The following is a 109,037-nucleotide window of genomic DNA, read 5'->3' as shown; positions in this document are numbered from 1 at the left end:
TGCTCTTCCCCCCCCTCCCCTGCTCTTCCCCCCCCTCCCCTGCTCTTCCCCCCCCCCTCCCCTGCTCTTCCCCCCCCTCCCCTGCTCTTCCCCCCCCTCCCCTGCTCTTCCCCCCCCCTCCCCTGCTCTTCCCCCCCCCTCCCCTGCTCTTCCCCCCCCCCCTCCCCTGCTCTTCCCCCCCCCTCCCTGCTCTTCCCCCCCCCTCCCCTGCTCTTCCACCCCCCCTCTCCCCTGCTCTTCCCCCCCCTCTCCCCTGCTCTTCCCCCCCCCCTCTCCCCCTGCTCTTCCCCCCCCCCTCCCCTGCTCTTCCCCCCCCCTCCCCTGCTCTTCCCCCCCCCTCCCTGCTCTTCCCCCCCCTCCCTGCTCTTCCCCCCCCCCCTCCCTGCTCTTCCCCCCACTGCCCCCTCCCGCCCGCCCCCCCCCCAACTCTCCCCCTTCCAGTCGCCCCCCACTCTCCCCCTTCCGGTCACCCACCCCCCCCACTCCCCCTTCCGGCTGCCCCCCCCCCCCCACTCTCCTCCTTCCCCATCCCCCCCTTCCCTCCCTCTTCCCCAGCCCCCCCTCCCACAGCAATTAATTAGTAAAAATTCAATTAATTAACAAAAATCTGGAATTGAGAGCTAATTAAGTAATGGTACCATGAAGCTGTCTTTGATTGCTGTAAAAACCCTTTAGCGAAGCAAATCTTCTGTCATTGCCTGGTCTGGTCTCGATGTGACTCTGGACCCACAGCAATGCAGTTGACTCTTAACTGCCCTCTGAAATGGACAAGCACGCTGCTCAGTTGTCAAGGGCAATTAGGGATGGGCAACAAATGCTGGCCTTGCCAGTGATACCAACATCCCATGAAAGAATCTAAAAGAAATCACTATCCTGAACAAATTTCTGAAAATGTTTTCCAGATCCTTTCAATAGGATTTAAAATATTTTAAAAATGACATAAAAAATGGATGCATTTGCTGACAATGCAACCACTTGGTGGTGTTGTACTAGCACATGCACAAATGCAGCTTCATCCACTTAAATTTCACTGTCTGCGACGTTCAGACAGCTGCCAAGATTAAGATGGCACTGCTCAATTTATCACAGAAAAACAACTTCAACCCATGGCAGCACACAATGGACATGTTTGATACACGGAGAACATTGCGCTGTTTAAAGTCTCATCAGATGGACAGCACCTCTTGATAGTGCTGCATATCCTCTGTAATTCTGTGAGGTTTCAGTGCCATCCCACTTTCCAGCCACTCACTCCCCCCCCCCACCCCCAATCGTGCTCTCTGGCTGCTCACTTCCCCCCCCCTGCAATCCCCGCACTCCGGCTGCTCACTCCCACATCCCCCCCATCCCTCCAGACGCTAGCTCTAGCTTGCGGGCCATGCCACTTCCCTCCTTTCGGTCACTCACTCCTACATTGCCCATCACCCCTCACAGCCCACTTTGCTTCTTTGGGAGGAGCGAATGGCCGAGAGGAGGGAAGCGGCCTGCGGCCTAGAGCTAGTGTTTGGGGAGGGGGGGGGTGGTGGGGGGTGCAGTTGGAGAGCAGGATGGGTGCAAGCGGGGAGAGGGGACACGGGGAGTGAGCAGCCGGAGCGGGATGGGGGGGAAAGAGCGGGGAGGGGGATGAAGGACGTGGGGTGGAGGAGAGGAAGAATGGGGGAGAGGAAGAGCAGGGGGGAGTGGGGTAGAGTGGGGAGGGTAGGGGGAACGAGCGGCCGGAGAACGGAATGGGAGGAAGCGAGGAGCGAGCGGCTGGAGAGCAGGATCGGGGGGGAAGCGAGGAGTGAGCGGCCAGAGAATGGGATGGGGGGGCGAGGGGGTGGAAGAGAGGAGCGAGCGGCCTGAAGTGAGTGGCCAAGGGGGGAGAGCATTTTCCTGCGCATGTGCCAGTTAGTCCTGGCAAGGCAAGATGTACAGCATCTCAGAGCGCAGGTGACCGTTTGCGCATGTACGTAGCTTGAAGCGCTCTGAAGATGTCAGCGGGCCGCTTCATTGTCAGGAGTCACTTTGTAAAAAAAATTAGATCACTGAAAAATTGCAGTTATCTCGTTAAATGATGAGAGTGCAGAGGAGATTTACCAGAATGGTTCTAGGGATGAGGGATTTTAGCTACAAGGTTAGGTTGGAGAAGCTGGGGTTGTTCTTTTTGGAGCAAAGGAGATTGAGGGGATATTTGATAGAAGTGTAAAAAATTATAACAGGTTTAGATAAGGTAGACAAAGAAAAGCTGTTCCCATTAGCTGATGGAATAAGAACTAGAGGACACAGATTGAAGATTTTGGGCAACAGATGCAGGGGCGGATGTGAGCAAGAACGTTTTTACATAGCAAGTGGTAATGACTTGGAACACTCTGCCTACGAGGGTGGTGGAAGCAGAGATGATAGATTTTTAAAAGGAAATTGAATGGGCACTTGAGAAAAGTAAACTTGAAGGGCTACGGGGATAGAGCAGGGGAATGAGACTGATTGAATTGCCCCGCGGAGAGCTGGCATGGACTCGATAGGCTGAATGGCCTCCTGTGGTGTTATGACTCTATAAATTCTGAGTGAACCCATTGATGCACATGGTATAAGACCGACGAACTGTTCTGCACGTGTGATTGTTCATATAGTACAGTACCTCACTGTGAATATCTTTAGGGTCACACCAAAGTATAGCTTTTTGGTTCTTGCCAACATCAACTTGCATTTATCTAGCACATTTCATTGTGATAACATGCCCCAAGCACTTCACAGGAGTGTTCTACCTCTCTATTCAGAAAAAGATAAAACACTTTTTAACTGAGATTGCCTTTTTGAAATAAAAAAGAATTGTTTCAATTTTAGTTATATTCTGAATATTATTTTGCTAGGAACCTATAAGGATAGTAAACACTTTATATTACCTGACCCAGTTAAATTAAACTGAGCTATTATTCAGTTTTAAAATTTCAAACAGAGCTCTTAGTGTCTGAAGAACTTGGACCAGGTTTTATGTAGGTGAACATGTTGAGTTCAAAATTAACCTTTAATGTGGTTACCTTATTTTGTTTTACTGACAGGGAAAGCAGACATGGTTCAACTCCTCATAGTAAATGGGTCTCGATCTTGCTTGAGAACTGAGACTGGATGGACCCCAGCACATTTTGCTGCAGAATCTGGAAAAATATCCGTCCTTCGAATGCTGCATTCGCTACATGCTCCTATTGACAAAGCAGACCTCTATGGGGATACCCCCAAAAGGATCGCAGAAATATATGGACAGAAAGACTGTGTTAAATTTCTTGAAATGTAAGTAGTGGCATATAAATATTCTAAATAGATCTTGCTATGTTTCTGATAAATGGATGTTGTACCATTCTTCAATCTATTGTCAAAGATTTTAGTAACCATTGAATGTCAATGGATAATAGGGGTATGATGATGGCAAATGGAAAAATATTTTAGAAAGCATCTTGTGTAACTTGTGAATTCAGTTATCAGATTGCACAATCACACTCATGACTTTACAGAAACCAAATCCATTATGATTGTGGACATGAATTTATAATGGTGGTGGGGGTGGGGGTGTGGGGGGGGGAAATTGACAAAGTTTGACAAAAAATGATAATAGGAAGTTAAGTTGTGCAGCTATAAGATTTTTAATAAAGTATATATGGTAGAGTATAATGTCCACAAAACTGAACTTCTTAAATGGTAAATATAATTTTTTGGAATAATACTTTTCAAAATAAGTTGTAAAATTCCCAAAATAATAACTGCATTCAGCACAAATTATTCTCATACATTTATTAATATGCAGAAATTAATTCCCTTTTATTTTCAGAGCTGAGCAAGAGTGTTCCAATTACAGGAGAGTTGCTGAGATGAAAGGCATTTTATTAGATGACACGGATGAAGAGTGGGAAAACCAGAAGGAGGAAGAAATGGCTGAAAGGAAGGCAGCTGCAAAGAATGAGAGTAACAATGCACGTGGAGTTCGCCAAAGCCACAAAAACTATCCCCACACAGTGAGACCTAATACAGCGACACAGAAAGGAAAGTTATCAAATATTTATAGGGATTGTAAGAAAAAGGAAAAATAAAATCTAGCTTCAAGCCAAATACAACCAGAATCCTGTTCACGTAACCACAATACCTGAAGTTGCTTAAACTGATAGTTTCTTCTGGAGTGAATCAAGAACAACCAGCAAGACACAAATTGATCAAAGTTGTTTTGTTACACCTACAGAAAGGCACCCATATTGCTATAGCAATACTACAACTGCGTAACTACTGCTGCAGTATACCAGCCTTCAATGGCCTGGAATTTCCCAGCAAGTTTTTGTGCAACTGCATTTAAGAACAACATTGCACCAGTTTTTCCAAGGAAACTAGCATATGATGGATTTACACTGAAACATCGCTACTTTATTGATCATTTGTGCCGCTTCCAAGATATGGTTGACCAAGCCTTTTGCTGCTTATTTACATTGTTTTTCCCTCCCCATACAGAAAACCAGCTCACATAAGTTTCCTAGATTTTTGCATTTCTTGTTTTTATTTCAGATTTCCAGCATCTGCAGTATTTTGCTTTTATTTTAGTGTTTAATTCACTGCCACTTCTCTTCCAGGAATGCCTACCTTGAAGAAGTTCTGCTCTTCTCTCCGACGGGATTTTCGTTTGTCTCTTTTACTTTGTTCACCTTCATTGCTTTCTATTTCCCTCCTGGTGTTTGATAAAGTTTCTACCAAAACTCCGACGGGTTTGTTCCCTCCGCGACACCCTGGTCCCCTCCTCCATTACCCCCACCAACTCGTCCCCATCCCATGGCACCTTCCCCTGCAATCGCAGGAGGTGTAATACCTGCCCATTTACCTCCTCTCTCCTCACTATCCCAGGCCCCAAACACTCCTTTCAGGTGAAGCAGCGATTTACTTGTACTACTTTCAATGTAGTATACGGTATTCGCTGCTCACAATGTGGTCTCCTCTACATTGGGGAGACCAAGCGCAGACTGGGTGACCGTTTTGTGGAACACCTCCGCTTGGTCCGCAAGCAGGACCCTGAGCTTCTGGTTGCTTTCGATTTCAACACTCCCCCCTGCTCTCATGCTCACATCTCTGTCCTAGGATTGCTGCAGTGTTCCAGTGAACATCAACGCAAACTCGAGGAACAGCATCTCATCTACCGATTAGGCACACTGCAGCCTGCCGGACTGAACATTGAGTTCAATAATTTCAGAGTATGACAGCCCCCCATTTTTCTTTCATTTTTAGTTTTTTCTTTTTTAACATTTTTTACAACCTTTCTTTTTTGCATTTATTTCATTTCATCTTAGTTTGTTAAGTTTGCTTACCCACTGTTTTTTTTCATGCTTGCATTTGCTGCTGTTCAATATTCAGTCCGTTAACACCTATTCTGTACTAATGCTTTGTCTTTCAACGCACCATTAACACATTGTTTGCCTTTGCTCCGTGACCTTTTGGTCAGCTATGTGGCCTTGTCCAATCTGCACCTTCTCCTTTGTTATCTCTTGCCCCACCCCCAACTCACTTGCTTATAACCTGTGACATTTTTAATATTTGTCAGTTCCGAAGAAGGGTCACTGACCCGAAACGTTAAGTCTGCTTCTCTTTCCACAGATGCTGCCAGACCTGCTGAGTGGTTCCAGCATTTCTTGTTTTTGTTAGCAATGGAGCTGCTGCCTTTTCAAATATGTATAGAAATGAGAGGCTGAACCAGAAATGAGTTCCTCTCCAGCAAGCCTGGTGAAATGACAGGGATCTCAATTGGACATCTGAGTTCATACCCAGGTTTATCTGAGATTCACACTTCTCCCTCTCATTATGCAAGTTTTGGTGGTTCTTGCTGGACTATGAAATGATTCAGCATGTTGCTGTGTAGCATCAGTCGCTCTATTTCATACTCCACACATACACATTTCCTTCTTTTACAAAATAAAGTCCACTAAATAGGAATACAAACACCCCCCCCATAAGTATTTTCTGTACTTCGATTGACAACTTAATGGTGTGAAACATCATATATGCTTCACTCATTCTCACAATCTCAGATGACACTTCAGTACTTGGAATATTGCTATGCCATCATATCCATAATACAATTTAACTCCAATTTTAAAAGTATGTGAAATAAGTCAATGCAGTGTATATGGCATAAGGGCCTTGGTGAGGTCACACCTGGAATATTGTGTGCAGTTTTGGTCTCCTTATCTGAGGAAGGATGTTCTTGCTATAGAGGGAGTGCAGCGAAGGTTTACCGGACTAATTCCTGGCATGGCGGGTCTGACGTATGAGGAGAGATTGAGTTGGTTAGAATTATATTCGCTAGAGTTCAGAAGAGTGAGGGGGGATCTCATAGAAACCTATAAAATTCTAACAGGACTTGACAGGGTCGATGCAGGAAGGATGTTCCCGATGGTGGGGCAGTCCAGAACCAGGGGTCATAGTCTAAGAATACAGGGTAAACCTTTCAGGACTGAGATGAGGAGAAATTTCTTCACCCAGAGAGTGGTGAGCCTGTGGAATTCGCTACCACAGGAAGCAGTTGAGGCCAAAACATTGTATGTTTTCAAGAAGGAGTTAGGTATAGCTCTTGGGTCTAAAGGGATCAAAGGGTATGGGGCGAAAGCGGGAACAGGTTACTGAGTTAGATGATCAGCCATGATCATGAATGGCGGAGTAGGCTCGAAGGGCCGAATGGCTATTTTCTTTGTTTCTATGTAAGAGTTGTCATTATCTGTTTGATGTATATCCTTTTCTTTCTCAGTGGTATAATTGAAAGATTAAAAATCAAAACTATTTTGGATTCAAATTATTTAGCTTTGAACGTTTCAATTTTTTAGTTACAAACTCAATTTTAATCTTGCAGCTATGACTGAAAAAAATGTCACTTCCCTGTGATAGTGATGTATGTGGTCAGATATTTGATTTTTTTTCTTTGAGAAGCTTAATATGTATTAGAAATTGTATACTTAATATAGAAGCATTTGATTGTGTAAATCTTGATTATGTACCATTTGCTTATCAAGTTTAATAATTTAAAATTTTTTATTGTAATTTTGCTGCATTTATTAACATTTTTTGTGAATCAACTAATTGCATCACTTCAGAGCGAGACTTGTCTTCAAAATGTTTTATGTTTTGAGTTTTGTTTTTGCTTACTTACTTGCTCTTTCTATTCTGTTAATGTATTTTGCTCATGCTTTGTTTTGTTGTTTGTGACTTATAGTTTTTTTTAAGTCCTACCAGCTCATTAAAACGGATACAGAAAAGTAGCTATTGCTCTTATTATTACGATAAGAAATACATGACGTTAAAGCTGATTTGCTTTTAACAAGTTGATCCTTCATTTTTCAGTGGCACACTGGTTTCAAACTCATGGTGAGTTTACAATTTTGTCTGAAGAGGCAGCAAGAGGAGCCAGATACAGAAGTTGCTATTTCACCTAAATAGGGGAATAATTGAGTGAGTGAGTTATCCCGGATTGCTTTTAAAAACTCCTGGTGGGTCCTTATCCCAGTATACCCTCTTTCATACTTCGATCAAACTGTGAAATCCTTGTGCATGAAACAGTGCTACGTGAATCCCATGCTTCAACTAATGCAGTTTTCATGTTGCTGACTGTAGACTTTGATGCTTTGTTCAACAAAAACATAAATATACGTTGACACTTTGTGGATGTGTATTAGATACAAACATACCATTTTTTAAATTAATTTAGTTCTGTCGTAATCAAGTAATAATCCAAGATTGACACACAGTCTAAATGCACTAAAACAACCCTGAAACTCAATGGAAACTAAACATTTATAATGCTGTAAAGGATTCCATATTTATATCTGTTGAAAGAATGTTTTCTGAAGTAAACAACAAACTACTTAACAATCTCAAAAGTACCAATTAGTACAGTTTCTGTGATGGGTCATTCATGATAAAATGTCCTGTAAAACATTTTGATACAGTTGTGCAAATTGGGAGTCAAGCAGACCATGAGCCACTTAACTGGTAGGCATCTCACTCCCCCCTTCTGCTATGTGGAGTACAGATTGAACCCTCCACCTGTGGGTGATTTGTTCAGTACCATAGCCACTATATTGCAGGACCTGCCATATCAAGGTGTTAACTCTGGACACTTAACACCCTTTTCTACATTGTCGCGTGATTAAGTTTGAGATTACCAACAACAACGTATATGGCACCTTTAACATACAATGTCCCAAGGTGCTATTTATTAATAAAACAAATTATGACTCCGCGCCATATGAGCCCAAAAGGCGGGGTGGGGGAGGGGCACGCGTAAAATGGATCGGGGGGCCCTTCCCGGCCCACTGCTGCCTTCACTGTACCGTCGGTGAGAAATGGCCCACCCAACCCAGGTCAATCAACAGCCAAATAAGGGTATCCGCCTTCTGTCACGGGGATTTTACAATTGTCAGGTGGGCGGCCGAGGCCTCAAAAAATGCTGCCTGATGAAAGTAGGTGGCCTTCTGACAGCCTTGGGGCAGTCCTCCTGATTAGGTACCCTGTGCCCAAATGAGGGCTGCCCCCGATGCCCAAACGCCCAACAAGTGCGCCCCCCCCCCGAATCGACTTCACCTTGCGTTGCTGGGGCATAACCGATCAGCCACCTGCAAGGCCACAAAAACTTAGCTGTTTTCTGGGGCTTCCCGACATCTTCAGTCTTCAGCCTTCAGCTGGGTTGCAGTCCCAGCAGTGGCCACTGTTCCTGGTGGTGCTGTTGGGATTAAGAGCTGCTGGCAGCTCAATTCAGCAGGACTTCCTGCCTCAATGAGGTGGAAGTCCCTCCTCAGACCAATTAAGGGCCTGGGGACCCTAAAAGACGGTCTGGGTCCTCAGGCCCGGCGGAGACGAGATAACCACCGACATTTTGGTTGGTGGACGGCTCCCCTCCGGCCACTGTAAAATTCAAGCTAATAAGTTAGAAGACAAAAAGCTTGGTCAGGGAGGTAGGTTTTAAAGAGTGTCTTAACGGAAGAAAATAAGGTTGAGAGACGGAAAGGTGCAGGGAAGCTACTTCAGAGCTTAGGACCTAGGCAGCTGAAGACACGGCTACCAATGGTGGAGGAATTAAAATCAGGGATGCTCAAGATGCCAGAAGTAGATGAGAGCAGATATCTCAGAGGGTTGTGGGGCTGGAGTAAATTACAGAGATAGGGAGGAAGTGAGGCCATTGTCAGGATTTGAAAACAAGGATGAGAATTTAAAAATCAAGACACGGCTTGACTGGGAGCCAGTGTAGGTCAGCGAGCACAGTGTGATAGGTGCGAGTTAAGATATGGGCAACAGAGTTTAGAATGACCTCAGGTGTATGGAGGGTAGAATGTTGGAGGCCAGCCAAGAGTGCATTGACGTCTCGAGGTAACAAAGGCAAGACTGAGGGTTTCAGCAGCAGATGAGCTGAGACAGGTGAAGTCAGGTGATGTTATGGCGTTGGTAATAGGTGGTTTTAGTGATAATGCAAATATGAGATTGGAAACTCATCTCTGGGTTAAATGTGACACCAAGGTTGCAAACAGACTGGCTTAATATCAGACTGTTGTCAGAGAGAGGGGTGGAGTCAGTCGCTAGGGAACAGAATTTGAAGCGGGGACTGAAAACAATGGCTTCAGTCTTCCCAGTATTTAGATTAGATTAGATTAGAGATACAGCACTGAAACAGGCCCTTCGGCCCACCGAGTCTGTGCCGAACATCAACCACCCATTTATACTAATCCTACACTAATCCCATATTCCTACCAAACATCCCCACCTGTCCCTATATTTCCCTACCACCTACCTATACTAGTGACAATTTATAATGGCCAATTTACCTATCAACCTGCAAGTCTTTTGGCTTGTGGGAGGAAACCGGAGCACCCGGAGAAAACCCACGCAGACACAGGGAGAACTTGCAAACTCCACACAGGCAGTACCCGGAATCGAACCCGGGTCCCTGGAGCTGTGAGGCTGCGGTGCTAACCACTGCGCCACTGTGCCACAGTGCTTATCCAGTACTGAATGTTGGATAAGCCATCTGATAGTTTAAAACAGTGGAGGTGTCGAGAGAGGTGGTGGTGATGCACAGTGTAAATACATGTGAAAATGAACCCTGCTTTCGGATGATGTCACCGAGGGGCAGCATGTAGATGAGAAATAGGAGGGGGCCAAGGATAGTTCCCTGGGGGACATCAGAGGTAACAGGGCAGGAACAGGAAAAGAAGCCACTGCATGTGATTCTCTGGCTCTGATTAGATAGATAAGAATGGAACCAAGAGAGCGCAGTCCCACCCAGCTGGATGACAATGGAGAGGCATTGGGGAGGATGTTGTGGTCAATGTGTCAAAGGCTGCAGACAGGTCAAAAGGATGAGGAGGGAAAGTTTCCCTTTGTCACAGTCACATAGGATGTCATTTATGACTTTGATAAGAGCTGTTTCAGTACTGTGGCAGGGGCAGAAACCTGATTGGAGGGATTCAAATATGGAGCTCCAGGAAAGATGGGAACAGATTTGAGAGGTGACAATACTTTCAAGGAATTAGGAGAGGTTGGAGACTGGACAGTAGTTTGCAAGGACAGTTAAGTGAAGGGTTGGTATTATAAAATATCTTTCAATCTATCTGGCTTTATATGGAATAAAGTATTATTTGCTCTTCTACTTGTTAAGTAGGCCACCCAGACACTGTTATTTGTAGTAAACTTCCTTCACTTATGCATTTAGAGAAACAACATACTTTTGTATAGTGCCGTATCATATTTCTCAGGCCATCCAAAAATACTTCAATTAATTATTTTTGAATTGCGTTACAGGCACTATTATTTTTTTTAGGCAAATACAGCAACCACTTGCCCTGATTATTCTTTTGGGCCTCCTTATCTCGAGAGACAATGGATACGCGCCTGGAGGTGGTCAGTGGTTTGTGAAGCAGCGCCTGGAGTGGCTATAAAGGCCAATTCTGGAGTGACAGGCTCTTCCACAGGTGCTGCAGAGAAATTTGTTTGTTGGGGCTGTTGCACAGTTGGCTCTCCCCTTGCGCCTCTGTCTTTTTTCCTGCCAACTACTAAGTCTCTTCGACTCGCCACAATTTAGCCCTGTCTTTATGGCTGCCCGCCAGCTCTGGCGAATGCTGGCAACTGACTCCCACGACTTGTGATCAATGTCACACGATTTCATGTCGCGTTTGCAGACGTCTTTATAACGGAGACATGGACGGCCGGTGGGTCTGATACCAGTGGCGAGCTCGCTGTACAATGTGTCTTTGGGGATCCTGCCATCTTCCATGCGGCTCACATGGCCAAGCCATCTCAAGCGCCGCTGACTCAGTAGTGTGTATAAGCTGGGGATGTTGGCCGCTTCAAGGACTTCTGTGTTGGAGATATAGTCCTGCCACCTGATGCCAAGTATTCTCCGAAGGCAGCGAAGATGGAATGAATTGAGACGTCGCTCTTGGCTGGCATACGTTGTCCAGGCCTCGCTGCCGTAGAGCAAGGTACTGAGGACACAGGCCTGATACACTCGGACTTTTGTGTTCCGTGTCAGTGCGCCATTTTCCCACACTCTCTTGGCCAGTCTGAACATAGCAGTGGAAGCCTTACCCATGCGCTTGTTGATTTCTGCATCTAGAGACAGGTTACTGGTGATAGTTGAGCCTAGGTAGGTGAACTCTTGAACCACTTCCAGAGCGTGGTCGCCAATATTGATGGATGGAGCATTTCTGACATCCTGCCCCATGATGTTCGTTTTCTTGAGGCTGATGGTTAGGCCAAATTCATTGCAGGCAGACGCAAACCTGTCGATGAGACTCTGCAGGCATTCTTCAGTGTGAGATGTTAAAGCAGCATCGTCAGCAAAGAGGAGTTCTCTGATGAGGACTTTCCGTACTTTGGACTTCGCTCTTAGACGGGCAAGGTTGAACAACCTGCCCCCTGATCTTGTGTGGAGGAAAATTCCTTCTTCAGAGGATTTGAACGCATGTGAAAGCAGCAGGGAGAAGAAAATCCCAAAAAGTGTGGGTGCGAGAACACAGCCCTGTTTCACACCACTCAGGATAGGAAAGGGCTCTGATGAGGAGCCACCATGTTGAATTGTGCCTTTCATATTGTCATGGAATGAGGTGATGATACTTAGTAGCTTTGGTGGACATCCGATCTTTTCTAGTAGTCTGAAGAGACCACGTCTGCTGACGAGGTCAAAGGCTTTGGTGAGATCAATGCAAGCAATGTAGAGGGGCATCTGTTGTTCACGGCATTTCTCCTGTATCTGACGAAGGGAGAACAGCATGTCAATAGTCGATCTCTCTGCACGAAAGCCACACTGTGCCTCAGGGTAGACGCGCTCGGCCAGCTTCTGAAGCCTGTTCAGAGCGACTCGAGCAAAGACTTTCCCTGATTATTATAAGCAGAAAAACATAATTGATTTAATTTGTTGACGTAGTTGTTAGCAGGAGCCCACAAACAATAGATGACTAATCAGTTCCTTTGTGTTTTGTGGGACTGGTTTGGGACTGGTTAACATGATTTCCTGTACATGCAACCTGAAATATAAATGTGCAGTGGTGAGAATTAGCTAATCTGTTCATTATTTGTCAGCCAACGCATGTACTCATTGTCCTTCCAGTGTAAAATAGAATCAGTCAACGCAGACCACTCATTATAAAAACTTCTCGCTTTTATTCCAGATCAACTAGTTGTCTCATGTCAGGAAGTTCACTAAACGGGAAATTAGGGTGCCGTGTAATGAATTCAATAATACACAGCTTGAGACCAATCTTAAATTAATCAAGATAGTTACACGATAACAATTTTGCAAATGCTTAAGCTACTTTATAAAAATGTTCACTAAAGTTGACAGAAAACCTATCTGTTTCATTATTTAATATATATATCATATTTCATTACAATAGTTAATAGATTTAATATTCCTCAGGGCAATGCCTTGACCAATCAGAGACAAGCTGCCTGGTTTAAATTTTAAAGCTTGGTTGTTAACTGTCAGTCACCGTAAACTGGTGCATTCGCCATGGCGACGTCTCTACCAATCAGAGTTCACTTGCGAACCAATCAGCACTCTCATGCAGTATGAGTTCTTGTTTTTCCTTACATTGGTTATTCTTGCAATTGTCCTGATGAGTGCAAGACGAAAAGCTTTGACAACATGTCTCTATTTTCAGCAATGCTCAGGATGGAGATTCTGACATCTCCGAAGTTTAACACCAATCTTGCAGAGGAAGACGAGACAACCAGTTCATCCACATCTGTTCACAAAATTGTGTAAGTTCTGGAAACATTGCTAACTATGAATATATCTTTAAGCTATTTCAGTAGACTGGCTATCTTATGTTGTTAACTTGTAGGATATCTAAGAAGTCTAGTCTGAAATTAATCTCACCGATTTATATCAATCTCAAGACACTGGTCTCAACTTTAATTTTGTAATCAGAAAACAGTAAATGTCATAATAATGACATAATTGAATTGCTTTTGTAACCTTTATTATCTATTTCATCAATCAATCCATCTAATTATTTGCATGCGTAATAATTAAGTGCTGCTATGATTATAAAGTTAATGAATGATTTTAGTTCACTCTCTACTTTAATAATTGGCTGAAGGTACAGTAAACGAGTGGGAGAACCCCTACAGCAATTTCCCTCTCTGCCTCCACTACTTTATGTCATCCGCAAATTTGACCAGCAAAAACTTTATTTTCATAGCCAAGTTATTTATCTACCTTAGAAAAAGCAAGGGTCCAAGCAAGACACTTTGGGACTTCACTCAACAGCTCTCCTAGTTTCATATTACTCTTTCTGTTTTTAACTATTTTCTTATCAGTCTGAAGTTCTTGCCTGGATTCTGGAGATGTTTGGTTTAATTACAAATCTTTCATGTGGAACCTTGTCAAACGCCTTCTGAAAGTCCATGTGAACTATATCAATTGCATTGCCACTATTTACTTTCACCCAAAAATCCATGGCCCTTCTAATTTATACGTGCTGTAACCTCAACAAGAGTCTGGCAGAAGCACTGCAGAAGAAATACAGATTTTGTAACCACCCCACACCATCCCCCCCCCCCCCCACCCACCCAAAAAAGCCCTACATCTTATTGTTATTTAGGACCAACAATAATTCACAAACATACTGTTACGACCAGGTGAGAGGGGTCTAGGGGTTCCCTCTCAGCCTTTGCCTGCTTTAACCGTAACAGGGTCTAATTTTTAAAACACAGTGTTTTTAGCTCCCCCTACGTGAATCCTTGTTCACCGCTTTCCAATTGTAAGGCAAATAAATCAATTCAGACAGGTTTTCTTAGATTTTAAGCAAGAAAGGTAGAACTTTATTAATCTTAAACTCTAATCTGGTTACCGACTACAAATGTGCAACGCGATCACGCTAGCATGCATACACAATAAATACACATGCAGATAGAGACAGAAAAATAGAAAAGAATAAAGGGGAAATGTTTGAGGCAATTTTAGGGCGGCACAGTGGCGCAGTGGTTAGCATCGCAGCCTCACAGATCCAGCGACCCGGGTTCAATTTTGGGTACTGCCTGTGTGGAGTTTGCAAGTTCTCCCTGTGTCTGCGTGGGTTTCCTCCGGGTGCTCCGGTTTCCTCCCACATGCCAAAGACTTGCAGGTTGATAGGTAAATTGGCCATTAGCAATTGCCCCTAGTATCGGTAGGTGGTAGGGAAATATAGGGACAGGTGGGGATGTGGTAGGAATATGGAATTAGTGTAGGATTAGTATAAATGGGTGGTTGATGGTCGGCACAGACTCGGTGGGCCGAAGGGCCTGTTTCAGTGCTGTATCTCTAAACTAAACTAAAAATAGATGGGTTTCTGTTTTACTGTTTTTTGAGTTTGCTGTGAAGTGTTTGGTTGCCGGTAAGTCGTGTAATTCGTTGGGGCCCAGTTCACTCTTCAACTTGTTCTGATGTAGGAGTTTTTTCTCTCTTGAGGTTTATGTATCTTCCGTGGGTCCAGTGGTTTAGGAGAAAGCGAGGCTTCTTTGTTCCAGCTTCAGTTTAAAAAACCTTCCTCCTTTCTCTGTGGTACAATTTAAAAAAAACTCCACAGGTTGCCCAGCAGGTTAGTCATGTGACCTTTCACAGGTTCTCTGTGACCTTTCACAGGTTCTCTGTGACCTTGTCCTATCAACACCTTCTCTTTGGTTATCTCTTGTCTCTCCCCTGCTTTATTTGCTTAAAACCTACAAAGTGATTCCTGACAACGCAGCAGCTCGCTGACATCATCAAAGTGCGCCAAGTTGCGCACATGCGTGGTTACATCTTGCCAGGACTAAGTGCGTCACCGCAAAGCGCCAACGTCATCCCATATCCGTGCCTGGTCCATCTTTGCGCATGCGCTATACAGCATCATCGGGTGTCCAGCTGCCCACTCTGGGAGACTTTGAGGCTGAAGCTGTCCCCCCTCACTCCAGGCCTCGATGCTTCCTCCCCTCAGCCGCTCGGTCCAGACCTCACTGCTCCACCCCCACTCGCCTGGCCGATTGTTCTTCACTCCTCGCTTCGTGCCACCCTGCTCTCTGGCTGCTTGCTGCCCGCTTTCCTGCCCTCCCTCCAGCCGTTAGCTCCACGCCACGCTGCTTCCCTCCTTTCAGCCACTCGCTCCAACATCGCCCCGTCACCCCTTGCTTCTTCGGGTGGCGCGTGGAGACTGACCAAACGTGGGAGCGAATGGCCAAGAGGAGGGAAGTGGCGCGGCCTGGAACTAGCGGCTGGAGTGGGGGAGAAGCGGGGAGCGAGTGACCGGAGAACGGGGTGCCAAGGAGAGGGGAACAATCTGTCAGGATAGTCGGGGGAGCAGCAAGGTCTGGAGTGAGCGGCTGAGGGTGGGAAGTGGTCGGTGGGGAGTGGGAGAAAGCGAATTGTCGAAGGGGGATAGCAGCCAGTGGGGCAGGAGCTAGTAGCTGCGTTCGGGTGATGATCAGTCATATAATCGAATCACAGTAATGAATTGGTAGCACATTTTATACTCTGCCCGATTTACTTTTCCATCCATCAGGGTGCCAATTCACTGTCTTCCAATGGAAATGCAATCATAAAATTCCTTACGTATTTAGTAGGGTTACTGGAATATTAAATCGATCTGAGGATTACAGTTAGTATCCTATAACTACATAGTAGCATATTACTGGGCTTCCATCCAACTTAATGTAAAGTTAATTTGCTAGAACAATCTAACCATAAGCATTTCCTGTGATAAATTGAGCAACACCATTTTTAATCCTGGCAGCTGCCTGAGCGTTGCAGACACTGAAGTTCCAGTTGAGGAGCCTGCATTTGTGCATGTGCAAGTACTGCACCACCTAGTGGTTGCATTGTCAGGAAACGCAGCCTAGAACCTATTACATTTCCAGTCTCCGCCAGTAGAGGCCTGTTTTAGGTCGGGAAAAAGAATCCGACCGAACCACAGCGGATCCGAGCCCAACCCAGCCCAAGTCTCTCCGATTTTGCCCCGTGCGTGACCCAACCTGAACCCGCCACTACTCGGCCCGACCTGAGCCCGACCTGACCAGCCCTTTACTTACTTCCTGACATCAAACCTGCAAGAAGGTGCAGCACATGCACGAGACGTCATAGTGACGTCACTCACTCACTGTGCAGATTCAGTTTCGTGCCGAACTCCCAGCTCAGGTGTTTTTTTAATTTTTAATACTTACCAGCAAAACACTTACCGTGTGTGTCCGGCCCGACCCGGCTCGATCTGGACTCGGCCCGACCCGACCCGAGCCTGAAAGCCGGCCCTGGAAGATGGGCCCGACCCACCCGAACCCGACACATGTTGTCGGGTCCCTTTGGGTATGAGTTGGGTAGCAGGCCTCTATCTCCCAGTTCTGATGAAGGATCACTGATCTGAAACGTTAACTCTGCTTCTCTCCCCACAGATGCTGCCAGACATGCTGAGTATTTCCAGCATTTCTTGTTTTTATTTCAGATTTCCAGCATCTGCAGTATTTTGCTTTTGTTATAGTCATGTGACTAGCTGGTTTGACCACTTCTGTTTGTGGATTCTGCCATCTTCGCAGTCATCCTGGAATGTAAGCTTCCTGACCTTCAATGTTTGGTGATCAAAGTCCATTGTGGGTTAAGTGGACCAGGGAATAGTTCTTTGTCTCCACAAGCACTGTCTGTCAGTATGCAAATGTTTTTCCAGCCAAGTGTTTGGTGATTTTTTAACAAGTAATTTCTTCACTCCAGCAACAGTTTAAAATCAATGTTCATATGTCAAAATTAATATGCCTCATTCTTGGCAGGTGTGGGTCTGCATGACAATACTTAAAATGAAACCAAATGCAAAAGAGATTTGTGATACATGTATTAACTCATCACATAGGAATCATAATGCATAATGGGATGCTGAGGAAATATAGCTGAAAATCAGGCTATTAGCTGAAACTCGGCTCAGCACAGTAAGAAACTGAGGACACGATGGAGCGATTGATTATCTTGGTAGAATGAGTGTGTTAAATTAGAACACAAGCTGAAACACCCTATGGTATTATTAGAGGCTGGATTTTGTAGGTCCAGTGATACTTGTCCAGATTTAATAACTAGTGTAAAATGGAATTTTAGGCAGCAATTCAGTTTTGGTTGGTACTACCAATTTACCATCTGTTCACATTTTACTGTTGTTAATAGATGGTAATTAGGTAACATAGATTTAAATAAACTCTTCCAGTTTCTGTGGGGTTGATTTCAAACTGCTAAATTTAGTGTTAATGGGGGGACATCTTACTCAAAATCTGGTTGGTACACATATCATCCTGCTAATGATGATGGCCTGCCCACTGACACTTTGATAGAGGTCTATTGCTGGGTGAAAGCATCTGCCTGTTTCAGGCCCCTTTTAATGTGCAAATTGGGGTCCTATGATGTACTTGGACCCCAATTTCCATTTTAGGACAGAATATGTCGAAGTGTGTGCACTCTTTTTTTTGATTAATTCATTCATGGGATGTGGGCGTTGCAGGCCAGGCCAGCATTTATTGCCCATCCCTAATTTCCCTTGAACTGAGTGGCTTGCTAGGCTATTTCGAGGGCATGTAAGAGTCAACCACATTGCTGTGGATCTGGAGTCACATGTAGGCCAGACCAGGTAAGGACAGCCGATTTCCTTCCCTAAAGGACATTAGTGAATCAGATGGGTTTTTACAACAATCGACAATGGTTTCATGGCCATCATTAGACTAGCTTTTAATTCCAGATTTATTAATTGAATTCAAATTCCACCTTCTGCTGTGGTGGGATTCGAATCCATGTCCCCAGAGCAATACCTGGGTCTCTGGATTACTAGTCCAGTGACAATACCAGTACGCCACCGCCTCCCTCCAACTAGTGTCACTGGTGATACAACCGAAGAGGCCATGTAAAGGTAAATTTTAATTTATTTCACTCCATGCCCTATAAAAATAATCTTTGGTAGTGATGTCTGTTGGGCCACCTTTTGCTAAAATTTTGCGAGTTACTACTTCTCCAACTTCATCAGGTTTTCCAGCTGGTGATTGATCATGGTGCCCTCTTCTTCATTGTCACTACTGCCCACTATCTTCCTTCACTTAGCTAACATTTCAGCCTCCTACTCTGAGCATAAGGCTGGCACCACCACCCACCGTGTAGGTGTTCAAAAGGAAATCTTCAGGAAACCATATATGGTCGCACAAAAGTGGAGACCAGTATTTTACTCTATGATCCAAAAGCAGGTCAGGGAGTGGGGTAAGCACGGAAGCAGGAATGGGAGTAGAAAAGCCAGGTGTGTGATGATAAAACATTCAAGAACTAACTGTGAAGAGTTATGAAACAATGAACTTTGCCCTTTAAAAAAATGAACCTTTATTTTTAAAAATGAAAAATGGCCACCAAAGAAAAAAGTGGATTAGCCTTTGTGTATTCAAACAGTATGACAAAGACAAAGGATAAACCTTCAAGACCAAAAAGTGTTAACAAAATCCATCTTACACTGACCTTAAAAGGCTGCGTTTGCTGACAACACAACCACTAGGTGGCGCTGTACTAGCACATGTGTCAAGAAGCTCGACACCATCCAGGACAAAGCAGCCTGCTTGATTGGCACCCCATCTACAAACATTCACTCCCTCCACCACCGACGCACAGTGGCAGCAGTGTGTACCATATGGGATTAGTGTAGGATTAGTATAAATGGGTGGCTGATGGTCGGCACAGACTCGGTGGGCCGAAGGGCCTGTTTCAGTGCTGTATCTCTAATCTAATCTAATCTAATCATCATCTACAAGATGCACTGCAGCAATGCACCAAGGCTCCTTAGACAGCACCTTCCAAACCCGCGACCTCTACCAACTAGAAGGCCAAGGGCAGCACATACATGGGAACACCACCACCTGCAAGTTCCCCTCCAAGTCACACACCATCCTGACTTGGAACTATATTGCCGTTCCTTCACTGTCGCTGGGTCAAAATCCTGGAACTCCCTTCCTAACAGCACTGTGGGTGTACCTACCCCAAATGGACTGCAGCGGTTCAAGAAGGCAGCTCACCACCAGCTTCTCAAGAGCAATTAGGGATGGGCAATAAATGCTGGCCTGGCCAGCAATGCCCACATCCCATGAATGAATTAAAAAAAAAATGCAGCCTGTTCCACTGAAATGCCACTGTCTGTGATGTTCAAGCAGTTTTTTATTTTTATTTAGTGATACAGCACTGAAACAGGCCCTTCGGCCTACCGAGTCTGTGCCGACCAACAACCACCCATTTATACTAATCCTACAGGAATCCCATATTCCCTACCTACACTAGGGGCAATTTACACGGCCAATTTACCTATCACCTGCAAGTCTTTGGCTGTGGGAGGAAACCGGAGCACCCGGGGAAAACCAACGCGGTCACAGGGAGAACTTGCAAACTCCGCACAGGCAGTATCTAGAATCGAATCCGGGTCCCTGGAGCTGTGAGGCTGCGGTGCTGACCACTGCGCCACTGTGCCATGATTAAAGATGGCACGGCTCAATTTATCACAGAAAAACAACTACAACCCTTGGCAGCACACAATGGATATGTTTGATACTTGGAGAACATTGCCCTGTTTAAAGTCTCATCAGAAGGACAGCACCTCTGACAGTCCTGCACACCCTCTGTAATTCTGTGAGGTTTCAGTGCCATCCCCCTCTCAGGCCGCTCGCTCCCTGCTTCCCGCCCGCCCCCCATCCTGCTCTCCGGCCACTCACTTCCAGCTTCCTGCCTCCCGCCCACCCCATCCTGCTGTCCGGCTGCTTGCTTCCCCGTCCCCCCATCCCTCTGGACACTCGACTAAACCAACATTCATTGGAGGCTGATAGACTTTCAAAGCAACTCAATTTATTTTGCGCATATCTAGTGACAAGTGGAAAAACCCAGATTGTTCTTCTTTCTACATAACTTTCAGGATGCGGGCCGTGCCGCTTCGTTCCTCTTAGCCATTTGTTCCTACATTGCCCTGTCACCCCTCGTGGCCCACCTTGCTTCTTTGGGCGGCGCGGTGAGGAAAAATTGAACGTTGGAGCGAGAGGTCGAGAGGAGGGAAGCGACGAGGCCTGCAGTCTAGAGCTGGCATCTGGAGGGATGGGGGTGGGGAAGTGGGGAGTGAACGGCCAAAGGGTGGGGGAGGGCAAGTGAGGAGCAAGCAGCCGGAGGGTGGGGGTGGGGGAATGAGGAGCGAGCAGCCGGAGGGTGGGGTGGGGAAGTGAGGAGCATATGGCCTGGAGTGAGTGACCGAGGGGAGAGAGCGTTTTCCTGTGCATGCGCCAGTTAGTCTTGGCAAGGCAAGACATTGTCTGCGCATGTGCAACATTTCAGAGTGCAGGAAATAGTTTGTGCACGAATGCAGCTTGGAACACTCTGATGATGACAGCGGGCCGCTGCGATGTTAGGAGGCACTTTGATCCTAAGAACATTCCAGAATTGAATGTCTTCTTATAAAACAAAGGAGGTGTGAACTAGCCACATCCTGGTCCATTGTGTGATCAATGGGAAAGAAACCAGAGTGTCTCCTAACAGGAGTTGCAAGGTGACACAGTTTTACCTTAAAACAAAGACAGCCGGAGAGAAAGAGAGAGAGACCCAGAAGGCGAAGTTACTTGAAATAACTGGCATTCCAGAAAGCCAGAAAGAACCTGCCCTGCTGGAAAAATCCAACTTCTACATAAAACAGCAGAGAGAGAGCTGGAAGTGACCCACCATCTTCAACAGAACCATCGAGAAAGAAATCTACAATCATCTCAGGCCTGCAGCTATCTGGAACTTGAGTGTCAAGAGAATTCAACAATTTATTGTAACCCTTCTCCCCCACAAAAACCCACCAAGCTCTTACCCTTCTCGATCTGTTTGTGTGTGTGTGTGTGTGCGCGCGCGTGCACGGGAGCGAATGCGTGAGTGAATGAGGTTGCAACAATTTCGGGGTCTGATGTAATGATCAATAAACAATTGACTTCCTGTTTTTCAAAATCTACAAGAAAACCTGTCGCTGCCTGCTTATTTGAAAATTAAAAACCCAAGGGACTGAACTCTTAATACAAACACATTTTCTGCGGTCAGGTGGGGAGTTGAACAGTAGGGAACCACCCACGTCACACCATGTAGCCATAACAAATTGGGGGCTCGCAGCCAGGACCTGAAGCAGCAGACAAACAAGAGATTTGGAACATGGGAGGAAAATTGACCTTTAAAATAATGGAAAAATAAACAAACAGGTTTTCTTGTGTTCTTCTGTTCTATTCTCTATGGTGCTAGAAACTAAAGAGATGGCTATATTTAATGCCAAGGAGTTTGTAGAGCAGCAACAGAAATTTGCATGCTACCAACAATCACATGGTCCTGGAGATGAACATTCCTAAAGTAGTACAAACTGATGTGAGAGAAACTACAACCCCATTTGACAACCCTTAACCAAAAGAAATGCAATTTTTTGGTAGTACCTGATCTACAGGAAAGATGATGGAAAAAACATAGGTTGGATGCCTGATGAGTGAATGAAATGAATGTGTAAAGTGGTGTTACCCTAAACTATCCTACTGTTTATTTTTCCCTCATTCTGAACCCAAAGAATGACATATAAATGAAATCCAAGGAATTTTATTTTTGTCCCTTTTGGGGGAGGTGTCATGCACATCACACAAGTGTGATGATACAACATTCATGGACTAACTCTGAAGAGATATGAAGCAACGAACTTTGTCCTTAAAAAAAAAATGAACCTTTATTTTAATAAGTGAACAATGGCCCAAAATGGCCATCGAAGAAAAAAGGGGATTAGCCTTTTGTGTCTTCAAACAGTCTGACAAAGACAAAGCACAAATCTTCAAAGCCAAAAAGCGTTAATGAAATCCATCTTGCACCTATCCTAAAAACATTCCAGAATTGAAAGTCTTCTTCTAAAACAAAGGTGTGAAATAGCCACCAACTGGACCATTGCGTGATTACCACGGGAAAGAAACCAGAGTGCCTCCTAACACGAGGTGAGAGGTTACACAGTTTTACCTTAAAACAAAGACAGGAAGAGAGAGAGATAGACTGACCCAGAAGGTGAAGCTACTTGTAAATGCTGGCATTCCAGCAAGCCAGAAAGCAACTGCCCCACTGGAAAAATCCACCATCCACATAATACAGCCGAGAGAGCTGGAAGTGACCCATCATCTTCAACAGAACCTTCAATCAAGAGAGAAATTGACAATCATCTCAGGCCTGCAGTTATCTGGCACTTGAGTCTCAAGAGAATTCAACTGGTATTTTGTAATCCTTCTCCCCTATAAAAACCTACCTACCTCTTTCTCTTCTCTATCTGTTTCTTGTGTGTGTATGTGTGTGCGTGCGTGCGGGCGAGCGAATGTGTGAGTGAATGAAGTTGCGACAATTTCAGGATAATATGTATTGATCAATAAACAATTAACTTTCTTTTTTTAAAAACCTACAGGAAAACTAGTCACTGTCTGTTTATTTGAAAAATTAAACCCCAAAGGGCTGACTCTTAATACAAATAAACTTGCTGTGGTTGGGTGGAGAGTTGAACTATAGGGAACTACCTACGTCACAATACGTGGCTGTAACAGTTCCAAAGAGCAAAAAATGGGGCTAGGGAGTGGTTGAGCACCAGAGGGTGGGACCGCTGTAAAAGGGGCAACTTACAGTGCACAACTAAGGAGGCTGCAGGCTCAGAGTGGTCTTAGGAAACAGCAAGAATCAGACAGCATTTTTACATATAAAAAATTGAAATTTGAGAACATGTTTATTTACTGTACAATAAAGATGTTTAAGAAAGACTATGCAGTATATAATACCTTTCATGTCCTCAGAATGTCCTAAAATTCTTCCAAGCCAATTAAATACTTTTTTCCAGTGTAGGCATTGTTGTAATGCCTACACTGGAATTCCCACTAACAACATGAAGGTAAATTACCTGATAATCTGTTTTAGTGGTTTTAGTTGAGGGAAAAATGACAGTCAGGCACTACACTTCAGAAAGAATGTCAAAGCCTTAATTAGATAGGATGCAGAAGAGATTTATTTGAATGAATCACAGAATTGTTACAGTATAGAAGAAGGCCATTCGGCTATTGTGTCTGCACCAGCTGTCCGAAAGAGCAATTCATCTAGTGCATCTCACCTTCCCCCCGTAACCTGCACATTCTTTGTTTTCAGTGAAATATCTAGTTCCATTTTGAATGCCTTGATGGAACCTGCCTCCATCATACTCTCAGGCAGTGCATTCCAGAGCTTAACCATTCACTGCGTGAAAAATGATTTTCCTCATGTTTCTTTTGCTCCTTTTGCCAATTACATTAAATATGTGCCCTTTTGTTCTTGATCCATTCACGAGTGGGAACCGTTTTTCCCTATCTACTCTGTCCAGATCCCTCATGATTTTGAATATCTCTATCAAGTCACCTCTCAGCCTTCTCCCTGAGGAAAACAGTCCCAACTTCTCCAGTCTATCTTCATAACTGAAGTTCCTCATCCCTGGAACCATTCTTGTGATTCTTTTCTGCACTCTCTCCAATGCTTTCATATCTTTGCTAAACTGCGGTGCCAAGAACTGGATGCAATATTTCAGCTGAGGCCAAACTTATGTTGAATAAGTTCAACATAACCTCCTTGCTCTTGTACTCTATGCCCCTATTAATAAAGCCCAGGATACTATATGCTTTATTAAGGGCTCACTCAACATGTCCTGCCACCTTCAATGACTTATGCACATATACACCCGGTCGTTCTGCTCCTGCACCCCCTTTAAAGTTGCATCCTTTATTCTATATTGTCACTCCACGTTCTTCTTACCAAAATGAATCACTTCACATTTCTCCGCATTGAACTTCATCTGCCACTTGTCTGCCCATTTCCCCAACTTTGTCTATGTCTTTTGAAGTACTACACTATCCTCCTTACAGTTCAAAATGTTTCCAAGTTTTGTATATCATCTGCAAATTTTGAAATTGTGCCCTGTACACCAAGATCTAGGTCATTAATATATATCAGGAAGAGCAAGGGTCCCAACTCTGATTCCTGGGGAACTCCAGTACAAACCTTCCTCCAGCCCAAAAAACATCCATTAATCTCTACTCTTTGTTTCCTGTCGTACAACTTAATTTCATATTCATGTTGCTGCTGTCTCTTTTATTTCATGAGCTATAGTTTTGCTCACATTTTTGTTGTGTGGCACTGTATCAAATGCCTTCTGGAAGTCCATGTACAGCACATCAACAGCATTGCCCTCATCAACCCTCTCTGTTTCCTCTTCAAAAATCTCCAACAAGTTAGCTAAATACGATTTTCCCTTGACACATCTGTGCTGGCTTTCCCTAATTAACCCACATTTGTCGATGTGCCTATTAATTTTGTCCTGAATTATTGTTTCTAGAAGTTTCCCCATCACCTAAGTTAAATTGACTGGTCTGTAGTTGCTGGGCTTATCTTTACACCCTTTTTTGAACAAGGGTGTAACATTTGCAATTCTCCAGTCTCTGGTACCACCCCTGAGTCTAAGGCAGACTTGAAAATTATGGCTAATGCTTCCACAATTTCCACTCTCACTTCCTTCAGTATCCTTGGATACATCTCATTTGGTCCTGATGTTTTATTAAATTTAATTATAGACAGCCTATGTAATAACTCCTCCTTATCAATTTTGAATCCTTCTAGTGTATTAATTACCTCCTCTTTCACAATGGCCTGGGCAGCATCTTATTCCTCAGTAAATACAGATGCAAAGTATTCATTTAATACCTCAGCTACCCCTGCCTTCATGTATAAATCCTCTTTTTGGTCCCTAATTGGCTCTACTCCTTCTACCATCTTTTTACCATTTATATGCCTATAGAAGACTTTGGGATCCCCTTTTATGTTAACTGCCAGTCTCCTTTCATACTCCCTCTTTGCTTCTCTTATTTGCCTCTTCATTTCTCTTCTAAACCTTCTATATTCAGCCTGGTTCTCCATTGTATTATCCACCTGACATCTGTCATAAATGAACTTTTTTTCCCTCATCTTAATCTCTGTCTCTTTTGTCATCCAGGGACCTCAGGATTTGTTTGCCGTACCTTTCCCTTCCGAGCGAATATACCTTGACTGTGCCTGAGCTATCTCTTCCTTGAAGGTAGCCTATTGTTCAGTTACTGTTTCTCCTGCCAACCTTTGGTTCCAGTTTATTTGGCCCAGATCCATTCTTACCACATTTGAAGTTGGCTTTTCTCCAGTTAATTATTCTTACTCTAGATTGTTCTTTGTCCTTTTCCATAGTCAGCCGAAACCTTATGATGCAATGATCACTGTCCCCTAAATGTTCTCCTACAGATATTTGATCCATTTAGTCCACCTCATTCCCAAGAACCAGGTCCATTAGTGCCTTCCCTCTTGTTGGACTGGAAACATACTGCTGTAAAAAAAATTCCTGAACACAACACATTCTAGGAACTCTTGCCTCTCTCTGCCCTACTATCCCAATCTATATTCAGATAATTAAAGTCCCCCATTATAACTACTCTATACTTCTTGCAACTCTGTAATTTCCTTGCAAATTCGTTCCTCTACGTCCTTTCTACTGGTTGGTGTCTATAGACTACACCAAGCAATGCAATTGCACCTTTTTTTGTTCCTTAGCTCGAGCCAAATAAATTCTGTCCTTGACCTCTCTGGGATATCCTTTCTTTCCAGCACTGTAATGCCTTTCTGAAACAATACCACCACTCCTCCTTTTCTTCCTTTTCTATCTTTCCTGAACACCATGTATCCAGGAATATTTAATGCCCAGCCTTGTCCTTCTTTGAGCCAGGTCTCTGTTATAGGTACAGAATCATATTTCCACATGCGAATCTGTGCCTAATCTTATTAACCACACTCGGTGCATTCACATACATGCACATTAACCCTCATTTATTTCTTTCTCCCTTACTCTAATCATTTGCTATTTCCTACTCTAGTGCTATCTATCTCTCTCAGTATTCTGCATGATATTCCTCTCTGATATTTCCTCTTGGTTGCCACACCCTGCCACGTTAGTTTAAACCCTCCCCAATAACACTAGCAAATCACCCTGAAAGGAACTCAATCCCAGCTCTGTTTAGGTGCAACCTGTCTGGCCTGTACAGGTCCCATCTCCCCCAGAACCGATCACAATGTCACAGGAATCTAAAGCCCTCCTTCCTGCACCATCTTTCCAGCCATGCATTAATTTGCTTCATCCTCCTATTTCTATACTCACTTGCACGTGGTACTGGAAGTAATCCGAAGATTACTACTTTTGAGGTCCTACTTGCTAATTTCTTCACGAGCTCACTAAAGTCTTACTGCAGGACCACATCCCTCTTTCTATCTATGTCGGTGATACCAATGTGAACCATGACTGCTGGCTGTTCACCCTCCCCCCTCAGCATGCTCTGCAGCCCTTCAGTGACATCCTGGCACCAGGGAGGCAACACACCATCTTGGATTCACAGAACCACAGAAACATCTGTCTATTTCCCTAACTATCGAATCATTTATCACTATTGCTCTTCCAGTCTTCCTTGTATCCCACTGTGCAGCTGAGCCAGCTGTCATGCCATGGACTTGGCTCTGGGTGCACTCCCCAGATGAACTATCACTCTCATCAGTATTCAGTATATGAATACAGGTTTGAGAGTGCGATACGCCTGCACTATCTGCCTGTTTCTACTTGACTGTCCATTGGCCACCCATTCTCTCTCTCCCTGCATACCCTTAAGCTGCGGTGTGACCACATGTATAAACATGCTAAGCACGAAGCTCTCAACCTCATGGATGCTCTGCAATGACGTCAGCTGTTGCTCAAGGTCTGAAACTCAGAGCTCAAGCTGCTGCAACTGACAACATTTCCTGCACATATGGTTATCGAGTACACGAGCAGTATCCTGGACTTCCCTGGAGAGCAAGTCAACGGAAGCATTAGTGAAGTACAGAAAGTGAAGGATGGAGCTTACGAAAGCAATTAGGAGAGTAAAGAGGGGATATTAGAAAGCTCTGGCTGGTAAAAGTAAGGAAAATCCCAAGATATTCTATGTATATCAATGGGAAGAGGATAACCAGGGAAAGAGTAGGACCCATTAGGGACCAAGGGGAAAATCTGTGGGTGGAGCCAGAGGACATTGGTAGGGTGTTGAACGAATACTTCACATCTGTCTTCACCCAAGAGAATGAGGATGTAACTATGGAACTCAGAGAGAGAGACTGTGAGCTTCTTGAGCAAATTATCATAGGGAGTGACAAGGTATTGGAGGTTTTGGCAAGCTTAAAAGTGGACAAATCTCCAGGTCCGGACGATTTGTGTCCCAGGATGCTGTGGGAGGCGAGGGTGGAGATTGCAGGGGCTCTGACCCAAATTTTTAATTCCTCTCTGGCCACGGGGGAGGCGCCAGAGGACTGGAGAATAGCTAATGTGGTCCCACTATTTAAGAAAGGTTGTAGAGATAAGCCAGGGAACTGCAGACTCACGTCAGTGGTAGGGAAACTATTGGAGAAAATTCTGAAGGAGAGAATCTACCTCCACTTGGAGAGGCAAAATTTGATTAGGAATAGTCAGCATGGCTTTGTCAGAGGGAGGTCATGCCTAACACATTTGATTGAATTTTTTGAGCAAATGACCAGGTGTGTCGATGAGGGTAGTGCAGTTGATGTAGTTTACATGGATTTCAGCAAAGCCTTTGACAAGGTCCCACATGGGAGACTTATCAAGAAACAAATGCACATGGGATACAGGGTAACTTGATAAGGTGGATTCAAAATTGGCTTAGCTGTAGGAGACAGAGAGTGATGACAGACGGCTGTTTTAGTGACTGGAAGCCAGTGTCCAGTGGTGTACCATAGGGATCTGTGCTGGGTCCCCTACTGTTTGTCATTTATATAAACAACATAGATGACTATGTGGGGGGTAGGATCAGTAAGTTCGCAGATGACACAAAGATTGGCCGAGTGGTTAACAGTGAGGAGGAGTGTCTTAGGTTACAGGAAGATATAGACAGGATGGTCAAATGGGCAGAAAAGTGGCAGATGGAATTTAACGCTGAAAAGTGTGAGGTGGTGCACTTTGGAAGGAGTAATGTGACACGGAAGTATTCAATGAATGGTCTGACACTGGGAAGTTCTGAGGAACAAAAGGACCTTCTGGTCGCCACATTATAGGAAGGATGTTATTGCACTGGAGGGGGTGCAGAGGCGATTCACCAGGATGTTGCCTGGGATGGAACATTTAAGCTATGAAGAGAGGTTGGATAGGCTTGGGTTGTTTTCACTGGAGCAGAGAAGACTGAGGGGTGACTTGATCGAGGTGTACAAGATTATGGGGGGCATGGACAGGGTGGATAGGGAGCAGCTGTTCCCCTTAGTTGAAGGGTCAGTTACGAGGGGACACAAGTTTAAGGTGAGGGGCAGGAGGTTTAAGGGGGATTTGAGGAAGAACTTTTTTACCCAGAGGGTGGTGTCGGTCTGGAATGCACTGCCTGGGAGGGTGGTAGAGGTGGGTTGCCTCACGTCTTTTAAAAAGTACCTGGATGAGCACTTGGCACGTCATAACATTCAAGGCTATGGGCCAAGTGCTGGCAAATGGGATTAGGTAGACAGGTCAGGTGTCTTTAATGCATCGATGCAGACTCGATGGGCCGAAGGGCCTCTTCTGCACTGTATTATTCTGTGATACTGTGATTCCCACAAAGCACAGGATGTGCACTTCAGACGCTGGAACAGTTCCTGCCATTCCTCGATTTAGTAAATTATAAACCCTGCTACTACAAATAAACCCTGCTACTACGAACAAATACCCTGAGGTTTGAGTAAAAAAGGGGAAAACTGCACACCAACCAACCAATCACGTAATTGCTTCCCACTGTCGTCACACTTGATTTTCTTTAGAACACTGTTGGTCTGCTCCGGCCAGCTCTTTATCCTCCACTGCTGCTCCCTCACAGGCCCACTCTTTATCCTCCACCGCTGCTCCCTCACAGGCCCGCTCTTTATCCTCCATCGTTGCCACTGTTCCCTCACAGGCTGGCTCTTTGTCCTCCGCCACTGCCACTGCTACCTCACAGGCCTGCTCTTTATCCTCCGCCGCTGCTCCCTCACAGATCAGCTTTTTATCCTCCACTGCTGCTCCCTCACAGGCCCGCTCTTTATCCCCCACTGCTGCTCCCTCACACGTCCGCACTTTATCCTCCACTGTTGCTGCTGCTCCCTCACAGTCCCACTCTTTATACTCCACTGCTGCTCCATCACAGGTCAGCTCTTTATCCCCCATTGCTGCTCCCTCACACGTCCGCACTTTATCCTCCACCCCTGATGCTGCTCCCTCACAGGCATGCTCTTTATCCTCCACTGCTGACACTGCTCCCTCACAGGCCGGCTCTTTATCCTCCCTGCTGACACTGCTGCCTCAGAGGCCCACTCTTTATCCTCCACCACTGTTCCCTCACAGGCCGCACTTTATCCTCCACCGCTGATGCTGCTCCCTCACAGGCCCACTCTATATCCTCCCCCGCTGCCACTGCTGCCTCACAGGCCTGCTCTTTATCCGCCACCATTACTGCCGCTGCCTCACAGTCCCACTCTTTATCCTCCATCGCTGGTGCTGCTCCCTCACAGGCACGCTCTTTATCCTCCACTGCTGACACTGCTCCCTCACAGGCCGGCTCTTTATCCTCCCTGCTGACACTGCTCCCTCACAGGCCCACTCTTTATTCTCCACCACTGCTCCCTCACAGGCCGCACTTTATCCTCCACCGCTGATGCCGCTCCCTCACAGGCCCACTCTTTATCCTCCGCTGTTAACACTGCTCCCTTTTAGGCCCACTCTTTATCCTTCACTACTGTTCCCTCAGAGGCCCACTCTTTATCCTCCACCCCTGATGCTGTTCCCTCACAGGCCAGCTCTTTATCCTCCACTGTTGACACCGCTGCCTCACAGGCCCACTCTTTATCCTCCACTGCTGATCCCTCACAGGCCCGCTCTTTATCCTCCACTGCTGACGCTGCTCCCTCACAGGCTCACTCTTTATCCTCCACCGCTGCTCCCTCACAGGGCCACTCTTTATCCTCCACCGCTGCTCCCTCACAGGTCCGCTCTTTATCCTCCACCATTGCCGCTGCTCCCTCACAGGCCCAGTCTTTATCCTCCGCCACTACCACTGCTCCCTCACAGGCCCACTCTTTATCCTCCACTGCTGATCCCTCACAGGCCCGCTCTTTATTCTCCACTGCTGACGCTGCTCCCTCACAGGCTCACTCTTTATCCTCCACCGCTGCTCCCTCACAGAGCCACTCTTTATCCTCCACCGCTGCTCCCTCACAGGTCCGCTCTTTATCCTCCACCATTACCGCTGCTCCCTCACAGGCCCAGTCTTTATTCCCCGCCACTACCACTGCTCCCTCACAGGCCTGCTCTTTATCCTCTATCACTGACACTGCTCCCTCACAGGTCCCCTCTTTATCCTCTACCATTGCTGCTGCTCCCTCACAGTCCCACACTTTATCTTCCGCTGCTGCTGCCTTAATGGTATCAGGGATGAGAGATTTCAGTTATGTGGAGAAACTAGAGCAGCTCGGATTGTTCTTCTTTAGAGCAAAATAGGTTAAGGGAAGATTTAATAGAGGTGCTCAAAATTGTTCCAAGTTTTGATAAAGTAAATAGGGAGAAATTGTTTCCACTGGCAGAAGGGTTGGTAACCAGAGGACACAGATTTAAGATAATTGGCAAAAGAATTGGGGGACATGCGGAGAATATTTTTTTATTTAGCAAGTCGTTATGGTCTGTGATTGCACTGCCTACATGGGTGGTGGAAGAAGAATCAATAGTAACTTTCAAAAGGGAATTGGATATATAGTGGAAAAGCAAAAAAAAACAAGCAAAGAGCAGGTTTGTGAGATTAATTGGTAGCTGTTTCAGAGATCTGACATAGGCACGAGGGGTGAATGGCCTCCTCCTATGCTGTACTATTCTATAAATATTAGCATTTCCTGTGTTTGAAATGCCTCAGAAGCCCAGTTTGTAGAATAGAGTTCCATTTAAGAACATTAAAACATAAGCAATAGGAGTGGCAGCAGACCATTTTGGTCCCTCAAGCCTACTCCACCATTTAATACAATCATGGCTGATCTTCTATCTCAACTTCACTTCCCTGCCTGCTCACCATATCCCTTGATTCCTTGAGAGATCAAAAATCTATTGATCTTAGTTTTAAATATTGTCATGGTCCTGTAGTTTTGTTTCCGGGAATATGCGGTTTGCCTTTCAGGCTTGCAAAGGATCAGTATTGCTTTAAGAACCATCCATACGCAGGAGTTATAGGAAGGTGCATTTGCCTTAGAAATAGCCATTTGGAGATTGCGATTCAAAGGGTGCATTCTTGTTCCCATAGATCTAGCCACTGGGAGTGAGCCTGCCGTGATACATTTGTTACAATTCAGTTTTGAACTGGCAGTTAGTAAGACAGTTTGTTCTAACACAGACAGACACAGACACAGACAGCTGTGATGACCTGAAGAAAGAGCTCTCAACCATTTAAACTGAAGCGATAGGATTTTAGTCTGTTTAATTATTATCTCTCAAAATTCTAAAAAGTCAAGCCAAGACAGAGATCTCTGGTAATTTAAATTGAAGAAAGGGAAGTTAGACTGTGACAATCTTTTATCCCTCAAAAACTCTAAAGTCAGATTGATTCCATTGAAAGTATTTGCAAGTCGTTAATTGTTGAAATTCGCTGGAGAAGGAAAGCAATATTCTGTGAGGACTTTGAGCAACATCCTGTGAGGACTTCAAGCAACCTCCTGTGAGGACTTCAAGCAACATTGGATTGTAAATTTGCAAGGACTTTTATTTTTTTCTATTTTAAATGGTGTTTATCTCTTTATAGTGTTTAAGAATTTAGTTCATCTAATTAAAGAGTTAATTTGTTGATTTAAAGACACCTGGTTTGGTTAGCCTCACTCAGGGGTTAATAGATGGTACAATTTGGCTGGATCTTTCTTTAATTTGGAAAGTTTTAAATGATATGTTAGCCGATCTGTGGAGCGATGGGATTGAATTATCAGTGTGTTGGTCCCACCACAATCAGAATCATATATTTTTATTGGGGGTTTTGGCAGGAGCGATTGGTCATAACAATATACGTAACGATGGAGCATCCACAACCCTCTAGGGTAGAGAATTTGAAAGATTCACAACTCTCTGAGTGAAGAAATTTATTTCTCTTTTGCCTGATGATGCAGATGTATTCATTATCAAAATTATCATCACCAAACTTAAGCCATTATCGATGTTGCTATCTTGCAGCTTTCATGCATGTTGCTGCTTTTTGAAATTGGGAATAGGTGGCAATCCTGACTGTGTAAACCCCAATGATAATTTTCCCTTTCAATTCAATTGATACTGGTGACTCTACAGTCAATCCATATCAACATATTAATCTCTCCTTTGCTTGACATAAAATAAAACTCAAATGAATAGTAATTAAATTTAGCTTGCCAATTGAAATGTGCATTGCTGTATCTTACAGAAACAGCTAACAGAAACCATCATTAATCCTACATGTGTATGTCACATATTTTTCATGGAGTGAATTACCTCATTTTAGGATTAATCGTTAAGCCTTGGCTACACTAACCCATACCGAACAAAGAATAAAGTGCAGGTTTCGGTTCATAAGAGACTTGGTCTGCTTATGAAAGCTGAACTCTAGCTGTGAAGATGAAAACGGATTTGGAAAAAAACAGTTATTCTGGTTTTTGTGGTATTATTTGAAGGAGGAATGTTGACAAAGAAACCTTCTTCAAATCTCCAATGTCCACCACAACAGATAGAAAGGATTTGAGAGTTTCAGCACAGCACCTAAGAAAATAGAGCACACCATCAGTACTGCACTGAGTGTCAACCTGGATTAAGAGTTTAAACTCTGAAAGGGGTTCCAAGGCCAACAAGCTTTTGGACCAGACGCAAGAATGCTACCGATTGAACCAGAACAATCATATCGGAATTATATTCTGGATGACTTTCAAAACTTATGCCAACAATCTTCATTGGAGAGTGAAAGAGAGAGAGAGTTTTGTAGGCATTACTCACTTTTCCAGGTAACTTATTAATTAGCCTTTTGGAATGATTTTCATAATCTACAGTCATAGTCTGCAGAGACTCATCGACAGGCTTGTGGCTGCCTGCAACGAATTTGGCCTAACCATCAGTTTCAAGAAAACGAACATCATGGGACAGGACGACAGAAATGCTCCATCCATCAATATCAGCGACCACACTCTGGAAGTGGATCAAGAGTTCACCTACCTAGGCTCAACCATCCCCAGTAACCTGTCTCTCAATGCAGAAATCAATAAGCCCATTGGAAAGGCATCTGCTGCTATGTCCCGACTGGCCAAGACGGTGTGGGAAAATGGCACACTGACTCGGAACACAAAAGTCTGAGTGTTTCAAGCCTGTGTCCTCAGTACCTTGCTCTACGGCAGCGAGGCCTGGACAATATATGTCAGCCAATAGCGACGTCTCAACGCATTCCATCTTCACTGTCTCCGGAGAATCCTTGGCATCAGGTGGCAGGACCGTATCTCCAACGCAGAAGTCCTTGAGGCGGCCAACATCCCCAGCATGTACGCCCTACTGAGCCAGCAGCACTTGAGATGGCTTGGCCATGTGAGCCGCATGGAAGATGGCAGGATCCCCGAGGACACATTGTACAGCAAGCTCGTCACTGGTATCAGACCCACCGGCCGTCCATGTCTCCGCTTTAAAGACATTTGCAAATGCGACATGACGTCCTGTGACATTGACCACAAGTCGTGGGAGTCAGTTGCCAGCGATCGCCAGAGCTAGCGGACAGTTACAAAGGCGGGGCTGAAGAGAGGCGAGTTGAAGAGTCTTAGCAGTTGGCAGGAAAAGAGACAGCAGTGTAAGGAGAGAGCCAACCGTGTAACAGCCCCAACAACCAACTTTATCTGCAGCGCCTTTGGAAGAGTCTGTCATTCCAGAATTGGCCTTTATAGCCACTTCAGGCGCTGCTTCACAAACCACTGACCACCTCCAGGCGCTTACCCATTGTCTCTCAAGACAAGGAGGCCAAAAAGGAAAGGAAAAAAAAAGAAAAGGACTCACATTTCCAGGTAACTTATTCATTAGACTTTTGGGTTGTTTTCATAATCTACAAAAAAAAATTCTTATGTACCCTTGTCAGGCAAGCTCCCATCTGCCAAGAATGAGGAAAATGAATTTTGCTACATGAACATTGATTTTAAAAAGTTTTCGGTGAAGAAAGAACTTGCTTTGAAAAGCAATTGGAGACTTTGGCTGGAAAGAGACATCAGCATATCCACAGACAGTACTTCAAAGAACAAAGGGGCGATTTCCTGCTCCAATTTAATCCACAATGGACTTTTGATGACCAGACATTGAAGATGAAAAGGCTAGCATTCCAGTGTAACTGCTAACATGACCGAATACACAGACAGAATTAGTCGGACTGGTTTGGTCACATGGCTGGCTGACTGTTGGAGTTTTTTGAATTTGACCTTCCAACAAGGAATTTGAAATGAGAAGGCTGTTGGCTCCTGGACTGAGAACATCTCTCTCCTGTCTCCTCTCATCTCGCTCTCACCAGCTTCGGAAACCATTGAAGACATATGAACACCAAGAGAGAAAAGTCTCCTATAGTGAACAAGGTTTAAGAAGAATACTGGACCCCAATGAAAAGTAAGAGCAGTCTACAATCAAGGACACTACGGCAAACTGGAAACACAGATACAGTAACAAGAAACCCCCTTTAGAGACTGCCTCAAACCTCTCCATTTTATTTATCTTTTCTGTCCCTATTTGCATGTGTGTATCATGTGTGCATGCTAACGTGGGCCGTCGTATATCCCCAGGCGTTAACCATATTAGCGTTTAAGTATTGGTTTAATAAATTTCACTTTTCTTCTTTAAACCTAAAGAAAACCTGATGTGGTCATTTCTTTGCCTTATAATTGGAAAGCTGTGAACAAGGATCCACAAAGGGGGAACTCAAAACACAGTGTATTTAAAATTAAACCCTGTTACAACAAGACCAGTTGAAGACAGTAAAAGACCCCTAGACACATTTCTCACTTGGTTGTAACAACCCTAAAGGCTAGGATCACTTGTGGAATACAGTCAACTCCAAATGACTTTTTTACTGTTAGAAGCAAGATTGTTTGACTATTGCCCTCTTTACATAATTGCAGATTTACTTCACTGAACACTTTATTGGCATGATACAAGAATGCTGTAAACATAATTTACTGTACAAAGTCCAGGAAATTAGATAACTGAACTTAAATGTGTCTGTGCAATACAGCACAGCTAATCTATTTGGTTCTACTACTCCAACCATGAACTCTTCTGGATTGTTTTTCCTTTGTTTAACATTATTGTTCAGATACTGTAACACTCTGGTGGTAAGAAACGCTACTTGCATATTTTAGATATATTTGTTATTCTTTCACCATTTCATCAAATATCATCCTTCTTTTCCAGATCAGAGAGACTCCTTCTGGAAATGGTATATGTTGAACTTATGTGTTTTTTTTTCCTGCTATATATTTTAAGAATCTTTCACAACTTCTCGGATTGTAATAGTTGAAGTGTTAATTTCTTGTTTTTCCTTAACCAGTTTATGAAGTAGATCCTGGGGATTTACGAGATGACATTCCACAAATAAATTTAGGTAGGATTAACATTTAGAACAAAAAATGCATTCTCCATTAGCTTTCAGGTTATATGCTTTCTCACTTAATAAGTATATCCAGGTAAAGTTCTTTAAATTAATGCAACTTATTTATTGTTATTTGGTGTGACTTCGTTGATTAGCAGACACAGTATTTTATGTTGCAGTACTTTTCTAATTACCTTTTTGTTAGAATCCCAAAGGTTTCTGTTTCAAGGAGACATTGCAGAGATTGTAAGTGTAAAACACATTATGCTGATTTATAATAACTCCATTTATAACACTACACTTTGTCTGTGAATCTATTATTGATTTCCTCACTTTGTTACAGCCGGAACGAAATGCTCTCAAAGATCCAACATCGAGATGGAAATTCCCTATTCCATACATTCTAGCTGACAACCTTGGTAACTATATATAAACTTGTTAATAATCAGAAGGTGTTCAAGCACTATTAGTTTACATTCTGATTTGAGTATCTATTGCTGAAGGTGTAACATCATTACCTCGATATTACTCATATTTGAGGTATAATACCTCCAAATATCCAGTCATTACTATCTTTACATTGACTACTTTAGAAATTTACTTACTACAAGCTATTAGAATTCAGAGGCAAAGTCATGTTAAATAAAAAATGCACCATCTTATTTTTGATTCAATTAATATAATTATTCATTGTTGTGTTTTAATTTCAAAATAATACTTGTGGTAGAATAATTCTTTTTGCAGTAGTGAAAGGCTGTTATTAGATATTAGAGCACAGATCTGGATCTAATGGGTAATAATTTGCGGCTCACTCATTATCTGATTCTGTACAATATTTTAATGATCCTGTACGATGTTTTTATTTGGCCCAATATTGATTCAGCTGAAGTATCTGGGCTCAGAATAATTTAAAAATAACCTTCCTGTTACAGTATGCTTAGTTGTAACACAAAATCTCACGTGCATAGGGATGATTGGGTATAATTTTTTGATAAATGTGCGTTTTATAGGTAGGCTTTAACCTCTTAAAAATAACCTCTTTATACCTAAATTTCATTGATTGAAAATATATCTGTATTCAAATGATTTGTTTAATTTTTAGTGTTTTGATTTTCAGAACTAAATGCCAAGGGTGTCATCTTGAATGCGTTTGAGCAGTATCGCTTGAAATCATGCATTGATTTCAAACCATATGAAGGAGAGGAAACATACCTAATTTTTCAAAAATTAGATGGGTATGTACAAAATCACACAATTGCATTAATATATAAAAGTAGAAATCATCATGCCTGTTCTTGTACCGAAACTCAATGTCCTATTACCAAATTGCTCTCTGTGTTATTTTATTGCAGATAGGAATTTTGTATGAGCTTATTCAGTGCTTGTGCAAGAACAGAGTAATTCATTATTTCTCCCCTACAGTAACTATGTAAAGGTATAAATAATATGGCAGACCAAACCCATGTTATATTTTGTATTAAGTCCCCACAATCTATCAATCCTATTCTCACTGACCTCCATTGCTTCCCATTCTCCAGCACATTGATTTTAAATTCCACAATTTTATTTACAAATTCCCCCATTGCCTCACTCCACACTACCTCTGCAATGTCCTCTAACCCGACTTCCCATCTTGCACCCTTCATTTTTCTGAGTCTAGACTACTGAGTGTTCGATTCCTTCTTGGTGGCAGAGCCTTCAACTACTATGGCCCATTTCTCTGGAATTCTCTTCTTAAGCCCTCTGCCTTTCTAGATTGCATCCCAGCTTCAAAAACTCCCTCAAAATCTATGTATTTTAATTTACCTGCAGGCCACCTTCTGTTGATTCTTAGTTGGTGTCTCCTCCCCCTATTTTTGAAGTACCTTGAAATTTTAAAAGGCTGTTTTTTTTATTCTTTTCTTGGGATGTGGGCATTGCTGGCAAGGCCAACATTTGTTGCCCGTCCCTAATTGCCCCTGACAACTGAATAGCTTGCTAGGCCATTTCAGAATAACCAAATTGTTGTGGTTCTGGAGTCGCATGTAGGCCAGACCAGGTAAGGATAGTAGATTTCCTTCCCTAAAGGACATCAGTGAAACAGATGGGTTTTTACAACGATGATTGTTTAATGGCACCATTACTGAGACTAGCTTTCAATTACAGATTTTTACCGATTAATTGAATTTATTAACTAATGGTTTAAATTCCATCAGCTGCCATGGTGGGATTTGAACCTGTGGACCCAGGGCATTAGCTTGGGCCTCTGGATTACTAGCCCAGTGGCATTACTACTATGCCACCGTCTCCAACGAAGTGGTCTACAAGGGTAAATTGTCATTGTTATTGTATTGTTCAGGAGAGACAGTGAGGAACTGTTAAAGGCAGCATCTACATCATATAACTAGAGAGTTTTGGTCCAGCAGGAAAATTGGCACCAGGAGATAAAGGGAATTTACATCAGATGAGAATGAAACAGGGGCATAGATCAAATGCTTGTATTAGTAAGATAAGGAAGAATGATGGACGTCATCTGTATCCAGAAGCAGAAAAATATGATCAGAAATGTAAACAAGCAAATAAATAATCAAAATCAATTGACAATTTTTGACAAGTATGAGTACAGTATTAACATTCAATATAGATTTTTAAAAGTGTATAGGTTATGTTATCACTTCAGGAAAATTCAGTTTTCTTTCAAATTTTCAACTTGCTTCAAACCAGCAAACTTTCAAAGCTGTGGGGCAGGGTTTCCTTTTGTTGCATTTGGTGTAAAGAATTATCAAGGTAGAACAGATACAAGAAAATTGAGTGTTTAGGATTGCACACCAGCAATTGTGTCCACTCAATTTCTAATCCTTTAATTTAAAAGGATAGAAAATCAGGCAATCCTCTCTGGTTTTCCTCAATGTGCTGTACCCGTACAATCTTTTATCCCAACACAATAGGCATATTTTTAAATGGCTGCGAAGGTGAGACCGGTGACATCTGGGTCTGCAATTTACCCCCACCAGCTGGCATGCTGGTTTGCCGGCATGTTCCCGTTTCTGGGACATTTTGGAACATGTTGGTTTGGGGGGTGGGGTGGGACAGCTACCAGCCCATAAGCAGCAGGTGGCCAATTAAGTATCCTTCCAGTCAGCATGTGGGCCCCTTGCTGGGCCGAAACACAGCCACTTCATCAACTATTTTTGACCTCACACCCTGGCCATGATCATGAGATGGCCACAACTGCAACCACAGTCTGCACTGTGCAGCAGTTTCCCATCTCCAGTAGTGGGCTTGCAGCTGTGGTCAGTTTAACATCTACCTTTTCAAAAAGTCCTCAGAGGGCACCTCATCTTGAGGTGCCCTCTCCTATATGCATTGGTAGCTCCCACCTCTGATAGTGCAGCTGCTTATCCCTCAGGGCTGGGGTGCCTCCTATTGGCCCTCCAGCCCTTAGTTGGACACTGAGCGTGCTCCCTGACCACTAATTGGCCAGCTTATAAAGAATTGCATTGGTGTCAGGCACCATTGCAATGTGGGGTTAGGACCCGGAAATGTGCCCGATGCGAGGTCCCAACCCTGGAACTAAAATTTAGCACAGCAAGAAAAAAATCTTGTCCAAAAAATATAACCACTCAGAAAGGGTACGTTTGGCCCATATCTACTCGCATAACCCAGGGTTGTAACAATAGCATCTCCTTGTGAACCAGATATGCATGTTTTTCACATCTTTATTGTTTCAATCCCTCTGACAGTGGACCAAGTGACTAGTAGTTGAGATGAGGTTTGGTACAATCATTAAGCTGCTTTATTGCAAAGGATGCTGAACATACAGAATAACAATTATGATCAGGTTTGGCTCGCTCAATTAGGAATTAACTTCACATACTGATACAAAAATAATAAACTCAATACATTACCTTGCTTCAGAAGCTCACCTTGCTTGACTTAAAGCAAATTTCTTAACTCCTTGCTTATGTATTCCATTCTTTTCACAACACTTTATTGCCTAGCGGTCTCTGCAAAAGTCCTCACAGCTTTTCCTTCAACAAAGGCGGATTGAACGTATATGGGTTTTTGTTCACCTCTTTCCTATTCCCACAAGGTGTTGGCGTTTGTGGTTGGCCAGAAAAGATGGTAATTAAGATTGATGTCTAGATCCCTTTCATGTCAGGGATCCAGGAACAAATCTGGCCACAATGTGCTTGTGTGTTCCTAGAGAGAAGAGTATAGGGTACATCGTTGGCATTGCAATAAAAATAAATTTGATCACATATTATTGTAGTGCCATGATATTTGATATTATAATATATTTCCTACATTACAACAGTGAACATACTTTAAAAGTGCTTGATTGGCTGTAAAGTGCTTTAGGATATCCTAAGTTTAAACAGTCTTTCTTTTTTTTAACATGTAAACACCATCTTCACTGAACAGGTGCTGGTCGTTTGTTGGTGACTTGCACAGTGGCCAAAATGTGTCTATTGGTGAACGATGTGACTATAAAGCTATTGTTGAGCACGAACTCCTTCATGCATTAGGATTCTACCATGAGCAATCAAGGACAGACCGGGATGACTATGTTAACATTTGGTGGAATGAAATTATACCAGGTATGATTTCAAATTTTCATTGTTTTCAATTATAGCGACATGCAGTTGCTTCCAAAGTAAATAGTGTAGTTGCGCAACCACTCATTGCAACATTTTAAAAGATACAATGACCTAGAAATTGGTCCCCGCACCCCAACTTTGAGTATGAAGCCAACGGCAGCTTTGAACCACCACACTGAAACTGTTGCACAAAAGGCCCAAGCAAAGTGACCAAAGTGCCGATTGGCAATGACTGGTCGTAGCACTGAGTTCAAATCCCACAATGGCAATTTGAGAACCGGAATTCAATTGAAGAAAAAAAGTCTAGAAATAAAAACAGCTATCAGTAGACAAAACACTGAAACTATCAAATTGTTGATAAAATCCAACTAGTTCAGTCATGTCCTTTAGAAAAGGAAACCAGCCACCCTTAACACGCTCTGTCCAAATATGATTCTAGTCCCACACTGATATGATTGACTCTTAACTACCCTCTGAAGTAGCCTAGCAAGTCATTCAGCTGTTTCAAACCACCAGCAGTCAACAAGGAGGCTCAATGCCACATTCTCAGGGCAACTTGGTCAGTTTTGCCAGCAATACCCATTACCCTAGAATGAATTTAAAAAAACACTTGTATTCTTCCCTATGCTGGGCTAGTATGAATTGTAATTGCTAGCTAAAAGTTACTAAAGTCACAATGCAAGCCAAATGTCTCTGGAAACATATTGGCCCAGACTTTGCATTAGTAATGATGACAAAGCTGTCTGTGTTTGCTGTCATTACGCTGCTGAAACTGACAGCAACTTCTGGAGTCCACACATGCACAGTTCAATACAGAAATCCAGAGGTTACTGTCGGAGATTCTATGCTACTTCATGCTGTTGAAGTACTCCCAGACTGCAATCAATTAGAAAACACTGATCTGACGAGAACTCGCCCTTTTATGCTAATTGTTTCACTGTAAAAAAACCTTGAAAAAGTTACACTTTGTTGAATGAGGTGTAACTTTTTGAAAATAGATTACAAAGTTCATAATTATTGCTAAAGAAAAACCTTTCTGGCCCTGAAAAACTTATGTTATATTTGTGGAATGTCAAATTTTTCTATTACCATAAAAAATTCCACATATTTTTATATTTTTTACAAGTTTGCTTATGCTATTTCTATTATTCCTAGGTACATGTTCCAATCAGTTATTTTGCTCGCTGCAAAATTTAATGAAAAGTGAATCAGTGCATTATCTGTAAGAATCCTTCAAAGTGATTGTCTGCTTGATGATCTCATTGTTGCTTGACACCTAGAGATCCCCTTGACTTAGCGCCAGATTCAAACTGATGCCTGGATTGGCAGCTTTCGTCAAGGTCAGCAGTGAGTTTTGCTGCTGACTATGAAATCCCAGCCTTTTACTATCTGATTCTAAGCATGATGCACTAACTAAATAATCATGTATTGCTTTTTTTATTCTTTTGAATATCGTTGGCATTTTCGCAATAGAAAGAAAGAACATGCATTTATATAACACCTTTTACATTTTCATGATGTTTCAAAATGCTTTACAGCCAATGAATCACTTTTGAAGTTAGTCACCATTGTTTTTTGCGAAAACATAGCAGTGAATTTACATCCAACAAGGTCCCAAAAATGGGAATGAGAAGGATAACCAATTAATCTATTTTGGTAGTATCGTCTGAAGGATAAATATTGTCTGTGATGGTGGAGAACTCCTGTGCACTTTGAATAGTGCTATGGGATCTTTTCAATCCACACAAGTAGTTTAATATCTCATCTGAAAGATAGCATCTTTAACAATGCTGAAATAGCTCAGGTTAGATTATAATTTCAAGGACCTGCATTGGGACTTGAACCCTACCACCTTTAGGCATCAAAGGTGAGAATCCTTAACATCATTCATTTTTTAAATTGATTTGTGGGATGTGGGCATCGCTGGCTAGCATTTTTTGCCCCTCCCTAATTGCCACTTCTCAGGGCCATTTCAAGAGTTAGCCACATTGCTGTGTATAGGCCAGACCAGGTAAGGACAGCAGATTTTTCCTGCCCTAAAGGACATTAGTGAACCAGCTGTTTTTTTTACAATAATCGACAATGGTTTCATGGTCACCATTAGACTATCTTTTTAATTCCAGATTTTTAAATTGAATTCAAATTTCACCATCTGCTGTGGTGGGATTTGAACCCATGTGCCCAGAGTATTAGCCTGGGCTCTGGATTACATAGTCCAGTGACATTACCACTACACCACCACCTCCCCATGAAATATTACATTGTATAGATCCACAAAGAATTGTCAGCTTTATTTAAACACTCACCCAGCAAGATACATCATATTAGATATGTTGCACTGGTTGTGGCCATATTATGATTCTTCTCAACTCAGTTGAATCTGTCATATCCATGAGTTGTGAAAGAAGATGGAAATGCACAATTACTGGTGTAATATCTCAGGTATAGTTTAGACAAAGGTGTAATCTGATGGAATATATCTGAAATTTAATCAATGCCAATTTTTGCATTTTTATTTAGGTATGGAGCATAACTTTGTGGTATATGATGATGATTATATTACCGACCTGAATACTCCATATGATTATGAATCTCTGATGCATTATGCACCATTCTCTTTCAACAAAAATGATAGTTTTCCTACTATCACTGCAAAGATACCAGCATTTGATGAAATAATTGGACAGCGATTGGACTTCAGTGCTATTGATTTGCTGAGGCTAAATCGCATGTATAACTGCAGTAAGTTCAGCTTTCACTTTACATGTAATGAAACCTGGACTCTTCAGAGAGTTCAGCACTTAAAGATCGATTAATTAAATTAATTTTCACACGAATCTTTTTCTCAGCTTCTCCTCTCACACTGTTGGATCAGTGTGCATTTGAGTTCATTAATATCTGTGGCATGATTCAGGGCAATAATGAAGGTGCTGGTTGGGTCCATGTGAAGAGCAGTCCTGGAGATGAAGATCATACTGTAAATGGCAAATGCAGAGGTGGGTGCATACTCTCCAACCCTTTTTTACTTATCAATACTGCTACGAATCAGCTACAACAAAATCAGCTTGTATTTATATAATGCCTTTAACATAGTAAAGCATCACAAAGCACTTCACAGGAGCATTATCAAGCAAAATTTGACACCAAGCTAAATAAAGAGATATTAGAGCAGAAAAGAGGTATGTTTCAAGGAGTGTCTTGAAGGAGGAAAGAGAAGTAGACAGGCGGAGAGGTTTAGGGAGGTAATTACCAAGCAGTCAAAGGCATGGCCACTAATAGTGAAACCATTAAAATCAGGGAAGATCAAGGCCAGATTAGAGGAATGCAGGTAACTCAAAGGGTTGTAGATCTGGAAAAGATTACGGATACAGGGAGGGATGAGGGATTTGAAAACAAGGATGAAATGCACACTTACTCTTAAAGAATCCATGGAATCCGATTGGTGAAAGGTATATCAATATTTTATTCACACACTATATCATCAAATACAAGCTCTCACTAATTTGCACAGTATAAAGAATCATCAAGTAAAAGCCCTCACTACTGGCCCAGCATACTACCTGCCAAGACACGAGGTGATCAGTCTCGGATTTGCGGCTGCTCTCCTGTTCTCTGAGCCCTTGGCTCAGGGCTATCTTCTTGATTGTTCTTCCCCAGGGTTTTTGTGCCTGTCCCAGTTTCAGTCAGGGGTTAAATCTTGTTTTCAAGACCTTCCCCTCTTACTTACTCATAGGGGTCTGGTATAATGACATAATGATAATTCCTTATTTGGATCAGTGAGAACCTGTTCAACATTTTACAGTTTCCCATTGTCTACTATGAGTCTAATCATATCTGGTGTCCATGATGACTCCTTTATCTGCTACCTGCAAGGACAGTGTCTGGGATCCTCAGTATGTCTTTCCTATACTGTCTACAATTCCTTGGCCATCCGTGTGCTGTGGCCCCTTTCTACTCAGCTCCCCTATGCTTTAACACACTGTTCATTGTTGTGTGACTAGCCCCTTTGTTTCAACTAAGTTCTTATGTGTTTTTACTATATGTGTTTTTACTGAGTCTACAGTATACCCTTTGATCCTGCAGGGCTATGCCCAAGGGATCACACTCTCATGTCTCTTAGGTAGTACACTTGTGCAATAAAAGCATATGCAGTGTAATAATGTTAAAGAAAGCAGCAGTTGAGCTGAAGCAGGGGCAGAGATGGGCGATGCAACAGAAGTGAAAATAGGCAGTCTTAGTGACTCCACCAATGGAGATGGTGCTATGGAAGCTGATTACCCTCCTGCCAGCTGCTTCTGGCACAGCCCAAGTTTCACTCCCTCTTAAAAGGGCACAGAGGCGCAGTGGTTAGCACCGCAGCCTCACAGCTCCAGTGACCTGGGTTTGGTTCTGGGTACTGCCTCTGTGGAGTTTGCAAGTTCTCCTTGTGACCGCATGGGTTTCCTCTGGGTGCTCTGGTTTCTTCCCACCTGCCAAAGACTTGCGGGTTGATAGGTAAATTGGCCATTGTAAATTGCCCCTAGTGTAGGTTGGTGGTAGGAGAATTGAGGGAAGGTGGGGATGGGAGAGGGTAATGGGATTAATGTAGGATTAGTATAAATGGGTGGGTTGATGGTCGGTGTGGACTCAGTGGGCCGAAGGGCCTGTTTCGGTGCTGTATTTCTCTATGACTCTATGCTTGGGCATCCCCTGCATGCACCGCAAACAGCTGAACCGGTGCAATCCTGATGTCACACAGCCCAACCAGCTGATGTGATGCCCATTGCCCTAAATTGGACCATGTAGGTCCATTCAACAAATCGTTCACCAAAGATCAGTTACACGAGGGGCCCCCAGCGCTAATGTTATTTAAAAGGCCAGGTACCCAACTGAAGGTAAGGCAATTTTGAAGAATTTCTGCTGTTGCAAAGTGTCTGAAAGTACTCTGGAGTGTTTTTGGATTTGGTTTCTGAGAGCTGGTGCATACAGTCAGGGAGGACAGAGGAACACCTGAAACAAGCGTGGGATCTGTGGTGACTGTGTCTCTCGGTCTGCAACATGACCATGAAATGAAGCTGAGGATGTAGACAGGGGAAGCCCTGCAAAGAAGGAGGAGGAACACGAAGAGGCAGGGAGGAGACATCCTGGACCACTTGTAACTGGATGGGCTATTGTAGAGTGGATTATTAGGCTCCATTTTCAAGGATACAACCTCCCCTGACCAACAGGGACCCACCATTCCCCATCCTTACATCCATCTGGGCTAAAGCCTGGCTACCCGACCCGAACCCTATTAGACCCGACTACATGTGTTGGGTTTGAGTTTGGTAGTCCGAGTCCAGCATTCGGGCTCCGGTCGGGTCGGGCTAGACAGTGCTGCTTCCAGGAAGTCATGGGATCAGGCTCACCCATGATTCCCCACAACTCCATCTGCAGGAATAGCCTGCTGCCGTAACTGATGAAGGATATTCGTGTCAGGTCGGGTCATAGTCGTAGAGTCATAGTGTTATACAGCACAAAAACAGGCCCCTCGGCCCATCGTATCTGTGCCGGCCATCAGGCACCTATCTATTCTAATCCAGTTTTCCAGCACTTGGCCCGTAGCCTTGTATGTTACGGTGTTTTAAGTGCTCATCTAAATACTTCTTAAATGCTGTGAGGGTACCTGCCTCTACCACCCCTTCAGGCAGTGTTTTCCAGATTCCAACCACCCTCTGGGTGAAATTTATTTTCTCAAATCCCCTCTAAACCTCCTGCCCCTTACCTTAAATCTATGCCCCCCTGGTTATTGATCCCTCTGCTAAGGGAAAAAGTTTCTTCCTATCTATCCTATCAATGCCCCTCATAATTTTATATACCTCGATCATGTCCCACCTCAGCTTTCTCTGCTCAAGGAAAACAACCCTAGCCTTTACAGTCTCTCTTCATAACTGAAATGCTCCAGCCCTAGTGAATTTCCTCTGCACCCTCTCCAGTGCAATCACATCCTTCCTATAGTGCGGTGACCAGAACTGTACATAGTACTCCAGCTGTGGCCTAACTAGCATTTTATACAACTCCATCATAACCTCTCTGCTCTTATATTCTATGCCACGGCTAATAAAGGCAAGTATCCCATATGCCTTCCTAATCATCTTATCTACCTGTGTTGCTGCCGTCAGTGATCTATGGACAAGTACACCAAGGTCCCTCTGACCCTCTGTACTTCCTAGGGTCCTACCATCCATTCTTTAAAAACAATGTTCGGGATCGGGATCTTTGCAAGCTTGCTCCACCGCCGCCGCCGCCACCAGGTCAGCCATGGCCACAAAGCCGTAGCTGCAGGACTTGCCCATCTGCCGGTCGGTGATGACCACTGCTTCCTCGATGTTGCCGAACACCTCCAGATTCACCCTGCTTTCGTCCCCAGGCTATATGGAGTGCCCGGACTGGGGCGACGATGAGCACATGCCAAAGGCCCAGCAAGGCCTCGGCCCCCCCGTTGGTCTCGTACAGAAAATCCTTGATCAGATCCCGGGAGAAGAAGCTCAACATTGTGGCTGGCTATAGCACTGACACCCCCACCCCCTCCCCCCCTCGCACCACCTCCTAAGATGTTCATGTGTCACCTTTGGCATGTTTCCGGCAGTTCCTGCAGCCATACCGGTGCCAAACGTTGTGCTCTGCACACCTTTGGACCCCACTAGGAAGGCCAAGAGGGGGGTTTTATTGCTTGGGCAACTCACAACCTCCATACATTCCGCCCAGGCATGCGCGATGGAGAGGTCACTCCATAGTCGCCTCATAGTGCCCAGAACAACACGGAAGGCAGCAGTTACGGGTTATAGGTCCGGTTCAATTGGCATAGAGATTGGGCACCACGGCTTGCCTTTGTCGGTGGGAGAGGTCATCGTATCTTATTTGACAGCTACCGCCCACCTCTAACGGGGCAGACCCCGGTCAGAAAGGTTCTGTCCCACCACAGTCCATCTGCTTCAATGGGTGCTTGGAGCTCAGGGTCATTGCCTGACAAGTGGACTGTAACACTGCACCAAACAGCACGGCAAAAAAAGGAAAGAAAGTACCAGCCCTTCGTTTTGCAAGCTGGAACATCAGAACTATGTGTCCTGGCCTGTCGGAAGACCTTACACAAATCAACGACTCTCGGAAGGCCACCATCATTAACAACAAGCTCAGTAGACTCAATTTGGACATTGCAGCACTTCAGGAGACACACCTCCCTGCGAGCAGATCTCTAAGAGAGCAAGACTACACCTTCTACTGGCAGGGTAGGGATCCTGAAGAACCAAGACAGCATGGAGTGGGCTTCGCCAACAGAAACTCTTTGCTCAGCATGCTAGAACCACCTTCAAATGGCTCGGAACAGCCATTTGAAGGTCCATCCGACTGCTCACTGCCTCTGGTCCAGTACACCTACTCAGCATCTATGCTCCAACACTCTGCTCCCCACCTGAAGTTAAAGACCAGTTCGACGAGGAACTCCATAATATCATCAGTAGCATTCCAAATACCGAACATCTGTTCCTGCTGGGGGACTTTAATGCCAGGGTTGGGGCCGACCATGACTCATGGCCCTCCTGCCTTTAGCGCTATGGCATTGGAAGGATGCATGAGAATGGACGGAGACTGCTGGAGTTGTGTACCTATCACAACCTCTGCATCACCAACTCGTTCTTTCACACTAAACCCTGTCACCAGGTTTCTTGGAGGCATCCAAGATCACGTCGTTGGCACCAGCTGGACCTCAAGGCCAGCCTCTATAAACAGTGTCCAAATCACACGCAGCTTCCACAGTGTGGACTGCGACACCGACTACTCCCTGATGTGCAGCAATGTTAGACTCAAACCAAAGAAGCTACATCACACCAAACAGAAGGGCTGCCCGCGCATCAACACAAACAGAATTTCTTATCCACAACTGTTACCTAAGTTTCTAAATTCACTTCAAAAAGCCCTTCAAAACACTCCTGCAGGGGATGCAGAGACTAAGTGGGCCCACATCAGAGATGCCATCTGTGACTCAGCAATGACCACCTTTGGCAAACGTGAGAAGCAGAATGCAGACTGGTTTCAATCTCACTTTAAAGAGCTGGAACCTGTCATAGCCGCTCAGCGCATTGCACTGTTGAACTACAAGAAAGCCCCCAGCGAGTTAACATCTGTAGCACTTAAAGCAGCCAGAAGCGCTGCACAAAGAACAGCCAGGCGCTGTGCAAATGACTACTGGCAACACCTATGCAGTCGTATTCAGCTGGCTTCCGACACCTGAAACATTAGAGGAATGTATGATGGCATTAAGAGAGCTCTTGGGTCGACCATCAAGAAGATTGCCCCCCCTCAAGTCTAAATCAGGGGAAACGATCACTGACCAACGCAAGCAAGTGGACTGCTGGGTGGAGCACTACCTAGAACTGTACTCCAGGTAAAATGTTGTCACTGAGACCGCCCTCAATGCAGCCCAGTCTCTGCCAGTCATGGATGAGCTGGACGAACAGCCACCAAAATAGGAACTCAGTGATGCCAATGATTCTCTAGCCAGTGGAAAAGCCCCTGGAAAGGACGGCATTATCCCTGAAATAATCAAGAGTGCCAAGCCTGCTGTGTTCTCAGCACTCCATGAACTGCTTTGCCTGTGCTGGGATGAGGGAGCAGTACCACAGGACATGCGCGATGCCAATATCATCACCCTCTATAAGAACAAGGGTGACTGCGGTGACTGCAACGACTACCATGGAATCTCCCTGCTCAGCATAGTGGGGAAAGTCTTCGCTCATGTTGTTTTAAACAGACTCCAGAAGCTGGCTGAGCGTGTATACCCTGAGGTACAGTGCGATTTTCGAGCAGAGAGATCCACCATTGACATGCTGTTCTCCCTTCGCCAGCTGCAGGAGAAATGCCGCTAACAACAGATGCCCCTCTACGTTGCTTTCATAGATCTCACCAAAGCCTTTGACCTCGTCAGCAGACATGGTCTCCAGACTACTAGCAAAGATCGAATGTCCACCAAAGCTACTAAATATCATCACCTCATTCCATGACAATATGAAAGGCACAATTCAGCATAGCGGTGCCTCATCAGACCCCTTTCCTATCCTGAGTGGCATGAAACAGAGCTATGTTCTCGCACCTACACTGTTTGGGATTTTCTTCTCACTGCTGCTCTCACATGCGTTCAAGTCTTCAGAAGAAGGAATTTTCCTCCACACAAGATCAGATGGCAGGTTGTTCAATCTTGTCCGTCTAAGAGCGAAGACCAAAGTACGGAAAGTCCTCATCAGGGAAATCCTCTTTGCTGATGGTGCTGCATTAATAACCCACACAGAAGAGTGTCTGCAGAGACTCATCAACAGGATTGCGGCTGCCTGCAATGAAATTGGCCTGACCATCAGCCTCAAGAAAACGAACATCATGGGACAGGACATCAGAAATGCTCCATCCATCAATATCGGCGACCATGCTCTGGAAGTGGTTCAAGAGTTCACCTACCTAGGCTCAACTATCACCAGTAACCTGTCTCTCGATGCAGAAATCAACAAGCGCATGGGAAAGGCTTCCACTGCTATGTCCAGACTGGCCAAGAGCGTGTGGGAAAATGGTGCAATGACTCGGAACACAAAAGTCCGAGTGTTTCAAGCCTGTGTCCTCAATACCTTTCTCTACGGCAGCAAGGCCTGGACAACGTATGTCAGCCAATAGCGACGTCTCAACTCATTCCAGCTTCGCTGCCTCCGGAGAATCCTTGGCATCAGGTGGCAGGACCGTATCTCCAATGCAGAAGTCCTCGAGGCGGCCAACATCCCCAGCATATACACCCTACTGAGCCGGCGGCGGTTGTGATGGCTTGGCCACGTGAGCCGCATGGAAGATGGCAGGATCCCCAAGGACACATTGTACAGCGAGCTCGTCACTGGTATCAGACCCACCAGCCATCCATGTCTCCGCTTTAAAGACGTCTGCAAACGCGACATGAAGTCCTGTGACACTGACCACAAGTCGTGGGAATCAGTTGCCAGTGATCGCCAGAGCTGGCGGGCAGCCATAAAGGCGGGGCTAAAGAGAGGCGAGTCGAAGAGACTTAGTAGTTGGCAGGAAAAAAGACAGAAGTGCAAGGAGGGAGCCAACTGTGTAACAGCCCCGACAACCAATTTTATCTGCAGCGCCTGTGGAAGAGTCTGCCACTCTAGATGCACCTGCATGTTAGTTTTTAGTGATTTATTAACAAGGACATCCAGGTCCCTTTGGACATCAACACTTCCCAATCTCTCACCATTTCAGAAATACTCTGCACTTCTGTTTTTCCTATCAAAGTGGAAAACTTCTCATTTTTCCACGTTATATTCCATCTGCCATGTTCTAGGCCACTCACTTAGCCTATCTAAATCCTCTTCAGCTTCTTTGCATCCTCCTCACAACTCACATTATCACCTAGTTTTTTGTCATCAGCAAACTTGGAAATATTGCATCCCAAAGTGCTTTGCAGCCAATCAATTACACTTAAACTGTGGTTGTTGTTATTTTTAGACAAATGCAGCAATCAATATGTGCACAGCAAGATCCCATAAATCGCAATGAGACAAATGACCAGATAATCTGGTTTTATCTGTCTTAGTTGATGGCTATGTATTGGTCATGACACCAAGGGAACATCATTGTTCTTTTTTGAATCGTGTCATGGGATAATTGTAAATTCACCTAAGAGCTCATAAGGAGCCTTGGGTTTAATGTCTCATCTGACAAAGCAACATTTTTTCAGTATTGTGCTGAAATGTGAACCTAGATCTTGTGCTGAAGTCCTGAAATGGGGTTTGAATGCAAGATCTTTGGACTTAAAGATGAGCGTGTTACCACTGAACCATTATTGAGTTTTATTTTGAGAACCGATATCGGAATTATTGTTTTATGTTGCACCCTAAGCAACTAACATAAAGATAATCTTTGCATTTTGTTAACTCTAGTGTTGATTGAAGATGAAATAGTAGTCTTCCAACCCTTGGTATGAGTCAACCCCAGTCATGTTGCCAAAAAATGATCGGACATCAATTTTTCTTTGATCATATTTAATGATATCTAATCTTCAGATATGGATGTTCAGTGGAAACAATCCTAAGTATTGTTGACTAAGCATGTTGTCCAAGTAAAAATGACAAGAAACTCGTAAAAAGACAAGAGAATATTTTTGTGACTCAACACCCATTATAAAAACCTTAAAATGTTGTCACGTGTTTAACTACTACTAAGTACATCTACTCTCTCAGTGCATCTACTATCTAAGTACATCCAAAGAGCAGTGGAATTAAAGTATTTAGCTTACTTATTAAAGGACTTTGTTCGATGATGATAGTCCAAAACATTTGAAGAAACCTTGTACATTATGCTAGCTTGTCAGCATCTTATCTGGTTCCTTTCCCCAAACATTGCGATCGCTGAGCTATAAGGGTAGACACCTGTTGTTTGAAAGAATTGTTTTCTTAAAGTGCATGAAGATTTCATGGACAGTTTTTAACTTGTAGTCACGAGATAATAGGAATTTGTTTTTTCTCTGCTTGTTTCGTGTTACTCTTCTAATCAAACAAAAATTGGAAATAATTTCCCTTTACTCTATTTTATTAGTATATCTTTGAGCTCCTTTGATGGTTTAGTGACCACATACACTGGCCACTGTAGTACAGGATTACAGCTGGGGAAACATATGGAACTAAAAGGCACAAGAAAAGGTAAACGAAGAAGGTGAGAATAGACAGGGATTTCCAGAACAGAATTGATTGCAATGTTGTTGGGTTAAAAGGAACAACATTGGGGAAAGGTACTGCTCTAACTCCATTCCAGACTTTTTCCTGGGAATGTTGGAAGCTTGCAGCAAAAAGTGCAGGGCTCAAACCCTGCCTGCTAGCCTTGGGCCCCAACTGCCAGTCATTTCTGGGCCTCAACCATTAGCCAGCTCTGGAGTTCAGCAGTCACGATACCTTGGATTCCTATTGACAGCCAGCTTCAGACTCTGTATACCAATCAGCTTCAGACTTCTTGCCAGTCAGTCAATATCTTTTGACAGGCAAGCAGCTCTTGCATCACAACAGCCATTCTTAAGCTCTAAATCATGGACTCTTATGGGCTAGTTTTGCAATGTCACATTACCAATGGAGAACTGTTCACATAACCAATAGTTTTCTGTTCATTTCCCTAATGATCCATATTTTGAACTTCTGTTCAAGGTTGGGCAGGTGCTCCGGGCCTAGGTCCCCTCTCTCACTGCCATCCATGTCCCGGCTACACTTTGCTCCCCTCTTCTTCTCTTGTCCTTCTGATATTTGTCATTAATGCTTCACACTGCACTGCCTCTCAAATCATACGGCATCATGCCTCTCTAGGTTTCCCATACCATCTTTTGCTACTCTCCCATTGATTGTCTTTTGTGTCACTGTCCAACACTTGAATCCTTGATAGAACTACAACATCCCTCTGCCTCATCTTTGACATCATCCCAGAGTAACAATGGGAATTGCATCATTCCACTCTTCCGGTGCACATATCCCCCACCCTTTATCCTCGAGGAGTAAATATCCTCTTCCTCTTCCCTAATTCTCTTTCACCTCCGGCATCATCTGACCCCTCGATGGGCCCCTTTCCATATACATCTGCAAGATCTTTGCTCCATTGAGAAGAAAGCTCCCTCTATCCATAACTTGATCCTAAGTCTTACTGAAACAGGTTTACTGACAATAGTTTATTCCCTTTAACTGAAACAGTTTTTCTCAGCTACATCTTTCCTAAATTCCTTGATGGAATCATTCCAATCAGTTTTCTGCCCCTGCCAAAGTACCAAAACAGCTCTTATCAAAGTCACCAATGACATTACAAAGATAAACTCTCCCTCCTTGTCCTTCTCAGCTTGCCTGCATCCTTAGACATGGTTAACCACACCATCCTCCTCCAACGCCTCTTCACTGTTGTCCAGCTGGGTGGGACTGCTCTCACATGGTTCCATTCTGATCTATCTAATCATAGGTGGAGTATCACTTGCAATGGCTTCTCTTCCTGTTCCACACAGTTACCTCTGGTGTCCCCCAAGGATCTATCCTTGGCTCTTTCCTATTTCTCATCTACATGCCGACCCTCAGTGGCACCATCTAAGAGCACAGAATTAGTTTCACATGTATGCTGATGCTACCCAACTCTACCTCACCACCACCTCTCTCAGCTCTACCACTGTTGCTAAATTATCTGATGGGTTATCTGAAATCCAGTACTCAATGTGCAGAAATTTCCTCCAATTAAATATTGGGAAGATGGTCTCTGTTCCAAACTCTGTTACCTAGCTAATGAAAACAGAAAATGTGGAAATACTCAGCAGGTCAGGCAACATCTGTGGAGAGAGAAGCAGAGTTAATGTTTCAGGTCTATGACCTTTCATCAGGTTCTCACTGTTTACTTCATGTAATGGAACAACACCTCCTCTAGGATTATTTTAAAAATCTCTTCCCTTTTCTTCTCACTTAGGCTCTACATTGAGCCACTCTTTATCTGCCTTCAACCTAGGTTAAATTTTCTCTGCTCCCTCTCTTCTAACTCTTTTCCCATCTCTTATTTGGTATCAGATTCCCTCTGAAAACCCCATAAAATAACAATGTGAGAGGGCAGCACAATTCCACAGAATTGTAGACTTTCCTAGAATCCAGCGAGTCACCAGCCCAAATTGCTATTTGTGTCTCTGGGCCCAAATTGAGTCCTTTACGAGGCTCGAGGGTTTTATTTCTAATTCCAATGTGTAAATGGCATATTAACAACATCACAGTATCCTACAAGTCAGTGCCTGCTTCCTATAAGCTCTCACAGTGTCTTCATTTTAAGGCTAGCAGCCATGTCACTCTTAATTCAAGGGGAGTGAAGAATGGAAGAATTGCTTCAGGGAGACCTATGCAGCCATGGCCTCAATGCCCACATGCTAACAGAAGCAATGAAGATCATGTTACAAGCAGAATTATTATCTGTTATTTTGACACAGTGCTACATATCTCTGCTTAGCTGGGGACAGTCTCACAACATACACCTTTCAATAGTTTTCTGAATAATTGCCAACTACTGCATGCTTCATAACTTCATTGTGGGAAGAGTGCTCAGTACGCAGTTCGATGACCAGGATGGAAAAGCTATGGCAGAGTAAGAAGGTCACAATGACAGCAAAACATTAGCAGACATACCAGGAATGCAGTAAAAAAGACTGGGACATCAGGCACTCATTCCAGGGAGTGCTGCAAATCCACCAGTTCTTAAAGGGGAAACCACATGTGTCAAGTAGTTGCTCCCAAAACATGGTCTAAATTTTTATACTCAATTATTTAAAAACTATTTATTAGTATCTTATGCTGCTTATTTTGTAACCAAAGGCAAATAAATATTCAGCACCAACTTCAAATTATATGCAGGTTATTTCTTTCCTTTATCATATAGTGTGCATGTTGGCAGCTTGATTTAGTAGGGTGCTTCTTCTTGATGCTTGTGCTTTGACATAGATGTGTGAAATTTAACCTAGCCCCAGACCTACCAATGGCTGTTGTTACATCTTCATGTCACATTGCTGTAAAGTACTAATCATAATTAATTTTAGAATGTTTAAGAATAATTCCATATTATTCAGTTGGTAACAAATCATTCACATTTTAGATGCTGGATACTTTATGTACTTTGATACTAACAAGGGAAAGACTGATGAAAGCGCCATTCTGGAATCCCGGATCCTTTACCCCAAAAAGATTGAACAGTGCCTTCAGTTCTTCTATAAAATGACAGGAAGCCCTATGGATAAGCTTGTTGTGTGGATGAAAATGGATGACGGAACTGGAACTGTTCGAAAACTAGTTAAAGTTAAGACTTTTCAAGGTATGGACTTTTGAGATTTGTTATGTACTGGGAGGAACTAGTAGAGCTAGAAAGACACTGAAGATGGCCGGATCACACACTTGGCATTCTCATAATATAGGAATACATTACACTCCTTCTCCCTTTTTAAACGTTGACTCTATGACTATATCATGTACCCATAGAATCATACAGCATAGAAACAGGCCCTTCGGCCCACCGCGTCCATGCCGACCATAATGCCTATCTATACTAATCCCACCTGCCTGCATTAATTCCATACCCCTCTATCCTTGCTTATTCAAGTACCTGTTAAAAAAAGTAACAAAATATTTACAGATATACTAACTATGCAACTTCAAAAACAAACAGATCTTTGAGAATATGCACACTTGGCAAAATAACAATGGACTTTTCCTTAAACAATATCTATCAATTAAATCTAACATCTAGTTTACAAAGTCTTCCTGATCTGCTCACAGGTTTTGTTGTCGAGTCAGGTTTTGAACTGTCTGGTTTCAGTTCAGGAGTTAAAGAAGATCTTATTTCTTTTTCTGAAACTGGTACTTCAGACATTGAAGCCTGAACTGGTTCACAGTCTGGCAAAAGCTTGCTAACAAGCAAGTCATGCTCAAGTTTTGGAACATAGGAAGGAACATAGGAACATAGGAGCAGGAGTAGGCCATTGAGCCCATCAAGACTGTTCTGCTATTCAATACGATCATGGCTGATCATCTACTTCAATGCCTTTTCCCCACACTATCCTCATATCTCTTTATGTCAGTGTTATTTAGAAATCTGTCAATCTCTACTTTAAACATACTCCATGACTGAGCTTCCACAGCCCTCTGGGGTAGAGAATTCCAAAGATTCACATCCCTTTTAGTAAAGAAATTTCTCCTCATCTCTGTGCTAAGTGGTTTCCCCCTTACTTTGAAATTGTGTCCCTGGTTCTAGACTCCCCAGTCAGGGGAAACATCTACCTGCATCTACCCTGTCTATTCTTGAAGTAGTTTGTAGATTTCAATGAGATCACCTCTCATTCTTTGAAAGTCTAGAGAATCCAGGCCTAGTTTCCCCAATCTCTTTTCATAAGACAGACCCGCCATTCCGAGAACAAATCTGCTGAACTTTCGTTGCACTCCCTCTATGGCAATAATATCCTTCCTAAGGTAAGGGACCAAAACTGCACACAGTACTCCAGGTGCGGTCTTACCAAGGTTTTACACAATTGAAGCAAGACTTCACTACTCCTGTACTCAAATCCTCTTGCAATAAAGGCTGACATACCATTAGCCTTCTTAATTGCTTGCTGCACTAGCAGCACTGAGTCAGCGGCGCTTGAGATGGCTTGGCCATGTGAGCCGCATGGAAGATGGCAGGATCCCCAAAGACACATTGTACAGCGAGCTCGCCACTGGTATCAGACCCACCGGCCGTCCATGTCTCCGTTATAAAGACGTCTGCAAACGCGACATGAAATCGTGTGACATTGATCACAAGTCGTGGGAGTCAGTTGCCAGCATTCGCCAGAGCTGGCGGGCAGCCATAAAGACAGGGCTAAATTGTGGCGAGTCGAAGAGACTTAGTAGTTGGCAGGAAAAAAGACAGAGGCGCAAGGGGAGAGCCAACTGTGCAACAGCCCCAACAAACAAATTTCTCTGCAGCACCTGTGGAAGAGCCTGTCACTCCAGAATTGGCCTTTATAGCCACTCCAGGCGCTGCTTCACAAACCACTGACCACCTCCAGGCGCGTATCCATTGTCTGTCGAGATAAGGAGGCCCAAAAGAAAAGAAAGAACTAGCATATGAGCTTTCAGTGACTTATTGATGAGGACGCCCAGGTCCCTTTGTACATCTGCACTTTCTAATCTCTTACCATTTAAGAAATACTCTGCAAATCTATTCCTTCTACCAAAATGGATAACCTCACATTTTTCCACATTATATTCCATATGCCACATTCTTGCCCACCGACTAAGTCTGTCCAAATCCCCTTGAAGCCACTTTGCATCTTCCTCACAACACACATTCTCACTTTGTTTTGTGTCATCTGCGAACTTGGAAATATTACATTTGGTCCCCACATCCAAATCATTGATATATATTGTGAACAGCTGGGGCCCAAGTACTGAACCTTGCAGTACGCCACTAGTTACAGCCTGCCAACGCGAGAATGACCCATTTATTCCTACTCTCTATTTTCTGCCTGTTAACCAATCCTTAATCCATGCCAGTATATTACCTCCTATCCCATGTGCTTTAATTTTGCAAAACAACCTCCTGTGGGGGACTTTATCAAAAGCCTTCTGAAAATCCAAGTATACTATGTCCACCAACTCCCCTTTATCAATTCTGTTGACATCCTCAAAAAACTCCAACAGGTTCATCAATGATGATTTCCCATTCATAAATCCATGTTGACTATGCCCAATCAGATCATTATTATCCAAGTGTCCATTTATCACATCCTTTAGAATAGATTGTAACAGTTTCCCTACAACTGATGTAAGGCTAACAGGTCTGTAGTTCCCTGTTTTCTCTCTCCCTCCATTCTTAAATAGTGGGGTGACATTTGCTATCTTCCAATCTGTAGGAACCATTCCAGAATCTATAGAATTTTGGAAGATGATCACCAATGCATCCATTATCTCCATAGCTACATCTTTCAACACTCTGGGATGTGGAATATCAGGTCCTAGGGACCTATCAACCTTCAGCCCCATTAATTTCTCCAATACAACCTCCTTCCTAAAACTAATTTCCTTCACTTTCTCATTCTCCCAAGTCCCTTGAATCTCTAATTCTGGGAGATTCTTGTATCTTCCTCAGTGAAGACAGACACAAAATAATCATTTAGCTTCTCTGTCATTTCTCTATTCCCTATTATAAATTTTCCTGACTCTGCCTGTAATGGACCCACATTTGTCTTAGTTAAACGTTTCCTTTTTACATACCTTTAGAAGCTTTTACAGTCCTTTCTTTATCAGTTTCTTGGTCCTCCTTTGCTATATTCTATAATCTTCCCAATCTTCAAGTTTACTACTATTTCTGGCAACTTTATAGGCCTTTTCTTTTCTATTTTTCTTTTTGGATCATCCCTTGTTGGGAAGATTGCACCTTCACAGCATACTTTTGAGCTTTCATATGGCAAATGCAACAATGCGTCAGTTATAGCATTCTCCTTTGAACTACGATATTCAATGTTGTGGTCATACTTTGAGAGAAGTACAGCCCACCGCTGCATTCTTGATGCCGCCATTGTTGGTTTAGCAGACTTTGGTCCCAGAATAGGTACTAGGGGTTTATGATCTGTAACTAGAGTAAAGTTTCCACCCAACAAAAAAATGGTGAAAACTTTTGGTTCTGAAGGTGACTCCAAGCGCCTCCTTTTCTTTCTGCTTGTAGTTATGTTCACACTTGGACGGGATCTAAGACTAGTATTTTAAACGTAAATAAGGGCATTTATGTGGGCATGAAAGCTGAGCTAGCTGAAGTGAACTGGGTTACTAGGCTAGGAGATAGATCAAAAGAGAAGCAGTAGCAGACATTTAAGGGGATATTTCAGAATAAATATATTCCTACTGTAAAGAAAAATTCTAAAGGGAGGACCCGCCATCCGTGGTTAACTAAAGAAGTTAAGGAAAGCATCAAACTTAAGGAAAAGCATATAGTTGTGCAAAGATGAGTGACAGGTCAGATGATTGGTCAGAATATAAAGAACGGCAGAGAATGACTAAAAGGTTAATCAGGAGAAAGAAATTAGAGTAAGCTAGCTTGAAATGTAAAAACAGATAGCCAGAGTTTCTACAGGTATTTAAAAAGCAAAAGAGTAAGTAAAGTAAGTGTTGATCCTCTAGAGAGTGAGAATGGAGAGTTAACAGTGCAGCACAGTGGCACAGTGGTTAGCACCGCAGCCTCATAGCTCCAGCGACCTGGGTTCAATTCTGGGTACGGAGTTTGCAAGTTCTCCCTGTGACTGCGTGGGTTTTCGCCGGGTGCTCCGGTTTCCTCCCACAGCCAAAGACTTGCAGGTTGATAGGTAACTTGGCCATTATAAATTGCCCCTAGTATAGGTAGGGGGTTGTGGTATGCATATGGGATTATAAATGGGTGGTTGATGGTCGGCACAGACTCGGTGGGCTGAAGGGCCTGTTTCAGTGCTGTATCTTAAAATAAAATAAAATAATGAGGAAATGGCATCTGTCTCAGGGAAAATGTTAGAAGCTATTATTAAAGATGGTATAGCAGGGCATTTAGAAAAATTCAAGGTAATCAGGCAGAGTCAACATGGTTTTGTGAAAGGGAAATCATGTTTAACCAATTTATTGGAGTTCTTTGGAGTTCTTCATGTGCCGTGGATAAAGGGGAACCGGTGGATATATTGTACTTAGATTTTCAGAAGGCATTTGATAAGGTGCCATATCAAAGGTTATTGCAGAAAATAAAAGCTCATGGTGTAGGGGGTAACATATTGGCATGTATAGAAGATTGGCTGACTAACGGGAAACAGACAGAAGGCATAAATGGGTCATTTTCTGGTTGGTAAGATGTAACGAGTGGTGTGCCACAGGGATCTGTGCTGGGGCCTCAACTTTTCACAATTTATATAAATGAATTCGATGAAGGGACCGAAGGTATGGTTGCTAAATTTGCTGATGACACAAAGATAGGTAGGAAAGTAACTTGTGAAGAGGACATAAGGGGGCTAAAAAGGGATATAGATAGGTTAAGTGAGTGGGCAAAGACCTGGCAAATGGAGGATAATGTGGGAAAGTGGGAAATTGTCCACTTTGGCAGGACGAATAAAAAAAAAGCATATTATGTAAATGGTGAGAGATTGCAGAGCTCTGAGATGCAGAGTGGATCTGGGTGTCCTAGTGCATGAATCACAAAAGGTTAGTATACAGGTACTGCATGTAATTAGGAAAGCTAATAGAATGTTATTGTTTATCGCAAGGGGAATTGAATACAAAAGTAGGGAGGTTATACTTCAGTTATACAGGGCATTGGTGAAACCACATCTGGAGTACTGTGTACAGTACTGGTCTCCTTATTTAAGGAAGGATGTAAATGCATTGGAGGCAGTACAGAAAAGGTTTACCAGACTAATACCTGGAATGGGCGGGCTGTCTTACGAGGAAAGATTGGACAGGCTAGGCTTGTACCCACTGGAATTTAGAAGAGTAAGAGGCGACTTGATTGAAACATATAAGATCCTGAGGGGTCTTGGCAGGGTGGATGTGGAAAGGATGTTTCCCCTTGTGGGAGAATCTAGAACTAGGGGTCACTGTTTAAAAATAGGGGGTCGCCCATTTAAGACAGAGATGAGGAGAAATTTTTTTCTCTCAGAGGGTTGTGAGTCTTTGGAATTCTCTTCCTCAAAATGCTGTGGAAGCAGAGTCTTTGAATATTTTTAAGGCAGAAGTAGATAGATTCTTGATAAGCAAAGGGGTGGAAGGTTATCGTGGGTAGGTGGAAATATGGAGTAATCAGTTCAGCCTTGAACTTATTGAATGGTGGAGCAGGCTCGAAGGGCCGAGTGGCCTACTCCTGCTCCTAATTCGTATGCTCTGTCTTCACTATAGGGGATACAAAAAACATTCCAGTAACAGCTGTAAATCAGGAGGTGGAAGGAAGAGAGGAGCTTGGTGAAATTGCAATTACTAGGGAAATGGTACTGAGCAAACTGAAGGAGCTGCAGGCTGACAAGTCCCCGGGTCCTGATGGGCTTCATCCTAGGGTCTTAAAAAGGTGGCTAATGGGGTGGTAGATGCGTTGGTGTTAATTTTTCAAAATTCACTAGATTCTGGAAAGGTTCCATCAGACTGGAAAGTAGCAAATAGAATCCCTCTATTCAAGAAGTGGGGGAAAGCAGAAAACGGGTAACTATAAGCCAGTTAGCTTGACGTCTGTCATGGGGAAGGTGTTAGAATCAATCATTATGGAGGCTATAACTGGGCACTTCGAAAAACTCAAGGTAATCGGAAATAGCATGATATTGTGAAAGGGAAATCATGTTTAACCAATTTATTGGAGTACTTTGAAGGAGTAACATGTGCAGTGGATAAAGGGGAGCCTGTTGGCATACTGTACTTGGATTTTCAGAAGGCATTTGACAAAGTGCCACATAAAAGGTTATTACGCAAAGTAGGAGCTCATGTGGTGGGGGTGGGGTAGTAACATATTAGCATGGATAGATGATTTGCTGGCTGGCAGAAAACAGAGAGCATGCATAAATGTGTCCTTTTCTGATTGGCAGGATGTGACCAGTAGAGTCCTGCAGGGGTTTGTGCTGGGGCCTCAACTTTTTACAATTTATATCAATGATGTAGATGTGGGGAGCAATGGCTTGGTAGCTGAATTTGCAGATGACACAAAGATAGCTAAGAAAGTATGTTTTGAAGAGGACATAAGGATGTTGCAGACCAATATAGGTTGAGTGAGTGGGCAAAAATCTGGCAGATAGAGTATAATGTGGGAAAATGTGAAGTTGTTCACTTTGGCAGGAAGAATAAAAAAGTAGAGTATTACTTAAACAGAAAATGACTGCAGAATTCCGAGGTGCAGAGGGATCTAGGTGTTCTAGTGCATGAGTCACAATAAGTTAGTATCCAGGTACAGCAGGTAATAAAGAAGGCAAATGGAATGCTATCCTTTATTACGAGAAGAATTGAAAATAAAAATAAGGATGTTATGCTTCAGTTATACTGGGCATTGGGAGACCACATCTCGAATACTGTGTGCAGTTTTGGTCTCCTTATTTAAGGGAAGATGGAAATGCATTGGAGGCAATTCAGAAGAGGTTTACTCCATTGATACCTGGAATGAATGGGTTGTCATATGAGGAAAATTTGGACTGGAGTTTTCACTGGAGTTTAGAAGAGTGAGGGGAGACTTGGTTGATGTATATAAAATCCTGAACAGTCTTGACAAGGTAGATGTGGAAAGGATGTTTCCTCTTGTGGGTGAATCCAGAACTAGGGGTCACTATTTTAAAATTAGGGGTCGCCCTTTTAGGACAGAGATGAGGAGAAATTGTACTTATAATTGAGCAATCTGCATGTCTTATTGACGTGCATGTTAATGTACTGTTGATTTACTAACACCTTTGTACAAATGTCTCTGTTATTTGAGTGATTGCTAGTGGCATAAATGTTGTTCAGCCCTAGCTCCTCTTCGCTTAGGAACTCTGGAATTGCTTCAAAGATGTGAACTTCACCCTTGTTATGCTGCTTTCCATTACTTCTCGAAAGAGCTCTTTCCTGCTTTGGCCTTCGCTCTGCAAGCAGTTCCAATATGGCCTATCTTTTGGAAATTAAAGCGTTTGGCATTTCTATACTGACATGCCTGTGCCGTGATGTTGTCATTACAGTGATAACAAGTCATTAAACTTTTATCAACAATATTCTTCTGATCAGGTTTCCCTGCTTTAGACTTGGCAGAAGCCTTCTGACAGTGGGCAGAAGCTGTTCCAGTCACATGCATAGGACAAAATTCCCGAGCATTCTTTGATGTCATCTCCATGGTAGAAACAATCTTAGTTTGGTAACTTTGACTGGATTCTTTCATCCTCCAATCCACACATTAATCTGTCTCATAATACATGGCCTAAGAATGTGCCAAAGTTGCAATGTAATGATAAATTCTTCAGTGCCACGATGTACTTGTCAACTGTTTCGCTACTTCTCTGGTTTGTGGTTCCAAATTTGTAACTTTCTGCTATCTCTAGAGGCTTAGGATCAAAATGTTCCTCCAAATTGGCAATAATTATTTTGAATGACACACTTTTTGCCTTGTTGGGAGCAAGAAGGTTTGTTAGTGTGCCAACACTTCTGGGCCAATGCCCGTTAATAAAATTGCTTTCTTGAGCTCAAGAATTGCCTTATTCTCAGTCTGGGATCTAGTAAAGTAAGACAGGTACCAAAATGACCAGCTCACATACTTAATGATGTCATCATGCACTGGGCATGCTCATAACACAGGACTACATTACAAGGCTTATGATAAGTCACTTTCAATGTAGAGTTTAGCATTAGTTAATTATGGCCTATAAACCATGAAGCTGTAGACAGGATATACTGTTACATAAAAAAATGAAGGATGGAAGGCTGTTTTGGTAATTTCAGTTTGTGGGATAGTCCCTAATCCTAATGTTCAGGAGGTCCCAGATTTGATGGCTGATCTGTGCCATCAGATAAGTGATTGTACTGGGTCTGGTGATGGGAATGCTGCAATTGGCCTCATTGTTCCCAGGTTCAGAAGAGGTAAATCATTCAGGGCTCCTCAACACTCCATGAATCCCATGGTAAAATGCACAGGCATGATTATTGGTGATGAGAGGATCTGTGCTGCCTGCAGTCAAATAGCCTGTTGATATTCACTGTTTGGTACTTTTCCAGTACAGATCATCTGTGGAACATATATGACTCAAAAAATATAAGAATATCCAATATTTTAAAGAAAATATCAGTAACATGGAACTTTTCCATAAAATGAAATTTATATGACATATTATGAAATGTATTTGAAGGTATTTTCATATAACTGTCATTTACTACTCCTTGATAATGCATCAGATAATACTGTCAGTCAGCTATGTAAAGGAAACCTAGTAGGACCAGTAGTGAAGGAGGTCCAGCAGATACCGATCCAGTTTAACTGGTACAATATACTCTGAGGATAAGGAAAAAGACTATGGGAAGGACAACTAGAATGCTGACCAAGGCACCAGGAAGCAGGAGGCTGTCCAAGGGAAGGAGGTGAAGAGTAGAAAGGATGTAGTTATAGGGATTCTATAGTTAGGGCGATAGATAGCATCTGCTGTAGTCAGGATTGAGAATCCTGAAGGGTCTGTGGCATGATAAAGGGACATCTCAAAACAACTGGAACAGAATTTGAAAAGGGGAGGATCCAATTGTTGTGCTCCATGTCAGAACCAACAACATAGGAAACATTAGGGAAGAGGTTCTGCTGAGCGAGTATGAGGAGTTATGAACTAAATTGAAAAGCAGGACCTACTGGGTGATAATCTCAGGATTATTAACAGCCACGTGAAAATTGGCATAGGGACAAACAGATTAGGAAAGCCAACAATAAAAATAGAAAATACTGGAAATACTCAGCTGGTCTGGTAGCATCTGAGCAGAGAGAAACAGTTAACGTTTTAGGTCGATGACCTTCTGTCAAAACCAACTGTACGATTCAAACATACTGATTGGAAATATTTTTAATTTTGTTCAAGAGTCATGAAGCCATCTAATTGCAAATTGATTTATTACATTCAATTTCACCCACGTCATGTACTGTATGAATATTTTACTCACTGGAAACTACATACAACATGAAAGTCCATGTATTGGCTTTATTATGCTATAGAACTATGATAATCTGTAAATAGGACTATTAGGGTGCCTACAGAAGTCTGTTGAAAATGTGGCAAAACTGAAATATCTCAATTTTTTTCACCAACAAACACTTTTTGCTTCTCTTCAGCTGCTGGTGTCCATTCCTGGAACATTGCCCATGTGACTTTTAATGCAAAGGCCAAGTTTCGTTATGCCTTCCAAGGTATAATCGGTAATTCCACAAATTCTATGGGTGGTATTTTCCTTGATGACATTACTTTTACTGAGACCCGCTGTCCTAATGGCGTCTGGCAAGTAAAGAACTTCTCTTCGCTTCTTCAAAACATGGGACAAGATGTTGGGATAAATAGTCGACGGTTTTATAGCCCAGAAGGTTATGGCTATGGCCTCACTTTATATCCTCATTCTCGTTACGAAAACTACACGGGACTCTTTTTACATCTCTGCAGTGGTGAAAATGATGGCATGCTCGAGTGGCCAGCTGGGAACAGGCAAGCCCTTGTCACAATAATGGACCAAGATCCTGATGTAAAACTTAAAATGTCATCCACGAGAAGTTTCACTACAAATTCAAGCAAATTAATATCAGGTGAGAAAATAAAATTATTTATCTCCATAGAAACTTTAGCACAATGCTACAGGTGGGAACATTACTCTATGAGAAAGGAACTGGCTCATTGCGCCTAATAGCCTCTTCTTGGTCTCAGTTAAGATGATCCATGTGTGGGAAAGATTCCAATGAATTTTGTGCTACATGAATGAAATTGATCAGATACCATTAAACAGTGTTGTCGAGAAAAGAAAAACTCTCAAGTCAGCAAAATAATCTTTTTTTATTCAACATCATCCACAGGGTGCAATAACATATTCTCATATTATCCCAGTGAAATTATATTGTCACCTGATTGACAAAAAAAGTTTTCCTCAGCAATTAATGAAGGTTTTTGTTCAATTGATGGTATAGAAGACATGTTATTTTCCTATATCAAACAGCCAATAAGCATTTGTAAGAATCATATGGTACCACATTGATCTATAACCAAAACCATTTTTGAGAATAGGAAAAGGCCATTAAGCACAAATAGGGTAACTAACTGTTCAACTTGGGAGTGACGATCAGACAATTCTCATAGTCAACAAATAGGCAACAATGGGACAACTTTCCAAGGAATCTGGATGAAGGATCGTGGTCAGTTCACCTGTGATTTTCTGAATATTCGTGACTGGCATTGGAGCCTCGGAGCCTCCCCAGCAGGAATGCAACCTTGAAAGACTGACTCTTAAAAAGTCTGATTTTTGGCTGCTGCTTTTCATAAACACTATGCACAAGCAAGCATGTTCTTGTTTCAGAGATTGTGCAATCAGACTGGCTTCATACATGGGCATAGCTTTATTTTTAAGAACACCACCTCCTTCCCAGAGAACCTGGCATGATCCTGTAGATATATGTGGTAAACTGAAGAGTATGTTTTGACAATTGAAATTAGGGTTCAAACGACATTGATAAGCTGCTGGAGCTTCTTTTTCAACAATGTAATTCCTCTTATAGATCCTTTAATACCAGGGTTGTCTGACCTTTTCGCATGGGGGGCCACATTACAATTTTTGTCTTACATGGGGGCCGGTGAGACAATTTCGGAAAGATAAAGGCATTAAAAATTATCAAATCAACAACAAATGTGCCCCTCCCTCTTCCCTTCTCTCTCTGTCTCCCCTCTCTCTGTCTCCCCCTTTCTCTCTCTCTGTCCCCCCTCTCTCTGGCCCCTCTCTCTACCCCATCATTTTCTCCCCCCCTCTCTCTCCCCCTCTGTCTCCCCACCTCTCTCTATCTGCTCCCCACTCTCTCTGCCCCCCTCTTTCTCTCTCTGTTCCCCCCCCCACTCGCTGTCTCCCTTCTGTCTCTCTCTGTCCCCCTCTCTCTCGCTGTCCTCCCTCTTTCTCTCTCTGCCTCCCCCTTACTCTCTCTCCCCCAACTCTCTCTCTCTGCCCCTTCTCTCTGCCCCCTCTACCTGCCCCACTCTCTCTGCCCCTTTCTATTTCTCTCCCCTCTCTCTCTGCCTCTCTCTCTCTTCCCTCTTCCCCCATGCCCCCTCTATCTCTGCCCCTCCCTCTCTCTCGCCCCCCCCCCCCCACTTCCTGCTTCAACTCCCCCTCCCCTCTCTCCTTCTGAAGTTACAGGGAGCGGGAGTGCTCAGCATAGCAGCTTAAGCAAACAACTGGAAACACCATCTGGGTTTGTCATAGGTCAGTTCTTTTTTAAAAGAATCATGCTCAATTTCACAGTTGACAGGTGCTGACATTGGGACAGCTGTTTCTGAACTTTGGACAGATTCGGGATTTTCAAGTGGGCTTTTAAAAAAAAGTTGGAACCTGCCGGAAAACCCCATATCAGGGAGAGGCGGTGGAGCAGTGGTATTGTTATTGGACTAGTAACCCAGAGACCCAGGGTATTCCCCTGGGGATATGGGTTTTAATCCCACCTGGGCAGAAGGTGGAATTTGAATTCAACTGGAATTAAAAAGCTAGTCTAATGATGGCCATGAAACCATTATCGATTATTGCAAAAACCCAGCATTGACCTAGGCACCTGAAACGACAACGGCAAACCCTGCCCTGTCGACCCTGCAAAATCCTCCTTACTAACATCTGGGGGCTTTTGCCAAAGCTGGGAGAGCTGTCCCACAGACTAGTCAAGCAACAGCCTGACATAGTCATACTCACGGAATCATACCTTACAGACAATGTCTCAGACACGACCATCACCATCCCTGGGTACGTCCTGTTCCACCGGCAGGACAGACACAGCAGAGGTGGTGGCACAGTGGTATACAGTCAGGAGGGAGTTGCCCTGAGAGTCCTCAACATTGACTCCAGACCCCATGAAATGTCATGGAATCAGGTCAAACATGGGCAAGGAAACCTCCTGATGATTACCACCTACCGCACCACCACCCCCGCCCCACCCCTCAGCTGATGAATCAGTGCCATGTTGAACACCACTTGGAGGAAGCACTGAGGGTGGCAAGGGTGCAGAATGTACTCTGGGTGGGGAACTTCAATGTCCATCACCCAGAGTGGCTTAGTATCACCACTGCTGACCGAGCTGGCTGAGTCCGAAAGGACATAACTGCTAGACTGGGTCTGCGGCAGGTGGTGAGGGAACCAACAAGAGGGAAAAACAAACTTGACCTCATTTTCACCAATCTACCTGCCGCAGATGCATCTGTCCATGACAATATTGGTAGGAGTGACCACCACACAGTTCTTGTGGAGATGAAGTACCGTCTTCACATTGAGGATACCCTCCATCGTGTTGTGTGGCACTACCACCATGCTAAATGGGATATATTTGGAACAGATCTAGCAATGCAAACCTGGGCATCCATGAGGTGCTGTGGACCATCAGCAGCAGCAGAATTGTACTCAACTACAATCTATAACCTCATGGCCCGGCATATTCCCCACTCTACCATTACCGTCAAGCCGGGGGATCAACCCTGGATCAATGAAGAGTGCAGGAGGGCATGCCAGGAGCAGAACCAGGCTTACGTCAAAATGCAGTGTCAACCTGGTGAAGTTACAACCCAGGGCTACTTGCGTGCCAAACAGCGTAAGCAGCATGTGATAGACAGAGCTAAACGATTCCATAACCAACAGACACAGTGGCGCAGTGGCTAGCACTGCAGCCTCACAGCTCCAGCAACCCGGGTTCAATTCTGGGTACTGCCTGTGTGGAATTTGCAAGTTCTCCCTGTGACCGCGTGGGTTTCTGCCGGGTGCTCCGGTTTCCTCCCACAGCCAAAGAATTGCAGGTTGATAGGTAAATTGGTCATTGTAAGTTGCCCCTGGTGTAGGTAGGTGGTCGGAGAATTGAGAGAAGGTAGGGAATCTGGGACTAATGTAGGATTAGTATAAATGGGTGGCTGATGGTCAGCACAGTCTCAGTGGGCCGAAGGACCTGTTTCAGTGCTGTATCTCTCTATGACCAATGGATCAGATCTAAGCTCTGCAGTCCTGCCACATCTAGTCATAAATGGTGATGGACAGTTAAACAACTAACAGGAGGAAGAGGCTCCACAAATATCCCCATCCTCAATGATGGGGGAGCCAAGCACATCAGTGTGAAAGATAAGGCTGAAGCATTTGCAACAATCTTTAGTCAGAAGTGTTGAGTTGATGATCCATCTCGGCCTCCTCCTGATGCCCCCAGCATTACAGATGCCAGGTTCAGCCAATTCAATTCACTCCACGTGATATCAAGAAATGGCTGAAGGCACTGGATACTGCCAAGGCTATGGGCCCTGACAACGTTCCCACAATAGTACTGAAGACTTGTGCTCCAGAACTTGCCGTACCCCTAGCCAAGCTGTTCCAGTACATCCACAACACTGACATCTATCCAACAATGTGGAAAATTGTCCAGGTATGTCCTGTACCCAAAAAGCAGGACAAATCCAACCCAGCCAATTCCCGCCCCATCAGCCTACTCTCAATCATCAATAAAGTGATGGAACGTGTCGTTGACAGTGTGATCAAGTGGCACTTGCCTAGCAATAACCTGCTCAGTGACACTCAGTTTGTGTTCCGCCAGGGCCACTCAGCTCCTCACCTCATTACAGCCTTGGTTCAAACATGGACAAAAGAGCAAAACTCAAGAGGTGAGGTGACATCAAGGCAGCATTTGACCAAGTATGGCATCAAGGAGCTCTAGCAAAACTGGAATCAATAGGAATCAGGGGGAAAACTCTCCGCTGGTTGGAATTGTACCCAGCACAAAGGAAGATAGTTGTAGTTGTTGGAGGTCAATCATCTGAGCTCCAGGACATTACTGCAGGAGTTCTGATTGCAGTGTCCTAACCCCAACCATCTTCAGCTGCTTCATCAATGACCTTCCTGCAATCATAAGTTCAGATGTGGGGATGTTCGCTGATGATTGCACAATGTTCAGCATCATTTGCGATTCCTCAGATACTGAGTAGAAATGCAGCAAGATCTGTACAATATCCAGGCTTGGGCTGATAAGTGGCAAGTAACATTTGCGCCACACAAGTGCCAGACAATGACCATCTCCAACAAGAGAGAATCTAACCATCTCCCCTTGACATTCAATGGCATTACGATTGCTGAATCCCCCACTATTAACAACCTGGGAGTTACCATTGACCAGAAACTGAACTGGAGTAGCCTTGTAAATACCATGGCTACAAGAGCAGGTCGGAGGCTAGGAATCTTGCGGCGAGTAACCCACCTCCTGACTCCCTAAAGCCCATCTACCATCTACAAGGCACGTCAGGAGTGTGATGGAATATTCTCTACTTGCCTGGATCGGTGCAGCTCCAACAACACTCAAGTAGCTTGACAGTATCCAGGACAAAGCAGCCTGCTTGATTGGCACCCAATCCACAAACATTCACTCCCTCCACCACCGACACACAGTGGCAGCAGTGTGTACCATCTACAAGATGCACTACAGCAACGCACCAAGGCTACTCAGGCAGCACCTTCCAAACCTGCGACCTCTGCCACCTAGAAGGACAAGGGCAGCAGATGCATGGGAACACTACTACCTGCAAGTTCCACTCCAAGCCACACAACATCCTGATTTGGAACTATATCGCTGCTCCTTCACTGTCGCTGGATCTAAATACTGGAACTCCCTTCCTAATAGCACTGTGGGTGTACCTACCCCACACGGATTTGTAGCAGTTCAAGAAGGCAGCTCACCACCATCTTCTCATGGGCAATTAGGGATGGGCAATAAATGCTGGCCTAGCCAGCGACGCCCACATCCCATGTAACGAATGAAAAATCTGTCATAGTTTCAGAAACCACTGTTTCCGATGTCTGAACCTAACAGCTTTGAAACAGAGCACGATTTTTTTTTAAATAGCCGGTCTGAAAAAGGGAGACAATGGAAAATTTCTCATCTCTGAAATATATCCATGGACCAGATGGAAACCTTTGGCGGGCTGGATACTGGCCCCATGGGCCGTATGTTGGACATGATGTGTTCTATTCTTTTTTTCTAAGAAAAGCCTCATTAGTTTAGCCTGTAGCCTTCTTTTCAATGGGTTAGATTTAGATTAGATTAGAGATACAGCACTGAAACAGGCCCTTCAGCCCACCGAGTCTGTGCCGACCATCAACCACTCATTTATACTAATCCTACACTAATCCCATATTCCTACCAAACATCGCCACCTGTCCCTATATTTCCCGACCACCTACCTATACTAGTGACAATTTATAATGGCCAATTTACCTATCAACCTGCAAGTCTTTTGGCTTGTGGGAGGAAACCGGAGCACCCGGAGAAAACCCACGCAGACACAGGGAGAACTTGCAAACTCCACACAGGCAGTACCCAGAATCGAACCCGGGTCCCTGGAGCTGTGAGGCTGCAGTGCTAACCACTGCGCCACTGTGCCGCCCTGGAAGAAAAGAACAAAGAACAAAGAAAATTACAGCACAGGAACAGGCCCTTCGGCCCTCCAAGCCTACGCCGATCCAAATCCTCTATCTAAACCTGTCGCCTATTTTCTAAGGGTCTGTATCTCTTTACTTCCTGCCCATTCATGTATCTGTCTAGATACATCTTAAAAGACGCTATCGTGCCCGCGTCTACCACCTCTGCTGGTAATGCGTTCCATGCACCCACCACCCTCTGCGTAAAGAACTTTCCACGCATATCCCCCCTAAACTTTTCCCCTTTCACTTTGAACTCGTGTCCCCTTGTAATTGAATCCCCCACTCTGGGAAAAAGCTTCTTGCTATCCACCCTGTCTATACCTCTCATGATTTTGTACACCTCAATCAGGTCCCCCCTCAACCTCCGTCTTTCTAATGAAAATAATCCTAATCTACTCAACCTCTCTTCATAGCTAGCGCCCTCCATACCAGGCAACATCCTGGTGAACCTCCTCTGCACCCTCTCCAAAGCATCCACATCCTTTTGGTAATGTGGCGACCAGAACTGCACGCAGTATTCCAAATGTGGCCGAACCAAAGTCCTATACAACTGTAACATGACCTGCCAACTCTTGTACTCAATACCCCGTCCGATGAAGGAAAGCATGCCGTATGCCTTCTTGACCACTCTATTGACCTGCGTTGCCACCTTCAGGGAACAATGGACCTGAACACCCAAATCTCTCTGTACATCAATTTTCCCCAGGACTTTTCCATTTACTGTATAGTTCACTCTTGAATTGGATCTTCCAAAATGCATCACCTCGCATTTGCCCTGATTGAATTCCATCTGCCATTTCTCTGCCCAACTCTGCAGTCTATCTATATTCTGCTGTATTCTCTGACAGTCCCCTTCACTATCTGCTACTCCACCAATCTTAGTGTCGTCTGCAAACTTGCTAATCAGACCACCTATACTTTCCTCCAAATCATTTATGTATATCACAAACACCAGTGGTCCCAGCACGGATCCCTGTGGAACACCACTGGTCACACGTCTCCATTTTGAGAAACTCCCTTCCACTGCTACTCTCTGTCTCCTGTTGCCCAGCCAGTTCTTTATCCATCTAGCTAGTACACCTTGGACCCCATGCGCCTTCACTTTCTCCATCAGCCTACCATGGGGAACCTTATCAAACGCCTTACTGAAGTCCATGTATATGACATCTACAGCCCTTCCCTCATCAATCAACTTTGTCACTTCCTCAAAGAATTCTATTAAGTTGGTAAGACATGACCTTCCCTGCGCAAAACCATGTTGCCTATCACTGATAAGCCCATTTTCTTCCAGATGGGAATAGATCCTATCCCTCAGTATCTTTTCCAGCAGCTTCCCTACCACTGATGTCAGGCTCACCGGTCTATAATTACCTGGATTTTCCCTGCTACCCTTCTTAAGCAAGGGGACAACATTAGCAATTCTCCAGTCCTCCGGGACCTCACCCGTGTTTAAGGATGTTGCAAAGATATCTGTTAAGGCCCCAACTATTTCCTCTCTCGCTTCCCACAGTAACCTGGGATAGATCCCATCCGGACCTGGGGACTTGTCCACCTTAATGCCTTTTAGAATACCCAACACTTCCTCCCTCCTTATGCCGACTTGACCTAGAGTAATCAAACATCTGTCCCTAACCTCAACATCCGTCATGTCCCTCTCCTCGGTGAATACCGATGCAAAGTACTCGTTTAGAATCTCACCCATTTTCTCTGACTCCACGCATAACTTTCCTCCTTTGTCCTTGAGTGGGCCAATCCTTTCTCTAGTTACCCTCTTGCTCCTTATATATGAATAAAAGGCTTTGGGATTTTCCTTAACCCTGTTTGCTAAAGCTATTTCATGACCCCTTTTAGCCCTCTTAATTCCTCGTTTCAGATTGGTCCTACATTCCCGATATTCTTTCAAAGCTTCGTCTTTCTTCAGCCGCCTAGACCTTATGTGTGCTTCCTTTTTCCTCTTAGCTAGTCTCACAATTTCACCTGTCATCCATGGTTCCCTAATCTTGCCATTTCTACCCCTCATTTTCACAGGAACATGTCTCTCCTGCACGCTAATCAACCTCTCTTTAAAAGCCTCCCACATATCAAAAGTGGATTTACCTTCAAACAGCTGCTCCCAATCTACATTCCCCAGCTCCTGCCGAATTTTGGTATAGTTGGCCTTCCCCCAATTTAGCACCCTTCCTTTAGGACCACTCTCGTCTTTGTCCATGAGTATTCTAAAAGATCACAATGTAGCGCCCACTGTGCAATACCATCTGTGAATCCATAGATCACATTGTATGTTGTATTCTCTACTATTGTACAAGAAACAACTGCTGAAAGCTCCAACAATCCAGCATTTCCTCCATTATTGCAGTATTTAGTTGTGACTTTTTTTGAATAACACAAAAACCAGGCAAATGGTTAAGATGAAGACTGCACACCATTATGTTGTCTGACATTTTCTATTTTGATTTCAGGTTTCCAGTACTCAGGATTTTGCTTTTATTTATAGTGTTTAAGGTAGTTTGGGAGTCATTTGACATGACTACAGCTGTATGAATTTAATTACAGACAAAAATGACACCTTCTATTGGGACAAGCCTACACTCACTGGAACCTATGATTCTACTTGTGACTGCTACCGGAGTAGATCCTGGGGTTGGTCAACGTTCATATCACACAAGCAGCTTCAACGCAGAAGTTTCTTAAAAAATGAAGACCTCATTATTTTCATTGAGTTTAATGGTAAAGTAAATTTTCTTCCCTTATTTTCTTTCACTTCTGGTTGTTAAATTTTCCTCACAGACTTCATGATCTGCTTTAGAAATGCTAATTTCTGCCTGCTTCTTCTTCAGTATTAACAGTGAGTGACAACTATTTTGAGATAAAGCTGGTGAAAAATTAGATAAATGTGAAACTAGTAAATGCTTTTAAACAACGTGATGATTCCAGTGATAGGTAGAAGGGGAACACTTGATAATGTGATAAGGTGCCACATCAAAGGTTATTACAGAAAATAAAAGCTCATGGTGTACGGGGTAACATATTGGCATGGATAGAAGATTGGTTAGCTAACATGAAATAGAGAGTAGGCATAAATGGGTCATTTTCTGGTTGGCAAGATGTAATGAGCGGTGTGCCACAGGGATCTGTGCTGAGGCCTCAACTTTTTACAATTTATATAAATGACTTAGATGAAGGGACCGAAGGTATGGTTGCTAACTTTGCTGATGACACAAAGATAGGTAGGAAAGTAACTTGTGAAGGAGCTAAAGTTAGTGTTGGTCCGTTGGAGGATGAGACTGGGGATTAATAGAAGGGAACACAGAAATGGCAGAGACATTATATCAGTATTTTGCTTCAGTTTTCATGATGGAGGACACTAGTACCAGCCCAATAGTACCAGGTAATGCAGAGGTTATAGAAAGGGAGGAACTTAGAACAATCATCATCACTAGGGAAAAAGTACTGAGCAAACAATTGGGGTTGAAGGCAGACAAGTCCCCAGGGCCTGATGGCCTACATCCTAGGGTATTAAAGGAAGTGGCAGTGGAGATAGTGGATACATTGGTTATAATATTCCAAAATTCTCTGGATATGGGAAAGGTTCCAGTGGATTGGAAAAAAGCTAATGTAACGCCCTTATTCAAAAAGGGAGGGAGGCAGAAAGTAGGAAACTGTAGACCAGTTAGTTTAACATCTGTCGTTGGGAAATTGTTAGAATCCATTATTAAGGAAGTAATAACAGGATATTTACAAAGTCAAAATGCAATCCATCAGAGTCAGCATAGTTTTATGAAAATTAATTCATGTTTGACTAATTAGAGTTCTTCGAAGATGTAACAAGCAAAGTGGATAATGGGGATCCTGTAGGTGTTGTTTATCTGGACTTCAGAAGGCATTTGATAAGGTGCAGCACAAAAGGTTAATACACAAGGTAAGTTCACATGGGGTTAGGGGCAATTTATTAGCTTGGATAGAGGATTGGCTAACCAACAGAAAACAGAGAGTGGGGATAAATGGGTCTTTTTCTGGTTGGCAAGATGTAACTAGTGGGGTGCCACAGGGTTCGGTCCTCGGGCCCCAACTATTTACAATCTATATAAATGACTTGGATGCAGGGATAGAAGGTACTATAACCAAATTTGCAGATGACACTAAAGTGGGTGGGACAGTAAGTTGCAATAAAGAAATAAGAAATTTACAAGTGGATATGGATAGATTAGATAAATAGGCCAAAATTTGGCAGATGGATTTTAACGTGGATAAGTGTGAGGTTATCCATTTTGGTTAGAAGAATAGAAAGGCAAGTTATTATCTAAATGGAGAGAAACCTCAGAGTGCTTCGGTGCAGAAGGATCTGGGTGTCCTTGTGCATGAATTGCAGAAAACTAGTTTGCAGGTACAGCAGGTGATAAGGAAGGCAAATGGAATTTTGGCATTTATTGCTAAAGGAATAGAGTATAAAAGTAGGGAAGTGTTGCTGCAACTGTACAAGGCATTGGTGAGACCGCACCTGGACTATTGCGTACAGTTTTGGTCCCCTTACTTGAGAAAGGATTGAGTTGCATTGGAGGCAGTTCAGAGGACGTTCACTAGATTGATTCCAGAGATGAGGGGCTTGTCTTATGAAGAGAGATTGAGCAGCTTAGGCCTTTACTCTCTGGAGTTTAGACGTTGGCCGTTCCTTATTGGGCAGCACAGTGGCGCAGTGGTTAGCATCGCAGCCTCACAACTCCAGTGACCTGGGTTCAATTCTGGGTACTGCCTGTGTGGAGTTTGCAAGTTCTCCCTGTGACTGCGTGGGTTTTCGCCGGGTGCTCCGGTTTCCTCCCACAGCCAAAGACTTGCAGGTTGATTATAAATTGCCCCTAGTATAGATAGGTGGTAGGGGAATTGAGGGAAGGTAGGGATGTGGTAGGAATTTGGGATTAATATAGGATTAGTATAAATAGGTGGTTGATAGTTGGCACAGACTTGGTGGGCCAAAGGGCCTGTTTCAGTGCTGTATCTCTAAATAAATAAATAAAAATGAGAGGAGATCTAATTGAGGTAAATAAGATGATTAAGGGGATTGACAAAGTAGACATAGAGAGCATGTTTTCCTCTTGTGGGGCAATGTAGAATGAGAGGTCATAGTTTTAGGATAAGGGGTAGCAGATTTAAAACAGAGATGAGGAGAAATTACTTCTCTCAAAGGGTCGTGAATCTATGGAATTCATTACCCCAGAGTGCGGTGGATGCCGGGACATTGGGTAAATGTAAGGAAGAGATAGACAGATTTTTAATTAGAAATGGGTTGAAGGGTTATGGAGAATGGGCAGGAAAGTGGAGTTGAGGCCAAGATGAGATCAGCCACGATCGTATTGAATGGTGGAGCAGGCTCGAGGGGCTGAATTGCCTACTCCTGCTCCTAGTTCTTATGTTTGTGAAGAGGACATAAGGAGACTACAGAGGGATATAGATGGGTTAAGTGAGTGGACAAAGACCTGGCAAATGGAGTATAATGTGGGAAAGTGGGAAATTGTCCACCTAGGCAGGAAGAATAAAAAAGAAGCATATTATCTAATTGGTGAGAGATTGCAGAGCTCTGAGATGCAGTGGGATCTGGGTGTCCGAGTGCATGAATAGCTAAAAGTTAGTATACAGGTACAGCACGTAATTAGGAAAGCGAATAGAATGTTATCATTTATTGCGAGGGGAATTGAATACAAAAGCAGGGAGGTTATGCTTCAGTTATACAGGGCACTGGTAAGGCCACATCTGAAGTACTCTGTACAGTCGTGGTCTCCTTATTTAAGGAAGGGTGTAAATGCTTTGAAAGCAGTTCAGAGAAGGTTTACTAGACTAATACCTGGAATAAGTGGGCTGTCTTACGAGGACAGATTGGACAGGCTAGGCTTGTATCTGCTGGAATTTAGAAGAGTTAGTGGTGACATGATTGAAACATATAAGATCCTGAGGGGTCTTGACAGGGTGGATGTGGAAAGGATGTTTCACCTTGTGGGAGAATCTAGAATTAGGTAGGGGTCACTGTTTAAAAATAAGCGGTCGCCCATTTAAGACAGAGATGAGGAGAATATTTTTCTCTCAGTGGGTCATGAGTCTTTGGAATTCGCTTCCTCAAAAGGCGGTGGAAGCAGAGTCTTTGACTATTTTTAAGGCAGAGGTAGTTATCTGTTTGATAAGCAAGGGGGTGGAAGGTTATCAGGGGTAGGTGGAAATGTGGAGTAATCAGTTCAGCCTTGAACTTATTGAATGGCGAAGCAGGCTCGAAGGGCCGAGTGGCCTATTCCTGCTCCTAATTCGTATGTTCGTATGTTTGTATGTAGGTATGTTTGTACCACAAGAGCTCCAATTTCAAATAAACACACACCTATGAGGGATGAATTTGGATACATTTTATAAGGTGAAGAGTCTTTCTGGATGGAGGTATGGATTGGAGAACTGCTCCATTAAAACAAATGACTTAAAAATCTGAAACACCCCAAATTGGGTGCCCTGCGATCCACACCCGATTCTCTGATCCAGCTGTCTTGGTAAGCAAGACTGTATGGCAACCACAGACCTCCGCAAATGTACTCACTATTTATTAGTATTAAAAGGAAATGCACAATGATTAACATAATTCTTTTGACTATCTACAAGCCCTCTCATGATCTGGTGAGATAAATGTGTGGATGAATAGTCAACCTCCAACTTCACACATGTGCAACTTTGTTAAACATAACTACAAAGTGATATAAAGGAGTTGTTATATTACAGATAATGCTCTGTCTAGAGTGATGTGGAACCAACAGATCCGAGCAATACCACTAACTCTAAATGACTCTCTGATCAGGGAATACAGAGCTCTGTGCATTGCCAGTTAAATTTTAAGTGTTAAGAGAGAAACAGCTATCTCATTTCAGGATGATGTTTTGAAAGGGACTGCTTAGCAAGATGTTTTTTACTTTGCATTATTCTGTCTACAGCTATGTTGCAGCTATTGTGTTGCTGAAGTGGTATGAGATGAACTCCTGGAGATAGCCTTGTACCTCTTTCCTAAGAGCACTTAGATGACTTTACATCTAATTGTAACCACATATTTTAGGGGAGATTCTGTGATCAAGCCGTCTCAGTTGGCAACACAAGGAGACCAGACCAGGATATCGTGTGAATTTTCAGTCCATTGGTTTTAATTTTAATGGACAAAGGAGTATGGGGTGCACGCTTGCAGTTTCTCAAGATGTGCTCTGTACGACTGTCACAACCTGTACCAAAATCACTGAATCATTCCTTTCATGTCAGTGTGAAGCCAAAACTGCATGACAATGACTCAAACTGCAGAATAACTGTGTGACAATTGTCATAGTTCATCAAGTCTTGCTATATCTTCCTTGTTATTTACTGGCAAACTATGATACCCATAAGTGGACAAGGACCATAGCGATTCTATTTGCTTATTTGAAGAAAAACTTGCATTTATATAGCGCCTTTCAAAATCTTAGCATGCCCAAAGCACTCTACAATCAATTGTGTGCTTTTGAAGTGTAGTCACTTTTGTGATGTAGTGCTCAAGCAGGATTCCAAAGCATTTCAGAGATATATTTGATGGGACATCACTCCTTGCTTTGTCATAGAAGCTTCTTAAATTCTCTTCGAAGTAATTTATTCCACAGTCTTCTGCCTAATAAGTATTGGCTGGGAGATGTTTTGCTAAGGGTAAACTTTGAGCTGTGCCAAATTATTATTAATTAACTAACATGGTGACTGGAGAAAAGTCCAATCTGTTAGTTTATTACCCTAATTACCCTAGTAAAGTTCAGACAATCTTCAACTATGAAACTTTAAAACCAACAACAGTAATCTGTATGAGGTACTGGAGTCCAATCACTGTCCGTGGAACTGTATTCCAGCAAGAGTCAGCACTTTCAGGAGAGATGGCAAGGAATATACTGGGAGGAAAAAGAGGAAAGAAATTGGATAGCTCCTGAAAATGAGCATAGGGATCGTGATGGACAATTAACCCATGTCGGTTGAATGAAATGGAGGCAGCATGCCAACTTCATGCTCTCTGCTCATTATAATGATTTCTGTGTGCGACTAGCACTCACTTGACTCTTTATTGGCTGCATACATCAGCAAGTGTCCTAAAATTGTAACTTCCTGGCACCTCTTAAAGGGGAGCCACATTGTGACTGAAGCAGGTGCAGGGAGTTGTGCAAGAAATGAATCTGGCCTGGAAAACAATGACAGGCAGACCATGGGAGAGAATGGGCTTTTCGGAAGCTGCACTGGAGACCTTGGTGGAGGAGGTAGAAAGGAGGAGAAATATCCTGTTTCCGCAGTGGGGACAGCAGTCTCTCCAGGCATATGGTCAAAAGGCAGTGGGACTAGATAGCATGAAGATCAATACCAGGAGTCAAGTCCCGAGGATCTAGATGTAGTGCCACATGAAGATCTATTACCTCAAACGAGTGATCAAGGAATGCATCTTTCTGCCAACTGCACCATTTGTCTCAGCCACTCCTCAATTCACCACATCCCCCTCACTCACCTACCAATAATCTCTACCAATCAGGACTCAGACCTGACATTCATATGCTTCACCTCATCCTCACACACTTAACACTGCAGCAATCCTCACACCCATATCTCACACACTGTCAGCTATTCTACCTTGACAGCCACATCACCCAAACATCTGTGCGTGCATTCGGTGGCACCCTGCACCATGGGGAATTCTGCAATCCTAGTAAAGTCGCATGCTCGCTCTGCCTGCTGGTCTCTGGCAAGTGTCACGACCGAGACAGGAGGAGTGCACTGTTTATTCTAGTTTCACTTCTCCAGAGGTCACAACATATGTTTAAATTTTCCCACTTACCGATATGGTCAATCATATACTCTATTTTTATCCCAGAATAAAGCACATTAACCAGGTTTCTTTAATAAACAGCATAATTATCAGTTTATTATAAAACAAGTCTTAACCAGTAATGAAGTAAAGCATAAACACACAGATTGAAATATTAAAGTTCCCCTTTTACCTTAGTCCCTCATACACACACACATACATACATACGTACACCGGTTAACCGGACAAATAAATGGATTTTTGTTTAGAGCTCTGTTACAAAATAACAGACAAAAAAAAAACACTTATACTGAATACTCATTAATTCTTGAAGAAAAAAAGAGAAGATATGGAAAGATGTCCTTTGTTTTGGTTTGGTGTCCCAAATGCATCTAGACAACTGTCATTGGAATTTTCCCAGAACAGTTCTTTCCAGGTGATGTTGAAGGTCAGTTTGGGAAGGCATTCCAAGAAATGCAGCTACTGAGGCTTCAGACAGACCTTACAGCAGAAACGCGGCAACAGGGGTTTCAGCTCCCACACATTCGATGCGCAGGGTTTCTTCAAATACAAGAGGAAACAGGAGACTCACACACTGGACATGCAGGGTTTCTTTCCAAGAGAGAGAGAAAGAGATGAGCTGGGTTTTCTTGGCAGGCAAAAAACAACTGTCTTCCAAGCAGTTTACACTCCAACTGTCTTTTTTAAAAACCATTTTCCATGTACCAACTCAGTGTCCAAAGTGAAACCATAAACAATGTCATAAAAGACAGGCCTCCTGACCTCTATAATTCATGACCTGTCACTTCTCTGCAAACATCTTTCCCCAAGTCAAAACAACAAGCTCCCTGCTGGTATTTTATCTGAAAACAGGTGCCTTCCAGCAAGGGTTTATTTACAAGCCAAGTCCAGGAACCTCTGGTGACTTCTTTTTAAAAAAACATGAAGAACAGCATCTCTTCAAGCTTCCAGATGAACCAATGTCTATAATTCAACTATAAGTCCTTAAAAACATATTTTACAAAAAATAGAAGCACACTCGTAACACAAGAAAGAATGAAACGTGGCTGGCTCTCAATGAATAAAGAGCCTCAGTGAGCTCCCTTACACATTAGATGGCAAAAAGCCACACACATGAAAGTTATCTTCACAGACACTGACAATGTGGTCTTTCCCCTGCTGTGAGGTTGCAGCAGTTGGCAGATTTCAGTGTGGACATTCTTATTGAAGCGCAGACATCTCACACACTGAGCGGCATTTCTGATGGGAAACCGGTCAGGCTAATCAGGGTACACCCTCTTAGTGAAGACGAGGGCCTGATGGAAAACACGGAATGGGCTGTGGCTTTGATTGCAGTAAGAGTACAACCAGGGAAGCTTACTATGGCCAGTGCAGGAAAAGTTAATAGGATTCCTGAAGGTTATTAGGGTTTTGTATCTGAAGGGAAAGTAACCCCATATCCTTCGAGTGGGGCCAGCAAGCCCATAGTGATTCTCAAGGACACAGGGGCCACCAGATCCCTTTAACTGGGAAAAGGCCTGACCTTTCTGCCAGAGAGTGCAGTGAACACCAAAATGGTGGCGAATGGTATTGGAGGGCAGTGTATGTCTGTACCTGTATACTGGGTGCATCTGGAACGGGACCTAGTTTTGGGACCAGTGACTGTAGGGATTGTCCCTAATTTGCCTGTGGATGGGGTTGACCTGCTCCTAGGTAATGATCTGGCAGGGATGAAAGTGATAGCCGCCCCCAGTAGTGAAAAAAAAGACTGCAGGAGGTCAGAAAGACAGGACATGGCAGGAGACAGTCTCCTGCAGAGTCCCTGAATGTGTAGTGGGTCAGGCCATGATCAAACCAGCTCCACCAGAGGAGGCTGCATTGACACTGCAGGGAAATGATCATGAGGTCTGCCTGGCTGAGACTTTCTTTGGAAAGTTAGGAGACCCAGGGAATGAATTAAATGGATTTTCCCTAGCTGAGGCTCAGTGAGCCGACCCAGTATTCAGAGAGTTGGCACAGGCTGCCCAGTCTGAAAGTGAAGTAGAGGGAGTCCCTGATTGCTACTATTTAAAGAATGAGGTACTGATGAGGAAATGGAGTTCTCCTTACAGACCTGAGAGCAAGGAGTGGACAGTGGTTCACCAGTTAGTTGTGCCACAGAGGTACCGGAGAGAAATATTAAGAAGGGCCCACGAGACTACAGTGGCTGTACACGCAGTATACGAAAGACCAAAACCCGCATAAGGCAGCGGTTTGACGGGCCAAAACTCCACAAAGATGTGGTGGAGTACTGCAGGAATTGCCACATGTTCCAGGTTGAGGGGAAACCCCAACCTACAGCGAAACCAGCACCCCTACGTCCTGTACAAGTGTTAGGAGGACCCTCCAGCAGAGAGCTGGTGAACTGTCAGGGGTCCCCACCGAGAACAAAAGGGGACAGGCAGGCACCTGGCTGACAAAAGTTTAGAAAGAGAAGGGGAAAAAGTGACCCAGAGGGCAAGTTAAAGGAAGTTTGGGAAGAATCCAGGATGAAATCCCCTACCACCTGGTTAACCAACCCAGAAAAATGTGAAAAGTTAGACCCCACATCCTTCTATGTAAATGCAGACTCGAGAAACAGTCCACCAGAGTTGCTAACAGCATTTACAGGAACCTGCAGTGACAAAGAGAGACCTGTAGGAGGTAGAGAAACTGTGAGGGTGATGCCTCACCTAGTCAAAGTGTCAGAGGAGAATGCAGTAAGTCTGCACAAATACCTACAGGTAGGAATGTCCCAGTAACAAAGACCTCCCCTACAGGCAAAGGAAAAGGGAACCACCCATCCCCTGAAGCCAAAAGTCTTTGCAAAAATCAGGGAGTTCAGGATAGACCCGCCCCCCCTACTGACTCACCTGAAGAAAAAAAAGACAAATTAAAACAGACCATGTTTAATGAGCTTCAAGACTGGTGAATGAATGGAAATGAATGAGAGAAATGCATGATATATTTCTGTATCTTATATTTTTCTCAAACTCTGTAATGAAATGCGCCGTTTTCTTCATTCCCCTGGGTGTGGAGGTCTCAGGAAAACCCTCCACCTGCCAAGACTGGGGCACACATTATTTTGCCACATAAACATTAAAACTTAAAATTACAAGCCCTGACTGGCAGGACATTTGCTTAGTACCAGACAATGCTGAAACAATGGGGACCCAGCAGTTGCTTCACCAATACACAGAAGTGGTCAAACCAGTTTTAGTCACATGACCAGCTGGCTTGACATTTTGAATTTGAACTTTCAACAAAGGATTTGAGCAGAACGCCATGTGCCCGAGGACTGAGAGCATTTCCTCTCCTGCCTGTCTGCCTGCCTGCTTTCATCACTTCCCACGGAACTGAATCTTGTGAAAACAAGTGAAACTCAGGAGAGAACAGTTTGCTATGGGAACCAGGTTTTTAAGACGAATGCTGGGCCCCAATGAAACACAAATCCATATCTTCAATCTCTTTTCTGTCCCTATTTTGCATGTTTATATCATGTGTGCATGCTAATATGGGTGCATCGTGTATCTGTAGGCGTGAACCGTATTAGAGTTTAAGTCGGAGGGACCATGGAGGTGGATGATGCTAATGAAGCCCTATGAGGAGTGGCTTCTCATCAGCATCTGTCACATCCTCAGCCCCTTCATGGTGCCCTTGATCGCTGGAGGGGACCACTAGCTGTGCCGCAGCTGGCATCCACTCCATGCCTCTCTGTGCTATTTGCATTACTGACTGGTCAATGCTGCTGAGTCTGGCATGCATCCTCTGCACTGTTTCTGCATCCACTCTGTGTGATGCCGCACATAGCTGTTGACGAGGTTGGCCGCTCTCAAGGAAGGAGCTTGTGCATTCAAAGCACTGAGTCATTGTAGAGCACATGAGATGAATGGATTCCTCCACTCTCATCCCCTGACTCTGCAGTGCCTCAGGTAACTTCGACATGTGGGCACACATCTCACCTTGGTTCTGCAGGTAGAGCCACCTGTTTCCTGACTCGCTAGGCTCTGCATCTCTACCCTGTTGAGCAGGGCTGTGCCTGTCCTCCATCCTCCAAGGGGGACTGGTCACAGCTGACTCTCCTACCCCAAATTTTCCAGGTCGGAAGTGACACGTGCTTCACGCTGTACCACCACCTCTAATGATGCATGAGGGCCACCCAAGTTGTGAGGGTCTGTGCTCGTGCAGCGTGCACAGGTAAGATGTGACGGTGCAGGCTCTGAGGTATCTTCCTTCTCTCACTCTTCGGGAACCTGTTCTCCAAGTGTGGACTCCTACCCTTTGCAGCTGACCTTGTGGGAGACATAAGAGAAGATGGTGATGAGAGATCAGTGTAGTCAGCAGATGCTTCTGCTGCTTAAAATTATGAGATGACAGCTTATTCATTGACAGCTGTTTACATAGGGGCATTGCCATACATCCCCTCAACATGGAGCTATTGAGATGTCTTCACTCTGTCTGCGGCAGACTCCTGCTTCGCCATACCCAGCATACCTGAGGCTGGACACTCTGGCCACATTAAGCGCCTGCTCCTCAAATCATGTCAACATCATGAGTTGTGGCAGTCCACCTTCCAGGCGTGCCCTCTTCATCCCCCCAGGCAGTCAACTCCCTTTGGCCTGCTAGGTGCAGAACATTGCCATTATGACAATGCCTTCCTCCCTCTCCTCTTGCAGCTTCTCACTTGTATACGATATTGCAGTCTGCACTCCAGCCTCCTGACCAGCAGCACTAGGGTTCTGACCTATGCTTATTGGTAAGTGAGGCAGCACTCTCCCATGGTGAGGAAATCTCTATGTGCCCTCATGATGTCCCTCTCCTTGGCATTCTAGTGACAGCTGACCAGGAGGCATACCATCTGGCTTTCTCTTGACACTCACCTTGCCAAACTTAAGAAAGTCATTGTAATGCTTCCTGCGCTGCACCCAGTTCCACCTCAGCACTCCCCTGCTGCTGACCTCATGTGCCATCTCCAGCCATGCCCTCTTGGTCAGTCTTGAGGGCCTTCTGTTGCTGCTGTCGTGAAGACCCCACCTGCCACGAATGAGGCATATTAATTTTGTCATATGAACAATAATTTTTAAACTGTTGCTGGATTGAAGAGATGACTTGTTAAATGAGATCAGCAGTGGCTAGAAAATATTTACATACTAAGAGACAACGCCTGGAGACAAAAGGACTGCTCCCTGATCCAATTAACCCAAATGGATTTTGATCACCGGACATTGAATGTGTAAGAAAGCCAGCATTCCAGGTGTCTGGTAAGATGAAGAATCCACAAACGCAGGAGTTTGTGACAACTACTCACATGACTAACCTGCTGGCCCAGGTGGTTTTGAACTGCTCACAGCATAGTTTGGGCCAGATTACAACTGAACTTGGAAGACAAAAGCCTCTCTCCTGCTTAAATTTCTCTCTCTCTCACGAATTTCCGGATCCAACGAAGTCACTTAAACTTCAAGAGAGAAAAGACTCCTACATTGAAACAAGTTTTAAAGCGTGCACTGGGCCCCAAAGAAACGGCATGAGTTATCGGTAATCAAAGACTCTGCATCGAACTCAAAGGACAGTAAATAAATCCCAGCTATTGCCTCAAACTTTTCCTCTTTATTCTTTCTACTTTTCTGTCTCTATCTGCATGTGTGTTTATTGTGTATGCATGCTGGCGTGGTCATGTCGCGTATTCATAGTCGTTAACTGAATTAGAGTTTATGGTTAATAAACTTCCACCTTTCTTTATTAAATCTAAGAAAACCTGTCTGGTTGATTTTTTGCCTTACAATTGGAGAGCAGTGAACAGGGATTCACTGAGGGGGGGCAAAAACACAGTGTTTTTAAAGTTAAACCCTGTTACAGTTAAACCAGGCAAAGGCTGAGAAGGAAACCCTAGACCCCTTTCTCAACTGGTCGTAACACTGCTGACAGGGAAGAAAATGTTCCTCTGTGCACATCTTCGCCTCCAGCAGGACCTCCAGGACCTCTGAAAAATGGGGGTGTTGCCTTGGCACAGAAACCCTCCCTGCCCTCTGCTCTGGTTGTGCCCCCATTCTGTGAATGAATGGCAGCCTCAGCAATGGCTGCTGCTTGCCCTTTAAATTGGATCTGCTTCGGGCTTGAACCCACCTCCCTCCACATTCGCCGCCAGCAATGGTGCACAACAAAATTGTGGCATGTGCACGTTCCCATATAGGCGCAGGGTCGGGACTCGGAAGTTATTGCGACGTTGGGATTCTGACCATGAAATTGAAATCCTGTCCATTGTTCCTTATTGAGGTTCAGGTAGGAGAATTGCTCCTTGAACACCTTGGGTGGATATGCCCTCCTGGTGAGAGCCCTTCTCTCTCTCCTCCTCCTCCCTCTTTTAGCTGTTTGGGCTGCTCTGCGTGGTCGCTGCTCATTCTCTCTATCATGCTTTATTCCAAAGGGAAGGCCGACTTGTGCACGCAATTCTTGGTGAGCTTTGAAGTCAGCAAAATGTCCTTCAGTGCTTGCTGCACCATTCCCTCTAGATTTTTGCAACTTGGAACAACTATAGAAAACCCCAAAACACTTGTAGAATTGTAGCAACAGCCAGACAAAATCAACCAACTAACCTGTAAGTAGTTAATGATCCTTTTAAATAATACTGACAGGTGTCCTTCCTGCTGCTTAACATGAGGGCATCGGTTGGAGCATTGAGCTCCAAAGTGACACCACTGGCGGCACGTTGCATGCCGATTGATGTTATTATCTGCCTGTTCTACATACTTCCAGCGGACATTAGCTATGCGCGACCTCATACCCTGGGTGGGATTTGCAGCAGGCGGGTAGAATTTAGTGAACCCATCGTGGGTCCTGGTGGCGGATCTGGAAGTGCGCGCATGTAATCTTCTCCAGCTCCTCGTCCTTCTCTGGCCAGCAGGGAGATTCAAGTGAGCCTTGAAAGGGAGGAGGTGAGGCTGGCCTCCACAGTTGGGGGCTCCCCTCTGGGTGCTCTGAGTGTGGACAGCAGCTCCTCAAACCCTCTGCCAGTGGCTCCAGCTCCAGTAGTCACAATGCTTGAGGAGAGCCCTGCACCTGTGCAGGAAACCCTCGGGCAGCCGGGACGTGCAGACCTCAGGTAGCCAGAGGACGACAGCCAAAGTCATCACAGGTCAAGGGGCAGTGTGATCAGCAGCCTGCCTCAAGCCCAGCTGCTAGTGCAGGGGTCACATCTTGTAGAAGTACTCATAAACATATAAAGAAACACTTGGGAATCCACAGGTGTTTGATATCTGCGATGTGATGCTTCATATAAAGTTCTTTTGTTCAAGCCATTAACATTCATTGTGTAAAAGCGATTGTTCTAGCATGCTTTAATTATGAGCTGCTGACTTCACACTTACCCCTTAGTGGAATGCCAATGCAAACACAGCCAAATATGATCTCCCAGGGGCACTAGCATGTGTCTCAGCTGGGCACTAGGCATAGAACACAAGGAGGTGACAGACTACATGCATTGAGGTGAATCTTTATTGGACTGTCTGTGAGTGGTCATCATGGTGGCTGGAAGCTGCTAGTTATGAGATTGTCTCTTCCCTCCCTGGCCCATCGCTCAATCTGTCTGGCCTCTGGTGCAAGGGCTTCAACATCCAGTGCTGCCTGCTCATCACCCACCTCTGCTTCCTCCTTGTCGGTGAAGGAGTGTCGCTCGGGCATCTCATCATCATGTAAGACCTTCTCCCTCTGCCTTGCTAGATTGCGCAGAGCACAGCAGACCACAACGATACTCGAAACCCTCGCTGGGGCATACTGCAGAGCTCTGCCAGATCGATCCAGGCACCGGAATCTCATCTTCAGCAGCCCAATGGCCTGCTTGATGGTCGCTCGGGTGGAGGGTTGCATTGGGAGGGTTGCTCACAGGTGTGACTGGCCAAGTCTTCAATGGGTAGCCCTTGTCCCCGAAAATCCATCCCTGAAGGTGAGTGGGGGGTCTGAAAAGCTGTGGCACCTGAGAATGTTGAAGTATGTAGGCATCATGGCTGCTTCCTAGGAAGTGGGCACACACCTGCAGGAAACACTTTCGGTGGTCGCAGACCAACTGAATGTTGATTGAATGGAAGTCCTTCCTGTTGATGAAGGCAGCTGGAGCCTTGATGGCCACATGCATACAATCTATTACACCTTGCACCTGGGTAAATCCAGCGATGCCCAAGAATCCTATGGCCCTCTCGGCCTGACTGTCAGGGTCGGTCCATTAGTACACATAGTTGCCAGCCCTCTTGAACAGGGAATTGGTCCCCTTGTTAATGTAGTGGTGACCTGCTGCCTGTGAGACCTCACACATGTCCCCTTTGGATCCTTGGAGTGATCCAGATGTGTTAAAGTTTAGTGGCACTGTGACCTTCAGGGCTACTGGCATAGGGTGACCCCACCCCCCCAATCCCATAGGTCACGCCCTGTCCTGCAGCAGGGCACATAAGTCGCTGATGGCCTCCCTGGAGAGTTGCAGTCTTTATTGACAATGCTGCTCAGACATTTGGAGGAGCTAATTTGAGTCCAGTACACTCTATAGCACAGGTGGGCCCTTCGTGGCATGGCTGGTTGCTGCTGCTCTTATTGTAGAGCTTCAAAGGTAGGTGCAGCTGCCTCTAGACCCTCCCTCCATTGGAGACACCACATCACGCCACAGGGGTCCAAAAAGACAGGGTGACTGAGACCCAAGCCAGGTGATCAGTGGGTCGACAGAGCGTTGTTGATGCAAAGACAATCCTTCCCTGTGAACTGATCTTTTAAAACTTCTCCCAGCCGAATCCCTGATGGCCCTCAGCGCCCAGCCTTGCTGATGACCATTTCACTCATCCAGCAGTATGGGCAACTAAACATCTCACCCAACAGTTTGGTCACCTGATAAAGCCACGTAAAACCAAGGACCCCACTTGCAGAGCCCCTGAGATCATGACCCCCTTTGCCATGACCCCTAGACCCCGACCCCTCTTGCAGAGCACGCAGCACTGCAGCCCGACAATAGCCTCCGCACCCACTTCTTCCCCATGCAGTTTTATTTGTGGCTGCTTACCCATTGTGGCACTGAAGCCTTGCCTTGGTGCCACTGGCTTTTAATGATCATGAACCCAAAGGCACGTGATTGCTGCCCACCGTCCACTAAACCACAAGCCTACCATTATATCCATATGAATTATTTGCAAATGCATTGCAATTATCTGTTCAGAAATTTAAAATAGATTCCCGTTGTGTGGAGTGGCAATGCTGCCTTTGGTGCTTTCCTGCCGCTATCTCAATCCAGAACTGACATCAGGACGCTGGATTTCTGGACAGGCACTTTTGACATGATTCTCCGTCCCCCCACACCACTATTCCCATTTCAAACGGCTGCACAAAATTCTGCCTGATGTGTGCAGGCACGCACTGGATGACATTCTGGTTCCCGAACAACACACGAATAATGGGCACTACTGAGCCTATTGTCTGTCACATCTTAAGCAAAAGGCGTTGCACGTAAAAGGAAACACGTTTGAACTACAATATTTTGGAAAGTAGGATAACTATTGAAACAATAAAAGATGAACACAAATTTCACTTGCTCAATCATTGAGTGAATGGCAGAAAAAAACAGAGGCTTGCAAATAAAAGCTAGTGAGTGAAGCCTTATGAAGAGGACTTTTGTTACAATGCACTATTGGCAGTAAAAGCACATTATGGCAAAGGAATAAACTGTAATATAGTGAGTGTTATCAACAGCTTTTCACCATAGCATGCCACAACATTGGAACTTGTTTGTTCTGGGTTTTAAATACTGATGGATAATGTTGCTGTCATTAAAATAAAGAAGGAATTTTTAGTGTTGGAAATCTTGATCCTGACATATAGCAGTCAATGTTCCCTCTAAGCAGCAGGGCCGTGCAGCAATCTGGAAGTTCTGGCGCAGGCTGTGCACAAATCTGTCCCTTTGTGTTATTGGGTGTGTGGCCATGCAAAAAAATGTAATTGGGGGGACGGGGGGCAGCACATGTAAACAAATCGCCTGCGCTCTTCAAAAAAAATAGAAAGTGTTGATAGTACAATTTAAAAAAAGCCTAGGAATTATCTTCTGTGATAGTAATGTATGGACACTGTTACAGCCAGGTTAGGAGGGGTCACAAGTCTCCCGTCTTGTCCTTCCTCTTATTTAAGCGCAACAGGGTTTATTCCTTTTTTTAAACAGTGGATGTGCTTACTACTTCAGTGAGTGTTTTACTTTTTTCCTTTGTTGTGATTGCAAAAGAGCCAATTGGACAGGCTTTCTTGAGTTAAACAAGAAAGAGGTAAGTTTATTATACTTAAAAATATAAATCTGATCTAAATAAAATAATAAAATTATGCTATACTTTCACACACACACACGTGATGAGGAATAGTTTGACAGTTTGGTTTGGGTTAGAATCCAGAACAAGTAAAAATTAATACACTGTCTGTGGGGTTGGGTGATTCCGTTGTCTTCTATCTAAAGTTGTGTTCTTGAAGTCTTTGACGGGTATAAGTGCACTTTGTGGCTGGCCCACCTGGCCAAGGGTTTTCTTGGAGGCAGAATTGCAGGTGGCTTTCTCCCCCTTGGGTCTCTGTCTATCGCAGTCTGTAGGCTTGGATGGTCCTCAGTAGCAGATGATTTTCAAACTTGTGATGTCATCTGGAGAGAGAGAGGCACACACCCCAATGGGGTTCTGCCTGGGTAACACTTGAGGCCTGTCTGCTTCAAAGTCTCAGGAGCTTGTCTGCCTTGTCTAAAGGAAAATCCCAGCTTTCACAGAGCTGAACATATGGTCACATGGCTGTCTTAGTGTATTCTCTGGTACTTTCTAATGAGATTCAAGTTTGGGAACTTCAGTCTCTCAGGCCTCATGATGTCAGTGATTACACCTGGAGGGGTTCGCTCTTTCAATATTAATGTCCCAGGATGGCTTTGAATGTCTTGCTAATGAAAGAAATCTCAGTTAGTTCAATCAATAGGGCAAGCCGTTGTTTTGGGTACAGGCTAATCAGGCATGCATCTCCACTTTGATGCCTTGGAATGTGCAAGGTGTTTAAATGCAAATTGTGGTGGCCATTTTTAGCTGTGGCCAAGTCTTTGTAAATGTTGTCAGTAATATTCCAGCTTTCCTTTTTTTAAGTTTAATATAATTTTCCAACCAATGACTTAAAAATCCTCATTTGGCATAGTGTATTTTCTTGACAACACATAATGTGCTATTAATGGCCCAAATTTTGCAGTAGAAATAATGGTGAAGCTATCAGCACTCACTGTTATTAATGACTAAATTGAATATCAAATTCTGGTATCAACTGTTGCTGAATTATTCAACCAGTACTGGACCAGCGGAAATTTAAATATAAACAAAACCAAAACCATTGACTATGATCCCCGCTGCAAACACTGTTCCCTAGCTACCAACTATGTAAATACAAATTCTTTCCCTCTTTATTGAAATAGACGACAGAGGAATGTTATGAACCTGTAAGGTGTTCATGCGTTAATGTCACAAACTGTAATTTCTTGGCTTGGCAATTAAAAGTAAATGTAATAAATCAAGAAATAGAACAGTTTAGCTATGTTGAACACTGGAAAGTTTGGCAGCTCCTTAAGTATATTTTGTTGATGTTCTGTATGCCATGGAATGGAGGAACACATAAGCTCAGGAATTTTATATAAACTGGCCCGGGTTGTGGAGGGAGAAATTAAGTTCACTTCATGGTCCTCATTACTATTCAGAGACTCTTGCTGGATAATGTACATGTTAGTTAATAACAGAATACTGTAATGCCCACCATAGTTACACAACCTGTTGACTTTCACTGTTCAGGCTCCCTTATGAAGATTTATGCCACTTGAAGAAGATACTGGAGAGTGGCTGGTACCTGTTGAACGAAAGCCCAGGATTATTCAGGCGATCAGGGAAAAAAAGAGAGGGAAAACTATTATTAAATTGTGCATCCAATCACTAAACTTAAATGATTTTTTTAAAAGATCTGACTCCATTGATTAAAAGCGAAGTTCCAATTCGTCCCGCAATGAACTCTCATGAAAGACATCGGCGAGCAGTGGAACGTACAGGATACTTAGAAGAGCATCCACCACAGAACCACCTTGGAGATTGGTGTGAACCTGGCTATTGCCTGAATGGTGGAGAGTGTGTTATGACAAAAGGAAAAGCAGGTTGCAGGTAAGTGAAGTTTCCTGAACTTGTGTGGAGATATTCTGAGGTAGTGAAATAGTTGTTATCTCACTTCAGTTATATGGTAACATTTATTACACAGTGTGATTTGATTGCATTTCCAATCATCTTCTTGCCTTGGTAAGCAAGCTAGCATCTGACCTCTGTAACTAACACCGTACAACCATTGCACTACACCAGTCAGCATTGTATTTCAAAGGTATATTTACTCGGTATTTAGTCATTGGAAGCTCACAGCTTGGGGACAATTTTAAAAGTATCAGGATTCAAACATTGTCCTATTCCTGATTCACCATTATCTTACACCTGTGCAGGTTTTGGAATTGAAAAAGCTGTACAAGCAGATTTTCCTATTCTGTACTTCAGTGTTAAATAATTGTCAGGAAGGTTGCATGTGGCATAAAATTAGACAAATTCTAGGGGCCAGATCTTTTTCTCCTCCTGACGGCGGGGTTCATGGCAAGGCGGGTGCTGGAGAATCAGAGCAGCAACAGCTGCCAGGGAACCCGACGCTGGGATTGCCGCTTCCGATTCTCCCAGGGGCGGGATAGGCTGACGACGGCCTTCCTGCCCAGAGGCTAATTGAGGCCCTTAAGTGGCCTATTAATGACCACTTAAGGGCCTCAGCCCGCTGCCGCTCAGATCTTACCAGCAGTGGAAAGGGCCTCCGCCATACGGGGAGGACGCCATGGATAATGAGGCACACTCCCTGCAAGCTTGGGGAGGCGGGCAATTTGTGGCCCATGGAGGATTCCCACCAGGAACCAATTCAACCTCCGGGACCCCTTTCCCCCTGGACCGAACGTTTCCCCCCACCCCCACCCCCTCTCGTCGAGGCCTTCCGGACTGGCCCTGGCAACCCCACCGCATCTACCTCTTTTCCCGGGTTCCAGCGCTGGGTCTGGGTCCGAGGCTTCTGCAGTATTGGCAGTGGCCACCGCTCCCGGTGGCGTTGCCGATACTGCTGAGCTACCAGCCCTGTGATTAGCTGTTAGCTCATGGGGGTGGGAACCCTTTCTCTATTGTCTTTAAAGGGCTAGGGATCCTGCCTCCTTAAACTTTCACCCCGAAAGACCGGAGAATCGTTCCGGGGTGCTGAAAAATGCAGAGGCTGGGTTCATCTCACCTTGTTAGCCTAGCACTAGGAGCCCCGCCTCCTGCACAAAATCCAGCCCCTACGTGTGTAACTCTCCCTGCCCAAATTACCTTTATGTGCTGTGCCCAAGTGATTACTTAATACCTAAGTGCAAAGGAGGAATTTGTCCTCAAATCCCTAATTATGAAGCCTGCCTTTGCAACCACTGTAACCCTTTCTCCCTTCATTATCAACTTCAAGTGGAATGCAGGATATGAAAATTAATATGAGCAAAAATAATTTATCACAAACTCATAAAAACAGATTTCTCACTTAGAGTGGGGCCACTGGATGGAATTGTGCTGCCCAATACAGATATGATTGTCTGAATGGTCTCTTTCTCTGCTGTATCATTCTATAATTCTGTGAACACTGAGATACATCATGCTAGATATAATCTGAATACATTTTTTATTACTACTCAAAATAGTTTGAGCTTTGGTAATAGAGAGTAATGTTTCTCATTATTCTATTTCAGGTGCGCCTCAACTCAAACACGCCAGTACTTCGGTGAGCGCTGTGAGATAACACAGATTCATGGTACTCTCTTTGGAGGAATGATTGGAGCAACCGCAGGTATTCTAGCCCTGGCCATTGCTATTATTAGCATGATTGTAAAAACACATAGGAGAAACTGAACAAAGTGTAGAGATGTCAAGTTGATTGTAAACCTACTTTACCAATAAATTACAAATCTTTATTTTGTAAGCTCTACCTAGAGAAGCATAGCTTTATGAGTAAGTAATCATTCCATAAAGTTTGTACTGTGTGGCTAATCACATTAGACATCACTATTTCTTCGAATGGAAATAATGACCATATGTACTCATGCACAGGAAGATCACACAGAAGTTGACACTTACTTTCCAGCAAGACCTACTTTCTGAAATAAAATCTGTGACCTTTATATAAATGACTGTAGACTCTACTCTTTGTAGCAGATGGTAAAATTTGAAATAGTTGACTGATTTAATAGTGTGATTTCAAGAGTCCATTCAAAAATTGCCTTTGACGAGTAAAATGATCTTTACTTGATTCAAACTTACATCTAATAATAGAGTCTTGGATCTACTGCTATTCTTGGCTTTCAGGTGCTTATTTTGCTCCAGTTTCCATTCTACCATTCCTCTGTCTCAGGCCATTTGTTTGCTCTTAAATTCCTGCTCTACCATTTTATTCTCTCAAACTCCACGTCCACCATTTTCTGCTCTCGGCTCCTGCTGCACCATTGTGTGCTCTCAATTAAGCTCCCAGTCTGTCACTGCAATCTCTCAGGCTCCTAGCCTGGTGCACCCTGACTATATTTGTGGACATTAGTGGCAGTGCGTGAAACAGTCAGCATGTATTAAAATCAGATCTGATTTTAATCAGAAAGATTGACATTCATGGGTTTTTTTCTCTTGAAAAGGGAAGACAGAGGAGGTATATGGTAGAGGTGTTTAAAATTATGAAACATTTGGACAAATTGGATCAAAGCAAGTTTCTCTGCTCTATATCTTGAATTTAAGCACATGGGGAGAAATTGGCCTGCGTCATGCCCCAATTCTGGACTCGAAATAAGTGCTCGGGAAATAAATTTCAGGCAGCAATATGCCTGATCCCTCCACGAAGTGGGTGACTTCCAAATGTTTGGGACACTCACGTGAAACAGACATTAAGCCTCGTGAATATGTTAATCAGGGGCCAATTTCTTATTTAAAAACCCTGCTGCCAAATTCAGCAGAAACTAGACATAGTTAGTCCCATGCATGCACTGCTCAGATTCCTGAGTCTACTATGATCTAACCAGCTGGGAGGAATAGGATTACCCATCCTGGCTGTACAACTGTGCTGCGGCCGCTACCAACCTGGCTCGACCTCCCCACTCCCATTCACTTCTCTCCACCCCCCACCCTTCAGGATCTACTTGTGGGTTGGCTGGAGATCTGAGCCAACGAGCCTTGGGCTGACAACCTGGGCCTCTCATTCCAGGTGTTATGCCCACTTTGCAGAGAGTTTCCAGTTCTGGATCAATTCCTTCTCCCTATGGGTCATAAATGCAAATTAAGGACAACAGAAGGGAAAAAAGACAATCCAGGGGGATTTTTTAAAAACTAAAATGAAGCTAATTCTGTGGAGCAGATCACTGGCAAGGGAGCAATAGACAATGAGTTTTAAAAAGGAATTAGACAAGTTCTGAAATGTAATCCAGAGTTATTCAAAATACATCGAGGGACTACTGTGGATAAATGGACCAAAGGTCTTCTCCTGCCTGAAACTGTTACTAATTTCTGAGAAGTTGAAATATCAGCTACTATGAGATATTTGTTTTTAATGTGCACTGACTATTCCACATATTGCTGACACTGTGTGCAGTGAGCCTAGATCAACAGATAGAGATTTGGAGTAAGGTCAACAGCAAACTGGGATTTAGAGAAAGAAAAGTGCATCACAGCCCGGAGAGTCCATAACAGATGGGTAGAACTGGGACAGTGTTTTTGCCCCAAGTGGCATGCAATGCCATCCATTGCAATGACTCATCACTTCACTCACCCGATCTTCAACCTTGAAAGCATCGAACATAGTTTTTCATCTTATATGCAAATATGTACTGTTGCACAGGTCTCTTCAGAATGAATTGATGTTTAAATGCTTGATCTTAAAATATGTAAATCACGCTGTACTTTAAAACGTGTTGAAATAAAGACATGTTTGAACAGACTAGAAATAGAGCTTTTTTTGCTTCAATGCAATATCAATAGGTAAATGTATCATTCCATCTTTAATAGGCAATCCAGGCCAGGAAGATTTCAAGCTCTACTTGTGGCCTTTGATGAGTTTTCTGATTTCATCTGGGGTGGCTCTGGGGGATGCTAAAATTGCACTCAGCGCCCTTTAGCTTGGAAGGACGAAAAGACATAAGCCAGGATTCTGGGCCCTGTTAGCGTGGGGATGCAGCTGCCCAGATTTCCTCTGCTGAACCTGCCAATGTTAACGGGGTCAAGGAAAGTCCAAAACCTTAGCCTTCAGTTGGCTAATGATGCATCTGGGGCATTTTACATCCAGCCTCCCACCACCGCCTCCGCCTGCTGCCAAAGAGGCTGGAGAGTTTTGGTGAAGAGTTTCCTGGTGGTCTTGCTGTAGCAAGACCACAGCTGCATTACCAGGTGAGACAGTTGGACAGTGAAAGCAACAGAAGCACATCAATTGTGAACTGATTGGCATCCTGGTAGATATAGACCAAAACCTATACTGGAAGCAAAGTGGGGCCTGGAATGGATGGTGAGAAGGCTGCTGCAAGGCTTTCTCCCTCCTTAGCAGCACCAGGAGGCAGTGGTAAGTGGGGTGAATGAGAGAGGAATCTTCTATATTTCATTCCCAGATACAGATGAAGATTCTGTCCCCTCACACCTGTGGCTGCCCGGATGAGGCAGGAGGAGGAAACCACAGTTGGGGTGGTGAGTTGATGATAGGCCTCATGGTCCAAATTTCCATCATTGATCTAATCCTGCCTAATTTTGGAACGTCTCCTCCAAGTATAAAATTTACTTGAAATAGATAGCTGTTTCCATACATACTTTCTTTTGGGCCTCCTTATCTCGAGAGACATTGGATACGCGCCTGGAGGTGGTCAGTGGTTTGTGAAGCAGCGCCTGGAGTGGCTATAAAGGCCAATTCTAGAGTGACAGGCTCTTCCACAGGTGCTGCAGAGAAATTTGTTTGTCGGGGCTGTTGCACAGTTGGCTCTCCCCTTGCGCCTCTGTCTTTTTTCTGCCAACTACTAAGTCTCTTCGACTCGCCACAATTTAGCCCTGTCTTTATGGATGCCCGCCAGCTCTGGCAAACGCTGGCAACTGACTCCCACGACTTGTGATCAATGTCACAGGATTTCATGTCGCGTTTGCAGACGTCTTTATAGCAGAGACATGGACGGCCGGTGGGTCTGATACCAGTGGCGAGCTCGCTGTACAATGTGTCTTTGGGGATCCTGCCATCTTCCATGCGGCTCACATGGCCAAGCCATCTCAAGCGCCGCTGACTCAGTAGTGTGTACAAGCTGGGGATGTTGGCCGCCTCGAGGACTTCTGTGTTGGAGATACGGTCCTGCCACCTGATGCCAAATATTCTCCGGAGGCAGCGAAGATGGAATGAATTGAGACGTCGCTCTTGGCTGACATACGTTGTCCAAGCCTCGCTGCCATAGAGCAAGGTACTGAGGACACAGGCCTGATACACTCAGACATTTGTGTTCCGTGTCAGTGCGCCATTTTCCCACACTCTCTTGGCCAGTCTGGACATAGCAGTGGAAGCCTTTCCCATGCGCTTGTTGATTTCTGCATCTAGAGACAGGTTACTGGTGATAGTTGAGCCTAGGTAGGTGAACTCTTGAACCACTTCCAGAGCGTGGTCGCCAATATTGATGGATGGAGCATTTCTGACATCCTGCCCCATGATGTTTGTTTTCTTGAGGCTGATGGTTAGGCCAAATTCATTGCAGGCAGCCGCAAACCTGTCGATGAGACTCTGCAGGCACTCTTCAGTGTGAGATGTTAAAGCAGCATCGTCAGCAAAGAGGAGTTCCCTGATGAGGACTTTCCGTACTTTGGACTTCGCTCTTAGACGGGCAAGGTTGAACAAGCTGCCCCCTGATCTTGTGTGGAGGAAAACTCCTTCTTCAGAGGATTTGAACGCATGTGAAAGCAGCAGGGAGAAGAAAATCCCAAAAAGTGTGGGTGCGAGAACACAGCCCTCTTTTACGCCACTCAGGATAGGAAAGGGCTCTGAGGAGGAGCCACCATGTTGAATTGTGCCTTTCATATTGTCATGGAATGAGGTGATGATACTTAGTAGCTTTGGTGGGCATCCAATATTTTCTAGTAGTCTGAAGAGACCACGTCTGCTGACGAGGTCAAAGGCTTTGGTGAGATCAATGAAAGCAATGTAGAGGGGCATCTGTTGTTCACGGCATTTCTCCTGTATCTGACGAAGGGAGAACAGCATGTCAACGGTCGATCTCTCTGCCCGAAAGCCACACATACATACAGACTAGAGCAATTCCTCTACAATGCAATAATAGCAACTAATATTATTCAATGAGTGATTAATTCTTTTAAAATTGGCCACATTGAGTTTCATCATACCCAGAAACTGCCAAGAACATGATTTTTCCCCCTCCTATTGTGGCTACCTATCATCCTTTGAGAGGATAGTAGGAAGAATGAGAGGTGACAGGAACAAGTATCCAGAACCACAAAATAATAACAAGTCAGAGTGAAAAATGTTGAGACTCCCCAGAAACATCAATTACTGAAGTAAATAAATGTTGACAAGTGACTTGGGGGCTGACTTTTTAACTAGAATTGCATTTCCTCTGGCTACGAAATTCACAGTTCTCCCCTGATTTATTTCTACTACTATTGCGTCTCAATTGTGGTAATTTAATGATTATAATGACTACAGCACAATACCAGAGTGATCAGAGGCTCATCAGTTTCAAAAATAATGTGAAGCAACAACTACTTTTTACCATGTGCGAGCTCTCCAGAGGGAGGAGAATGGAGGAAGTACTAAAAGAAACAGAAATTTTGGATAAGGCAGTCACTGATAAATTGAGGAAGTTAATAGAAGACACCAGGCCCAGATGGATTTAATGCAAGAGTATTCAAAGAAATAGCTAGTGAAACTGATCACATTCTTATCTCCATTGTCACGGAAACGTGCTAGATCAAATGATGGTTATTTTAATCCACCTGCTGGAAACCTGAATATTAAACTGGTGAAGACAAACTGCTCAAACCTTGCAAGCGTTGAACTCTGCCTTAAGACCATGAAACCTTATTCGCGAATTTAGAGGAAGCAAAGGAAGTGTTAAGCAGGTCTTAAGGAAGCTTGGTTGAGGCTCAGCAAACCAACCCAGTGTTAAAAAAGTTAGCACAGACTGCCCAAACCGAAACTGAAGCAGAGAGAGTCCCAGAGTGCTACTATTTAAAGAATGAGGTGCTGATGAGGAGGTGGAGACCTCCTCACAGACCTGTGGATGAAGAGTGGACAGTGGTTCACCAGATAGTGCTGCTGCCGAGGTACCAGAAAGAAATACTAAGAATAGCCCATGAAATTCCAATAGCTGGACATGTCAGTGTACGAGAAACCCAAGCCTGCATAAGACAGCATTATCACTGGCCACAACTCCACAAGGATGTGGTGGAGTTCTGTAAAATTTGCCACATGTGCCAGGTTGTGGGGAAGCCCCAATCTGCAATAAAACCTGAACCCCTAATTCCCATGCAGGCTTTTGGGGAACCCTTCAGCAGAGTGTTGGTAGATTGTCATAGAGCACCAAAACAGGTCCTTTGGCCCACCAAGTCCATGCTGACCATCAACAACCCATTTATACTGATCCTATTTTTCCCTCTCATATACCCACCTTCCCTCAATTCTCCTACCACCTACCTACACTAGGAGCATTTTTTTTTACAATGGCCAATTTACCTATCAACCTGCAAGTCTTTGGTACGTGGGAGGAAACCAGAGCACCCGCAGTCATAGGAAGAACTTACAAAGCCCGCACAGGCAGTACCCAGAACCGAACCCAGGTTGCTGGAGCTGTGAGGCTGCAGTGCTAGCCACTATGCCACCCTTGCATGGACCCCTGCTGAAAACAAAAGGGGGCTACCAGTATCTTCTCGCTATGATGAATGTGGCTACTCGATTCACAGAGGCCATTCCCCTAAGACCTATCTCTGGTGGAGGGGCTAACCCAATTCTTTACCTGACATGGGCTGCCTGCTGAGATCCAGATGAATCAGGGCACCAATTTCATGTCTGGGATCTTTCATACAGTCATGGGTAACCTGGGCATAACCCAGTTAAAGTCCTCAACCTACCACCCACAGTCACAAGGGGCTTTAGAACTGTACCACCAGATCCTACAGAAAATGATCAGGGCATATGGCTACGAGTACCCCCATGACTGAAACAAAGGGCTGGCTTTCCTCCTGTTTGCCATTAAGGATTCACCTAAATGAGTCCACTGGCTTTAGTCCCTTTGAATTAGTTTACAGAAATGAGGTGAGAGATCCTCTTAAACTAATCAAGGAAAAGTTTTTGGGATACAGGGATGAGTCTTCCACATTAGACTACATTTCCATGTTCTGGACGCGGCTCATGAGAACCTGCGCAGTGGCTCAGGAGCACTTAAAAGCCTGCCAGCTAGCTATGAAAAGGAAGGCAGACAAACATACCAAGACCAGTACATTTCAGCCTGGGGACCATGCATTAGTATTCCTTCCAATTCAGGGTGAACCCCTGAAAACCTGGTTCAGTGGCCCATAGCAAGTGGCAAAAAGGATTAGCCAGGTAAATTATTTGATGTGGCTGTGCCACATCAACATCTTAAAACAATTTCACAGCCAGGAAGAAGACAGAGAAGCATAGGTCTATCGAACAGTCAGAAAGGAAGAGAAGAAAGGGACAGTGAGGATCAGCTTAGAGGAAGGCCTTGGGGAATCCCCAAATTGAACCTCCTACTGCCCGATTAGCCAACCCCGAAGTGTTGAATAACCTAGAAAGCACATTCTCCTATTTAAATGCGGAACAAAGAGAAGCTCTAGCATGGCTGCTCACAGCTTTTAAAGAGGTGTGCAAGAACACACCAGCGTGTGCAACCTTAACCCTACATGATGTGGAGATAGAGGAGACCCCTCCCATAAAACAGAACTCCTATCGCCTAAGTCCCAAGAAACTGGCCAAGGTTCAAGAAGAAGTACATGTTAGAAAACAAACTGATTGAGCCCAGCCAGTGTAGCTGGAGTTCCCCAGTTGTGTTATCTCCAAAGCCCAATGTCTCAACAAGGCTCTGCATTGATTACAGGAAGGTTAGTGTAGTGACCAGAGCTGATTCCTACCTGATTCCCCGCCTGGAAGACTGTATTGATAAAGTAAGGAATGCCACCTACATAACCAAAATAGATTTGCTAAGAGGATATTGGCAGGTTCCCTTAACACTCCGAGCCAAAGAGATCTCAGCTTTTGTCACCCGAGATGGCCTATTTCAGTGCCAAGTGATGCCCTTTGGATTAAGAGATGCCCCAGCCACCTTCCAAAGGCTGATGAACCAGGTAGTGTACCTAGGTAATTTGTTAGTGCATAGAGAAGTTCAAAACCCAGAATAAAACGCTATTTCGATGGCGCCTGCTTTTGCAACCTTACCACCTAAAGATTACCCACATTGCAGGGAAAAACAATGTGATAGCTGATGCTTTATCCAGAGTCGAACTCAGCACAGAATCATCCTGGATGAAAACTAAACCAGAGCATAGCTGTGGCAGTGTGAGATAGATAAGTGAGTGTTTGAGGATGAATGTGTGTCCATTGTTCCTTTTTTTATTTTCAAACTTGTAATGAAATGCTTCTGTCATCGCATTTAATTTTGCGTGGCATGGAGGTGTTACAAAAACGTGCTAGGTCGAATGATGATTTTTTAATCCACTGGCTGGAAACTTGACTGTTAAACTGGTGGAGATGAGCCAGTCAACCCTTACAAGCTTCGAACTCTGCCTATTGACCGTGAGCACCGAGGCAAATTCCCTGCTGCAAACTGTAGTGTTCAGTGATTTAATTGATTTGTGTTTGATTGTGTCATTCTGCTCACCGATTGATGCTCACTGTGTTTACTTACTTACTTAAACCAGAGGGGGGAGCTACTTGGAGTAGAGAAGGTTCCAGTAAGGCCAGACAGAGAGATACCCTCAAAGGAATTCACCACATTGCTGTCTCCCCAAGAACCACTGAATCAGCATCCATATCTTCTAACTGGTAGTCTCAGGACCACCAAAGGAAAGTCATGCGACCATCAAATTCAGTCTGAAGCCAGACAAGTCACCAACCTCCACAGACTGTTTACCCCTTTTATTTCACTGGAATCTAATTCGACCAATCTATCCTCCCTACTCTGTAACCTAATTGTGTATGTGTGAAAGAAAGTTGGAGCATATTTTACTATTTTTATTTAGATGGTTTAAGTGCAATAAAGTTAACCTCTTTCCTTGTTAAACTGGGGAAAACTTGTCTGATTGGTTCTTTTTATGATCATGGCGCATAAACAATTAACCACTCACTGAATTGGCAAGTATATCCACTTCAAAAAAGAAATAAATTTGCTGTGGTCAAACAAGGAGAGGGAAAATACTTGTGTTTTCTTTTGAATTTTCTTTGAATATTGGAGATGGAGATGGAGATTGGATGGCAAAACCATGAGGAGTCTGTCCTAATTGATGTGGGAAGATGGTTTGCCTTGAGGATGAAAGCGTCTGGTGACCAGTGGCAGGAGGTAAGAGATCACATGATGAAAGGTCTTGGAAAGTATGTAAGAAGAGTTGACAACCCTGTTAGGGAAAATAGAAATAATACCCAAGTACTCTTAAAGTAGCCAATATAGCACATTTTTTGACAAAAAGGGCAGAGGAGCAACCCAAAAAATTACAGGCTAGTGATCTTAACACTGTTGTGGATAGAGTATTAAAAAGGTACTCTTGAAAGGATGCAATCAAATATTTAGATTGGGTGGTACGGTAATATGGAGTCACCATAAATTTATGGGAGGGCAGTATTGACTGAAAAATTTATTAGAATTCCATTAGGAAATTTTAGTTTAGTTTAGTTTAGAGATACAGCACTGAAACAGGCCCTTCGGCCCACCGAGTCTGTGCTGACCATCAACCACCCATTTTATACTAATCCTACACTAATCCCATATTCCTACCACATCCCCACCTGTCCCTATATTTCCCTACCACCTACCTATACTAGTGGCAATTTATAATGGCCAATTTACCTACCAACCTGCAAGTCTTTTGGCTTGTGGGAGGAAACCGGAGCACCTGGAGAAAACCCACGCAGACACAGGGAGAACTTGCAAACTCCACGCAGGCAGTACCCAGAATTGAACCCGGGTCGCTGGAGCTGTGAGGCTGCGGTGCTAACCACTGCGCCACTGTGCTGCATATTTGATGACAGCTGAAGTTCTGTGATAATGTTGGGGTCGATCTTAACCCTGCCTTCCTGCAGTGGAAATTGGGCAGGTAGGTAGTTAACATAACAACCTATGTTCCACCAGGATACAGCTGTTTCCAATTTTAATATGCTCTTCTGAGCAAGTGGCAAAGGCACATTGAAGGTTAAGCCTTTGTCACTTGGAATTGACCTGCCGCCCCCACCCCCACAACCCTGCGCACCCCCGCCTTCTTTCCATTCTGCAAGACCGCCAGAATCCTAGTCAGCACACTTAACCTGAGTGCCAGCGGGAAGCTCTGGGTAATCTGTGTGAATTTCTACCACCATCTCCTGCCTGTGCTAGGTGGGAAATCGACCAACAGTATGTTAGTGATGCCTGATGGTTAAAGTTGGATGGGAATCTAACTGAAACCTGCCAACAACCCACATAGATTGACAAGATCCCACATGGCAGCCTGGTTAAAAAAATAAAAGCCCATGGGCTCCAGGGAAATGTAGCAAGCTGGATACAAAATTGGCTTAGTGGCAGGAAACAAAGTGTAATCGTTGACGGGTGTTTTTGCGACTGCAAGGCTGTTCCCATTGGGGTTCTGCAGGGCTCAGTACTAGGTCTCTTGCTTTTTGTGGTATACATTAACAATTTGGATGTAAATGTAGGGGGAATGAACGAGAAGTTTACAGACAACACCAAAATTGGCCATCTGGTTGATAGCGAGGAGGATAGCTGTAGACAGCAGGAAGTTATCAAAGGACTGGTCAGGTGGACAGAAAAGTGGCAAATGGAATTTAACCCAGAGAAGTGTGAGGTGAGGCATTTGGCGAGGTCAAACAAGACAAAGGAATACACAATAAATGGGAGAATACTGAGAGGTGTAGAGAACATAAAGGATCTTGGAGTGAATGTCCATAGATCCAAGAAGGTAGCAGGGCAGGTTGATAAGGTGGGTAAGAAGGCATATGGAATCCTTTCCTTTATTAGCCAAGGTATAGAATATAAGAGCAGGGAGGCTATGCTGGAACTGTATAAAGCAACAGTTAGGACACAACTTGAGTACTGTGTGCATTTCTGGTCACCTCATTAGAGAAAGGGTGTAATTGCACGAGAGAGGATACAGAGGAGATTTACGAGGATGTTACCAGAACTGGAAAATTGCAGCTATGAGGAAAGATTGGATAGGCTGGGGTTCTCCTTGGAACAGAGAAGGATGAGGGGAGGTTTGATTGAGAGTACAAAAGTGTGAGGGGCCTGGATAGAGTGGGTGTGAAGGACCTATTTACCTTAACAGAAAGATCAATGACTAGGAAGCATAGATTTAAAGTTATTGGTTGAAAGATTAGAGGGGAGATGAGGAAAAGTTTTCTCACTCAGAGGGTGGCGGGGATCTGGAACTCACTGCCTGAAAGGGTGGTAGAGGCAGAAAACCTCATCTCATTTAAAATGTGCCTGGATGTGCACCTGAAGTGCTGTAACCTGCAGGGCTACGGACCAAATGCTGGAGGGTAGGATTAGGCTGGCTGACAATTTTTTTTGGCCGGCGGGGCATGACGGGCTAAGAGGCCTCTTTCTTTGCTGTAAACCTTCTATGATTCTATGATTCTAAACCCACTGGCAGTGAAAATACTGTCATAGGATTTCAGTAAGGCTTTTGATACTATGCCATAAAATGATTAGTCCACAAAATAGAATGGTATTGAATGGAAGATATGATCTTTAGAAGGGTTCAACTAGAGTTTGTGTTTTATGCAAAAGATTAGCTTAGTTCTTAAAATTGCAATCTTTTTATCACTTTGTGCACTTGAGGAGTTAGATAGTAGACTTTCTGCTGTAAAGATATTACCATGACATAACTTTACTTATTTGGTTGTCTATCTTTTGGTAAATAAATTTGCTCAATGGTTTAAACTTAAAAAAGGTCTGAAGGTGTGATGCTCTATTTGTTTATTGAAGAAGTGCAAGATTCTATAAAAACTGAGGATATGTCCAGTTCTTTTGGGCCTCCTTATCTCGAGAGACAATGGATACGCGCCTGGAGGTGGTCAGTGGTTTGTGAAGCAGCGCCTGGAGTGGCTATAAAGGCCAATTCTGGAGTGACAGGCTCTTCCACAGGTGCTGCAGAGAAATTTGTTTGTTGGGGCTGTTGCACAGTTGGCTCTCCCCTTGCGCCTCTGTCTTTTTTCCTGCCAACTACTAAGTCTCTTCGACTCGCCACAATTTAGCCCTGTCTTTATGGCTGCCCGCCAGCTCTGGCGAATGCTGGCAACTGACTCCCACGACTTGTGATCAATGTCACACGATTTCATGTCGCGTTTGCAGACGTCTTTATAACGGAGACATGGACAGCCGGTGGGTCTGATACCAGTGGCGAGCTCGCTGTACAATGTGTCTTTGGGGATCCTGCCATCTTCCATGCGGCTCACATGGCCAAGCCATCTCAAGCGCCGCTGACTCAGTAGTGTGTATAAGCTGGGGGTGTTGGCCGCTTCAAGGACTTCTGTGTTGGAGATATAGTCCTGCCACCTGATGCCAATTATTCTCCGAAGGCAGCGAAGATGGAATGAATTGAGACGTCGCTCTTGGCTGGCATACGTTGTCCAGGCCTCGCTGCCGTAGAGCAAGGTACTGAGGACACAGGCCTGATACACTCGGACTTTTGTGTTCCGTGTCAGTGCGCCATTTTCCCACACTCTCTTGGCCAGTCTGGACATAGCAGTGGAAGCCTTACCCATGCGCTTGTTGATTTCTGCATCTAGAGACAGGTTACTGGTGATAGTTGAGCCTAGGTAGGTGAACTCTTGAACCACTTCCAGAGCGTGGTCGCCAATATTGATGGATGGAGCATTTCTGACATCCTGCCCCATGATGTTCGTTTTCTTGAGGCTGATGGTTAGGCCAAATTCATTGCAGGCAGACGCAAACCTGTCGATGAGACTCTGCAGGCATTCTTCAGTGTGAGATGTTAAAGCAGCATCGTCAGCAAAGAGGAGTTCTCTGATGAGGACTTTCCGTACTTTGGACTTCGCTCTTAGACGGGCAAGGTTGAACAACCTGCCCCCTGATCTTGTGTGGAGGAAAATTCCTTCTTCAGAGGATTTGAACGCATGTGAAAGCAGCAGGGAGAAGAAAATCCCAAAAAGTGTGGGTGCGAGAACACAGCCCTGTTTCACACCACTCAGGATAGGAAAGGGCTCTGATGAGGAGCCACCATGTTGAATTGTGCCTTTCATATTGTCATGGAATGAGGTGATGATACTTAGTAGCTTTGGTGGACATCCGATCTTTTCTAGTAGTCTGAAGAGACCACGTCTGCTGACGAGGTCAAAGGCTTTGGTGAGATCAATGAAAGCAATGTAGAGGGGCATCTGTTGTTCACGGCATTTCTCCTGTATCTGACGAAGGGAGAACAGCATGTCAATAGTCGATCTCTCTGCACGAAAGCCACACTGTGCCTCAGGGTAGACGCGCTCGGCCAGCTTCTGGAGCCTGTTCAGAGCGACTCGAGCAAAGACTTTCCCCACTATGCTGAGCAGGGAGATTCCACGGTAGTTGTTGCAGTCACCGCGGTCACCTTTGTTTTTATAGAGGGTGATGATGTTGGCATCGCGCATGTCCTGGGGTACTGCTCCCTCGTCCCAGCACAGGCATAGCAGTTCATGTAGTGCTGAGAGTATAGCAGGACTGGCACTCTTGATTATTTCAGGGGTAATGCTGTCCTTCCCAGGGGCTTTTCCGCTGGCTAGGGAATCAATGGCATCACTGAGTTCCGATTTGGTTGGCTGTATGTCCAGCTCATCCATGACTGGTAGAGGCTGGGCTGCATTGAGGGCAGTCTCAGTGACAGCATTCTCCCTGGAGTACAGTTCTAGGTAGTGCTCAACCCAGCGGTCCATCTGTTTGCGTTGGTCAGTGATTATGTCCCCCGATTTAGATTTGAGGGGGGTGATCTTCTTGATGGTTGGCCCAAGAGCTCTCTTCATGCCATCATACATTCCTCTGATGTTTCCGGTGTCTGAGGCCAGCTGAATATGACTGCATAGGTGTTGCCAGTAGTCGTTTGCGCAACGCCTAGCTGTTCTTTGTGCAGTACTTCTGGCTGCTTTAAGTGCTGCGGATGTTAAATCGCTGGGGGCTTTCTTGTAGTTCAAAAGTGCAATGCGCTTAGCGGCTATGACAGGTTCCAGCTCTTCATTATGAGATTGAAACCAGTCTGCATTTCTCTTCGCACTTTTGCCGTAGGTGGTCAAAGCTGACTCATAGATGGCGTCTCTGATGTGGGCCCACTTGGTCTCAGCATCCCCTGTGGGAGTGTTTTGAAGGGCTGTTACAAGTGAATTTAGAAATTTTTGTAACAGCTGTGGGTGAGAAATTCTGCTCGTGTTGATGCGCGGGTGGCCCTTCTGCTTGGAATGATGCAACTTCTTTGGTCTGAGTCTAACCTTGCTGCACACCAGGGAGTGGTCGGTGTCGCAGTCCGCACTGTGGAAGCTGCGTGTGATTTGAACACTGTTTAAGGCGGCTCGCCTTGTGACAATGAGGTCTAGCTGGTGCCAACGACGTGATCTTGGGTGCCTCCATGAAACCTGGTGACAGGGTTTAGTGTGAAAGAACGAGTTGCAGAGGTTATGATAGGTACACAACTCAAGCAGTCTCTGCCCGTTCTCATTCATCCTTCCAACGCCATAGCGCCCAAGGCAGGAGGGCCATGAGTCATGGTCGGCCCCAACCCTGGCATTAAAGTCCCCCAGCAGGAATAGGTGTTCGGTGTTGGGGATGCTGCTAATGATGTTATGGAGTTGTTCATAGAACTGGTCTTTAGCTTCAGGTGCGGAACAGAGTGTTGGAGCATAGATGCTGAGTAGGTGTACTGGACCAGAGGTGGTGAGCAGTCGGATGGACAGTATGCGTTCCGAGCCATTTGAGGGAGGCTCTATCATGCTGAGCAAGGAGTTTCTGATGGCGAAGCCCACTCCATGCTGTCTTGGTTCTTCAGGATCCCTGCCCTGCCAGAAGAAGGTGTAGTCTTGCTCTGCTAGAGAGCCACTCGCGGGGAGGCGAGTCTCCTGAAGTGCTGCAATGTCCACATTGAGTCTACTGAGCTCGTTGTTAATGATGGCGGTCTTCCGAGAATCGTTGATTTGTGTAAGGTCTTCCGACAGGCCAGGACACATAGTTCTGACGTTCCAGCTTGCAAAGCGAAGGGCTGGTACCTTCTTTCCATTTTTCATGTTGTTTGGTGCGGTGTATCAGTCCACCTTTCGGGCAATGACCCTGAGCTCCAAGCACCCATTGAAGCAGGCAGACTGTGGCGGGACAGAACCTTATTGACCGGGGGCTGCCCGGTTTGAGGCGGGCGGTAGCTGTCCAGTGAGGTGCAATGACCTCTCCCACCGACAAAGGCAACCCGTGGCGCCCAGTTTCTACGCCAATTTATCTGGACTTATAACCCGTAACTGCTGCCTTCCGTGTTG

The 109,037-nt window shown here is 44.2% G+C and overlaps 2 protein-coding genes across 2 annotated transcripts in view; both read left to right on the top strand.

The window, feature by feature from the left end:
* Positions 1-7,112, top strand: part of LOC137352334 (ankyrin repeat domain-containing protein 66) — a 29,977-nt gene extending 22,865 nt beyond the window's left edge. The window contains exons 2-3 of the mRNA XM_068017625.1: positions 3,042-3,270; positions 3,806-7,112. Coding sequence (XP_067873726.1) covers positions 3,042-3,270; positions 3,806-4,064 — 488 coding nt within the window. The 3' untranslated portion in view covers positions 4,065-7,112. The remainder of the gene's footprint in view (positions 1-3,041; positions 3,271-3,805) is intronic.
* A 28,656-nt stretch (positions 7,113-35,768) lies between these two features.
* On the top strand, positions 35,769-96,288 carry LOC137357031 (meprin A subunit alpha-like). Its single transcript, XM_068022977.1, has 14 exons — positions 35,769-35,917; positions 35,997-36,021; positions 36,133-36,186; positions 36,380-36,420; positions 36,518-36,593; positions 37,292-37,409; positions 40,579-40,754; positions 43,275-43,496; positions 43,604-43,750; positions 55,392-55,607; positions 65,082-65,543; positions 73,976-74,149; positions 92,239-92,434; positions 94,060-96,288. The coding sequence occupies exons 1-14, from the start codon at positions 35,852-35,854 to the stop codon at positions 94,217-94,219; spliced, it is 2,133 nt and encodes a 710-aa protein (XP_067879078.1). The 5' UTR covers positions 35,769-35,851; the 3' UTR covers positions 94,220-96,288.
* Positions 96,289-109,037: the final 12,749 nt, after the last annotated feature.

The sequence above is a fragment of the Heterodontus francisci genome, chromosome 3 (assembly GCF_036365525.1).
Source record: "Heterodontus francisci isolate sHetFra1 chromosome 3, sHetFra1.hap1, whole genome shotgun sequence".
NCBI classification, from domain to species: domain Eukaryota; kingdom Metazoa; phylum Chordata; class Chondrichthyes; order Heterodontiformes; family Heterodontidae; genus Heterodontus; species Heterodontus francisci.
Note: the sequence above shows the minus strand (reverse complement) of the source record. Positions and strands in the feature narration are given on the sequence as shown.

What these genes read in the sequence shown, in the direction of transcription:
- LOC137357031 (XM_068022977.1), top strand. Translation starts at nt 35,852, where the DNA reads ATGAACTCTTCTGGATTGTTTTTCCTTTGTTTAACATTATTGTTCAGA. An exon ending in TAAAGTTAAGACTTTTCAAG is followed by an intron (nt 55,608 to 65,081) that starts GTATGGACTTTT and finishes GCTTCTCTTCAG; the next exon opens with CTGCTGGTGTCCATTCCTGG. An exon ending in TTCAAGCAAATTAATATCAG is followed by an intron (nt 65,544 to 73,975) that starts GTGAGAAAATAA and finishes ATTTAATTACAG; the next exon opens with ACAAAAATGACACCTTCTAT.